Below are 144,179 nucleotides of genomic sequence, written 5' to 3' on the forward strand. Positions count from 1 at the left end.
CATCAAAGATAAGGGCACTTTGGATAGCCGCTTCCAAAGTTTTGGGATACTGGGATTTAACCTTTGCCTGATATTCTTTAAGGAGAAAACTCCACCAGTTTAAAAACGGGTCCCGTACCAAAATTGTCGCCCCGATTTTGTGGACCGTTTAAGATACTCAAGAAGGTGGGCCCAGTAGCCTATAAACTTGAGTTACCAGCACATTCCAAGGTTCATCCCATCTTTCACGTAAGCCGTTTGAGGAAACGCCTTATGGGTCATGAAAGGCCGGTGGATGATTCTTTCTTGGTAGAATATGTGGAACCCCCAATACTGCCTCATGAACCAGAAAGAGTATTGGATTACCACATGTTACGTACTCGCCACCAAGTTTGGAAACAAGCTCTTATCAAGTGGAAGGACCGTCCAGAGGAAGGCTCCACTTGGGAAAACATTAGTGTGATGAGGAAACGTTTCCCCACTTTTGTTTTCGAGGACGAAAACTCTTTTCGAAGGGGGGAGTAATGTCAGGACTATGGTCCTACGGAAGTCGAACCCTAGCATAAGTTAATAGCTTTCGGAGTCTCGAGAGTATTATTAGTGCTAGCGGGGTTCAGAGGTTAATGGGCGTTAGGGTTTGGTCGATGTGTGTACACATCGACCAAACCCTAGATGTGTGTACACATCTAGGGTTAGCACGGCTCTTAAGTAAGATGGGCGTGCTAACTTAGATGTGTGTACACATCTAAGTTAGCACGGCTCTTAAGTAAGATGGGCGGCCGGGCTAGGAGGTGTGGACACAGGCCAGGGTTTTGGTATAAAACCCAACGAGAAACCCTAACTCGTCATTATATGGTTGGGAGGTGAACCGACTTCCACCCTCTCTTCTTCTCCACGCCTAGGCTATGGCGGCTTGAGGAAGACGCAACCGTAGCGGACGCGTTACACTTCTGGTACCTTCAGAAACACCCAATCACCTTCTTGAAAGTGAAGTGGCCTACGTTTCTGGTCCGCAAGCTTCTTGTAACGATCTTGCGCTTGACGAACATTTAATCGTGCAAGGTGCAACATATCCATATGGTCTTGGATAAAATCCTTAACCTGACTGATTTTCTCATTCGCCAGTCCCACCGATACTGGTGAACGTGGCTGAAAACCATACATCAACATGAAAGAGCTAAAGCCTGTCGAGACATGCTTTGCACTATTGTAAGCAAACTCAAGAATAGGCAAATAAGACTCCCAATCAGATTGTTTTTTGCTGACATATGCCCTAAGCATATCTTCCAGCACTTGATTAACCCGTTCAGTGTGACCATCTGTCTGCGGATGATCAGCTGTACTAAGATTCAACATAGTACCCAGCTTACTGAATACTGCTCGCCAAAAATGGCTGTTAAACTTGCGATCGCGATCACTGACAATATTGGATGGTAAGCCATAAAGTCGGTAAACATTCTCCACGAAAAGGCGTCCCAATTCTGGAGTTGTAACTGTTTTCTTAGTAGACACAAACCGACAAAGCTTGGTTAATCGATCCACGATTACCCAAATGGCATCATGTCCACGATTCGTTGTGGGCAAGCCCGTTATAAAATCCATAGAGATACTTTCTCACTTTCCGTCAGGAATCTCTAATGGATGCAGTAACCCGCCAGCTTTAAGACGTTCTGCTTTGTTCACTTGACACTTCTGACACTGCAGAACATAGTCAGTAACATCCTTGTGAAGTCCAGGCCAATAGAAATGCTTTCTTACGAGAGCATACGTTTTGCGAATGCCCGCATGACCTGCACTTGGACTATCATGACACTCAAAAAGAATTTGGCGCCTAGTGTCTAAGTCCAATGGAACACAAACTCTCCCCTTGTGGAGTAAGTATCCATCATCGATGGAAAAGTTTTTCCATCGCTGTAGTTCATCTTGTGATAAAGAAGAACCATGTGTGGAAGAACTGGGAACACTACCGTTTGAGTGAGAGGGACCCCTCATTTGAACATGATTCCACACCTTTGAGTATGTTGAATCGTGCTTGCATTTGCCTCGTAAAGATTCTAACAATTCGCTTTTCAACTCTGTGAATAGCAGCGAATTAATCTCCGGCATACGACTCAAAGCATCAGCTACAATATTGTAACGTCCTTTGCGATAGCGTAGCTTGCAATCATACTCCTGAAGGATCTCAGCCCATCTGGCCTTTCGACCCTGCAAATCTGTTTAGTTCATAAACCACTTTATGCTTTCGTGATCAAAAACAAGCTCGAATTGCGCACCATATAAGTAATGTCGCCATTTTCGTAAGGCATATATGATGGCAAAGAGCTCACGCTCGTAAGCTGAGTAGTTTTGTTGAGCACGATTGAGCTTCTTGCTCTCATAGGCAATAGGATGACCATCTTGAATGAGAACCGCACCCACTGCCTTAGCACTGGCATCCGTTTCAATCACAAATGGTTTTTGAGGATCCACGATTGCCAAGATGGGAGCTGTAGCCAAAGCAACTTTAAGCTTATCAAAGCTACGTTGTTGCTCCTCACACCATTGAAAGGTAATTGCCGCACCTATCAATTGATCAGTCATGGGAGCGGCAATCTTTGCATAACCGTTCACATATTTGCGATAAAATCCTGCCATTCCCAAGAAGATTTGAAGTTCTTCCTTACTTCGAGGTGTTGGCCATCGCATAATAGCATCAACCTTACTAGCATCCATAGCAATTCCGTCTGCAGAAATTACATGACCTAGGTATTGTATGCTATCCTTGAGAAATTCGCACTTACTTTCTTTCGCGTAAAGTGCATTCTCGCGTAGTAACTGAAAAACTTTTCGTAAGTGTTCCCAATGCTCTTCTAAAGTCGAACTATAGACCAAAATGTCATCAAGAAAGACAATGACAAATTTGCCTAAGTACGGCCTTAGTACGCTATCCATAAGCGTCATAAACGTTGCTGGGGCATTAGTAAGCCCAAACGGCATAACCAAAAACTCATAGTGTCCAAAGCGAGTCCGGAACGCAGTCTTGGTTATATCATCAGCGTTAATATGCACTTGATGATATCCTGAACGTAAATCAATTTTAGAAAAATACTTCGCACCTTTGAGTTGATCAAACAACTCATCTATCCTAGGTAGCGGGTATTTGTTCTTAATTGTTACCGCATTCAAGGAGCGATAATCCATGCACATGCGCATGGATCCATCCTTTTTCTTCACCAAAAGAATGGGCGATGCCCATGGTGAAGCACTATGGAGAATGAAGCCCTTACTAAGGTAATCAGCAAGCTGACGTTCCACCTCAGCTGCTTCAGTCGCACTAAGCCTGTACGACGGCTTACTAATTGGTTTGGTGCCCGGAACGACATCAATGCGATGAGGCAAAGCTCGTTCGGGTGGCAAACCCTATGGTAAATCATTAGGAAAAATATCTTTAAATTCTTGTAACAGTTGTTGCAAAGACAAAGCATTAACTGGTTGCTTAAGATTATTTAAAGAGATTTTAGAAGAAGGTAAACCTAGGCTATGGCGGCTTGAGGAAGACGCAGCCGTAGAGCGGAGGGCGGCCGGGCTAGGAGGTGTGGACACAGGCCAGGGTTTTGGTATAAAACCCAACGAGAAATCCTAACTCGTCATTATATGGTTGGGAGGTGAACCGACTTCCACCCTCTCTTCTTCTCCACGCCTAGGCTATGGCAGCTTGAGGAAGACGCAGCCGTAGTGGAGGCGTTACACTGGTATCAGAGCCAGCGGCGGCGGCCGACGTGACCTGCACGAGAAAGAGCTCAACGCTGCAGCAAAAGAAACGAGCGCAGCCGCCGCCCGTACGATGGCCTACACGAGCGCAGCCTACCACCACGGCTGCGTGAACAGTCCACACCCGCCGCCTACCCGTCGTCCGTACGGCCACCACAGCGGACGCTCAAGGCGGCAACCAAGGCAGACCGGCAGTCCTAGAAGGCGATCGGTGAGCGATCGTTGGCGCGCCGTTGGCGAGCGCGCAAGAATTCTCCCTTACTTGAGTGGCACAAGGGGGAGGCTTCACCATCCAAGGAGTGGGGTTTTGATCCCACCACCTCAAGCTCCAAGGCACAAGTGTGCTAGCCACTTCACCTTTTCACTTGTGTTGTTCTTCTCTTCAAAAGAGCTCTACTTATTCTTTCAAGGAGGACACAAACTACAAGGAAAGTGACACAAACTACAAGGAAAGTGACCTTTTCACCTTCAACTTTCCTTCTTTCAATTTGTGAGAGGAGTTTTCTATGCTCCAAGTTTGGAACTTTTTGGTGGACGGATCTTCAACGACATGCTACATGCAACACACTTTTTTGCATGCATATGTTGATTGACGACTCGAGTGGTGATTTCTTCTCGATTTTCGTGCATGCAAGAGGAATTCTTCTACGACGCTTCAATTGGAGTTCGCTTTTGAAGGTAATCCGTTCTCTATTTGTAAGCACGTGCATACCATGGCCTCAGCGGAACCGTCTCATGTTCACTTCGATTTTGAGAATGATATGCATGATGTTAGTGAGGCACACCCTTTGGGTGGTGGTGTGGGTAATTCGCGACAGGCCGTTGCGCCTGATCGGGATGACAACATGACCGATGCCGAAGGGGGTGCGAGTCCAATAGATGATTATGGTTTGGTAGACACGGTAGAGTTTGGGCGTCTCACTTCAAGGGTAGTTGCACTTGAGCGCACTATAACAAATGTCAATACCAATCTCACAAACATGAGCACGCTTTTTACTGAATTTATGGCACGTTTTGCAAGTGGATTGGCGGCAAGTGGAGGGCCTATTCCGATAGTTATGCCTCCTCTTGTTCCAAATCCTACAGTAGAATCTTTTGCACCATCTGCAACGCAGGAAGGGGTTATGTTGAAAAACGTGAAGCCGCCTGTGTTTAAGGAGAGGAGCGCGATCGTAACAAGGATGCGGTCCATACATTTTTACACAAGTGGACGGACTTGCATCGCTTACGCCGCACTCCCGCTGCTGTTATGGTCACTGAGACGAGTCTCACACTTGAAGGTAAAGCCTACAAGTGGTGGATGAGTCTACCTATTGAAACTCGCCCTAAGACTTGGGAGGAGTTTGCGGCAGCATTTAAAAAGGAGTTCTTATCGCAAACCGAGAAAGATCGGAGTTGGACAGCCTGGGACAAGTGCAAGATGGAAGGTCTTACACTTAATCAGTATGTGTCCAAATACCGTGAAGTCATTCTCAAGCTAGATGGTTTGGACGACTTTCAAAAGGTTCGTGGGTTTGTTAGAGGCCTTGATAAAGAATATCAGGCAAAGGTTAAAACCCAGTATCCTAAAACTTTGGAAGCGGCTATCAAAAGTGCCCTTATCTTTGATGACACCATGGATAAGAAGGGCATGGATAGACCGGCCAAATTCAATGGCTCGTAATTTAATGCTAATAAGTGTAAACTTGCCAGCAATTCTACTGAAAACACAAAGAAGTCTAAAGGGTCAAGTGGCCCGTTGTCTCCACAAGACTATGAACGGGCCAAGAAGGAGAAACTATGTTATCATTGCTTAGGTAGTGATCATGAGAAGAAAAATTGTCCACAGTTGCCTCGCAAGAATAAGGATAAGGTCAAGGAGAAGGCTGTACACATGGTGCAAATGCTTCCCTTGGGATGCTGATCCTAAGTATTCTGCGGTAGAGGTTTCGCACACTGCCGAGATACATGAGTGTAATCTCACTGCATCTATGTGGCAAGAGACAGTTGGACCACATGATTTGGTCCGTATGCATGGCTCCATTTATGGTCATCGAGTACGTATTCTCATTGACGATGGTGCCACGCACAATTTCTTGAACTATGCATTAGTTAAGAAATTAAAGTTGCCGGAGACAAAGAGTTCTCATCGTTATGTGGTGTCCACCATTCAGGGGGATGATCACGATGTGTGGGATACTCTAGTACGGCAAGTGCCTGTGTTTGTGCAAGAACACACTATGGTTCTTGACTTCCAAGTGATGAATATGTCTCGTGCGGATGTCATCTTAGGACGGGAGTGGTTGTATGGGTTAGGGTCATCACTCAAAAGGAGTTATGAACATAATACGTTTACGTTTGAGGCCAATGGTAAGCATGTTTTACTTATTGGGGAACGTGATGTACCCCCAACACCACTCATATGTAATGCCGAACTCTCTTTTTTGGAGCATAGTAATCAAATAGAAGAAGTCTATTTTTGTTATTGTGTGTCTCAAACTAGTGGGTTTGATGTGCATGATGTTTCTTCTTCAAATGAATCTTCCTCAGCGATGCCTTCTTTCTCTTTACCTTCTTCTAAAATCTCTTTAAATAATCTTAAGCAACCAGTGAATGCTTTGTCTTTGCAACAACTGTTACAAGAATTTAAAGATATTTTTCCTAATGATTTACCAGAGGGTTTGCCACCCGAACGAGCTTTGCCTCATCGTATTGATGTCGTTCCGGGCACCAAACCAATTAGTAAGCCGTCGTACAGGCTTAGTGCGACTGAAGCAGCTGAGGTGGAACGTCAGCTTGCTGATTACCTTAGTAAGGGCTTCATTCGCCATAGTGCTTCACCATGGGCATCGCCCATTCTTTTGGTGAAGAAAAAGGATGGATCCATGCGCATGTGCGTGGATTATCACTCCTTGAATGCGGTAACAATTAAGAACAAATACCCGCTACCTAGGATAGACGAGTTGTTTGATCAACTCAAAGGTGCGAAGTATTTTTCTAAAATTGATTTACGTTCAGGATATCATCAAGTGCGTATTAACGCCGATGATATAACGAAGACTGCGTTCCGGACTCGCTTTGGACACTATGAGTTTTTGGTTATGCCGTTTGGGCTTACTAATGCCCCGGCAACGTTTATGACGCTTATGGATAGCGTACTAAGGCCGTACTTAGGCAAATTTCTCATTGTCTTTCTTGATGACATTTTGGTCTATAGTTCGACTTTAGAAGAGCATTTGGAACACTTAGGAAAAGTTTTTCAGTTACTACGCGAGAATGCACTTTACGCGAAAGAAAGTAAGTGCGAATTTCCAAGGATAGCATACAATACCTAGGTCATGTAATTTCTGCAGACGGAATTGCTATGGATGCTAGTAAGGTTGATGCTATTATGCGATGGCCAACACCTCGAAGTAAGGAAGAACTTCAAATCTTCTTGGGAATGGCAGGATTTTATCGCAAATATGTGAACGGTTATGCAAAGATTGCCGCTCCCATGACTGATCAATTGAAAGGTGCGGCAATTACCTTTCAATGGTGTGAGGAGCAACAACGTAGCTTTGATAAGCTTAAAGTTGCTTTGGCTACAGCTCCCATCTTGGCAATTGTGGATCCTCGAAAACCATTTGTGATTGAAACGGATGCCAGTGCTAAGGCAGTGGGTGCGGTTCTCATTCAAGATGGTCAAATGTCAGGACTATGGTCCTACGGAAGTCGAACCCTAGCATAAGTTAATAGCTTTCGGAGTCTCGAGAGTATTATTAGTGCTAGCGGGGTTCAGGGGTTAATGGGCGTTAGGGTTTGGTCGATGTGTGTACACATCTAAGTTAGCACGGCTCTTAAGTAAGATGGGCGGCCGGGCTAGGAGGTGTGGACACAGGCCAGGGTTTTGGTATAAAACCCAACGAGAAACCCTAACTCGTCATTATATGGTTGGGAGGTGAACCGACTTCCACCCTCTCTCCTTCTCCACGCCTAGGCTATGGTGGCTTGAGGAAGACGCAGCCGTAGCGGAGGCGTTACACATATGCAAGCTTTAAATTAAAAGAACCTCCATCACTGTGACTTCTGAAATTAAACACTAAAATTTTCAAATTCAACACAATGGCATTAACCACCTAACTTATTAGTTGAATCAATCTCCAATTGCATATTACTTTTCAACATTATGAGTAAGAACTTTGCCAATAAAAGTATTATAAGCAAGTTCTAATTACTTACATTAATTTTCAATATTACAAGTGTTATATGTTGCCAAAAAATAATGAGTTTTGTGTTTGCAATCTTATATGAAAAGTAGAACACTTCAAATGATGTCTCATTGCTATTAAATCCTATGAGAAGTTCTTAAAATTTCTTGAATTAGGTATTTTTTAAGAAGTCCTATGAGAGGTTCTTAAAATCTCTTGAATTGGGCTGAAGAAGTTAGTTGGTCTTGAACTTGGTCTTATGAACATCATCGCCACTCAGTCTTTCTAAAGAGGTTAGTTGGCCTTGAATTGGGTCTTACTAACGCCACAGCCACTTAAAGATCAACTAACTTTCTTTGAAGTTTTAGACCTTGTAGAGTAAATAACCCCAATAGGAGGTGAACTTTGCAAAAGCACTCAAAACAAGAAACGAAGGAGATGCAAGGCTAAAGATTGCACCATATGGATTGTCATTTGAAATCCATATGGTTTATAAGTTGAAACAATCCATTTAAAAAAGCTAAAGTCTAAGTATCTTTTTAAAATGTAAGGGTACATAATTTTGATGCTGGCTTAAATATAAACTTTGTAAAATGATATATAATTTTTAAATGGTTAATTACAAAACTAACCTTTGAAATCATACATAGTTATTGGATATCACAAGAGATCACACATGGAGCTATAGAGGATGAAATATCATCATCATGGTGGAGTGTGTAGAAGAGAGATGAAGCAGAGAGAGAGAGAGAGAGAGAGAGAGAGAGAGAGAGAGAGAGAGACATACTCAAGCCAAGAGAGATACTCAAGCCAAGAGAGCAAGTTTGCACGACATAAGAATGATTATACTCCCACAATGTACAATGCTTTTAAAGGCACCATGGCCTTATCTTTTGACCCTTAATAAGTGGGTGTTCACACGACTAAGGAAACTTGACCAAACTCTGGAATAACTCTGAAATACCCATAAAACCCCCTTTTAGAGTGATGGTGGAGTTACGTGCACAACCTTCAATAATCTCATACTCTAACACAAGCAAAGACTAGACATGGACTCCACAACTGGCTCACTGGCTCATAAATATGGCTTAGAGGCTAACAACATGCCTTAGAGGTTCATAAAGCATGGCTCAGTACAAAGGACTCAAAGGTCATGTCCTACCTAAGGGGCAAAGACGACTTACATCGGCATACCAAAAGATCCCCCCTCCCTTAAAGTAAGGGAAAAAAGGGAATAGAGGATGAGCCTTTTATAGAAACAAGGCATTAAAAAATCCAAAAGGATCCAAAAATATATCTCTAAAATTTTGGGGGACTACCTAGGTAGAGAACCTAAGACTTAACATAAAATGGGAAATATATAATTATGGAGAGATTACAATCCCCTTAGGCACATGGGCCAAGGTAGAGTAATTCAAAGTGGGTGTGTTCGATGAAGATGTTGATGTTGATGCTGAACACATATGTCTTGAGATAGGCATTAATGTAGAAAGATCCCATAACTCCATGGAAGACGCACATATGTCGAGAACACATATGCCTTGAGATAGGCATCAATGCTGAAAGATCCCATAACTCCATGGAAGAAGCATAAGATGTAGACCACGTGGTGGTCTACATATGTGGAACACATGCCTTGAGATAGGTATCAATGCTGAAAGATCCCATAACTCCATGGAAGAAGCATAAGATGTAGACCATGTGGTGGTCCTAATAATAAAGACCATTCTTGACCTTTCTAGTCCATCACAACAGCTAATGTGGAGAGTATATCCTCTACTATGACCAAATCTTCAAATAGCATAGACTTGGGCAAGTGGCAATAATAAGCCCTAGACTGTATAGAGAAGCCCTGAATCCTTGCAAATAGAGGCTTCAAATTTTGATGCAGAGGACGATTTTGGAGCAGGCCTAGTTTTTTTTTTCATTGGAATAATAGCTAAGTAGACGATGTTTACCTCATATTAGGGAAGCTCCATTAATATGGTGCTATTATGGCTTTGCTCTTAAAAAACACAAGGTGTTGCTACGTGGAACAGAGGCAATGATCGGATGAAAAACGCAATGGTGGCTCAATTATCAACAGTGGTGGTGGCAAAGCCCTCCACACTAGCGTTGCTGTGCCCAGCTAGGTACGAAGGACAGAGTGTTTGAGTAGCCGGTGGTGGTGGCAGAGGCCTATGCACGTGCGGAGTTAGTGGGCTCCGACTTTGGGGTGGTTGAGCACGAGGGCGGTGGGCTCGGGGGGGGGGGGGGGACAACAAACCGGTATTTGGTGGCACAACCAGGCTATAAACAACTTTTCCAGGTGACAACTTGGTAGTCTTCAAAGAGGTCACCTCTTATCTTGCGTTTTTAGAATAGCTTGCGTTCACAGAGGAGGGGTTGAGGTGTGTTGTGGGAAGTTGACATGGACCCAATGAATTGATTGCAAAATATTAAATAGCAAGCATAAAATAGAATAAACTATTGTTCATAACACAAGATTGGGTCCAATTTGCCCCCGCACAAGAGTGAGTCTATGCTTCCTCTCGGTGTATTTAATATATTACTTGAAATAACTTGTAGGGTTCAAAATAGTATCCTTTTACAAATATGTTGACTTCTTCAAAAATAGCATGCTTTATTGGATGTGCAACCTGATCTACTCCAAACATAGATGTGAAACTAAAACTATATAAATGTGGATATCTCTTGTAAAATCAATTATGCACAAGAGAGCTTTCACATGTCCTTTTTTGTGCACTCCTTTTTTGCTTGGTCAAGTACCATTTAACCACCCTACAAGTGTGACTAGACCCTTAAGTGTTGTCACCTCAATAGAAACCCAAATGTAGTACTATTGAATTAAACAAAAGGGTTACGATTATTTGCCATGGTAAACCTAGATCTCGACGTAAAAAAAACCCAAAAATACTCTATATTATGAGAGTCACTAGATGGAGTCCACGAGCACGTAAGCGAGTTGGTAGAACAATTGGGTCCCATTGCAAGGACCCGGGTTCGATGCCATCAAGTTGCATGACGGGGGTGCTTTGTTGTGAGCCAATGGATCTACTCCACCTTTCCCGCAAACAAAGAGCCACTAGATTGATGACAAATAAGGCTGGCAAAAAGAGTTTGGCATTTCTCACATTCCTTGATGAGGAACAAAAACATTTAAGGACGTTAACGCCTAAAATTTCTTACACGCTAATAGGATGACTTTGACCTTGGGTAGGCTAGTGTGAACGACGATAGAAGGGCTAGTAGACAGCCCAAGGTACTTCAATTGACCACTTCTCTGCTTAAACTGTTAGCTTTGAGCTTCCGGAAATAATCATTCTCGATCGAGAGCGAGAGAGAGAGAGCTGGCTTTATCTCTCAATTGGGCGGTGTGTGTGTGTATATATCCCAACCAGGTCAGCGGCAATTCGCTTTTGTCTCGCCCGGAAGCCGCCTTTCCGAAGGGGCCTCTGCGCAGCAGATCGCCTTGCATTGCAATAAGCACCAAATGCAGCCGATCGATCGCCGCTGAGATGAGATAAATGATGGCTCACATTGCACCAGCGGAGTACGCCTTCCATGGGCGCGAAGGGCCTACTTACAATGCGGCCACAGAGTATTACGGTGGAGGCTTTCCTCCGCCGCAAGGGCAGGGCGACCCCGCCGCCTTCCACAGGCCTCAACACCAACTCTCCGAGGACGCGTCCGCCTTAGCAGATGTGCTGGCAGGCATGGAGATCGCTCAATCGGGCAGAGGGAGGCTACCGCCCACCGCCAACAAGGAGCTTGTCGTTCATGCCATCGAGGCGGCAGCCTCCGTCCTCAGAGATCAGGCTTCCGCTCTGCGAGACCAGGTAGGTGCTGCATCCTTTCTCTCAAGATTTCCTTGCTGCTAATTGCCGTACACGTGGATCTATCCGGTGAGCTTATAGCCTCTAGCTAGATCAGTTTTTAAAAATGAGTAAAACCTAACTGTACTTGAAAAGGAAGCAGATCTTTCCATTAAGACACTTAAATCCTTCATAGTTCTGATTCATTATTGTTTGGGTGCATTCAGCAGCCTTAGAATCTCTAGCATCTCCTTCCAACCATCCAGTTTTGTCTAAGACCTGACCTGCTGATGTCCCTTTTCTCATTGAACAAGGATAAACATGAGTCAATGCTCTTTGTAGACAGTTGCAAGGGTGCACTGATCACTCGGTGGTTTGGTTGGACATTCCATAGGTCAAATGACAAGGCAATGATCCCACCAAGAAACATCAACTCACAATATAATAATATATTATGGTGACTTGCCGAATTTGCTAACATTTTCACCATCATGGATAATTTGGGGTGGGTGTGTGTGTGTGTGTGAGAGAGAGAGAGAGAGAGAGAGAGAGAGGGAGAGAGGATTTTCTGTGTCTGCATCTGTGTGAAATTATTTCTCTCACAACACACACAGATAATGGCTTTGTATGTGTGTGTGCGTGTGTGTGTGTGTGAGAGAGAGAGAGAGAGAGAGAGAGAGAGAGAGAGAGAGAGAAGAGCAGGGCATGCAAAACCTCATTTGTACTTCTCCCAGTATTAGTTTCCTTATGGCCCTACTTTGTTTATCAGTGTGGGTCCATTGAATCTGCTTCTTAATGGTCAAGTCTTTTTCCTTTCCTCTGAATTTAAGGGGCCAGCAAGGGGAGCAATATAAGCACACCTCAGAACACTGCCAATGAAAATTTACCACCTTGTTAATATTGTCCAAATAGTGAAAACCAGTGGAAGTGTATAAACTAACTTATCTGGTCAAAGAACAAGTGAAAGGCAAACGTTATGTTCCTGCTATATCACGACGAATGAACATGACAGCTCAAAAGCATTAGTTTGGTATCAGCTGCACAAGAGGTTTGTTAGTGTGCTGGAGAGTGCATGTCAAAATTGAATAGGCTAAGTTGCACTTGAAAAGGATAGGATACAGCTCCATGAGAGTTCGGAAGCTTAGAGATGGATGCAGCAATGGAACAACATTGGCTAGCTGCTAACTGAAGATATACTTATGGAGCAGCCCAAGAAAAGTATAGCTCACTCTAGAGTAAAACAAGGTGCCAAGGTGGGGCAAGGGCAGCAGGGCAAAGGGATAGAAGAATGAGCCAAGTGTGTTATGCAAGTATATGAATGAGATTTTGTATTGTAAGGGTAGAAGAACTTTGTTTTTATAGAAGCAGGAAGAGCTTTGTAAGAATACAATAAATTTCACTTCATTTGATAAGGAAGATGCATGACAAGCAGCCAAAGTTGCTGCTTCAACAATAAAGTGGAATTGCAGTGCACAGTTAGGGTTGCTTGTTTGGTTTTCAATTTGTAGGGGTGGGGGCATATACACTCCTCTCTTTCCTTCCCTCCCTTCCCTTCCACAAAACTATCACACTCCTCTCCCCTTATTCCCTTCCCTTCCACAAGGCTATTACACTCCTTTCCCCTCCCTCCCTCCCTCCCTGCCCGTCCACAAGGCTGTTCCAGAAGTTAAGCGGTTGACATGCAATTTGGCTAGTTCCTTGAAGGAAAGTGCGGCCATTTTCTATGGGAAGTTGGCCAACGATCCTAGAGGTTTGTCAACCCCTCCTAAGGTCAAATGAGGCTTATCCATGCCCATTTCTCTGTTTTTCTGGTGGTGGTAGTGTTGCCTTTGGCAACCGTGTGAGTTGTCGTATTCTCCATTGCTGGAAATGTGTCTATCCCAAATTCCAATGCCCTTATAACATTGGCTTGGAAGGTTCCATTCTTTTGCATTGGAGCTGGTGCAAATTATAGAGACCAGTAGCTGCTCTTTTTGCAAAGAGATAATTGTGAATGGGCTTCATTGACCTTTGGGAACTGGGCTCTTTGAATACTGCTAGTTGGACCCACCTTTTCTACCTACTTTCCATGGGCTTAGAGATATGCCCATATGCTTGGGTAAAATCTTGCCCATATACTTGGGTAAAATCTTTTGGACTCCCATGGATTTCATGAAGTATCACGCTTTGGTTTTTGTTAATTCTGGTAAAAAACCTGAATTTTTCACATGCATGATGGAGCTGATCATTTGAAGCTTTGTGAAAAGACTCATGGAGTCAATATCACACTTTGTTTTGTGTTAAGTTTGGTAAATAACCTGAACTGCAATATTAAATGTCGTGGATCTTAAAAAAGACTACCTTGCAACCATTGATACAAGTGTAAGTAGTTGATATTGTGGCACAAATTCTTGTAGTGATTCCTCCCCTAGTTTCGAAGAAAACTCTTCTCTGAGGGTCTTCATCTGTAGGCCCTTGAAGGTGCTTCCTCTAGTGTTGAAGAGCAGTTCCAAGCCACCATTGAAGACAATCATTGGTACAACTTCTTGGACCCTCATTAACACATGCTTTAAGATGGAATTTGTGATCACACGTCTTGCTGGTTTGCGCTAAAATTTCATGGTGGGCGAGTAGATTGAGGTTGTATAAATGTGAAAGAGAGCCATTGTAAGTCCAATGGGACAAGGTTGATGATTAAACTATGAGATTCTTTTTTGCATTGGTTTTGGCTGCTTAAGCTGGAATTTCTTAATCAACTCCTAGTTGTATTTCATCTATTGAATCGTGTACCCTCTCAACTATCTTCTTAATCGGGAAATTTTTGGGAAATTGGGGAAATTGGGGAATTCTTGAGAAATTGGGGGAAATTAGGTAATTGGGGAAGAGAAGAGGAAGGAGAAGAAAGAAAAGGGAGAAATAGGGGGAAATTAGGTAATTGGGGAAGAGAAGAGGAAGGAGAAGAAAGAAAAGGGAGAGAAGAGGAAATTGGGGGAAATTAGGTAATTGGGGAAGAGAAGAGGAAGGAGAAGAAAGAAAAGGGAGAGAAGGAGAAGAAAGAGAAGGGGAAGAAGAAGAAGAAGAAGAGGGAGAGAAGCTCGACGGCTGCAGCCTGTGCGTGAGAGAGAGAGAGAGAGAGAGAGAGAGAGAGAGAGAGAAAGTTGTATTAACATCTACTAGAGGCCGAACTCGACCTATGAGACAAATTCAATGTACAACTATCAATGTCTTCTGGATGTCCAGAAAAAAAAGGACAAAATGAACATGAAATAAACTATGAAAGTACTGAGCTAGTGGGGGGGTGTGATGGATGGAGCACTACTGCTAGAGGCTCAGTATGCAACCTATATGCATAGGGTATACAAGAATGCAATGCAGATCTATCTAGCTCCAACCAATACCATAATGGGGGTGTAATATGTGATACATAGGCGATGGCGAGGCAAAAATACCTCGGAGCATGATCTCCGGGTGTGAGTGTAAGTGAGCTAGCCGCTCCTGGATATGGTGCTGATGTCGAGCCCGTATCTTTGTGATCTCCGTTTGATGTAGTGTGGGAGTCTGGTAGCTTGGTGCTCTCGGTCTTCGTCTGGCTCGGAGGTCTGCAGCGTGCTGAAGTGTAACCCCCTCCTGTGTCAGGATAGGCACTGGGATAGATCTCTGGAAGAAATCAGTGAGCTGGAGCTGTCGCCCACCTCTCCCTGTGGTATTGTAATATGCGGAAGCTTCGGAGAAGGATCAGTACTTCAAAACTCAGAAATCAGCACTCTTTTCGCGACGGAATTAACGCACAAACCGAAAGACGATGTGCAGAAAATAGAGAGAGAAGGGGAAGATGGAGAGGACACAGTATTGGGTCCCAATTACCCTCTGTAGGGCCCCCACCACGGATGGTGTATTTGCTTTATTAGAATGATGTAAATCTGAAAACAAAATACAGAAAACTTGACCTTTTCTTGGCTGGAGAATCCTGCCCTTGACCTTCGGTCCTTCACCCCTTTGCGTTAGCAACCTCTTGGCTTTCCTGGCCCTTGTTTGCTTGGAGCACTTGGTGAATTATGAGATGATCTCATTGATTTCTTGGCTGGGCTTTTATACCCTTCTCTAGCCCTGGTCGGCCAGCATCCTGAAGTCGGATTGCTGTGAAAAGCTCACGACCTGTTTTAATAGGCATTAAATGCTTATTTTGCCCACCATTTCACACCTACAATGCTGTCCAGCCTGCGCTTATGCTTGTGTGGGACAGTACCAGGCTGCGCATGGGTGTGGGACTGCCCCTACACCTGGCCGACCTGCTGGTTAGGGTTTCTGACCCTGTCGGCTGCCTGTTCAGCAGCAGTAAAGCTGGTCGACAGCCCTTCCAGCCCATGCCATGGCTGGTGGGCACAGCTTGGGCCCTCCTGGCCCCTTGGGGGTGGTTCTACACCTCCCCATGCCCACACTAAGAGTGCAAGTGCAAATCTTCGCACTGGGGTAGCCCTATGGGCTGGCCCCATCTCTACATGCAAACCTACATGCCTACAGAGGTCTGGCATCCAGTTGCAAACTAGACACACAGAACATCTGACATCATTCCAAAGGGAGACTCACACGCGGACTGGCACTGCTTCATGTGCAGGAGAGTGCACACCTGACCTTGGACTCATGTGCAGGACAATGCACACCTGACCTCGGACGACTGAGATGGATCCGTGGCGGACTCGTCCCGGACTGGGCTCACATGGGACCAGTTCACCATCCTAGGTCTTGCACCTTTTGTACAGAAATGTCTACGTGGCATCCAAGTGCGGGATGCACGTGACATCTCCTTCTGCTTAACTTGACGGAAGCTGCATAGCCTCCAAATAATCCGTCAATAATGCCGGATAGTCTTCGAAAAATTCTTTGTCGAGCCATACCGCTTCATGAGTTCCTCGGTCCTGAAACTTCGTGAGAAACTGTCGTAGTCTTCGGCCTGAGCGATGCTTGAAACGGTGCAGAAGGATCTGTTCTGGAACCATTACTTCTGCTTCATCAATAATGTCTGGTTCCGCTTCGTCTTTGACCTCTGAAGGGGGTGGACCTGCATATGGCTTTAACCAACTGACATGAAATACATCGTGCATAGTCCAACTCGGAGGTAGCTTTAACTGCATAGACACCTCATTAATCTTTTTCCGGATGGGAAATGGTCCGAAGCTCCTGAAAGACAACTTTGGGCATCGCTTGCCCACCTGCTTCAATCTTTGCTTCATAATCCGGAGATACACCCAATCCCCTTCCGAAAACTTCATGTCTCTTCGGTCTTTATTGGCCTGTTGAGTGTATGCCACTTGCGCTTTAGCCAATCTGTCTTTAACGGACTCTAGGATCTCCTGGTAAGACTCCGTCACTCTGTTCGCCTCCGGTACTGAAGACGAAGTCCTGGTTAACAACGACTGGAAAGGCCTTCCAAACGCTGCTTCATATGGAGTCCTGCCAATAGCTGAAGAAAAAGAGTCATTCAAAACAGCTTGAACTAAAGGCAAAAACGATTCCCACTTACCTTGCTGATCGTGGACATAACACTTCAGCACATCAAAGGCCAACTGGTTGTATATCTCTGTCTGGCCATCTGTCTGTGGGTGGAATGCACTGGAAAAATTCAACTTAGTACCAAAATTATCAAACAATGCCCTCCAAAAATGACTGGTAAACTTGGCATCTCGGTCTGACACTATGGTCCTAGGAATCCCGCCAATCGGGTACCAATGCCGAATGAATAGCTGGGCAACATCCTCGGCGGTCACATTGGCCCTGCAAGGAATAAGCATAACAAATTTGTTGAACCTATCAACAATAGTTAAACACTGCGTATTACGCTTACTCGGACTGGGAGGCAGATTTGTGACAAAGTCCATCGAAATGTCCTGGAAAGGACCCTCAGGAATCGGCAAAGGCTGTGACAACCCTATCTTCTTTCCACGAGGAGCTTTCACCTTTTGACAAATGTCACAGCGTTGTACATATGTAAACACATCACGCCTCATCTTTGGCCAATAGTATTGCCGTTCTAATTTCTCCAGAGTCGAATTCATGCCCCTATGACCACCTGTAATGGCGTCATGGGCATCATGGAGAAGAGCTGCCTGGAATGATTTCATGACACATAGTCGGCCTTTGTAGAAAAGCCAACCATCGCGTATCAGAAAATGGCATGGTCCTGTGGCATCCAATGCCTGTTCCCACTGAGTACCGAATTCCTCGGAATCCGCGTACGTGTGCTTCATGTCTTCTAGTCCTGTACCAACAAGGTCAAGTCTAGTGGTCTGAATCGCAGATACTTGTCCCTTCCTGCTCAAAGCATCGGCCACTGGATTGGCCTTTCCTGGAAGGTACTCAATCATGCCACCGAACTGCTGGAATATCTGACTCCAGCGGTGTTGTCGATCACTCCACTGCGCACTTGGCATCGTCTGAATCCAGCGCAATGCCTGATGGTCAGTGCGAACCTCGAAGTCACGGCCATACAGGAAATGTTTCCAATGTTTCAAGGCCTGTATAACTGCTAGGAGTTCACGATCATAGACTGAGTAGTTCTTCTCGGCGGGCAGTAACTTACGAGACATGTAAGCTACTGGATGACCATTCTGTTGCAATACACCTCCAATTGCGATGTTACTCGCATCGGTGATCACTTGAAATGGTTCGTCCCACGAGGCAAGGGCTAAACAAGGCGCTTCTGACAAAGCCACCTTGAGGTTCTGGAATGCCTCCAACGCTCGTGGAGTCATTCGAATCTTTTGCCTCCTTGTTTTCACTCCCTTTAGCAGATCGGTGAGGTCTGCCGCCGAGAGATCAGAAAACTTGTCAATGTGGGTGGAATATGCCTGGCATATACCCACAAATGATCTAATGTCATAAGGGGTCTGAGGTACTTCCCAGTTAACAATCTCGGCCACTTTAGCCGGATCAAGTCGAATGCCTTCAGCACTAATTATATATCCCAAGTAATGTACCTGGAACAGATAAAATTCTGACTTCTTTTCATTGACATAGAGCTCGTTGCTTTCCAGCAACTTAAGGACTTTCTCCACATTAATGTCATGCTGCTCAACTGTAGCTGAAAATATGAGTATGTCGTCCAAAAATATGAACACACACACTCCAATCAACTCCCGGAAAACACGCATCATCATGCGGTTAAATGTAGCTGGGGCGTTCGTCAATCCAAATGGCATAACCACAAATTCATAGTGGGCCCGTTCTGTACGGAAGGCTGTCTTGGGGATATCCCCCTCTACAATCCGTACCTGGTGGTACCCACTCTTTAAATCCAGTTTGGAAAATACCTTAGCTCCATTCAGCCTCTCGAGAATATAGTCAATTCGAGGCATCGGGAATCTGCTCTTGATAGTCAGCTTGTTGAGTGCACGATAATCGACACACAACCGAGAAGACCCATCTTTCTTCTTGACAAACAAGATCGGTGCTGCAAATGGCGACACGCTGGGACGGATGAAGCCAGCTTGCAACAATTCTTGGAGTTGGCGGTCCAACTCCGATTCCATTGCCTTAGAAAGGCGATACGGAAACTTGCTCGGGGGTTCCGAGCCTGGGAGGAGGTCAATCTTGTGATCCTCCGGTCTGGACGGGGGGAGCTGGGGAGGGAGACTGTCCCGAAGAAAAATCTTCTGGAACTTTTCATGGAGAACCGAGTACTTCTCGGAAGCACTGGCCACCGTCTGGGCTGTCTGGATGTAAATCATCGCACACTGTGCGCCTTTCTTGACTGCTCGCTTAGCCTGCAAGTGGCTTATGAGCGGAAAGTTGGAATACCTGGCTCACACTTAATGGTCACTGGGGTGTTTGACACATTCCGATCAATCTGGAACGTGTGCTTATCCCACTTGACATCAGGAAGAAACTTGTGAAACCACTGGATACCCAAAATTATGTCTGCTCCTACAAGAGGGGCAACCATAAAGTCACGCACAAACTCTATGCCCTGAATCACTAACTTAGCACCTAGAGCTTCATACTTGACGCTCGTTGTCATACCTGTGCTAAAACCCTCAACTTGTTTGTCCACCGGAGTCAGCTCGAAACGGGCACGCCTAGCGGCCTCTTCCGTGATCACATCCTCCGTGCTGCCGCTGTCAAACAAGACAACGACTCTCTGGCCACCTATGTAGCCAAAGGACTTGAGCAATTCGTTGCGCTCATACTCCTGGTCATGGGCGCCCTTCTGCTTATCTTCGAGCTCCCGGCTAATAATTGCTCCAACTGAAGCACCGGGGGTTGAAGAACTAGGGGTAGCCGCTGGGGTCTGTGTGGGAGCTGTGCTCACCACGGAAGCTGTGGAGGCGGCGGCGGCCTTTGGAGGCTTCTTCGGACAATCCCGAGAAGTATGTCCTTTTGTGTGACAAAAGAAGCATCTACCCTCCTTCCTGTACTGAGCAAGCTCCTCAGCACTCAACTTGCCACGTGTCTTGCTTGCCTCCGCTTTCTGGTTTGGAGTAAGCTTAGACGCATTGTTCGAGTTCTTGGAGCCAGAGGCTCCCGGGCTCTGTCCTGGGGAAGACCCCGTCTGGTTCTGGCTTTTGCCCCCCGAGGCGTTAGCCTTGGGAGAAGCCGGCTGGGAAGTCTTGGGCTTGCCACCATTGTGTTTCATTTCTGCACTCTGCGCAAGCGAGAGTGCGTCCTCAAAGGTGGCTGGCCTAAACATACGCACCTCCCATTGGATTTGCGTGTCCAGGCCATACAAAAACTGCCCTTTCTTGTCCGTATCAGATAAGCCTAATTGCAGACACAAGGTCGAAATTTTATTGGCAAACTGAAGGACTGGTTGCGCGTTCTGACGCGCTCCCCTGAACTCGTCTTCGAGTCGCTCAAGGTAGTGGGGCGGTAGAAACCGCTGCTTAAGGTCGCGGACGAACTCGTCCCACACATAAGCTGCCATACCTGCTCTGGTGTGGGCATGAGCCCACTGAGTCCACCAAGGAATGGCCTCACCTTCCAAGTACCAACTAGCTAAGATCACTTTGTCAATATCTGTTTTCCTAACTGCAGCAAAGTAAGCTTCAAATTGATGTAACCATGAATAAAGAGTAGTGGGATCGAGTTTACCATTATACTTACTAAAATTCATTTTCTCGGGAAAATGATTCGAGGGCGCCGCCGGTGTCAATCTGGCGTCCAAAGCTCTGAGGTAATGCTCGTGTTCCACTCGTTGCATGGCGTCATCTTCTCGTTGTCGAATCTCCAATGCACGCATCTGCATCTCAAGCAAGGAGCTTGGCTGCGGCTGTGACCCCACGAGAGGGTCCTTCCATCCTGATTGCTTGGCTTCGAGTTTTCCCTCCATGTCCTTTGTGATCTCCTTGGAGATCTCTTCTTTGATGGCCGTGAGAGTGTTGTCATTGATCTCCCCTTCTTCCTTCTTGGTGTTCTTGACGGCTACCAGTTCCACTTTCAATGCACTCACCTCCTCCTTGAGTGCTGTGTTCTCTTGTTCAAGGTCCGTGACCCGTGCTAAGAGGGCCATGATGTGCCAGTGTAGTTTGTTCTCCACCTCATTGAGGTTGGCACCTGCCTGGCTTTCCGAAAGGTCCCCGTGGAAAGAACATCCTCAACTACTGGAGGTTCTTTGTCCCGAACACTACGAGACATCAGAGCATAAGTGATCTGTTCAGTTTCCTCTGACTCACGAACACAAGAACTACCAACATCAGTACTGGAAAGTTCCTGCCAACTGCTGCCATCTACTAGCAAGCTATCCACCATCTAGTCCCGGAAAGCCCGCACCTGCAGTGTATCCACACTTGAGTGGCCATTATCAGACTGCCACTCATCACAAACCTGAGGACCTGGGAGAGAGAGTGCTGAAAGCTTGTAAACTCCATTCTCCTTGGCTTTGTCCCGGAGAGCAACAAAATGCTCATCAAACTCCACCCGTACGCCAGTCTTGCAAACCTGATGCACTGACAACAGATGAAAACCAAGTGCCGGAACATACAACACCTGGGAGGAATGCTTCCCCCCTCTGTCATTGGGAACTATCTCCATCCTGCCCTCACTGTGAACTGGGATAGTGGACGTATCCCCAGTAAGAATGTGACCAGAAAGCCTCCAGAGATCCTGTAAACCGGAACGGGAAGGAGTCATGTGCCTGGAAGCACCCCTGTCTAGAATCCACTCCCGAGTATCCGTGGCGGAGAATCCTCCAATCTCCTCCCTGCCTGAAGAAAATGAAACATCGGTGTCCACCACCTCCAGGTGCACAAAAGCCGGAGTCTTCATGATTGCTACTGAGGAGTCTTCACCCTTCTCGGTCTTCCGCTTGCCTCCAATGGTAGCCTTTCTCGCCACAATCATTACAGGTCCTCTCTGCCTTCAGTTTCTCGCGGTCAGCGTCGGACTTCTTCTCAGAAGACTTCTCCGATGAAGCCTTCCCTTTGCCTGTGTTACGGCCTTTCGACCGTTGGCCAGTTAAGGCCTCCGAACCTCCACCCTGAGGAGGGTTCGTGAATCGTTCCTCCTGGTCCAGGACCATGGGCACAAGCTCCTCCCACGTGATGGTGCTGAGCCTGCCACTGGTAATCAAAGACGAGTAAAATGCTGAGTACGAAGAGGGCAAGTGCGACAGCAACGTTATGGCCATGTCCTCTGACGATATCTCTTTCCCAGCTTGAAGAACTTCCTGCTGAAGAGCCTGTAGCTTGTTAATATGCTCCCGCATCGTCGACGACTTTGCAGGGCTCATAACCCGCATCTGTACTTCCAAAGAAATCCTCTTCATGGGCGATACCCTGATGTACAGAGAAGCCAAATGCTGCCATATACCTCTGGCCAGCGTCATATGCTTTACATGATTGATTACCTGTGGTGTGCAATTGAGAAAGATAAACGAATGGACCCTGGCGTTGACACGATCCCACATGTGTGTCTGGGCCTCCCGGTCCTTTCGGATCGACGGTAACTCCCCTTCCTCAACTTCGGCCGTGGAACCCCAACAACGACGAAATCAGTGAGGTCGTAAGACTCCAGAACAGATTCCATCATAACCTTCCATATGCCGTAGTTGTTCCCGTCCAACTGACGGTCCACCGGGAACGTGGGGAGAGTCGGGATCTTCACATGCCTCTCGGCCATCTCAAACAGATCTGCCATTGCGGGGATGTACTCTGAAAGGGGTGGGTGGGTGGGAACAAAGAAGAACTAAAACCTGCAAGTGGCTGTCCAGCAAATCAGCCCGCCTTCCTCTTGCTTCTCCTCTTCCCGATCAGCCCAAAACAGTCCACCAATCAGCCACAAAACAGTCCCCCTCTTGCTCACACAAATCCCAAGAACTATCTAGAGCCTAGGGCTCTGATACCATGTCAGAATACGCAGCGGAGATGATGACCAGATCTGGGAACACAAGAGCAAAAAACGCATGCAGAAAAACAGCACGAGAGAGAGAGAGATGTAGGCGTGTAACTCTGCTCTGATATACACAAGAAGATCCCGGTATGATACAAGTGTGGTATGGGGGCTGGGGGCCTATTTATATGCCCCCAGATAGGTAGTCGACCTGCTGAAAAAAACCTCCACGACTGTAGCATCAGTCGGCCAGCACTGAATGAAGCCCACGACTGTATATGCCCAGTCGGCCAGCAGCATAGAGGTCCACGACTGCTGTTGGGCAGTCGGCCAGTCACCTGTCTGCTGATGGGTCAGTCGGCCAGCTACTTAGTGCTCCTGCCAACTCAGAACTGCCTCCCAAGCCACAAAAAAAATGGGAAAAATACGGAGAGTGGGGAAAAATGATAAAACTCCTCATACGGGCGGGCACACCCACAACAAAGGCCCTGGTGTATAAATCTAGACAGGAGATGACTTCTAACATTATTTGCTTCAGTTGAGTTTTTTTCTATCACATATGGCATCTTGAAGACCCCGTGGAAAAGATCAAAACCCACACATTCATCGTATTTTGGGGTTTCTTTTGATGAAAGCCCGTGTGTTTGATCAAATGATGTTTGCTAATGGATAATCTGACATCTCCTGTGGGGAGAGTAAGGCCTCGAGGTTGTACCTGATATTTTTCTCCTTGGGGATAATCAAGTACTCCAAAGGGAGGGGGGGGGGGCGACCTAAGTCTAGATGTCATGACCACGGTCCAAATAAATGGGCGAGACAAATAAGTCTCATAAGTCGAGGGATCATAATCATGTCCCAAATAAATGGGCAAGACAAAACAATTCCATAAGTCGAGATATCATAATCATGTCCCAAATAAATGGGTGAGACAAAAGAGTCCCATAAGTCTAGATATCATAACCATGTCCCAAATAAATGGGCAAGACAAAAGGCTCACATGGGACCAGTTTACCATCCCAGGTCCTGCAGCTTCTGTACAGACATGTCTACGTGGCATCCAAGTGCGGGATGCATGTGACAGCAAGTGCCCAATGGCTGAGAGAGAGAGAGAGAGAGAGAGAGAGAGAGAGAGAGAGAGAGAGAGAGAGCAGCCAGCATTAGGGTAGCCTGTAGTGGTAGTAGCGAGCCATAACCTTGGAGTAGAGAACTAATGAGAATAGAGAAGAGTTGCTAATATGTTAGAGGCTAGTTTGCAGAAATAAAGCCTGCTCAAATGAAGAGAGAGAGCTCCAATTTATAGATTTTTGGGACTCTCATGAGCCACAATGGCAAGTAAAAAGCTATAATGACAAGTAAAAGCTATAATTACAAGTGTGGGGCCACTTATCTCACTTTGATTTGTTGGCATGCCACATGTCCCAATTTAAGAGATGTTTCCCACCCATAAACCTCATCTCCAAAAATTCTCAACTCATAGACATTCTATCAAAGGAGCTTTAGTAGCAAGTCTCCCCATTCGCTTAGCTTACGGATGTAATGACGCGAAAGGAATTTCCATTGGGGGTTGTCCAAAAATAGTAACTCTCCTAGATTTTAGGAGTGTGATCCTTTGTATTCCACCTTATTAGAAATGATAAATGTGAGCAACATGTAGAACCATGTTTCAATACTAGATCTCTCGCAAATCCTCGAGAGCTCGCCATACATGCTTTCCACTTGACACTTGATCTCCAATGTCCATTTCTCTGTCCAAGAAACCATCTCGAGCGCCTAGCCTAAGCTTCTGGGGCTAGATCTTTCGTTTTGGACAATTCTCCATTCCCAAAGCTTTTACTTTCCAAATATTTAGACGTCTTGGTGCCCACAGGAACCCTTTCATACTGGGAAACTTCCAGGCTGGTGACAAAAACGATGGGAATGGAGTGCAGGAAAATGACGATGAAGCTTGCAGAGAGAGGAGAATGAATCATGCATGTAATTTTTGGTTGTCTACACCAACCCTTTCCATATGGGTGGTCACCCCTCGCTTATGGGTTCCGAGCCCACAGACTATGGCCACTAGGGTGCCTAGGTTGGGCCCCGGACACTTTAATAAGTTGTCCACTCAAATTTTTTTGAGTGTGAACTTGCAAAGGTTATAAACCTTACAAAGCATTTTAAGGGTTCACGGGTAGGCATCTCAGGCACGTGAACTGGACATTCATAGCAGCAGTCACACGAAAATAGTTTTTGTGAAAACAGTTTCAAACATGCAAACATGTGTGCATATGCACTTTGTTATGAACAAATCTCCTAGTCATGGTATGTACAACATTGGCATTTTCGGGCATAGGCTTGGCACATCGGAAAGTGTGAAACTAGGATCTTAGTCATTTGGATCCACACGCATTGGCCACAAATGGGCATGGGAATTGGGATCCCGGGTGCTTGGATACACACACTGACCTCAATACGGGCGGCACGAATGTTGCTTGGTCTACATAAGTTGACACGAGATTGGAGGAGACCATTTGGGTGGCCAGATGGTGACAATGGGCGATGGCATGGTAGATTTGATTTGGAGAGGACATGCAAGATGCTCCATGGGGGTGTGGAAGACTGAACAACGTACTTTTTTAGAATGCCCAGCTTTTGCCACTATTCGTGCATGCTTTGCCCCTGTCCTTGAGGGATGCCCATACATTTCTTTCGCAAAAGTGGAAGACCATGCTTTTATCAAGGAACTGTTACATTAATGTCAAGTACTCACAAGACTGAACGTCCTACACATAGTCGGACTTAGGACCTTTTGGTTAGCTATTTCATTTTCTTGTATGGGCATGTGCTATTCAGCTTAGAAGACGATAATGCAATCTCTCTCTCTCTCTCTCTCTCTCTCTCTCTCTCTCTCTGCTTGACCATTGATTTAGCTAAAGACTGACTTGGTCTTTATGACATGTATTTCGTCTCATAGGTCATTTGGCTTTCTGCAGACATTAATGTAAGTTTCTCTCTACCAAATACTTGCTATTTGATACCCGGCAGTGATGTATGGGGTGTCTTTTTGGGGACTAGACCTGGGAGAGGAGAATTATGAGAGAGTGGAGAGGACAGTATGATGCATGCACATGGGATGAGGGGTAAGCCATTAGTGACACATGCCATACTATTGGCTAAATTTGGATCATCCTCTCTCGTCATAGATGCCATGTTCTAGGCTGACACATACATACAGCATGTCCACACTACATAGAGATCACCTCCCACATTTGGGCTTGGATTCCTCTACACAATTGGCACACAATAGTTATTGTTGGTATGCTCGCACCACTAGCTGGTTCGAGTCACATGGATTTCATATGGACCACCTCACCCCCTTTGAGTAAAGCTTGGACCCCCCCTTCCTTGGTCTCTCACAGCAAGAGATCAACTGCATCGTTTGTCTAGATATGACTAGACTTCATACAGACCAGGCATGGATATTCCCAGCCCAGCTTTTCCCGAAGCTTCAGTCCTACGAAGAGCATTTCTTGAGGGTCACTAAGGATGATTTCATCGAGAGGCCTAGTTATCTCCATAGACACATGTTCCATGCCATGAGGATTGCCATTGCTCAGCAGAGGATGTCATCATACTACCTTTCGATTTAGATTGGGAGAGTAGTAGGCTTAACACGAGACAAGCGGGTATGCAGGCTACGTATTACCGGGGGGATTGAGTATGAGGAGCATTACATACTCAGATGCCCGGTTTACTAAGAGATATGTGGTTGCTACCATTGTTTCTTTAGGGAGGTGTTTGGACCCCTGTCACGGATGATACATTATATGGATGAGAGATGCTTGGGACGATACCTACTAGAGTTGAGGCACCACAAAGATAGACTATTGAGGTAGCAGCCCAAGATATGGGATACCACACACACATCTATCATTGACTTCTTTGGTGAGGTGCCCCAGCTGACATTCGCTGGGACACATGGACCATGAGTGCTCACCCCCCAGACCGCCGGCGGTGGGTGGCACTATGCACCATGGGAATCCTCTGGGAGAGCACAATTCCTCCAGAGAACCAAACGCCCCGGTTCAGGCGACCTAGACTCTCCACTTGCCAGCTCTAGATCGGGGACTTGCTTGAATGCAGCCCCACGGGTGGTGGATATTTGGGCCAAGTACAGGGTTCATGAGAAAGACGACACATCATGAGTCCCGACACATGAAGTTCTACTCCTTGTCACGTACACAACCATGGACATGGATAACCTCATCATTAGTCCCAGATCTGGCAGCGTTTTCGGGGAGATTTAGCGGTAGATTTAGAGCCGATTTTGCAACCCAATAGGCTCCCGAAGTGCCCAAGACATACACCCCAATATGGGACACCTTTTGGGCACAATTTGGACACAAAAGATGACTTTTTGGATGAAGTTTTGTGGGCTGAAAAGACAAAGCCGACTTGATCACGAATTTCCCTCTTCTCCCTTTAAATAGCCAAGCTCTCATTTGTACATATCATCTAATCCCCCTTTGGGATCAGGTCATAGGCAGTCAGTAGAAGATCTAAACTCAACCTTTTGGTCAAGCCAATGGCCTCAGAAGTTGTATAAACATCATCTTTTTGTACCATTTAATACATGGAAGACACAGGTCATCTCTATCTCTCTCTCTTCTCTCTATCTAATCATCATTAAAGTTTGCATCATTGTTCTGTATTAGGCTTAGGGCTGAGGATCAAGTAAGAAAGGCTTCCGCGCACGCAACATTGGTATCAGAGCATTCAGGCTCAGCCCTCTAAGCTGTCTCGAGAAGGTAAACAGAATCCATGGTAGAGTACAACAAAGGTAGCATTATGTGGTGGATCGCAAAATGGAAAGCGATAGGAAAGCGTTCTCTAGTAGAGGAGTGTGCTCAAAGGAGGACACCAATTAACTCTCAGATCAGTTCCCGAGGGGCAAGGGACACCAATTAACTCTCAGATTAGTTCTCGAGGGGCAAAGCAACATGCATGATCATTCTTGGCAGGAGACCATAGTTGTGTTAAGGGAAAGGAATTGCAGGCATGGGGACAAAGTGGAACATATGCACAGTTCTTCAACCAGACTTAGAGTGGAATCTAAGAAGTGGCAAGGTGTTCAGGTAATCAAAGTCAAAGTCAATCAAAGTCAAAGTCGAAGTCCGTAGTCCAGGGAGGAACGCCATCAAGTTTAGTAGGAGGGGATTTCACGTGCACAGTCGTGGACATGGATAACCGATAACATGATCATTAGTCCCGGATCCGGCAACGTTTTAGGGGAGATTTAAGGGCCAATTGTGGAGCCCTATAGGCTTCCGAAGTGCCCAAGACATACACCCATATATGGGACACCTTTTGGGCACAATTTGGACACAAAAGATGACTTTTTGGTCGAAGTTTTGTGGGCTGAAAAGGCAAAACGGACTTGATCACGAATTTGCCTCTTCTCCTAAAAATAGCCAAGCTCTCATTTGTACATATCATCTAATCCCCCTCGGGATCAGGTCATAGGCAGTCAGTAGTAGGTCTAAAGTCAACCTTTTGGCCTGGCCAAAGATCTCAGAAGTTGTACAGAAATCATCTTCTTTTTGTACCATATAATACATGGAGCACACAGCTCATCTTTCTCTCTTCTCTTTGTCTAATCATCATTTAAGTTTGCACCATTGTTTTTTATCAGGCTTAGGGCTGAGGATCAAGTAAGCAAGGCTTTTGCGCATGCAACATCCCTACAGGGTTTACGTAATACGTTGACCTTGTCTATCCTTGGTAGCTAGTCATTTACTTTTTTTCATATTGTCTTGACATCCAGTTTACTCATGGATAACATGTAATAGCTTATTAGTCTTATAGACCCTTCGGGTCTTTTGTAGACGTTAACAACATCTCTCTCTCTCTCTCTCTCTCTCTCTCTAGGGAGTTCTTATCACGACCTCAAACAGTTACCTGCATCTAGACGCCCTCTGGCTTGTCTGATGACATCTTGGAGACTGTCATGGCCCTGTGAAAATGGAACAGTACAAGTGTGGGCATGGTGGTTGCAGAGTCAGAATATTTTATGATTCACATGGGGGGTGCCCGGACAGAGTTTAAGATGTGTGGACATCCCTAGGTGTGAAGGCGGGAACTAGAAACATTAAACTTTAATGTTTATTAAAGTTTGCCCCTAGGCCTTAGTGGCCCTAGGAACTTATTAAAGTTTGGGGCCCTAGGGATTATTTTGGGGAAGAGGGCCACTTTTGGAGTGTTTCTCTCTCTTCTCTCTCTTTCTCTTCCCTTTTGGGAGTCGTGGAGCAAAAGGGACACACAAGCGTGGAAAAGCAAGAGGAAGCTCTAGGCGGCTGCTGAAGACTGGTTTAGCTGTTGTTTTTCTGTGAACTGTGGGTTGAAGAAGGCTGTACAACAGCCGTACAGTACTGTACGACTGCAGGTATTGCTGTGGACAGAGAAGCACAGGGCTGTGGGACTGATACAGGCGCCTGCAACTGCTGAATACAGGCTGTACAGTGCTGTACGACTGCAAGTACAGCTCTGTACTTTCTGCAGGTACACTGTACGGCCAGTTCTAGGGCAAGTACAGGTGCTGGACAGTACTGTAGTAGACGGCGCAGGCAACCAGTAGCAAAATCCAGCAGGCGGCTACTTTTGATTCTCTGCAGAAAGACCGTACCGTCAAGTACAGGCAAGTACAGGCAAGTACAATCAAGTACAGTGCTGTTTTTCAGATCTGTACTTTCAAGGACAGCATAAGAGTGAACATCAAGAGGAGGGTACAGGCAAGTACAAGCACATGTGTGAAGCAGGGTTGTGGATACAAGTGCCTGCAAGTACAGATTGGTGCTGTTGCTTCCTCCAGTGCTGTTCACGAGCTGAATTTGGTAAGCTTTGTTTCTATTCATCTCTCTCTCTTTCTACTGCTTGATGTCTATTGCAGATATGAGTTATCTGGCCCCTTGTGAGAGGAGGGGTATGGCAGATTGACAAGGGTTGAGACAGAGTTTGGACAGCACATGTATGTTTGAGCTGAGATGATGTATCAAGCACTTGAGTTATGCCATATGTATGCCCATGGCTGGCCTGCTTAGTGATCTTGGCTGATCAGAGGGAGGCACAGTGTGTTATTTGGAGACACAGATCTGTGTGCATAGATCCTCTGTGCTAAGAAGGATTTGTGGGCCGTCAGATTGGATATACAAGTGTAAACTCTTGGCTGATTTTTGTGTTGTACTCAGCCATTCATATTATTTTAATTGAATAAAGAAATACCGCAAGGGGCGCCAAGCTTTGGGGCCAACAGGTGTCGCTGTGTTTTCAGATTTGGGCACTCTAGCTCCAATCTGCTTTGTTTTCACATCTAGACTACAAGTGGACGGGTGACTGCTAGTCCACCGCACTCTGGTTTCCATCAGAGGCCGGTTTCAAGGTTCCGTTGCTAGAGCCAACTTCATTTCACCAGATTTGGCTGGCCGATTGGGGATTCGCGCAGAGGAGATGGGGCCGTTACATGAGGCAAATATGGCTTGTCCAGGGTATGCAGAACCCGTTACTCCTATCATTGGGAAGCTTCGGCTTCATTTGCAGGGTTATGTGGACAGCGAGGAGTTCTTCATCATGCCTTTGGATGGCTGTGATGTTTTGTTGGGGATGCCATGGTGCCACAGGGTACATGCGGTGGTGGATACATACAATAGGAAAATTACTCTGACTCATAGAGGGAAAGAGCATGTATTGGATGTAAAACTCAAAGGGGAATCTGTTCCTATTGTATCCGCTTGGGCGATTTCATCAGTAATGAAAAAGCATCTTTCCGCGTACTTGATTTATGTAAAGGATGCACAGGATGATGAGTCTAAGTCTAATTTGTCTATGTTAGATAAGGACAGGACTGATTTCTTAAGTGGGTTTCAATACTGTTTTTCCGAGTCATTGCTAGGAGAATTACCTCCTGAGAGGCCAAAAGATCATGCCATAGATCTGATTCCTGGTAGTACTCCACCGAATAGACCGCCGTACCGTGTTAGTGCAGCCCAACAGGAAGAGATTATGAGTCAGGTGCAGGAGCTTTTGAATAAAGGGTTGATACAGCCTAGCTCATCACCCTTTTGCTCACCTGTGCTCTTAGTGCAGAAGAAGGATGGTTCTTGGCGCATGTGTATTAATTACAGGGCGCTGAACAAGAATACCATCAAGAATCGATTCCCCATACCGAGGATCGATGACATCTTGGACCGCTTACAGGGCTCCATAGTCTTTAGTCGTATTGACTTGAAAAGCGGGTATCATCAGATACGCATTAGACCCGAGGATGTGCATAAGACAGCATTCCGAACCACGTTTGGGTTGTATGAGTTCTTGGTTATGCCCTTTGGTTTGACAAATGCGCCTGTCACATTTAACAGAATGATGGACAGGATTTTCAGGCCTCATAGAGAGTTTGTGGACACATTCTTTGATGATATGATTGTGCATTCACAAACTGAGGAAGAGCATAGAAGGCATTTGGCCATTGTGTTTGCAGAACTCAGAAACCATAGGTTGGTGGTTAATGGCAAGAAGAGTGAATTCTTTTTGCAGGAGATACATTTCTTGGGGCATATTGTGTCTGGTCATGGAGTCCGTATGGATCCAGCCAAGGTAGAAGCAATACTTAACTGGCCAGCTTTGAGGACCGTGCATGATGTACGCAGTTTTCTAGGATTGTGTTCCTATTACAGGCGTTACATACGGCACTTTGCTGAAATTGCTTCGCCTCTTCATGCTTTGACGAAGAAGGCAACTCCGTTTAGATGGGCTGATCGGGAAATTACAGCATTCAAAAAGCTCAAAGAAAAGCTTACTTCGGACCCAGTATTGGTGTTACCGGACCTCCGAAAGGCTTTTGTTGTCCAGTGTGATGCATGTGGAAGTAGCATTGGTGCAGTTCTCATGCAAGAGGGACATGTCATAGCCTATGAGAGTAGAGTTTTGCAAGATGCTGAGAAGCATTTACAGGTGTATGAGAAAGAGATGTTGGCTGTAATTCACGCTCTTTCTACTTGGAAACACTACTTGCTTGGGGCTGATTTCACTGTGCAGACAGATCATCAAACCTTGCGTTACTTCCTCACGCAGACTAAGCTTTCAGAGAAGCATATGCGTTGGGCAAACTTTTTGTCAATGTTTCACTTCCAGATTGTGCATGTGGAAGGCAAAAAGAATGTAGTGGCAGATGCTTTGTCACGCAAGCCACAGGTCTCTGTAGTTTCACTTGCTTATCATCATGAGCTTGATGAAATGAAAGAGCAGTATGCCCATGATGAGGACTTTGAAAGGTTGTATGATCAGATGTCTGAGGGTCAGCGGCATGAGCACTATACTCTCAGAGATGGGTTTTTATTGATGCATGGCAGACTGTGTGTTACCAGGCCATTGCGACTCAAGGTTATGATTGAAAGTCATGCTCCACCATATGCAGGTCATAGAGGTATTGACGCCACGGTCAAAGCAGTGGAGACTTTCTTTTATTGGCCAACCTTGAGAAGAGATGTTGATGCCTTTGTGAGGCAATGCATCGTATGTCAGAAGGTAAAGTTTGACCGTCAGAAGACACCAGGGTTATTACAACCTTTACCTATTCCGGATAGACCTTGGGAGAGCATTGCCATGGATTTTGTTTTTGATCTTCCACGGACACAAACGGGAAATGATGGCATCTGGACTATCATATGTAGGTTCAGTAAGCAGGCTCATTTCATTCCCGTGCGGAAGACAATCAAAGTGGATCATATGGTGAAGTTGTTCATGGCGAACATCTTCAAGTATCATGGCTTGCCTACGTCTATCATTAGTAACCGTGATCCACGGATGACGAGTTTGTTTTGGAGAGGGTTGTTTAACAACATGGGTACAACTCTCAAGTTTTCATCGTCATTTCATTCACAGACAGATGGTCAGTCAGAAGAGGCTAACTCTACAGTACAAGCAACAATGGGAAAAGTATCTTCCTTTGGTGGAGTTTGCATATAACAACACTGTACATAGCTCGACAGGCAAGGCGCCTTTTGAGATTGTAGAAGGAGGGAAGAAGGTTCCGCCCATTTTGCATACAAAGGATAAGATCTTTGAGGCTGATCAGTATGTGGAGAGCTTGGATGAAGCTTATCGGAGAGTTAAGTTGGCCCTCCAGAAAACTCAGCAGAAGCAAAGGAAAGCCGCAGACCGTCACAGACGTGATTTACAGTTTGCATTGGGTGATTGGGTTCTTTTGCGCTTTGAAAAGGCTAGACTCAAGAAGATGAAGGGTAAAGAGCGCTTATTCCCTAAATTGAGCATGCGATATTATGGGCCTTTTCAGGTTTTGGAAAAGCTTGGTGAGGTAACCTATCGTTTGAAGTTACCAGATCACTGGAGGATTCATAATGCTTTTCACGTGAGTCTTCTTAGACCTTTCCGTGGGGATGTGCCTGAGGATGTATCAGATGAGGCTCAGCTGGAAGTTGAGGAACTTGATGAGGTTCTGATTCCAGAGCAGATACTGGCACATAAAGAAAGGAAGGTACGAGGTAAAGTTTCCCGTCGCTATCTTGTGAAGTTCAAGAACTACTCACTGATGGATGCGAAGTGGATGGAGGAAGGTGACTTAACAGATTCACCTCAGGTTTTGCAGCTTTATCTCGATGCCTTTGAGTTAGAGCCGACTCTTATTGTGGCTCATTCAGGTTCAGCAGAGCATGGGTCTGGAGCATTACCTGATGCTCAAGAGGGGGGTAGCACCTCCACTCCCTTGATACAGACAGGCTCAGATGACATCTAGAGGTCGCTTGGTGCAGTTTTTATCTCACCCGAAGGTACTGAGGCTGACAGTACATCTGTTTATGGGACTTCTATGATATATGTGTACTAGTCACATGAGATTTTTGTGGATATGTATGGTTCACAGTGGTATACAACTTGGACTATTACTATGCCATTGGTTTGCAGTGAATGTTGATACATGTGTATGGCTTAGAGAGATTGGGACGCTGATCTTGCCATATTGTATATTTCACTTTGGATATTTTGATGCATCACCAGAATGCAATCGAGGACGCTTGCCATTTTTCAAGAGGGGGGTATGTCATGGCCCTGTGAAAATGGAACAGTACAAGTGTGGGCATGGTGGTTGCAGAGTTAGAATATTTTATGATTCACATGGGGGGTGCCCGGACAGAGTTTAAGATGTGTGGACATCCCTAGGTGTGAAGGGGGGAACTAGAAACATTAAACTTTAATGTTTATTAAAGTTTGCCCCTAGGCCTTAGTGGCCCTAGGGACTTATTAAAGTTTGGGGCCCTAGGGATTATTTTGGGGAAGAGGGCCACTTTTGGAGTGTTTCTCTCTCTTCTCTCTCTTTCTCTTCCCTTTTGGGAGTCGTGGAGCAAAAGGGACACACAAGCGTGGAAAAGCAAGAGGAAGCTCTAGGCGGCTGCTGAAGACTGGTTTAGCTGCTGTTTTTCTGTGAACTGTGTGTTGAAGAAGGCTGTACAACAGCCGTACAGTACTGTACGACTGCAGGTATTGCTGTGGACAGAGAAGCGCAGGGCTGTGGGACTGATACAGGCGCCTGCAACTGCTGAATACAGGCTGTACAGTGCTGTACGACTGCAAGTACAGCTCTGTACTTTTTGCAAGTACACTGTACGGCCAGTTCTAGGGCAAGTACAGGTGCTGGACAGTACTGTAGCAGACGGCGCAGGCAACCAGTAGCAAAATCCAGCAGGCGGCTACTTCCGATTCTCTGCAGAAAGACCGTACCGTCAAGTACAGGCAAGTACAGGCAAGTACAATCAAGTACAGTGCTGTTTTTCAGATCTGTACTTTCAAGGACAGCATAAGAGTGAACATCAGGAGGAGGGTACAGGCAAGTACAAGCACATGTGTGAAGCAGGGTTGTGGATACAAGTGCCTGCAAGTACAGATTGGTGCTGTTGCTTCCTCCAGTGCTGTTCACGAGCTGAATTTGGTAAGCTTTGTTTCTGTTCATCTATCTCTCTTTCTACTGCTTGATGTCTGTTGCAGATATGAGTTATCTGGCCCCTTGTGAGAGGAGGGGTATGGCAAATTGACAAGGGTTGAGACAGAGTTTGGACAGCACATGTATGTTTGAGCTGAGATGATGTATCAAGCACTTGAGTTATGCCAGATGTATGCCCATGGCTGGCCTGCTTAGTGATCTTGGCTGATCAGAGGGAGGCACAGTGTGTTATTTGGAGACACAGATCTGTGTGCATAGATTCTTTGTGCTAAGAAGGATTTGTGGGCCGTCAGATTGGATATACAGGTGTAAACTCTTGGCTGATTTTTGTGTTGTACTCAGCCATTCATATTATTTTAATTGAATAAAGAAATACCGCAAGGGGCGCCAAGCTTTGGGGCCAACAGGTGTCGCTGTGTTTTCAGATTTGGGCACTCTAGCTCCAATCTGCTTTGTTTTCACATCTAGACTACAAGTGGACGGGTGACTGCTAGTCCACCGCACTCTGGTTTCCATCAGAGGCCGGTTTTAGAGACCCAGAGCATCCTGCAGACCGAGGAAATGTGGAACTTCATCCACTGCCTAGAAGAGACCACACAGTGCATAGAAGGATTTCAGACATGTTGCACATGGACACATGGAGGACTCACCATCTCCTCCCTTGAAAGATTCATGACAGATTGTGTACACATCCTTCTTGGTCTCGTAGGCCATTTGAGCATCTCGCAGATGTTTGTAAATCTCTCTCTCTCTCTCTCTCTCTCTCTCTATTTCATAGTGTGGTTTTTGCTCGTGTGTTTCCTCTTTGTCTTCTAGTTTTTTTGTAACCCTTGTGGACACTGAGCCAGCCTATGTGAAAGAAGGTGCCTATTTTTGTGGTTTTTATTTGTATATGAGAAGCTTAGTTTTGTTATTTTCCTTTGCAAAATATGATGCCATGGATTTTGATTTCAAAATTTGTGATTCACTTGATCATGAATAAACAATTTTTTGTTGCTACAGATATCAGAGAATGAAAGATTAAGGTCTGCGCTCAGGGTTAGTGAATGGGAATTGCAGAACTATGTGAGTCTCTCTTGTTTTCTCCCGAAATGTCCTAGCTATAAAACTGCAATTGAATGGTTTTTGTTGGACCTGTTAGCAGAGAGTCGACCAAGGACTTGGTTCAAAGCATACTGAAAATCCATCTCAGGATGACTTTCAAACATTGACAAGCTTGCAGCACTTGGGACCTGCTACTCCTGAGAGACGTGGCTTGATGCAAGGCCCAAATCAGATTTCTTTGAACAGAGACCCTTGGGCAGGGAATGGTTTTTCTGGAGATCCTCAGAGCTCCTTGATTGTTCATCCCAACGCTCAATCACTATCGGAAAGTCATTATCGCTATCCCTCTAATGGTGCACAAGGTCAGCAGTATGGCTCAAATCTTGGTGTTAATGGTGCTGTGAGACCTAGGAATCAGCCGGATGGTGGCTTTTCACAGACGTCCTCGCCATCTGCCAGATCCATGTCCCCTATCAGGTAGAAGTCTTCATTTCAATTTTATTATGCATGTTCAAAGGTCAAGACCACAAGGATTCACTTGTGTGTGAACATACCTTTTTTAAGAGCACCTTTTCTTTTGGTGAATATTTCTTTTTTGATAGCATTTAAAAAGTGAATTCTATGGGACACTTTCTTAATATAATAGCCTTTGTAAAAATAGAGCTGAGAGATCACTTTGAATGTGGAGATAGTGTAATTTTTTAAAAATATGGGACACTTTCGTAATGAAATAGACATATTGAAAAAAATAGTGCAGAGAGATCAATTTGAATCTGGGCAGCCAAGTCAGATACCACTGCAATACTAAGGACAGCAGGACAAGAAGAGAGAACAAGAGAGACAAAAAGTGCTAGTGGAATGGCAGTGGAGTATGAAAATGGAACCTCTGTCGACATGAATCTGGGCAGAGAGATCAATTTGAATCTGGGCAGCCAAGTGAGATGTCATTGCAATACTAAGGATGGCAGAACACGGAGAGATAGCAAGAGAGACCAAAAGTGCTAGTAGAATGGCAGTGGAATATGAAAATGGAAGCTCTGTTGACATGAAGAAAGTTGTTTCAAGAGTGATGGGTCCTTGTTGCCAAAATTTGAATAACTGGAGCAAGGTAAATCAGCAGCAGGTTTAGAAATAAGCAAGAAAATTGTCTTCACACCAGTAAATGGTTAGGCCAAGAGATGGGGTCCTGTGGTGAGTCTAAGGGGACTTTACTTATCTATACTAAGGGACTCTCCCTCATTTTTGCAACTTATGTTTGTGAGGCTCAATACACTTCAGTTTCAGGGCAGCCCACCAGCAAATCGAGCAACCCAGAACCTTGCAAAGCCAAGATTTTACATCTAGCCTTAAGTAAGGTGCTGCTGGCAGAAATGCTCTTATCTCTATACTTAGTTGAGTTCACATTGAGGAATGCAGCAACAGCCAGCAATTTGTTACCCTTTTTGCCATTCCTCCTAACGGGATACTCAGGATACTCAATACAAGGGGTGAGGGGGGAGTGTGGGGTGGCAAGCCATTCGGTCCAAGTTTGTACAGTCTTTCAACCACTGATAAGTGAAGCTCCATTGGAAATGGGCTATATAAGTCTTCGTCCAAGTTGATGCCAGCTGGTTTATATGAATTCTTTCTATCCAAAGCGGTGCAATTTAGCCAACCAGCTACCGTGTGTGTGTGCATGTGTTCTCTTTAGTGCTAGCCTTCATCATGGCTCAGTTTGCTCTTCACCTTTGGCGAGGTGATAGAAACTTAGTTCAATGGTTTATCTAGTGTGACATATCTTTATGCATGAACCTGCACCTACTCTTTGGCTTAGTTTGCTCTTCACCTAGTGTGACATATCTTTATGCATGAACCTGCACCTACTCTTGGGCACTGATGATGAGAGGGGATGTTTTAGCATGTAGTCTATGCTATGAATGATGGAGTTGTAGCTTTGTGAGTAGACTCTTATGGAGTCAAGATCACACTTTCCATTGGTATATATAGCATCCATGCAAAATTTGATCATAAGCTTGTCATGAGAATACAGAGTCTGCTAATATTTTATTGATGGAAATTAGCAGACTTGGCAGAGAAGGGGAATCTGATGCAAGAATTCAGCTGGGAGCTCAAGGGAATACACAGCCTTGGCAGGTGTCCTTTTTTGAAATTTGCTGGCTGTTGCTCTGAGCTATGTGTAATCTCACACTAGAAGCTTAAATGAGAGGAAATAATGTTTGTAAGTTTTGTTTGCAGGAGCTTGTGCAAAGTACTCCCAGGCCTCAAGAGGAGATCAAGCAGTTGAGGAAACTTCTCTCAGATGCCACATTAAAGGCATGCAAGAAATTGCTCCTCTTTGAACTTGATGTTATCTAAGCTGCCTCCCTTTGCTTGGATTCCTGTCATTTGTGGTATGGTTTTAGAGGAGTTTTAGCTTCTTGCTAACTGATTTTCTGCCCCATTTTCGTGCTCAACTTTACAGGAGATGCAGTTAATGCATGAAAACCACAGGCTGGAGAAACGACTTTTTGAGCTGCGATTGGTTTGTAGACAATTTCAGAAATTTATTGTCTCTGCTTCATCTCTGTCTAAACAAAATTTTTAGTAGTAACTGCAGAGTTTCACTTAGAAAAAGGGGGTGTTTTCTCTTCAGACTATTGAGAAGTACCAGCAAGAGCTTGTGGATGCTACTTCAAGGGCAACATCAATTCAACATGACACACTAGAGAATGCTCGGCTCACATCTGAGATTACAGTAGGTTTTGTGATAACTTAGACATCTATTTCTTTTTGAACTCAGAGCTTGGACATCTTTTTCTTTTTGAACTCAGACTCTCATTTCAAGCATTAGAGGAGAATGCTCAGTTTACATTAAAGCTTAGAGTAGGTTTTGTTATAACTTTAACAAGAGAAAAATGGAGATCATTGTGCATGCAATTTCAGTCAAGCTGTTTGGATCTAGGATGTATTTATACATATTGCTCTCTTTTAATCAAATATCTGGTATTTTTGTTGACATGATTCTCAAGGCTCTAGATCAGGACATCAACTTCTATGCATCCTCGCTTATGCCCTTGCTTGCAGAATTCAATTTGCAACCTGCGACTAGGGATCCACATTCCATTGTTAGCGGCATTAAGGTGTGACATCTGCCTGGGGCTGTAAATATGCAGTTTTTTGTCTGTGCCATAAGGGTTCTGGTTCAAGTTTAGTTTGCCAAATGACCAGTATCAGGTTTCTCGTGTATGATTGTGCAAGTGATGGAATATCTGATGCAAATATTATTTTGAAATGGATAGGGCTGTTTTGATGAGCAACAATAAATTGAAATCGTTTAATCAACATCTCCAAGCATGGGCAGGGAATTGACATGGCAAGTGGTCAATGGCCTTTGACAGTCTGTGGAGGGAGTCAGTCCAGTTTTAGCTTTTTTGAGGTGGGGGGGGGGGTGGGGTTGCTTTTACAGTGTCAGCCACACTTAAAATTCTGCATTTAAGGCGCAGTTGATGGGTCCAAATACTGAACGCAACATGAATATAGGAAAGTTGGGGAACACGGGAACACCTTAATTAGGGGGGTCTTGGTCTTGATGATAAGGCCATAGTGGCCTTTCCTTTGATGAAGGGACAGTCCTCCTTTGGGGCCCAACTGATTAAAATGCATTGGAAAGGGAGTGATTCGATGGTTTTATCAGAGGGGTCCCTCCCAGGCCTTAAGAGGCTTTCTTATTGCAGCCAATCTTTTGATGAGATGAAACAGGAGGAAGTAGTTTTGGCTCCAAAGCATAGTTGCATGATTGGGATCAAGCAGTCAACAGGATTTTCCTGGTTTGGTAATAACTTTATAAATTTTTTTGAGTGGGGGAATGAGCAGATAGCCTTTTTGTTAGCAGCATGACGATCTTCAACCTTCTTGACCTGCAGAATAGTCAGGTTCTCCTATATGTGAAGGTCACTGTTGAAGAGTCAATCACAAATCTACTTGAGCTTAGTTTTTTATGGAGTTCTTGGTTTTTCATGTCAGTGCCAATAGATTTGAGAAGATGCTTGGTCTTTTGATGGCTTTGATCCACCAGAGGCTAGAACTTTCAGCCATTAGAATTTGCAGCAGGCCCAGGGTTTTGGTTCCTTGACTGTGAGGAATTGGCCTTTGTATTTACAGTTTGGGAGTTACACTTGAAGGATGAGATTAAAATGATAGGGGGATCTAGGTGCAAAGGTTCAGTTTGTTGTCTGAGGCGGCGGCTTGGTAGTGAGGATGAGTTGAAAGCCATCGAGGCAGATTTGAAGTAAATACATCCTGTGTAGTAAAATCTGTTCACTAGTGAGTGAGAAAGACAAACAAGAACAAAGGTGAGAAACAGTGCATGTGGTGTGTGTTCAAGTCAAGAGGTACCATATGTACCTTGACTGATCAAGGCTTGTGAGGCATGTATGATGTCATTTGGCATTAATGATCTGTAGAATATGTTTAAAGGAAGAATTCAAGGTTGCTGATTTTTTTCACCACACATGAAAGATTAGGGTATGCAATGCCAAGGCTCATCCAAACATTTCTTCAAAGAAAGTAACTCAAGGATCAAGAATGATCTGTTTAGTGGAAGCACAGGAAGTTCACAATCAAGTATCCTATTTTGACGTGTGAAGATTTCTAAAGGGCCAAAGATGAAGACGCAAGTCAGAACTTTGACTTTCTAGTGTTCTAATAAGAAAGGAGTGCCAAGACAAATAAGCCAAGAAAGAATGGGTATCAAGCTTCTCAAAAGAAAGGGTAACTGGAAAGAACAAAGAAGGTTCTTTTTAGTGGAAACTCGAGAAGTACACAATGAAGCATCTGATTTTGATGCGTGAAGAGTTTTAAAGCTCCGAAGATGGAGAATTAGGTTGGAACCATCCTCTTTCCCAAAGAGAAACAAGGAAGAGAAAGAAGCCTCCAAGCAAGAGGAAGAGGGGGTGTCATTTCCTTATCATGCTATTTCAAGGTTGGGAGGTGAAACAATAAATGACCCTTTTTACATTTGTGTACTGTTGTATGCGACCAAGAGAAAGAAGCAAGTTAAGTTTAACAGGCTGCAAACCCGCTGTGATTAGCGTATGGGTATATTAGTCAATAGCACTTAACAAAATTTTTGTAGTTCACACCGTCCAGTGTCCATCGTCCCAATCTGTACTTGATCATGCAGGGATGGCACACAAGTTTGCCTTTCTCCTCTTGAAGTTTGTGTTCAAGGCCTTTTTATTAAGGTGCATTCATATTACCTTGTAGCCTTAAATCTTCATACGGAGTCGGTGTTTGCTGCCATCCAGGGGCAGGCAGTTGAGCTCTCATCATCAACTACTTGATTTGCGCATCACCGACGTGCTTACCCATCTTTGGCCCTCGGCTTGGATGGAGCTGGGAGGCTCAGGCCAAAGAGATTAGGACAGGGAGGTGGTGTCCTCCAGCTTGGAGGTGCAGCTCTTTGTGTTCCTTCATATCTCAGTACCAGTACCCCTTCCCTCCTCCTATAGATACCTGCATTGTGATAGGTGGAGCCCAGATTATGCTTATTCTTGGGCTCGGACAGAGTGGCGTTACGTGGAGGATAGGATCCGCGCCCACCTGGACGTGACACATCTTCTTCCTAGGACCACTGTGATTACTCCCCGTCGAAACCCACGCCGAAGTCTCTTCAAGTGGAGGGCAGTTCCGATAGTTCTGCTCCCCACAAAGATTAGATATGGATGGGAGAGAGCAGGTCTGGTGGCACACGAGAGAGGTGGTCCCTCGCACTCCGGACTTTCCTATTGACTCCCTTCACAGTTGAGGAGTTGGCGGAGGCCTTGACAGCTCTTCCTATGGCCAAATGCCCGGGAGCGGACGGGCTTCCAGTCTCCTTTTTTCTTCGTCACTGGGATCTCCTGAAAGGCAGCCCTAGAGTAGCCTTCAACGAGATCGTGACTATGGGTGCCATGCCTGATGCCAGAGAGGCTTTCAGAGGGTCTAATGCACTTGATTCCTACGGAGGGTGGTGATAGATTGGAGATTTGGCAATGGAGACCCATCACCCTCCTTGAGACCGCCTACAAGATTTTGGCCAAGGCCATCAGCCACATTTCCTCCCCGGCTTTATTCATGATACTCAGATAGGTTTTGTTCTGGATTGGAGCATTTTGGACAACATCTTCACTTTTTGGGAGGCTACAGCTTTGACCTGGATGTGGCGGTAGGATCTCATTGTGCTCCTTTTGGATTTCGAGAAAGCCTATGATAGAGTTGATTGGGGTTTCTGGAGGGCACAATGTGCTGGATGGTTTTCTGAAGGAGTGGATCCGTGGTGTTTCCGGACTTTACATGGCCTCTCATTGTCACGTGCTCATTTAGGGAGCCAGAGGTGATAGATTTCCCCTTTCTTGCTCGGTCCGGCAGGGCTGCCCTCTAGCACCTTTCTATTTGTTGCCAAGGCCATGAGCAGTTTTCTCTTGGCTTAGGTCCCTCGAAGATTGGCTTGCGTTGAGATAGCTTCCCCTAGTGGCTCAGGAGAGAGGCCTAACTGGGATCCGGAGCAGAGACAGACTCAGCCTCAACATCCACTCTGCTATTCCTCCGGATTGGCTGACCTTGATTCCTAACCCTATTCCTCCGCAGTGGCTGGGAGTGTTTACTAGGCATGATTCTATCCTGGCTGTTCATGGCGCGGATGCGGATGAGAGCTCCGCCTTGCTCACTTTTTCGATTGGACCTCATGGCAGATTAGTGAGATCAGAGCCCCCCATGGAGGACTTTAGTGGATGCACATTACAGAGGGTGAGGGTGATCGGATTCGCTACCTAGTAGTGAATTTATGGGTTTTGCAAGTGGTAAGTGTGTAGAGAACCTAATTTACAGCTTTTAGTATTTTATAATTTATTACTAAAGTTTATGGTTGCAGGTTCTCACGATTAATAAATTAAAGCTGTGCAAACTTAAAAGTCATTCCCATGGACCGGGCATCGTTTTAAAACAGGAGGACAACTTATGAGAAGGGTGCACAATTTCAAAACATGGAAAGCATGACATTCCAAATAAAAGGGAGGCTTGATAAAAGTGGATGTGCCTTTGTCACTTCTGAGTTTGGCGCATGCAAGTTGCTTGGTGTGATCTACCTGGAAAGGTGGTTCAGAGATTGGGAAGAGAGACAGAAAGTGCTTGGGCATGCTCTTCTAGCACAAGGTATCTCAAGGCTTCTGGATGCTCTTGTAGGACAGGGGTAAGTTTGGTTGGGTGATTTGGAATCACGAGGGCTTCTTGTTTGCTTTGCCGTGCGGTGGGTTCATGCGAGCAGGACGGACGTACATGTGAGTTCACATGAGCAGGATGGAAGTGCCTGTGAGTTCATGTGAGCAGGACAGACGGGCCTCTGAGTTCGTGTGAGCCAGAACGGAAAGCACCTCTTGAGGATCATTCTGCAGGATATTTGAGAGAGTTCATGTGCAGGGCATGTGAACTGTTGAGAACAATTTGCAGGGTAGAAGTATTTACAAATACTTTCTTCGTATCTTTGTTTATTTTGTATTCATTACATGTACTTTGAGCATTCAGGTGTAGACCGGTGGTGAATCTCTTGGCCCCTTTGATCTTGTATTTGGAAGCAAGCAGACTCCTTTTGGAATTGAATCCTTAAGAGGGTGCGCGCTGGGGGGGGTGGTGCTGCAGGGCTTTCTTCCGGGCCCTATAGTGGTGTATTGTGTATATTTCTACTTGTGGCTGTGTTGTGTCGTCGTGATTTAGTTTTATAAATCTTGTTTAAGGTTAATTTGATTCGGAAACATGCACTTGCGAGTTACATGGTGCTTCTTGCTCCATGCTGATATGCAGGTGTGTCATATTTTCTCCCATTAAGACTATAGCCATCCTCAATTGTACGTTATCCATATGGGTGCCACACACAAGAACTGAAAAAATCCAAATGGATCTCACCGAAGCAACTGAATGTCTTGAGCAGTGTGAGACCACTTTGCCTCTTGCTTTGAAGCGAACATTCCGTCCTCGCCTCATGAGCACAAGAACTTTGCAAATGAATTTTTAAATGAGACCACTGATGGCACATCTGTCAATAATGTACGCAACACCTTCCAACCATTGTCAGAATTCAAAGAATTCATGCGGATGAAAAATACTCAAAATACTGGTTATTTTGCAAAACCGTCAACTAGAACCTGTATCCCTTGTTCCATAATTGTTGAAGAAACCACCAATGATGCCGAAGACTCTGTGTTACATCCCAAGGCCCTAGCAGGGTTAACATGACTAACCTTGGGTTTGGTTAACAGGGCATGGAATTAGGCATCTGAACGGGGAGGTTACGAGTTTTTAAAGGCTTGGGCTATTTTAATAGGAGGCCTATATAAATGAGTAATTGAGTTAATTTGGGGTAGAGCTCCTCAGACTTGGACTCGTGCCCCTATTGAGAGTACTCCATGCTTACATCAGAGGGGTGTGTGGATGTGAGGGCTTTGCATGTGGACTCTAGATGCTTCTAACCTCCAGCTTGGGGGTGAGCGTCATGAGCTTTATGGTTGGACGGTGAGCTAGATTCTATTCTCTTTATGTTCGACACATGTGCTAACCATAGGTGGTTTGGAGGATTTGGTCTTAGTACGAAACTTTTGAGGAACTCTGGGAGGAGAGAGGTGTGAAACTGTTGTCAAGATCTCCTAAACTGGCCAAGGGGATGATTTGCAAGACTTCCACAGGGGTGTTTTGATGCCTAGGATGGAAGGGGGAAGACTCAGCTACAGAGAAGGGAGATGGTACTGCAGAATGAAAGGAATTTTCATGAAAAGGGAGATGTTATGCATAATAAATTGCTGTTTTGTGTGCAAGGTGGTTTGATTGACTCATGGCCTGGGAGACTATGGACATATTGGTCTAGAGGTCCTGAGTGTCGCCATATGTTGTATGGGCCTGTGAGCTGGTTGTACAGAGTGTATGGAAGATGTACAGGGCTGTGCACGGGCTGTAGGGAGCCTCAAGGGGTCATACAGGCATAGTGGCAATCTATTCGTCTGATTGCTCAATGCTCATCCAAACGTTTGTAGATGTTTGAAAAAAATGCATATGATACTTGTGTATGTTATTCGCTATTCTATTTGGCTTTAGAAGCTTATAAAAGAAATATGTCTATAGGGTTTATCACACACAATGAAGAATTATGAAGTTTAAAGCATCGAAGTATTCTCTTTTTGACATTAATGTTCATCGTCAAGTCATATCGTCATGCCTATTAATGTTTATGTCTCCATATTTGCCCATGGAGTCCAACCAAGGGGTGGTAAAGGCCATGCATAGTATGAACAGTCCCTGTGCAGGTTGTACATACTGCATAGTATGGACAGGCTGTGCAAGGCTGATTTGGAAGATGCCTCTATTTTTGGGAGCAAAATAAATGCATGGGTATGAGGGTTGGCCTTGGGCGCCCACAATAATCTTCTATTTGGGTGGACACGTGTGAGGTGCATGCTTTTTAGAAAGTGCTCAGTAGGGCTCTCTATTCTTGGGGGGAAAAGATGGGATTGAAGGGTGTTTTTTGGTGCTCATAGATTTGACCTCATACCCATATCTCAGCTTTTCATTCTCATCTTCTCCTTCCTACACTCTTGATACTCAGTCGGACCTTGCGTCAAGTTGGAGGCTACAAAATTTGGGGAGGGGGGCTGTTTGGCACTCGTTATAGATTTATTTCAAGGAGATTTGCTTTGCCTTTGTCATGGAACCTCGAGGAAGGCATCATGTGCTGCCCCTTGGGGGGTGAATCCCAACTACCTTCTCTGCTGGATGTTTTCCAGCCACAAGGGAGCGATTATCCAAACCGGTTCCAAGTGTCTCCTCTCCAATTCAACCTCTAGTGCAACCACAGGTTGTGAATCAACCCATGGGGCAGTCCATTCATATGTTGATTTACATGAGCAAGTAGAGGAGATGCGATCCCAGGGTCCATAATCGCAGTCAGTAAACTCCCCATGCAAGTATCTTTCCATCTAGATCCTTTTTTTGGAGAGTGGAAAGAGTGTGAAGAGCTTTATATTGATAGCTGGATTGGGAAGTTGAATGCTTGCTTTAATTTGTATAAATACACTAAAGTGAGATACAAAGCATGTTGCATAACAAAGCATTCTCTTGGTGGAAGGATGTAACATGGGTGCTTGTAGAAGCGTGTTTATGATTGATTGATTGCGATTAGTGCCTAATCAGAGACTTAAACCCATGCAACAAACTGCTTCTCCTTCATGCTGAATACTCAGTAGAGAGAGATGACCTAATCTACCATGTACTACCAACATGAAGTATATACAATGCTGAACAGAGATACTCAATGGTAACATTGCGGGGCACTAATTTGGGAACTATGATGTCTTCAAATTTAGCCCCATTGAAATTGAGACCGTCTCTGGTGATCAGGTGTTGAACCTCAGCCATGGCTGTGGAATTTTTAGGTGGTGGTTGGGAGGTGTAGGATGCTTCTAATGAGATCCTCAGTGAGAGGGATTCAATGATGTGACCCATGTGTCATCTCAACCTCCCTTGAATTGTCCATGTTTGTGGTAGGACTCAATGAAGTGCAGGGTAAGAGGGAGATCCGGGCTCCATGATGATTGCTTTCCGAAGGTCGTGAGGCCGACTTTGTCGAGGTAAGGGGCTACGTCAAGTAGTTTGAAAATGGCATGACACTTTGCCAACGGATAGGCAATTCTAAGGGGGGTTTTGACTTGGGCGTGAATGAGGGTTCCTCGAGGCTCGGACTTTGCAGAGCATGTCGAGGTTTAGGAGTTTTTAGAGGCTTGGACTATTTATGGTGCTTATCTTATAGGAGACCTATATAGGTAAGTTATTTAGTGGTGGAGCTATACTCTGTACTACATCGGAGGGGTGTGTCCTGGTGGTATGGGATGCTAGGCTTTTAACCTCTAGCTCGGGGGTGAGCGTGATGGGTTCTATTGTTGGGCAGTGAGCTAGATGCTAGACTCGTTATGTTCCTCGAATATTCTAACCAAAGGTGTTTTGGAGGATTGGGTCTTTAACACCCTCCGCTAAACACCACTTTTGTCTCCCCCCGCATAAGTTAGAAACTTTATTCTAGAGGGCCAAGTCACTCACACATTTATCTCCTTCATGATCTCCTTCCGTTTTAAAGTATCCTTCTCTGCTTGGACCGCTCCTTTGTATTTGTCAACAGATAGTCTTTTCTGCAATGTGCTTGATGGAGTGACACTTGAAACATTGAGGTGCTTAGCTTGGAACTTTTCATGGGAGAAGTGTGGCTTTGACACTTACCTACTAGAATTGTTCTTACTTTATGTGGCCAGGCTTAGTCCTTATGTTGGTGGTGGTGTTGTTAGCAGTCATCTCCTGTCTGTACACTGGAGATGACTGTACACTATGTCAGGGCCTCTGTTGTGGGTGTGCCCGCCTGTATTTGGTGTCTTCCCATTTTTCCTCACTCACCGTATTTTTTCCCATTTTTCTGGAGTTGTGTGTGGGCTGTCGGCTTCTCTCTCTCTCTCTCTTTCGTCTGTGTATTGCTCTCTATAGCAGTTGTCTTCATTTCTGCTATGCATTCTGACATGGTATCAGAGCCCCAGGTGGCTTGAAGCTTGGAGAAAATGGGACATCGAGGGTTTGCTGATTGAGGTGCTGATTGGAGATTGTTTGGGCCGTACGGGACTTGGAGATCGGGTAGAAGGCGGCCATCACTGTTGGACAGCCACCTTGCATTCTATTTGCAGCCTCTTCTTCTCTTTTTTTTTTCCCACCCACCCTCCCTTCACAAGACCTTGTGAACCCTTGAGATGGCAGATTTGCTTGAGATGGCTGAGAAGCACGTGAAGATCCCGACACTCCCCACATTCTTGGTGAATTGCTGGTTGGACGGGATTAACTACGGCATATGGAAGGTAATGATGGAATCTGTTTTGGAGTCCTATGACTTGGCTGATTTCATTGTTGTTGGGGTTCCACGGTCGGAGTTGGAAGAAGGAGAGTTACCCTCTATTCGGCAGTAACGGGAGGCATAGGCACAGTTATGGGATCGTGTTAATGCTCGAGTCTGTTCTTTCATCTTCCTCAATTGCACACCACAGGTGATCAATCACATAAAGGATATGACGCTGGCTAGAGAGATTTGGCAGCATTTGGCTTCTCTCTACAACAGGGTATCACCCATGAAGAGAATCTCCTTAGAAGTTCAGATGCGGGTGATGAATCTTGCAAAGTCATTGATGATGCGGGAGCACATCAACAAGTTGCAGGCTCTTCAGTAAGAAGTTCTCCAGGCAAGGAAAGATATTGACAGAGGATATGGCCATAACGTTGTGTCACACTTGCCTTCTCAGTACTCAGCCTTTTACTCCTCTTTGATCACCAGTGGCAGGCTCAGCACCATCACATGGGAGGAGCTTGTGCCCATGGTCTTGGACCAGGAAGAGCGATTCACGAACCCTCCACAGGGCGGAGGTTCTGAGGCCTTGATTGGCCAACGGTCGAAAGGCCGTAACAACAACAAGGGCAAAGGGAGGTCTTCATCGGAGAAGTCTTTTGGGAAGAAGCTCGAATCCTGATTCAGACCGAGAGAAACTGAAGGCCGAGAGGACTTGTAATGATTGTGGCGAGAAAGGCGACTATTGGAGGAAGTGTCCCAAGTGGACTGGGAAGAGTGCTGATTCTTCAGCTTCAGTTGCTGCAAAGACTCCAGCCTTTGTGCACTTGGAGATATTGGACACCGATGCTTCATCTTCTTCGAGCGAGGAGGCAGTTGGCTTCATTGCCAAGGATACTCGGGAATGGATTCTTGATAGTGGTGCTTCCAGGCACATGACTTCTTTCCGTGACTTCTTTCAAGATCTGAAACGGCAGTCAGGTCGCATTTTAATTGGCGACAATTTCACCATACCGATACATAGTGAGGGCCGGATGGAGATCATTCCCGATGGCAGAGGGGAGAAGCATTCCTCCCGTGTTCTTTACGTCCCTGCACTTGGTTTTCATGTGTTGTCAGTGTATGAGGTGTGCAAGGCTGGCTTCCGGGTGAAGTTTGAGGAGCATTCTATTGCTCTACGGGACCGCGAGACTAGCCAGGTTGTTTGGGAAGGCGGCGTGGTGAATGGTATATACAAACTCTCTGCACTCTCCTCTATGATAGGTTCTCAGATTGGTGATTTGTGGCACTTTCGGTTTGGCCACTTGAATGTGAATGCGCTGCGGCGAGCTTGTCGGGACCAGATGGTGGTTGGCTTGTCAGATGTTGGCAGCATGCAAGGATGCTGTAGTTCTTGCATTCGTGGTAACCAGCATAGGGAATCTTTTCCGAAGCAGGCTTCTAGGTGGGCTTCGAAACCTTTTGTCACATGCACTTTGCACTCAGTGCACGGTGACAAGATGGCTCATCATTAGCAGTGCAACATTTGTACATTATTAGAACCCAGTAGGATGATATTTGTTGTACGCCGTGACCCCATTTTACATCCTCAGCCTAGGATAAGTCAGGCACGAGCTACGTAGGTCATTCCTCAGCCTTAGCGGGTCAGTCAGTCAGTCAAGTCCCTGAACCCACTTGGAAAGATCATTCATGCATGTAGAGTCAGTAGAAGCCTTAGGGTTTGCATCAGAAAGCACTCTGCATCTTGCATAATATGCATTCATATGCTTGTGCATCATTTAGAACATCCCAGAAGCCTTAGGGAATTTACTAGGATTTATCTGGTATTTTTCCCGTATATTATGGTATTTATTTAGCATTAAATGTCATTTATAAACATAAACTTTATTAAATAAATGACCAGCCAACTTGACCAGCCCCTAGTTAGTATAAATAGGTTTGCATAGGGCTTAGTTCTACCATTCAGTCTTCAGAAAGCTAGGCGCCTTCATCCTCAGCATTAGGAGCATTCCCCGCCTTCAGCGTAGACTAATCCCAGCCCTTCTTGAGCTTGCGTTAGATTCAATCAGTCCCCTGCAGTTTAACGCAGCACATCAGCAGGCTTATACAGCAGTTCAGCAGTTCATTCAGGCCCTTGCAGACCTGGGCGCAGCATACAGTCCATAGGCGCCTGCATTCAGCCCCTTTTTCAGCCCCAGAACAGCATACATACCTGCGTTTCTGCACAGATCAGAGCCGGCTGCAGTTCAGTCCAGACCAGCCTGCGTTTTCAGTCCAGCATCAGTTCTACAGCAGTACCCCGCCTTCTGTGCATCATCCATACATGCTACAGTCATCTGGTGAAGGTAATATATCATTCATAAGCATTTACGGCATAGTTACATAGCTTAGAATAGTCCACCGCAGTCCTTTCTCAGCCTCAGGTGTGCAGCCCTTTCCTCATGCCCTTGGGAAGAGTGCATAGGCTCGAGATCAGTTCATTGAGGTGTTTCTACAGCCGTGTACAGTTCAGCCAGGCTTCCGATCCTCTGAGATCTTGCGTTTGGCTTATCTACAATCCACAGTCATTCTCTCTAAAGTAATAAAGCAAATACTATCTCGTTATCGGGATAGGGGGCCCTTCAGTGGGTAATTTGGGACCCAATCTGGTGTACAGTTCTCATATATCTCGCTCTCATCTCTTTAAAGTTTGAAGTATTAAAGTGGATTGCTAAACTCACGAAACTCAGGATACAGAAGACGGTGTGAGCATTTGTGTGACAGGATCTTCCAATACAAAGACTTTCGCTGCATATTACATTGGTATCAGATTTAGATTGTCCACACACACCGTATCCTACCGTGGGGGCATCCTTGGATGGTTAGATTGCGTTCCGGCACGACCACCGACTTCAGCATCATGTCTACAGAAGAGAGTACTCATCAACCGGAAGACGTCTCCCCCGAAGGAGACCATGTTCTTCCGCCTACAGCAGACACCATAGCTTTTCTTAGAGCTCAGAACCAGCTGCTCATGGAGTGTCTCCTACTCTTGGAGGCAGCAGCAGCACGTCCTCCTTTGACTCCAGCAGCACCCGACTACATCTCCCTCTTCTTTCAGATGGAACAACAAAGGAGAGAGTATGAGGCCTGAAGGAAAGAAGAAAAAGCAGAAAGACGGGACTATGAGAAAGCCCAACGCAGGATCGACGAAGACCGGCGTTAGGCTGAACTCGCCGCTCGGGAACACCAACATGAGCTTGATCGAGAACATATGTTACTCGAGCACCAACGGGAAAAGGAGGCCATACACTTGAGGTATCAGCAGCTCTCCTCAGTCTCCCCAGTCATAGGTGTCACCAGCCCGCAGTCCGCAGCAGCATCAACCACCATCATTCGCAGTCAACCAAACTTCAGTAAGTATGATGGTAAGTGTGATCATTCATCAGTTAATCAATTTATTCATCAATTTAATGCTCATTTTCCACTAGCCAGGATCACAGACCCACAAGATAAAGTCCACTTAGCGGCTTCCCATCTCACTAGTGAGGCAGTCATTTGGTGGCAGCATTGGTCTAGTATTCATACAGACCAAGCCACAGGTGTTACAGCCTTTGACTGGGACATCTTTGTCCATGACTTGAAGACCAAATTTCTCCTGTCCCAGTACATGACCGGTCTGAAAGATGAGTTCTATGGACTCAGACAGAACGGATCCCCAGTGCTTCAGTTTTCCGGAAAGGTTATTACTTTAGCATAGCAGTTAGGGTTATCTACGTAGGCCAAGATGGAGCAATTCGCCGAGCTGCTTGTGGTGCTGCTTGCGAGGTTGTTTGGCTGCGGAGGTTGCTTGGCGAGATTGGGTTTCTACAAAAGGAGCCCAGGGTCATCCAGTGCGATAACCAGAGCTGTATCGCTATTGCTCGGAACCCGGTCTTCCATGCCCGGACCAAGCACATAGAGATACAATATCACTTTGTTCATGAGAAGATCTTGGCTGGTGACATCTTGCTTCTTTATTGTTCGACGGAGGACAATGCGGCGGACCTCTTCACGAAGTCTCTACCTCAGGTTATGCTCCGGCGGCACTCTAGCTCATTGGGGTGGGTTCCACATCCAGGAGCTAAGAGGGGGTGTTAGCAGTCATCTCCCGTCTGCACACTTTGTCAGGGCCTCTGCTGTGGGTGTGCCCGCCCGTATTTGGTGTCTTCCCATTTTTCCTTGCTCTCCGTATTTTTTCCCATTTTTCTGGAGCTCTGTGTGGGCTGCCGGCTGCCCCCAGGTGTCTGGCCGACTGAGTGTGTGCTGCCCATGTGATCTGGTGCTGCCCATGTGATCTGGTGCTGCCCGACTGCACCCAACTGCTGGTCGACTACAGATGTGCTGGCCAACTGAGTTCTTCTACAGGTCGTGGGCACCAGGGCAGTAGTCGGCTGATCCTGAGCTGGCCGACTGGATTTTTCTGGTCATGGGCTACTGTCGGCTGTCTCTGAGCTGGCCGACCAGCAACCAGGGGCCATATAAAATGGCTTTATATGGCTCCTTGCACACTTGTCTATTGTATATTTCAGGGATTTATTGGTGTATATAGCAGAGTTACACAAGCTTCTCTCTCTCTTTCATCTGTGTATTGCTCTCTACAGCAGTTGTCTTCATTTCCGCTGTGCATTCTGACAGTTGTGTCCCCAGCTTAAGACCATTTCAAGTCTCCAGGGATGTTGCAATATGAACCGTGTTTGAGAGACTCGGAGGGCTATGTGCTTGAACAGACAGGTGCAAGGACGTCTCCAAGCCATCCTCGAACATGTCCACATGCTCCGATGGTTGAATGGACTCTTGGAGCATGAGGAACAGCTTCCAAAAGGAGGTCAAGTAGTCGGTTACCGGCTTGTTCTGCTTTTGTGAAAAGTTCTCTCATTGCTTTTGCAACACACATTGGTAATCAAGGAAGTGAACTCTTTCAGGATCATGACAGAAATTGTCCCAAATTTCCATGGCATAATGTTTGAGGTAATCCTTCCACCAAAGAAGTGTGGCTCCTTCAATGCTCTCAGGACAAGATCAAGCTGGAACACATCGGAACAGCTTGCTGCAACAAGAGTGGTTGACATCTCCTTGGCTCAGTTTGTAACTGCCTCACCATCCATCTGCATGTTGAACTTGGGAGGCTTGAGCGGCTTCAACAATTCAGACTGCTCCTTACCTGGCATGTAAGAAGAGTTCGGGGTCCCTATAGGGTCTCTGTGATGAATGGGGGATGAAGGACTACTGTTGGTGTTGCTCTTCCTTATGCTGGCTCTATATCGAATGATGACTTCCATGTCGGCTTCCATGCCAATCTGAGTGTTCTTGAGATTGGGAGCAATTTACAGAATGTCACTCACATGCTTGGAGAGTTGATTGGAGTGCTCAGGCTGATCCACCTCGTGCTTATCCTCCATGTTCCAAGATTGGAGACCAATGGTGGAGTTGAAATCCGGACGGTTTTGGACTTGAAACTCCTGTTGGAGACGCAGACTGCCAGCTTCTTGGCCAAGGCTGCCAGCTGCAATTGGCCATAAAAAATCATGACATGGAATTAAGCAAAGGGAACCCAAAATGCACTTTTCTCAAACCCTAATTATGCTCTCATGATTCTACAGGCTGATCCCTAATCATGCATACAACTCACATGAGATGCTGGAGAAGAAAATTCTGTCGCAACCCTAGGCTCTGACACTAAATGTAGACCTATGATGCTGTGAGAGTGTTAATCAAGAAAGATGAACAGGAGAAGACTTGCACAACACAATTCCACACTAGTAATCCACCCAAATATGTAGAGATTTTGAGGACCCAAGCCCAATCATGCAACAGATAAGAGCACAATAGGCTGAATGAAAAATACCAGTGACCAACAAAGATGTAGAAGTGCACAAGTTGATGGAGATCCCTGCTCCTTGAATGTTGGCTGCCTTCTGCTGAGTCTTGTCTCATAGACATGCATAGGCCCTTCTCTGAATTGTTGATTGCTGCAGAAGGCTGAATGTCTGATGATAAGTAATGAGGGAGGAGAGGGGTCCCGTTTATAGAGATCCCTTGGTTGCGGCTGGTTGGCCAGCCCCATGTAGGTCGCGGAATGGTCGGATGGCAGAAAAGCATGCAAATTAACCTTCAATTAAAGGTGTACTTTTCATACATGTGGGTGCCCAAACCTGGCCGGCCCAATAATGGTTGCCAGGGCTCAAAGCAGGCCTCAAATCTTGCACTCCTTTGCTAGCCTGCTCCATGCTGCTGCTCACACTGCTCATCTCCTTCACACACAGGCCCCCATCAGACGCAGCTGCTGGACATGCCCTGGTGCCACTCTGTGCCTCTCCATGCTGATCTGCAGGTGCATCACAAATATAGTGCCTTGTTCATATTAGTTATGAGAGAGATGTTTGAGTCTCTTTGAAAATAAAGCTATGGCATAAGTGAAGTGCATCTGTTTCTGTTTTGACCTAAAAAAAAAACTATTTTTTAAATTCAGCTGCTCTATTCTGTATAGATATAAGGGCATTGTTCCTTTCTAGGGATGAGTTGTTGAAACATTGTTTTTATTGCATGCAGGCCCTTGTACAGCATCTTCATGAAGAGGTATTTTCTCCTTACAAGATACATTCTCAGGGTTTGTTTTGATTACTCTAATGAAACTGAGCATGAAGACATTGTTAATTTCAGATCTTCCTGTCAAACATACTCTCATACGGTAGTGAAGGGTGGTTCTACCTAAAATGGGAATTCATTTCAAGCTGTTTTTTAGATAGCATCTTTGCACATGTTTTAGAAGCACTAATTTGCAGCGCATCTCATTGGCATGCCAAGGGGCTATTTTGCTTCCTGTTAAAATGGATGCCTAAATTTAGACCCTGTTTGTTCATTTTTCAAAGGTGTATTGCAAAGTACCTGTCTCTGATTCTGAACACTGCAGGGAAGGAAGGATTCGATACCTCCCAAGCAGCCATGGCGAAGTCCCGCAATCTATCAACAATCCCAACATGTTGTCTCACCTTCACCTGTTCATCCAATGTCTCGCGTGCCTCAGTCTCCAGTAAGATTTCTTCTTCTGTTGATGCTGCTGTGGAGCTGTGTATCCAATTATTTATATTATGGATAATGCATGTGGCTACATTCATTCTATGCATGTAAGTTTTCTGATTTGATATGGATCCTTTTTGAGTGAACAGGAACATCGTGGCCTTGGGATTGTGCCTCAACAACCATATTTACAACCTGAAAGACCACTTTCACCCACCTCTCCCCTTACTCACACTCCAAGGGATTGGGAATTGTCAGGTGCTGCCAATCAGCACCATCATTTTAGCACTGATAATTATTCCAACGATAATGTTAGGCGTTCTCCATATCCTGGGCAGTAAGTAATCCAAATTGGCTATCTTTTATGAAAAATAGTGAAGGGCACAGTGATTGGTATTTGAATTGCTCATCTCCATGAAACTGCTACCTTGCAGGACAGCTGAGCTTCCTCAACACACGAGTTCCCATGGGATTTCTGTGGATTATAACAATTCTGGGTACCAGCAGAGGAATGATTCCTACAACAATGCTGAGGAGGATACAAATCCAATGGGGCATCCTTATGGTCCAGAGTACCCTGACAAAGCTGAACGGCTATCTCCGCAATTACCCACGCTTCCCGAGGAGCCAACTTCATCTCTTTCGGATGGTATATATAAGCCTTACCATGCTCAAGAATGTTTGTAAAGAACTTGCCTACAGGCCGACCAGCCCTTTTTATGTCTAATTATAGGGTGTTTGCCTACATGTTCTAGGTGCTCTGCCATGTTAGAGTTGTGAGAGGGGAGAGTGAACATGTGCACTAACCCTTCTTGTAGATAAAGGCAAGTGTGGAAGCGTGTTTAGCTTGCAGGTTTTGATAACAAAACAATTATGTGTAAACACGAGTTCCGGGAGAGTGGAACATGATGGATTTATAAAACTGCCACATGTAAGGGGGTGCTCACATGTCCTTACACTATGACTCAATTTTGAAGCCCTTTCACACCTGTTTCATACTGCATATTTACATCAAATGAAACATAATAAAAGACTTGCTTCTATGCACACATCTCTAGCCTCTGTTCCTATGCTTCATGGACGATCATCTTAAAAGTTAAAACGTCCCTCGACAGCCTCACAATCAACAGATGGACACACTAATGTACCTGACATTTAACATGCCAAAGGAAAAACGCAGGTGCTAAGGTGTGTTTAGAGAGCTGATTAACGGATCTGGTGCTAGTGTGTTTGGAGGACAGGGCTCATCAACAACTAGGGCTGAAATCTAGGAAGGGGTCTACCTTTTAGGATTACCTTTTTCATAGAGGAAAGATTCAGTTGTATGTTTTTACATTGTACATAATACAAGGATTAGAGTTAGATTACGCTTGTGTGTTGAAGTCTTCTACTGTTCATTCTATCTCTGTTTGCATGTGCTTGCACCAGTAGTCTTAGAGTTGGCATCAAATCCTAACCTTGCTTCAGTTAGTTTTGTACACAGGTGGCTCTAGAGTGCAATTAAGGTATATCTAGAGTTGGGACCACTGCCAACTTGGCTCTTAGGCCTAGCTGTTTTTTTTTCCCTTTTCTAGCACCTTGTGTGTGGATTTAGAGTGTGGCTCCAAATTGTTTGCAGTGCCATCATCAAATGGAGTACTTATCATTTGCTATGGGCTTGCACTGACACAAGGGATTTTTTGAGTCGTCTATCTTCGCATGTGCGAATAAGATTCCTTGGGGTGACATTTGGGAAAATGTTTTGATTGTTTGGAAGATATCCTTCCAGATTGCAGGAATACGCTCTTTTCCTTGGCTATTGGGCTTTATGGACAATATGGCTGGATCGTAATTATGAGGTGTTTGCACAACCTCGGATTGACAAGCATATTTACTTCTGTTGATCATTACGTCAGCCATTGCATGATAGTTTTGAACTGCAGATTGATCAATAGAACTATGAAGTGTTTTCCACTTTTTTTAGATGTACTTTAATGAGAGTGTCTCGCTTTGAGGTTTCTCCACTATAAGGTAAAATAGTGGTTTCACAAAAAAGTGTGTGGATTAGGGATAGAGTCCTTAGAAGCGAGAGTGCACAAATAGGGTTTGGAGAGGGTGAGATTGTGGTTAGTTTGCTCTAGATATGTGCAATTTCTTTTTCATCCCGTCATGTTGTTTACTTAATTATGGAGAGGCCCTTAGAAATCAGGAGATTTGGTAAGAGTTTGTTTTGGGGTATCTTTTCTAAGTGCCAGTTTTCGGTCTTCATCATGGTTTGGCGGCCTTGAACTGTCCGTTGGTAAATTCGGCCCATTCGGAGGAGAGGAAAAGCGGACGGTGGCTTGAATCTGTTCTCAGGCAGTGCTTTACAGGAACAAACGGCGGATTGAATCTGTGCTCAGGCAGTGCTTTAGAGGAACAAAAGGCAGATTGTGCAGCATCACCTGCAAGTCACACCAAAAGTCGACATGAGTGTCGCCATGACATCTGGCATGATAGGCATTGTCATGCTGGGCGTTGTGAGAGCTCTTTTGATTCTTGTCATGGGAGCTGTTCTCACCATTGCTATGATTACAGTCTGGACCCATGCCAACATCATTATGACTACTGTGAGATACATCTTGATAGCAAACATCACTCGGGAGGAGTATCGCGAGAGTAGTCATCGGCCCTCTCGAGATGGTCGTCACTAGCAGCATCCAAGTACAGGGGGTTGTCACAAACCAAGAACCACAGCATGTAAGACTAGTCCTAGTTGGGTGACGTCGGTCTTGTCACAAACTGTGCAGGTTGTGGCATTACAGTGTGAACCCAGGGTGCAGGAGATTCAAGCTCAGTTCAGGGACAACCTATGAGACATCTTGCAAGCAGTCATTTCTATGCAGCAACAACTATGAGGTCACGCTTTCGGCAAAAAGACTTGGGAAGATTCTTCACAGTTTTCATAGGGTTTGGCTGGAGAGTCTTCAGTTTCTTGAGCAGTTTTGGTGGGTTTTTCAGTAGAGATGGCACCATAGGAGGACATGTGAGTGGATATATCTTCACCACAGTAGGGCATTCTCTGATCACACTATGGCTGGAGTTTTATCTTTGGCATATCACATGGTGTGCTATGTGGAGTTTGTTCCACACGCAGGTGTCCATAGGGAGGTGCAAGCATTGGCGTCCAAGGGGCGGGAAAATGTTGGGTCTGAGCATACAGGTGCTGAGAGGTACAGGTGGATACGATGATGATGCAGCAGTATTGAGGAGTCTTGTGTGTCCTTGCGATTCGCTTTTCAGGAATGACCTCAACAAGAGGCAATTCTGCCAAAGCTTATGCTTATGAGGAAACATCACTTCATTAGGAGGTGTCGGTTCAGGGGGTGCCGCTTGATCATGAGATTTGTTGAGAGATTTCTTTGCTGGTTTTGGTGCTGACCCTCCGGGCACGGTTAGAAATGCTAGCTTCAAGAGTGGCTGTGAAGTGATTTCCTAGGTGGTGAGACAGTCAGTAATTTGAAGTTTGGAGGAACGTTTCTGCACTCATCTGGATGTTGGACAGCTGAGATCAGCTGTGATTTTAGTGGGAAGAGTGTGGTACACCTGGTTACCCTACGGATCTGCTGGTGACCAGCAAAGAATTGGTGTGGGAAGCATTATGGGCGGCCAGGCCAGCAGCTTATGGGCACCCACGTGTGGAATGGGTGGGCCAGTCCACCGGACATGGATGTGCAGCCAAGTATGCACCCACGTGGATGTTGAGAGAGTACATCAATCCCCAAAAGTAAGTAAGCCCAAAACTTCGCGGAAAGCTTCAAACTTTTCTCATGGAAGTGCACATCTGCCAGGTTGTCCTTAGATGGAGAAAAGGTAAGGCGGATGTCGTGCATGTAGCCGCTCTTTCGCGTAGTGATAGCATACTTCAATGGTGCGTGCGTGTGCGTGTGTGCGTGTGTGGTGTGGTGGAGGCCCGGAGCTCGCCTCTGTGTGTGCTGTGCAGCCTTCTTACCCCCTTGCCCCTAGCCATCTTCACCTTGCGTCATATCAGTTTGCTGTCGTTTCAGCTTTCCGTCGACTGTATCTGCACATCGTTTCAGCCTGCTGTCGTTTCAGCTTGCCGAGTGTATGTGCTGTCGTTTTAGCTTGCCGTCGCCCTGTACCTGCACGTCTACTCCTTCTATTGATTATATCTCCGTCAATTGTACTCCTGTTGTTGCAACCTGCCGTATGGAGAATCAACTGTACCTGCTTCGTTGCAGCTTGTCGCCGCCTGTTCTTCCATGTCCACTCCTCCTATTTGCTGTACCTGCCGTCATCTATACTGCTGGCGCCTGGTCATCACTTGTTCTTTGTTTATATCTGCTGTCTCTGAACTTGCTCAACCTCTTCGCTTGTGTGTGTGTGTGTATTCAGCTTTGCACAGTCATATTTTCTCTCAGCCTCAGCACAGATGGCTTCATCTTCAGTCATCCGTTGTTGAGATGCGAGTGCTGATTCCAAGAGAAGAAAACTTGTACTTGACAGAGGCTATCAGCATGACAATCTGGATGCGCAATATGTCTTTGACCCTCGCATGAGGACTTCAAAGACAACAGAGCTACATGGGATAAACCTAGATCGCTTTGCCAAATATTCTTTCTCCTATGGAGAAATATTCACAAAATGCTATTATCATCTTTTTTCTTGGTAAGATGCCCTTTGCCAATGATGTTGCTCAATGGATTCAATCATTGCTTGGTGGTAGTTATGTGGAAAAAGGAAAATATTATGCTGCCCGAGGATTTTATGAGGTGCTACTCACTGAAATGCTGTACAAAGAGCAAATGCTTGAAAAATCACCATCATTTTTTGGCACTCAGATGGTGCATGTACTCCCTTGGTCACCCACCAAGGATTATGAGAGCTTGATAAGACATCATTATCTTGTTTGGGTAGAAGTGGTGAATTTCCCTGACTATATTCGTGCTGATTTGCCAGGAATTGCAACAACCTTGGGGAAGGTTATATGCCCTCCTAGACCTGTAGACGCAATCGGTTCTGTGTATTATGGGATTCTAAGAAGCCAACCCACCGCTATTGAGGTTGATGATGTTAAAATGGGTGAGATAAATTTTGAATTGAAATGGGGAGTCTTTGCAGGTGCATGTTTCAATTGCCATAAATTTGGGCATCATGCATTAGAATGCTCAAGTGTTCTCCACAAGTTGCTTGTAACTGCGGTTCCTCCTCTGACAATAGCTCAACCATCGATATAGCTTCCTCAACCTCGAGGCCCTATGATGACTTGTCTTCCAACCCATTTGGATAAAGGAAAACAAAAGGTTGTGACTGATGTGCTGCAGCAAAGTGTCATGCCTGCAGGGATAGTTAAAGGAAAAGGAAAGGAGAGAGAAAAAAAGAAAAAAATGATCAGAATGGATGGTAAACACCATGCAAAGTGATCTCATTAAGGCAACACCCAATTCAATCTCGTAACTGGTCAACAGATCAGCCACTAACGGGTCAGTTAGTGACTCCGAAAGTTGCCACAGGAATCGGGAAAAATTGGACTGATGTAGTTAAGGGTGGAATGCTTTTTATGGATGATGACACTGGGTATGAGCTGTCTCATGCCACACAGAATTCAGAATTTGCAATGCATGAAATTGAGATGCAAATATGATTTGCTGAAAATAAATTTGCATGTTTCATATGTATATACCATTAAAATGTCTTTCATACAATGTGCAAGGCCTCTGTGACCTAAATAAATGGAGGCTTTTTTGGAGTTGTGTATAAAATGCAATGGCATATTATATGTTTGCAAGAGCATAATCAACACTTTTTTGCTGGTAGGCAAGGTTACTTTGCTGGTTATCATATTTTCTATGTTGGAGACAGTCAACACTCTTGGGGCTAGCATGAGCTTCATCCTCAAATTGCTTATAATGATCTCCAAGGCCGATGGTGGTAGTCAATGTATGATTCATGGAGAAATTTATGAATTTGCCAATGTGTATGCCTTGCAGAATTTAGTGCAAAGGGGAAAAATGTGGCATTCATTTCAAAGATATCCCTGGTGCTCTAATGCATTTGTGTCGGGATTTTAATAACTCACCAGCATATGATGACAATACTTCGCATCGCTCCCATATGATGGCTTTGGCATAGCTTTGTGATCAAAATGCAAGCTGATATACATGATTATGGTAGGAGCTATTTGCAAGAAGAAAGACAAAGAGTGTCCACAGCTAAACACCTTATTCAACAATATACAGAAATCAGCTAGCGTAGAACTTTGAATGCCTATGAGCAAGACATTTTGTGGAATGTGCAGAAATCTTGAAAATCAATGACTGAATAAAGCTTCAAAAATGGCAAGTTAAAGCTCGACAAAAACCATTGCTTGAAAAAGGTTGTTCCTCAAAAGCTTTCTTCAAAGGATTACATGCCTCTTGTCAAAGGCAATCCATAGTGCAAGTGACTATGTGCTGTGGAGATATTTGAATATGCATTTCATAGCTTGCCAATTCTTTGTACTTGGGATGCGCATGAACTTACTCAATAGAGAAACACCAAATGATTTGTTTGGCCATGTGTTGCACAGATACGTAAGGCATCCATAGCCTGGCTGTTAAGAGTAGCGTCAAATGGCTCACCGGCATCAAAGTTACTAAGTCTCAAACCTGTCTCAACCGGAGTGGCAATAGGCTTGCGATCCTCCATGCAAAATCCCTTCAAAATCCCTCCAACATGCTTAGATTGAGACCTAATAATGCCATCTTCTTGTTGCATAAACTGAATGCCCAAAAAGTAATGCAACATACCAAGATCTGAATCTCAAAGGCAATTTTCAGCTCATCCTTGTCAAGATCATGTCATCAACATAGAGAACGATAATGAAAATGTATGAACCTTCCTTCTGAATGTGTAGTGTACTCTCAGTTGGACTGTTCCGAAACCTGTGCAATTGGCTGGATGCCAATTGGTGCATACTCCAACCAATATGAGCTGCCAATGCAGTGGCTATCGTGATAGTAGTCATCTTTGACGTAGGGGCGAAGATCTGTTCCCTCCTGAATAACCTTCGGCAACAAGTCTTGCCTTGAATCTATCAATAGATCCATCCGACTTACGCTTGACCTTGTACACCCACTTTGTACCAATTACATTCTTACCAGGGAGAAGGTCCACAAGTTCCCGTGTATTGCTCTATAAAATGGAACTATACCAAGCTTCATAAGGCGCGATAGTCTTCAAAGCTTTAGTAGGGCATCTATTCAATATATGTGCCGTTGACCGCCTCAAGCCAAAACTTGTGTGGCAAACCCTTGCCTTTGACTGTATATCTAGCCATTTCCATTAAAGACTTGTTCTTTCTCTCAGCCCCACCATTTTGCCGAGGTGTATAAGGCATTGTACATTGATGCCTAATCCCTCTATTCTACATAAAAGCCCTGAAAGCATTTAACATGTATTCACCCCCCTATCTGTATGGAGGTTTGAATCTTACACCCTATTTCATTCTCAACCATTGCAAGAAAGTGCTGAAAATGCATAAAAACGTCAGATTTCTCCTTTATTGTATAAACCATATGAACCTGGAGTAATTGCCTATGAATGTAACAAAATACGAGTAGTATCCCATTGATGGTGTCCTCATAGGACTACACACATCACTGTATGAGCTGTAATTTCCGAACAGCTCTCAATGAACCATCATGGGGAATGGCTTTCTATGCATTTTGCTCAAAATGTAGCCCTCATATACATGACCAACGGGTGTCTCCAAGTCGGGCATACATTCCACCATATGCTTCTGTAAAAGCATGAAACTTCCTAAGTTAACGTGCCCAAACTTAGCATGCCATAACTCAACTACTTCATTTAGTTAACATGCCCAAACTTAGCATGCCATAACTCAACTACTTGCATAAATGAAGTATCTGAAGTAACCGAGCATGATGTGGTTGTTTGTCATAGGTATCTAACCTATACAAACCATTACACACAGTTCTAGAAGATATGACCTAATATCCTTCAAAAGGATCTTTGATGAGGCATTTCTCATCCCTGAATTCCACAGCCAAATTGCTCGGAACATATAATTCTTCTCAATCTCGGAACATGTAACACATCTTCCATGCAACTTTCTTTCCCATTAGCCTGAATCAAAGGCCCTTTGCCAACACCTTTGATAGGCTAGGATGAGTGGTCTGCACATGACACTTCTACCACCAAAAGAAGTCTCCATGCTGCTATGTACATCTCTCTATGAAGTTCCGGCAGGAAGTAGCATGCTGCTATATCTAGGAACCGCTTCCATGGCAGACAGTGTGAGACACCGACATGTAGTTGGCCTCCTTATCTCTCCTAACCATTGTAAGTGTAGTGTAAAGGTGTGGCCTGAACAAAGTTGAGATCCTTGGACTTCACCACATGCCCAGTTCTCCCCTCTACACACTAATTTCTACACATAACTTGAGACCTGTGGTAGCCTTTCTCTGGTCTTTGAAACTTCTCTCTATGCAAAAAAGTATTGTAACCTGAGAGAGAGAGAGAGAGAGAGAGAGAGAGAGAGAGAGAGAGAGAGAGAGCTTCAAAAGGCCAAAATAACCTATGAGACCAAAAGGTTACATCATATCCATGAGGTACATCATCCTGGGTACAAAATAGTAATAAAGAAAGATAACAAAAATCTAGAACTACAAAATCTGATCTAGGTACATGAGCAGAGAGCTCTCATATCACCCTAATAGATCCCTCATGGGCCGCTATGACATGGTGAGCCTGCTCGAGAAGGTCTTGCGAGGATGGCCCAGATCCTCCTATGGAGGCGTGGCCGTGGGCGAGGGCCATGGGGTCTGGGGCGTCGAGCTGTGCATAACTCTCTATCCCACTCATCCCGGAATTTACCATTTGGCCTCGCCCCATCGGTGTTGCAGCTGACCATGCATATGTGGCCTTCTCCCTTACATGCCGATACACCACCCAACCACCTGCTTTGCCCCATCACCGCCCGCGACACTACTTCACTAGTGAGACCTCTTCCATCCATTCTGATCACGTCTACCACATCCTCTCCGACCTTGACCCCCACATCCCACTTGATGAGCTTACCACACAACTCGCAACCACCCTCCTTACGTCCGCTATAGCCGCCTTCTCGCACTCCAAAGCCACTCCTACATCACCAGGAGGGACTGACCCACAGAATAGTTGGTATGACGAGGAATGTTGTGATACTCGAGCCCGTCTATGTCGGGAGGTGGCGCTAGGATTCGCCACTCACCAGTAGGCGCAAGTGATCTTCTGACGTCTCACACGGAGGAAGAAGAGAGCCTACCTAGCCAGGCTTGAGCAGGAGCTATACCAGCTATTTCTTGTGAGAGACTGTAAGGAGGCCTAGAGGATCTTCTAGGATCATCGCTTGCCGACTCCGATTACTTCACCCGGCACCTGGCACACCTATGCCACCTCTCTCTACCATGTCCCCGAGCAGCCACCTCTCCCCCATCCACCTGAACCTCGTCCCCCACACTCTTCCTTCTTTCACCTGAGCATGGTGAGAGATGCTATTGACAGGATGCGGATTGGGAGAGCACAGGATCATGATGGACTCCTCACCGAGCATTTCTCTCATGCTAGGGATGCGCTAGCCCACTGGTTCACATGTTTAACAGGGCTCTATGTGACGGCTTCCCCGCCAGCTGGTCATCGAATACTATTCTACCTAAAGAAGGTGACCCCATGGACCCTAGCAACTACAGGACTATCATGATTGGTCACACCTTGGCCAAGATTTATGGCTCGATTTTGGAGCATGAGCTTAGTAGATGGTCCAAGGAGCATAGACTCGGAGCACTGAGGTAGGTAGGCTTCAAGAGAGGGCACTCCACATTAGATCATATCTTTACACTACGAGGGATCATTGAGGAGGAGAGAGCTCACGGGCATCGGATATACTGTTGCTTTGTGGATTTTCGCAAAGCTTTTGATATCGTCCCACGGGCCAGATTGATGAGGAGACTACAGGACATGGGAGTGCCACCCTATGTAGCACGTGCATTCAAGGGGTATTTAAAAAATCCCTTACTTGTAAATTTTTCATGAATAAAATGACCCACAGGCAAAGTATGGGCTCTAGGAGGTGACTGAGAGATCTTACAGAGCACTATCGGGGTGAAGTAGGGCTGCCCCTTGTCTCCTTCTCTATTTAGTCTATACATTGACGAGATCTCCGATTACATAGACAGACAAGGAGGACCAGGAGCACATTTAGCAGGAGTCTTGATACTGATCCTCTTGTATGCAGATGAAATTGTTCTTATTTCTGATTCACCAAAGGGGTTGTAGAGGCATTTGGATGAATTACGGGCCTTTTGCGAGAACTGGGAAATCACTGTGAACCTTGGAAAGACCAAGGTCATGATCTTTAACACCTCCCCATAGCGAATAGGTAGATCTGCAGAACAATTTACATACAGTGGAGAGCCTGTGGAGTATGTTACCTCATATGTATACCTTGGGATCACTTTTGTTGGACCTCAGTTCTCGATGTGGAAGGTGGCCGAAGCTAGATTGATAAGGGGATATGCAATCCTTGGCTCGCTAGAGAGGCTATGCTCATAGATAGATACAGCTTCAGGAGTCGAGGATGAAGCTTTGGCTATTTTATACTCTAGTTACACCTGCACTACTGTATGGTGCCCCCATCTGGAGTCCCAGCTTATACCACAGGAGGAGACAGAGAAGAGAGCTGGCCGAGATAGATACAGAGCAGGTATATGATGGGTGGGAGCCGATGGAGAGGCCCTTAGTGGCGATGATCCCGCACATGATTAGGAGTAAGCCATCAGTGCCACATGAGATTGTGCGGGTAGAGATGGGGGATGCACCGATAGTGACAGAGGCTCAATTCCAGACAGTGACGTACTGGCACAGGCTATGGGAGCTTCCACTAGATAGATACCCCCGGCTAGCCTTGGAGTCCTCGAGAGAGCTGACATTCGAGGGAGATACAGAGTGCTGGTATGCATAGGTAGGCACTTGGTTTGGCATGCACGGCATGCATATGGAGGCACTCCCCCCATTCTAGTACAACACAGAGGCCCCGTCATTTGCTCTCAGCCGCACAGAGCAGAACATGGTTATCAAGGACATTGCCAGACTGGATACTCAGAGGACATGGAGTTCACCTAGTCGTCCACTGGGGACGAAGATGGCCTTCTACAGAAATCACCTCCTATGCCTGACAGAGGATGGTTTCATCATCCGCCCACGCTACATAGACGCACACCAATCTTTTGCGGTGAGATGTGCGATCGGCCAGATCCGCACCTCGTCCCACCAGCTAAGAGTGGAGATTGCCAGATATGGGCCCAGGGCAGCCACACCAGAGGACAGGATATGATAGCTCTGCCACACAGAGCCCGAGACAAAGGATCATTACAGATGCGAATGCCCTGTATACTATGAGATTAGGGGGAGGTTCCACTGCCTCTTCCGAGCTAGGTTTGGACCACTTTCGAGGATCATGGACTTCCCGGATCAGAGATGCCTGGGACTTTTTCTTCTAGAGCTCCGCAGACATAGGGAGTCCTTACTGAGATCCAGATTAGCTGTACTTGCTCGAGGATCAGCATAGGAAGCTGTCACCGACTTCTTCCATACGAGCACTCGGAGGGCCGATCCACCCACCATACCCGGACCACAGCACGAGCTCGGCCAAGAGGTGTGACACTCGATAGGCCATTATAAATGGCTAGCCTATGAGCCTCGTCGAGGGCTAAGAGATACTCTCCATAGTCTGTGTGTGGGTTGCTATATCCTGTGATGTTCGCTCCAGATCTGTATCCATCGTGTCAATCTCCTAGTACTTGGGATCATCTGTCTCAAAGTAGGGTACCTGTGCACATGCAGTGCGGGCATTGAAGTCTCCAGCCAGGAGGATGTCCCCTATACTGGAAAACTTCATAATGTTATCATAAAGGGGCAGGTACGGGGACTCTCCATGGGTGGCATATTTAGAAGTGGAGGGTGCAAAGTAGCACACTGCAAAGTAGATGTCCCGGGCCCTTTGTGTGTGGAACCTCACCCACAAAAATCGTGCAGCCTCATCCGTCCGACCACCTGTATCACATGCTGAAGCTCCTCCCTGTATTGTAAAGCCACCCCTCCCGACCCTCGGGTACCCCCCTGCTGGGCGTGGTTGTGGGCGTTGAATAGACTCCCATCTGCATCCTCTCACCTCTGGAAGCTGACTCCCTTGGCACCGATGTGTCTCTGTGTATAAGACCAAGTCTGTCCCTCTAAATGTCTCCTCGAATAGACATGCATCTGTCCCCAAGGCGCCATTGCAGTTCCAAACTGCAATCTCTAGCTTGGTCTCATAGGTCTCGCACCATCATTGGGCATGTCACTTGGTGATGATTACCCTCCCATCTTTGTACATTGCCCATTTCCCTGCCTTCCGTGCATCCAAGATGTGTGGCATGCACTCCCTCCTGTGTGCCACTTGTGCTAGTGTGAGATCGTCTTCGAGGTAAAGTCTTTTCTCCTTTTAGTGCTTGCCTTTTGGTAAGGAATGCTTCCCTTGCCTCCAACCCCGCAAACTTGAGGATGAGTGCGCGTTCCTTGGTGGTGTCTTTGCCCACCCTCGATGCCTCGATGAAGGGGGCATGAGAGATTTCCATCTTTCTGCATAGTGCTTTGGCATCCTCTTTCAATGAGGCTCCTTCCTTCCATCCCACCACTCTCACATTCAGTGCCCTAATCTTCCTTCTTTTCTCCTCTTTGAGTGTGTCATTGATGATGTTTGGTGATGAATGTGGGTTCCGTTGCTTCTTGGCAACCTCAATCCAGCTGCTCGCTTCTTCCACTTGTTTCCATGTCTTCTTAATCATCTCGGCCCATGTGGTTGCCTCGTTTGCCTTCTCCTCTTGTTCTTGGATGGTCTTCATTTGCTCTGTCAGTGTATTCAGCTCATCATTGAGGGATGGCTGAATTTCTCCTCCTTCGAATTGAGTACATGCCCTCAAGGTCTCATTTTCCACTTTAAGGGTGGCAACTTGGGCCTCCTGCTCCGTGATTAGTGAGGCATGGTGGCTGGTTTTTGTGTCCAACATTTGGACCATTTGCTCCTGCAACTTGCTGAGCTGAGTTGCCATGTGTACCTGCATGTCTGCCTTTCACCTATCCATCTCCTCTTGCATGGAGGCACGCAACCCACACATAAGGTCATCACTATCCTTGTTCTCCCCGAGCTTCTTTTGTAGGTGCTCAATGTTTGTATCCTGCATTTTGCATACTTCTCTCATGGTGGTCAGGCATGTTTTGATATGGGGGTCGTTGATCTTCTGTGTGCTCGCCCAAATCGAGCTGTATTTCCTCTCCTTCTCACCTCTAGTCCTTGTTTCCAGCGAGCTGTCCATGTTGGACTGAAGGGTTCCCCTTTCTAGTACTGATTCTGGTCCTCAGCTCGTGGCCTCCATAGGTGGCCAGCTGCAAGTGGGGAGGTAGGTGCAGGCAACAAGAGGAGGAGAGAGGAGGTGCAGGTTGGACAGCGAAGAGAGAGAAGGGAAGAGGGGGCAGCGAAGAGAGAGGAGGAGGTGCAGGTTTGAAGAGAGAGAAAGAGGCAAAGGTGGGGCAGCGAAGAGAGAGAAGTGAAGAGCGAAGAGTCAGAAAGAGGCGCAGGTGGGGCAGCAGGCATGTGGGGAAAGCGGAGAGAGAGGAGGCGCAGTTCCGAAGAGAGAGAGAGGCGCAGGTGGGGCAGCGAATGAAGAGAGAGAGAGAGAGAGTTTATTGTTTATCCTAATGTTCAACTTTGTGTTAATTGCAGAAGAAGACCCTTTACCTGACATTGAGGGCCTTTGTATCAATGGTGATGCGGTTCTTGGAAACAAGATTACTGCATGTGGGATATCAATCAACGGCACAACATTATGTCATTTTCAGGTTTGACTCAGCTTTTAATATACTTCAATTTGCTGATATCTTAACACTCAATGAAATGAAAATGATTTCTGTTTTTTTTATTTTTATGACTTTCTCTTGGAAGATGGTCGTAGTTTTGGGATTTTAATTATGACATTCTTGCTTCTTCTTTCTGGGTTTGGTCTAATAGTGGGTTCGGCATCATCGACATGGGAGTTTTTCCCATATACCAGGTGATATTTGGATTCATTTGATTCAAAATATTTTGTAAATCATATGTTACTGTTTGTTTTGAAAAATGATGACATTCTGGGCAGGAGCTGCACAACCCGATTACACAATCACTGCTGATGACATTGATACACTTCTGTCACTGGAGTGCACTCCTATGGATGATAGAAACAGGAAAGTAAGTCAAATGGGGAAAATGACACTTTTGTGATTGGACTGGTAACTGCTTCCAAATTATATATTTAGAGGTGTTCAAACCTGTTGTTAAAGATCATCCACCAACCAAGAGGCTCTTAAATAAAAAATATTCTCAATTATAGAAGGAAAGCTCATGGTTATGTCTGAGCAGGACAAGTGCTTATATGCATTGGAGATATGATGGTTGAAATGTGGCCTGGAGGTGTTCATTTTTAGATAGGGACATCTTGTGGAGATCGAACTTTGTTATCTTATAAGGCTTGGCATCTTTTGTATAAGAGGAGCTATAACTGGCTGCAAATTTTCTGTACAGGGTGAGATGGTTCAGGTGTTCGTTAATAATCAAAATTGGATAACCTTAGGTGAGGGCCTAACTCCAACTTTAGACTATTCGGGTACAAAGCATGATAATTTTGTTCAGTTTAACTTAAATTTGCAAGACAGAATCCAGCAGATAAGTGAATAGAGTTGCCAGTCAATGTTTGCTGTTTTGTAAAGGTTAGACTTGGAATATAAGATGACAAGGTCTTTCTATACAAATTGAATCCAGAAGGCTAACTTGTATTAATGATTGTAGAACCGGACATGAAGGACCAAATAGTCGAATATCTTGAGGGTGGACAAGCCATGTTTGAAGTCAAGCTTGTGGTTGGTTTTCTACACATCAACTCTTCTATAATATTTTTCTTTGTATGTTGGCTTGGTTGTTTGAATGATTGCTGTGATTGCAGGTCGAAAGTTCTCAAGATGTTTTTTTTGAGTCTGCTCTTTTAACATTGAAACGCTCCATGTACGAGCTGAAGAGATTGAATGGAAAAAGGGTTGTAGCAAGCGAAAGATATGCATCAGAAGCGGCAGTAAATATTTCTGTCCTGAAACTGCCCTTTTTCAGCAGCAAGTCCTCAATAGATGATGCTTATTATTACCATTTTAGGTAGCCAAAATATTGAAGGAGATGTTCACTTTTTCCCCATTCTGAAAATACTTGGCAGGTGGAAATCAAAGTTGGAAAGGATTCTCAGTGTGCAATCATCAGCAATGGTGGCATCATACACTTGTTAGATTGCGATAATAATCGGTATGTGCATGTAAATAGGTTTTGTTTGTACTGCTAGAAATATACAGGTAACAGTAACAATTTACTGCTGTAAATGTACATAAAGAAGAAGGCAAAGTAAATCTATTTTTTTATATTCCTACTACTTAAAAGAAACCACCTCAGTAAATCTAGAGTGAGCTATGTTCATAGGGTAGTATCCACAAAGTTTGGTTGTTTATGCATTTGAATCTTTGAAACATTACATTTCACTGAATCCGAGGACTTTTGGAAGAAACAAAGGCAAAAACTGACAATTTTTCCATATGGTAAATCTAGGATTGACACTCGCAGATTGCTTATGCACATAGCTCATGTTTTGGAAACTCCATGCACATGGTAAAATTATCTTTGGGGTTGTTTTCTTACAGGATGCGAGATTTGCTGGTCTTGACCATGCGAGAATTTGTTAAAGTGGTAAGAAAACCTGGCTGAATTAGTAAGATATGCTACCATAGCATTTATGAGGTTGGTACCTAAGTAATCAGTGTCACAACTTTGAACATGAACTGCAGAATTCTGTAATCTTGTGAAATCAATTGTTCCATCTATCTTTGGTGTTAATTGCATTTGTAAGCCTCAAATCCCGAAGTCCTTTGCCAAAAGTTTACAGTCAAATAGCCTTTTAGCTCCCTGTATTGAAAAAGACTTCTGCGAGTGGTGTTTGATTGTCATAAGCTATAGCCTCATTCCATCTATCTTTGGTGTTAATTGCATTTGTAAGCCTCAAATCCCGAAGTCCTTTGCCAAAAGTTTACCGTCAAATAGCCTTTTAGCTCCCTCTATTGAAAAAGACTTCTGCGAGTGGTATTTGATTGTCATAAGCTAAGTACTGTGAAGTCTCATGTTCTCCATCTGGGTTTGATGGACACGTTCTCTTTTGGAAGTTTCATCCTCAAATCCCGAAGTTCTTTGACAAAAAATTACCCCAAGGTAGAAAAACAGCATTGGAGTTCCCTAGATTTTGGAGAAGGCTTCTGCTTTTGGTATTCGACTCTGTCACAGCCTTAGAAAGCTTTGCGTTGTCCATCTCCTTGTGATGGTGCTGTTTGGGAGGCTCTCTTTAGGAGCTTTTGACAGCAGGACATTGATGCTTGTGTTTGGTTTCTTTAGCTGGCTCCCTTAACCAAGCTCTCCCCTGAACGACTTGTGCAAAGGCTGATAAACTCTGGGAAAGAAGACTTTCCAAGACTTTTTGGATGCTAATATATTGATACAGGGATGCCAAGATTGTTGCTGAGCCCCTTGTCAAAGATTTCCTACTCGCAGAAGAAGGGGTTTGCAGTTCAAACTTCAAGTAGTGCTTCACAATACCACCATCTCCACTTCCTTGTAGTGGCTCACTTGTTCACATGATCAAGATTAGTTCAATCTCCACTTGGGATTTGTGAATGATGAAGGACCTGCACTTTCAGTGTGAATTCCCTATAAGGCCAAGGACATTCTATCAGTAAAGTTGTTGGGTTGGACTCTGAGCTCTTCTGCTTTTTGTAAGTACACTGGAATAGTCAGGCTTGTCTGCCTGTGTAACTTTTCATATTCTTCAGCAAGAAGTAAAAGCAGCCAGAGCAGCTTGATATACTCTAAATATCAGCCTTGAAAATTTACTTGCTTTTTCAAAACGAACATACTCAATAACAGAGGCGAAAGGAGAATCTCAAAATACGAGTTGTGTAACACTCTTCCTGCCCTTCCTCTGCAAGCCAAAAAAAAACAATGGTTTACGTCCTGCAAACAAGATTGAAAATATTTTTAAACCTTCTCTGCTGTTGAACTTTTCTTTCACCTATCCTTCTATTTTACCAGATATTCGAAGCATTCTGCATGTTGGGTATGTCTTGTAAGTTGTCACATCTAAAATGTTTTTTTGTTCATGTAGAAGTCTAGGTTCAACAAGGAAAATTCCTCTCTGATTATAAGCATCGGCTAGTTTTCTTCTGAATCGTCCTGCTAGCTTTAATTCATAAGCAATCTCACCTCTCTCTCTCAACAATTTCGCCAATTGAGGGTACCAGCCTGCAACCTTAGGGGAATACAGGAGTAGGAAGGTTTTGTGCAAAATCCAGCTTGTAGTGCGTTCTGTTCCTCCTCTCCTCTGCACTTTCTGCCTGCCGTCGCCATTGCACCCTCCTACGGCCTCGCCCCCCCCCCCCCCCCCCTCTTCCTTCTTTCAGCACCGTTCCCGTGCCCCCCCTTTCCCCCCTCTTCTTTCCTCTCCCACCTGGGCCCTTCCTTCCCTCGCTGCGCCCCTGGTTTTGCCCCAGCTCCCTCCCCTTCTCCTTTTCTTTGCTTGTGAGACCCCCCCCCCCCCCTCCTGTGTCTCCCTTTCTTGGTAGCCTCTCCTCCATTTTGCCTCCTCCGTCATCGACAGGCAGTCTTCTCAGTTCCAGGGGCTTTCTCCTATCGGCGAGTCTCGGCTTTTTTCTCGTCTTCACCCTCAGGAAGACTCCATGGCAGTCACTCTGTCAACCCCGATCGAGACCGCCGTTACTTTTTTATCATTCTCTAAAGCGGATGTTCAGCTTCTCGCTACGACTGTTGCATCATTAGAGGCATCCACTCTGGTATGCAAGATTGTCTGTAGCAGGCTAGTGTGTGGACATTCATCCACTGGGGCGTAGCTACTGTTAGGTGGAGTTCGACTCGCTAGCGGCGTCAGATCGAGTCATGTAGCTGAGCCGTCTTGCACTGCGTACGGTCCCGGCCTTCTTTGCACGGTGGTAGCACAGCTTTGACCTCGTGTCTGATCCTTTGGCTGGCATATCAGGCTTTCCATTAACAGCCTGCTTCCCAGGCCTTAAGAAGAAACACCTTTCTCTTCTCCTGGTGATCGGTGGAGCCATAGGGAGAGCGATGGACACCCCCCCCCCCACCCCCAATGTTGTCTCGTCTCTCGCACGGGCAGCCGGATTCCATCCCTTCGCATCTATATTGCCTCATTGGAGACGGTGCCTCATGTCATATCTATCCCTTGTCTTCGGGGAGATCCCATCATCTAGCAAGTAGAGTACTCAGGCCTTCTGGGCCAGTGTTTTATTTACAGGTAGATGGGCCACCTCGTTAGAGCTTGCCCTCGGCGTTAGTCAAGGAGACCGTTGCCAGTGGCCCCCCCCCTCTCCCCTCCCGGTTCCTGGTCAGATTCTCATCAGGGGGCAAAAGCTGTTTGATACAGACACTAGTGCTCGCAAGTCTCAGTTGAGACAATAGATTCATAATGTGAAACGGAAAGGAAGGAGCATCCATGATTATGTACAAGAGATAATGTATGCTGATGCATTGGCAACAATCAATGCCCCCATGCCTGATGATGATTTGGTAGACATTACCGCACGCTCTCAAGCGGTGGAGCATCACGATCCGGCTACCGTGGGATGACCTTGTTGCTGGAGAGGCGGACGGTTGGTCCATGCCTGCGGGTAGCCCATGCCCGGGCTACCAGCCGACTACCAGGGCTGAGCGTCGTAGCTACGTGCACTAGGTTGGTAGAGTACAGGAGGATTCGGTTGTGTCAGAGAACCCTTTCTAGCATTTATCGTAGCATCCACCCGTTGGCGATGAGCCCCCTCCAGCCACGAAGGGAGTCTCTCCGGCTCCTCCGATTTGTCAGCCACTTCCCTGCCGTGATTCCTCCTCCGGTTCTTAGTTTCCAGTGAGGCCAGTTGGCTCTACTGAACTATCAACGAGGCTCTCCTAGCAGTCTCCGGCTCCGAGGGATCACTATCGGCCGATCCCCTCTTCTTCCTCTGTGCCTCCCCACACCCATCTGCCCCCTCTCTTCCCAAAGTAATCTAAAGATTCATGGGTCACACCATAGGATATTGTAGACGCTTCATATTCATATATGCGAGAATAGCTAGATTGCTATATGTCCTATTGGTATGTTTTGTGAGGACTGAGAAATGCAAAGATTCATTCCATAAGCTTAAGGAGGCCTTGATAGTAGCTCTGATTCTTAGAGCACCAAGGTGGGATGTAATCTTCCATGTATACATAGACGCATCAACTATAGTGAAAATAACGTAGACTTTTCTATTAGTTACGCGCCACTAGTAGACAACTCAACTATTCAAAGAAGAATTATACAGCCACCACAGAGAGGAAAGACTTAGCAATGGTTTATGTAATTAAGAAGTTTCACCTATTATTTTTTGGCGAATAAATTTATATTTTTTGTAAATCATCAAGCTTTGCTTTATCTTGTGAACAACCATGCACCACATGGCAAATAACTCGATGGTTATTACTTCTTCTTGAGTCTAATTTCACGGTGTCAGTTCACAAAGAAACGTTGCATGTTAGAGTTGATTACCTGTCTGGAATTCCCAATGGAGAGGGACCAACAAAGATCGAGGATGATCTTCTAGATGTGTCTCTATTTCAAAAAGCTAAGTGTTAAGGTGGAGTTATGAAACTGTTGAGTATTTGAGTAATGGACTTCTCTTAGATGAGACCATGTTCCTAAGGAGAAAGCATCATTTAGTGAAAGCAGTAACCCCATACACCCTCATTTCACGACAAACTTATAGACGAGAGAAAGATGATGTGTCAAGAGTGTGTGTATGCGAAGATGAGCATGTTGATGTTTTAGAACAAGCTTATACCAGAGGATGCTTTGGAGGAGACATCACAGCTAGAAAAGTCCTATATGTGGAACTATGAGGGGACGGACACTCTTCGTAATGCAATAGAATTTGTTAAAACATTATAATGGGTGAACCACTTTAGCACTCATTATAATGTTTTGATATATTCTATTGCATCACAAAGAGTGTCAACCCCCTCATAGTCGTACATGTAAGACTTTTTTAGCTGTGATGTCTTCTTCAAAGTATCCTCTGGTGACTGTTGCATAAGCTTGTTCTGGAACATCAGCATGCTCATCCTCGCATACACAGACTCTTAAGACATCATCTTTCTTTCGTCTATGGAATGAGGGTGTATGAGGCTGCTGCTTTCACTAAATGATGCTTTCTTCTTAAGGACATGGTCTCATCTAAGGGAAGTCCATTACTCAAATACTCAACAATTTCATAACTCCACCTTAGCACTTAGCGTATTTGAAATAGAGACACATCTAGAAGATCGTCCTCGATCTTTGTTGGTCCCTCTCCATTGGAAATTTTAGATAGGTGATCAGCTCTGACATGCAACGTTTCTTTGTGAACTGACACTGTGAAATTGAACCCAAGAAGACGAAAAACCATCGAGTAATTTGCCCTGTGGTGCATGGTTGTTCACAAGGTAAAGCAAAGCTTGATGGTTTACAAAAAATATAAATTTATTCGTCAAAAGATAATGGGTGAAACTTCTTAATTATATAAACCATTGCTAAGCCTTCCCTCTTTGTGGCTGTATAATTCTTCTTAAAATAGTTGAGTTGTCTACTACTGGCGCGTAACTAATAGAAAAGTCCATGTTATTTTCACTAGGTTGAGCTAAAATGTATCCTATAGCATAAGTTGATGCATCTATGTATACATGGAAGATTACATCCCACCTTGGTGCTCTAAGAAAAGTCGATGTTATTTTCACTAGGTTGAGCTAAAATGTATCCTATAGCATAAGCTGATACATCTATGCATACATGGAAGATTACATCTCACCTTGGTGCTCTAAGAACCAGAGCTATTATCAAGGCCTCCCTAAGCTTATGGAATGACTCTTTGCATTCCTCAATCCTCACAAAACACACCAATAGAGCATATAGCAGTCTAGCTATTCTCGCATACATGAATATGAAGCGTCTACAATATCCTATGGTGTGACCCATGAATCTTTAGATTGCTTTTAGTGTGCCCACTTGGCGTGCCTACGTCCCAGGACTAATAGGGATTATTTCCCATCTAAACCCACGCCCAAGACTCTTGGAGTGGAGGACAGTTCCGATAGTTCCACTTTCCACAGAGATTGATATGCGGATAGCCTCATGGAACATTCAAGGTTTAGGGGGGGCCTCAGTGCTTTCAGAGACGAGGCGTCCTCGGAGGCGAGCTTCACAGAGCTAGAATTGGGGGATCCATTGACATTCTCTTCCTCCAAGAGCACCATCTCTCTGAGGGGCGTAACGGCTGTTGCGGGAAGATTTTACCAAGTAAGAGCCACACCTTTTGGTCCCTCTTTTGGGCCCTCGGAGACGCAGGAGGAGTTTGCATCTTTGTCAGTGAGGAGCTCTTACTGGCAGTGACAGGCTCATGTATCAGTCTCTGGGCGAGCACAGTGGGTCAACGTTGCAATTGGAAAGGATTGTGTGGGCTTCCTTAATGTCTATGCCTTGAACGCCGCAACAGGTAGTGTCATATTTTGGACAGGCTGACTTCTAGTGCATGGGGGGAGACTTCAACATGATAGAGGCAGTAGAGGACAGACTCAAAGGAGGCATAACCACAGTCTCAGGCACAGAGTACTTTGCATGGGAGGAGTTGATCTTGGCACTCATGGGACAGGATTATTGGCATTCTAGAGTTTGGGCGCAAGCTCGGGAACTTGTGCTTCCCGCGGTCTGATCAGAGGAGCACCGGCCCCAACCTCTCTCGACTTGACAGATTTTATGTGAATGAGTGGGCTTGCGGCCGTGGGGGCATGATCGGCATCTTGCCGGGCACTACTTTTCGGATCACACTCCAGTCTCCGGTTATTCTGACTTTAGAGGACTCCTGGAGGCAAGACATGCATGCGAGCTCTAGGATTCCGGATAGCCTTATTCAAGACCTCAAGATATGCAGCAGGATAGAGCAAATTTGGGCGGGATTGGATTTTATTTCATGCTCTTCTGTGTGCACCTTGGATGTGGGCCTAAGTGAGATCAACAGTTTTTTGGAGGAGGTAGCTCAGAGTAGATTGGAGGGATTCTGTAAGCACGAGAGGAGTTTGAGGAGAGGTCTTGCTTCTCTTCAGTGGCTTCAGGAGAGTTCCCTTGATAGCCCTTGGATTGAGAGTCAACTTGCTGCTGCCCGTACGGAGATCAGATCAATCGAGGAGAGGAGGGTGGAGTATAGATACCATGCCAAAGCTTCCTTTTGGATGCAAGTTGGCGATAGAGTTACGGGAGACTTCTTTGAGACAGTAGGCCCCACAAGAGGAGAGATGGTATTCACAGGTTGTGTGGATAGGATGGAGACATTGTTTCTGACCCTCGCGATGAGAGCCATCCCCATTGATTTTTTCTGATCTCTCCTCACGGGTGCCCCATTGTCCCTATAGGTGGTGGATGCGCACGAGAGGGTCTAGCGGCACACGAGAGAGGTGGTTTTGCTTGCTCTTCGGTCCTTCGTATTGACTCCCTTCATTGCAGAGGAGCTCGTAGAGACATTGACGGCTCTTCCTAGGGGAAAATCCCTGGGGGTGGACAGGCTTCTAGTTTCTTTCTTCCTTTGACATTGGGATCTCATGGACGGAGGTCTTCGAGTAGCCTTCAATGAGATTATGATCACAGGAGCCATGCCTGAGAGGCTTTCAGAGGGTCTGATACACTTGATTCCTAAGGAGGTTGGAGATCTGGTAGTGGAGACCCATCATCCTTCTAGGGGCTACCTACAAAATCTTGGCCAAGGCCATTAGTTGGAGACTTTAGCCTTTCCTCCCTGACTTGATCCATGACACGTAGACAGGTTTTGTTCAGGATCGGAGCATTCCGGACATCTTCACCTTCTGGGAGGCAAATGCTTTGGCTAGGATGCGGATGCAAGACCTCATAGTGCTACTTCTCGACTTTGAGAAAGCTTATGATAGGGTGGATTGGAGCTTTTTGGAGGGCACAATGAGCCGGATGGGATTCCCTGTGGAGTGGATTCGTGGGGTTTCAGGACTTTACTCAGCCTCGCACAACCATGTTTTTATTCACGGAGCCTGTGGCGACAGATTTTCCTTTTCCCGCTTGGTACAGCAGGGCTGTCCGTTGGCACCTTACCTCTTCCTATTTGTCGCCGAGGCCATAGTAGTTTTCTCGTAGCCCAGGAGACCGGGCTTTAGGGATTGCGTCTCCCCCTTCGCACTCAGGAGGAGCTGCTTGACTCAAAAGTTTGTAGATGACACAGCAGCTTACCTTTCAGAGATGTAGAGATTCGCAGAGGCGATTGAGATCTTTTGTCATGCATCAGGAGCACATATCAACTGGCACAAGTTGTGTGGTTTGTAGATAGGCTCTGCACCCGCCCCGACTTGGCGCCCAGTTGAGGCTTTCCAGTGGATCCGGAGGGGTACTCTAGTTCGCTATCTTGGATGCCAGGTGGGCATTGATCTCTCTCTTGAGCAGTAGCTCACTCCTATTCTTCTGAGTATTCGGAAGAAGCTTCTATACTGGAGTTCTGCGAGTGTGTCACTAGCTGGTAGAGTGGTGGTGGCGAACCAGGTTCTTCTTGCCACCATGTGGTACATCACTTCGTGTTGGGCCTTCTCTTGAGCATGTATTGGCCAGGTACAACGGTTGATCTTGAACTTCTTATGGACCAGCAGTGAGACGGGAGGCTTGCCAAGGCCAAGGTGGCATGGAGAGTGATCATCCAGCCACGACGTAGAGAGGGGCTAGGCATCATCAACCCTGCTATTTAGAGCCGTGGCAAGCTGATTGTTAGAGGACTCCTTCCTAGTGGTGAGCCTTCGAAGGACTTCCTCTTGGCCCGGATTTCAGCTTGCACTCCGAGTCTAGGGGGCCCTTGGCCGGAGAGTACCAGATGGATCTTCACAAAGATGCGGGCCTGTGGTTTTAGCCCAGCTTTTGAGGACAGATTTGCAGCCAGTTTACTTTGAGCTTGGGATCTCGTCAGGCCGGCCCTTAGGCAAATAGCTCCGGTAGCCTTAGAGGAGCAGCTTCGACAGCCATTGGTATGGAATCCCTTGACGCGTTTATCCGGTGGCCACATGTTGGGGACCGGACCTCATGTATCATGGGGTGCATTGAGCATAGGGCCTGCCAGGTCCCTTGGAGATTGGATCGCACACAGGCAATTACCCTTGGAGGTGTAGGAGAGAGGCCTGACAGGGATCAAGAGTAGAGACGGGCTCAGCATCGATATCGACTCAACTATTTCTCAAGAGTGGCTGACTCCTATTCGAGACCCGACTCCCCCAATGTGGTTAGGCGTGTTTACCAAGCATGATATTCTTGTGGCAGTCCACGGAGTGGATGAGGGCAGTGGTTTTCTCACTTTTTCTATTGGATTCCATGGCAGATTAGAGAGATCCGAGCTCCCCTTAGAGGATTTCAGGGGCTGCACCTTACAGAGGGTGAGGGTGATTGGATTTCAGGCATGAGAGTGGCACATAGATCCACCAGTGGCCAAGGTGGCCAGGGAGAGATTCTGGTGGCTATGGATATGGGAGTGCTGGCCTCTCACGCGCCTGCAGTGGGACCCAGACAAGTGGACTTGGCATGACCCCGTTGATCGGGAGGAGACTCTGGATGCCCCCTTCTTTGCATATACAGTGCGGCTAGGCCGCAGGATCCAAATGCCAGAGATTGATGGTACCCTGACAGCAGCAACACATTGGCAGTCACAGGGCCTCTCACAATGCTTCCTCTCAGACTTTTGGAAGAGGCTCTGGGACAGTTTTTGGCCTCGAAAGATCACCCTCTTTCTTTGGCTGATGGTACATAGGAGCTTGGTGGTGGGTACGTGGTTGGCCAGCAGCTTGCACGAGGTGCGGTCACCCTCGGGAGTCTCAACGACATTGTCTTTGGGATTGCCCGAAGGCTCAGTTGGTTTGGCAGCGGATTCTCCGCATCTTCACGATGGATAGGGCCTTGATCCGGATTATTACTTGGGGCACCGTCGCTTGGGCCACAGAGGCTGAGGTGGTTAGGGCTTATGAGGAGGATGGTGGGGGGCTAGCCCTTCAGGTCTCTCACCTCCGCATTTCGGCAGTACCAGTCCCAGCCCCATCTACAGTCCACTGGAGACTGGGCTCATGTCAGAGATGGGAGATTGCAGTAGTATTGCAGCCTGGCACATAAGGCGGGCTAGGTGTAGTGAAGCCATCGAGGGTACCCACACTCTGGGGGAAGTTGCAAGGTGGCTCTGATGGCTTGTGGAAGTGTTGGGAAGCTTTCTTGAGGCTTCCTGTATTAGATAGCCTTCTCCTCATAGAGCGGCCAGCCGGAGGGGAAGTGCATCTTTCTCCACCCTTTTGATTATTTAACCCCTGCCCTCTACACAAGGCGAGGTGGTATCTAGCCTTTTATGGTTGTATTTAGTCCATTGTGGCTGTTTTTTCATTAACTAATAGGAGAATCTATTTCTCAGAAAAAAAGGTTTTGTGCTCAGTCAAGGCACCCATAGTCATCTGCCTTGGTGCTTCTGCCTTTCAGAAGATTGGGAATTATGGTTCAACTTGACAATTATGGCAGGAGGTTCTTAAAGAAGGTTTCATGTGTTCTTCCATGGGCTGCCTTGCCTTGTCTTAGCCACTAGAGGTTCAAGTAGGTGGTGTAAGTATTCCTCTGCATCATCCATCCTCTATGTTCAAGGGACTGAGGGATATAAGTCCAGGTCTGTGTGACATTGATAAAGGCATGCCTGCAGCCTTGATATGGTGTATATTTGTACATACCATGGTAACTAGAGTGTAATGATGAAACATATTTAAGATCGATACATGTCTAGATGATTCTCCAGACAACATGGCAAGATGAAGGGGTGAGAAGAGGGTGGTGATAAAGCAGAGAGGGAACTGGGAAGAGTGAGAATGCATGCAGGAGCAGGCTCAGGTAGCTTATGCAGTCGGTTACAGATGCTGTTCTCTTCTTCTAGCCCATGGTTTTTCTAGCATTTCGACAGAGCATGTACACTTAACCCTTTCTTCTTTAAGTTTGAACCATTGCTAGTTTCTCTGAGTGTGCTATGCCATTTATGCGTGATAATAAGAGGCAGAAAATTTATTTTAGCCTCTGTAACTCGGCTCTATAATACGTACTCTGATTCTATAATCAATTTGGTAGTCATTGAAGTGTTTTCCAATCTTGGGTGATGCTATTTTCAGAGGTTTATTGCAGGCTATTGATCGAAAACGAGCAAAGAAAAGGCTTTGGTTGAAATAGACGCAGAGGTTTAAGTCTTGAATGAGCTCTTGTCGAGGTGCTCCGGCAACATGCCAGACTTTATTCTTACCGGTTTTTGTATTTGGTGTAATTTAGTAAGAGTTAATGCTGATTGTGCAGTCAGTTATGTTGTACAGATACAAAAGAGTCCCATCATTAATGTCTACCATATAAGCGGACATCATTATTATTTATTTCTAATAATTTGCTGCTGAAACGGCTTCAAATTTTCCTTTTTTGGTTTGTATATCTATTCTGTAAGTGCCTGGAATGCACAGGTGCAGACATTATAGAAAGCTGAGCCTGTTTTTATCAAAATTTAAGGTGCGACACTTCTAGTTTGTGTTCATCTTGTAAATGACGGACTTGGGAGTTGCCAGTCTATGCATCACTCTTCTTGGCATACAAGCATTTGATAGATAGGCAAGAAGGTTTATCACAGTGCTTAGGGTTCAGTTTGGAGATAAGTGACGTCCCTTCATTTAGATTTTGATGCGCCCAGCCTGACAATGCAGTTCTAAGGAGGTTTATACCCATGCTTGGTTAAGCACACAAATTAAGGCTACTACAAGGTTGAAAGAGTCCCAAATTAAGCATAAATGAAATCTCTATTTCATTGTAAATCTCACACTTAAACAAGCGTTGGGATATTTCAAGATATCTTTCACACGATCCACAATCATCTTCTTGAGTATCTCGATCAAATCCCCGTGATTCTTTCAATCACCTCCATGAATCTTTCAGTCACGTGACCTTTCACACTAAACATCACACCATGGCCCTACATCTTTGAACAAAACCTTTGAACATCACACCATGGCCCTACATCTTTGAACAAAACCTTTGAACATCACACCATGACCCTGCAGACATTTTAAGGCACAAGCCACCCTCACCAATTTGGGGCACTTCAGACAATTGGTCACGAGTTAGGAGCCATGTCTTCACATAGCTTATTTGTCTGTGATAAAACCTTAAGGGCTTTGCACGTCAATGCACATTATGGTACAACCACGATGCGAGATTTTGATCAAAAGAGGTTGTGTCCATTTCTCAAATGAGATCTTGCAAGTCATGAACATTTTATATAAATTTTGTTGATATCGAGGGGCCTTAGTGAAGTATCTAAGGGCCTGTTGATATTTTTGTTGTTGAAACTGGGTGTACGCTTACATCATTTCTCAAATGAGATCTTGCAAGTCATGAACATTTTATATAAAATTTATCGATATCAAGGGACCTTAGTGAAGTATCGAATGACCTATTGATATTTTTGTTGTTGAAATTGGGTCGACGCTTACCATTCTCGGTCTACGCTTGTATGAGCTTCTGTAACTTGTAGGATAAGGAAACTAGCTAGTGTGTTTACCATTGCATTGACTACTTGCAATGGGTGGCCGTTAGCTTCTACTCACTACTAGACGTCATTGCTCCACATCACAAAGTAACTTTCAATGATTGTAAAGCCAAGAGCTAGATGTTGCTTGGAGAGTGCTTAAGTTTACCATTCTTTTATATGAAAGAGGTCTTGAGGTCTTCGTAGAGCTGGTTTGAATGTCTTGTGGGTGGTGCACAATGAAAGAGGCCTTTAAGGTCTATGTACGTGGTGTACATAGTTGCTTGAGACTAGTAATAGAGATCGTACCGTTTTTAAGTTTGGCCTTTTACGGTAGTCATTTATATACAAGTCATTTTTGACAACAAGAAATACACAATTATTCCCTTTGGAATAGTTTTTGGTGGGCTCTCCTTCTTCCCTCTTCTTGCTTACATGCTATTGAATCTTGCTTATTTGATGGATGCATGCTGGATAGATTGATTATATTAGCTTCTTTTTTCTTCGTGCAATTTGCAAGAGAGAACCATCGTGAAGGACCATCTCTTCTTACCTCCATCTAGGCATTGAGAGCTCTCTCCTTTGGCAAGGAACATTCTAGTGTCATACAACAGAGCTAGCGCACCCCCAATGGGAGGTTACGTTTGCGGCTCGAAGGTCCAATGATACATGCTTTGACAATGCTCCAGTAAGCTCTTGACTTAAACATATTTGGCGCCGTTGTCGGGGACTAGCCTAGGGCTTAGCTCCCTATTTTCATCCATTCCAAGCTATTGGGATCATCAAATATTGCCTAGTGTTGATTAGGAGGTCATTCTCTCAAAAACATAGCCTTTAGATATGTGTTTGTGTGTGATTTTGATTTGAAGTTTATTTTGCATTAGGACATTCTATTTTCATCTATTGGTAGGGCAAAACCTTGATTCTTTAGTGATTTGCATGAAATTGGAGCCCAAGAAGCTTAGATTGCATTCCTTTAAACATGTGAACCTATAGACGTGAGTATGTATACGTGAGGCTGCATATGTAAGCCTAGAGACGTGAACTTGGACACCTGACCCTACCAATGGTGAAAAAACTTGTCTGAAACCATTTTTTAGACCTATATAAAAAACACAAGGAGTTTTGGATGCGAATCCGATGTGGACTAACTGTTGGAAATGACAATACAATCAATGTTCCACAATACATCCAACAACAAGTACACATAGCGTAAGCAGGGGTCTAGCTCTCCACATGAGTTTGTTTTAGAAGTGCCTTTACCATGGAACTAAGTTCTAGTTTTCTATTTGAATAAGGAACTAGGAACATGAGGATCCACAAGGGCATTCATAGAACTGTTTGCAGCCATGAGGAGTCTGCAGAGGTTGGTGGAGGATAATTTTCAATTCAAACCATGCAGTCCAACCCCTTAGGGCAAGAGATCCCAATCCTTGAAATACATGGTTTCATGTAACAACTCCCTTACGGTCCACCGCCACGTGAATATGTAAAAGATATACTTATGATGGTGTTTGAAATAGGAAGGGAGTTTGCCACAAACATAATACTAATCCTTGAAATAGAGGGTTTCGTGTAACTGCTCCCTTATGTTCCACGGCACGCGAATATATAGAAGATATGCTTAGGATGACGTTTGAAATGGGAAGGGGGGTTGCCACAAACATAATTCCTAGAGGCTTAAAGTTGGGAAAAACAAAGCCAATCCATATCTCAAGGATGATGATAAAACTCGATGGAATTGAAGATCTCATTCAAGACCTAGAGAAGTTCAATCAATCCATGGGACAAATTGATGATCCCACGAAGATCTGTGCTTTCGGACTTTGTCTTAAAGGAAAAGTAGGCTAGTCTTAGGTCACTATACCCACTTCAAAAGGAAAAGTAGCCTACTGTCTTAGGTCACTATACCCACTAGGTCTTGAGACACACCTTCATTGTGGGATTCTTGCCCAGTGGAGCTAGATGGAGCAGCCCAATCACATAGATGTACAACCTCAACTAGGAGGAGAGAGAAATGATGCAGGATTATATTACTAGATACAACCTCAAGCAAGAGGTAGGAGAAACGATGCGGGATTACATTGCTAGAACTAAGTTTCTTCATATGAGATGTAGCACCGTGCTTATAAAAGTTTGGATGACCTATCACTCATCGATTGATTTATGATCGTTTATAAGAGCAAGAGGCTGCACGACTATCTCTACAAGTCCAGGCACTACATTTGAGTGGTGCTGCTACAAGGAAAACCTAATAGACAATCTCCACAGGACAAGGGTGTAGAAGTCATCGACCCAAATAAGGAGATAGGGGACACTTAATCCAAAGTTTCATCGGCCAAGGGTGCCTAACCAGCACTAGCTAGAGTCCTAGTTAAGGACATAAGCATGTTCGAGTTGGCAGAGAATCTACACAACCATATAGGCTAGCATGTGGTAGGGCCAGCTCCAACAGTAAGCTCAAGGCTAGCCCCAACCAGCACCTCAAGCAGGGCACGAACACCTATGCTTTCCAGGAAGAGATATGGTTTCGTACGCAATTTACTACTGAAATCTTACAATTACAAAGTGTCTGATGCAAAATCTAGATGGTAATAGTTTTGTGCTCATTACCACCACCATGGAAACTAATGATAGATCTCATTAGTACTAGGGAAACTTGGCACCACAACCTATGCTCCCACCGATGCTAAAGCAACCACTAGTCCTATCGCACATAATAAACTCTTCTCAAATGGTGCGTAATCTAGTGCCCATTCATGAGAACTCTATATCAAGAGGTATGTACGGATCACCACCCAATGCGCTACCCACCTTCGGTATTACCACATTAACAACTAGCTCCTCCTAGAATCGAACTAGTACAATAGTACTCAATGACATTGCCAATGGTTCTAGATAGAGATTCTAGAACATGAGAGCTATGAGTCATATGAGCAATATGATTTATATGGATTTCTAGAGCAACCTACATCCATAGACTATACCTCTCCACTCGAAGCCATGGTGTAACAAAGAGCGAGAGACCTCAACAATATGGCATGTAGGGCATTGATACAATGTTTCCATTGTAAGGCTTCACAACGTGTTGCCGAGTGTCCTCATAGAACCACCACACCTAGGGTCCCAACTCCATTCTTGAATCTAGTGCTAAACCCCAATGTCATTCCATATGGGGCACATGTTACAAGTGTGGATTTGATGATGCTAACAAGGATTGTCCCAAGTGAAGGAAATCAAGGTGGGAAGAGATTTGAGTCATTCATAATATGAGAAATCATTGCGTTGCTTCATTACCAAATGTGAGTGCTACATGGGCTTATATAACCTTTGGATCCAATCCTGGATGACATCATTGATGATGTAGATGAGCTAGATGCTTCTCCTAAAGATGCTCCACGACTCCTTTGATGTAGGGATGCCCCTTGACATGTGGATGGAAATGTGGAGTGATGTTACACACTTTTATTTTAGCTTAGGCCAACATTTTATCCTATGCAAATTTGATTTATGGCTAAGGGTCAAGTTGGGCTTATATTTCTAACACCCCCCTTACACTCTAGTAAAAGTTTTGAGCCTAACAACACTCCCCCTTGATACATTAGAGTCTCAACCATACAATAACAAGGTTTGAGTACTCTTTACAAACAATAAGGGAAAGAAAACAACTAAGGCTTGTTGACCATACAAGAGTGGACAATGGCAACCTTTTTACAAAGCATAGGAATCATCATCATCTTCAGGTCCAACAAAACCGGAGACTTCTACAAAGTGATTTTCTTTGACAGTGTTGACCTTCTCTTTCTTCTTGTCCTTGAGATTTCACCTTTGTGATGGGTGATTTGTCTTTCCATAGTGCACACAAGGGTTGTTGGTGAAGCAATCCTTTGTTTGGTGATTAGTCCTCCCACATGTTGCACATTTCTTCTTGTTGTTGGTGGAGATGACATTGAACTTATTTAGACACTTAGAATTAGACGCCATAATAGATGTGGATGCCATGGATAGGGAGGTCTTACCCCACTGAGAAGATAGACTCAGGGACAGTGTCTATAATCCCTTTAAAAGTGGTGGCATTCAAGCTTCATAACCACATACACATATATCATCTATGTGGATAATGAGATGTGATAATGCTTAATCAAAGTAGAGGATTAGTTTTTAGTGCATGAGATAAAATTATTATAATCATTAAAAAAGGATTAAGCAAGATCATTACCACCAAGCATTTAAAAAATTGCTTATGTAGAAAATCTGCAGCACAATCTCCATCTACAAATCGACTTGGCATTGGAGATTGGCTACACCATTTAGGGGAAGGTAGAGCACCTTGGGGTGCACTTATAGCTTAGAGGAATTGAACCAATAGCTTTTGTGGGGAGAGGACAAAGCTCTGCAGAGCAGCCGCCTACTGAGAAACAATGACAATTTAGAAAAAACAGTCGTGCGGGTCGAACAGGGGCAAAATCAAACAATTGATGTGATGGAGACCTGTGCCCTCAGTAGAGGAAGGTTACTTGTGAAGAAATCGTGCCAAGATGGTGCATGTAGAAGGCGGTGGAAGCCCGTGCTATTTTGGAAAAGCCTATTTTGCCTCCACTAATAGTGGGTGATTAATAACTTAATAAATATGCTAAGTAACTATTTTGCCTCCACTAATAGTGGGTGATTAATAACTTAATAAATATGCTAAGTAACTATTAAATTAACTTAATGAGGGACTTGGGAACGTAATTGGCTCTGATACCGTGAAGGAAATCAAGGTGGGAAGAGATTTGAGTCATTCATAGTATGAGGAATCATTGCATTGCTTCATTACCAAATGTGAGTGTTACATGGGCTTATATAGGCTACCAATATGCAAAAAGCCCAGGCTTCAACTTCAAAGCAAGTAGCTAGAGCTAGAGGCACAAGCCCCAAATGTTGCAGCCCCTAAAAAGGCTACTTAATGAGAACTAGAGGTCTAGGAAGAGAAGAAGAAGAAGATCTCAAAGAGCATGCAAAAATGCAACATGCGATTAGTTGTCAAGGGCTATGTTATCGTGACCATTGAAAGTAGTTTAGACGATAGCTCTAAAGCTGCCTCCCTCATGCGAAGACGATGGGAGATCTCTCATTCAAACCAACTCTTTCCAAAGAGAAGAAACCCATCGACTGGGAAAATCTTTCGAAGAAACTCAAGGGGTATATGGTAAAAAATTCTCTATCCTTGCCTCCTGAGTGCGCACACAGGAAGCCTCTAACATATATAACGAATCATAAAAAAATAGCTAAAAACACGGATGCGCACCCATTGCACATGCACGTATGCACACATATTTAGACATTTGCATTACTTGTGTCCCCATGTGCACCCACACATATTTAGACATTTGCATTACTTGCGTCCCCATGTGCACCCACACCTCGCACCTCTTGTGCACATGCACATACATATGTGCACCACACTCCATGTGTGCATGTTCATTCATTCGCACGTTTTCACGTGCACTCCACCCACTTACACCGCACATGCACTATGCCCATGGCCCTCGTGCATCCACATGTTCATGCACCTTTGCACCTTGCACAAATGTGTGTATACACATACATGTGTGCACACACACAAACTTGCACCCCCATGAGTGCACATTTAGACACCTTGCATGTGCACCCACCCCATTACATCTTGCATGTACACCCCACCCCTTCACATTTGCACACGCGCACACGTGTGCGCACCCTTTTGCACCTACATTGCACGTACATTCACTTAAAACCATGCGTGCACATCAACTAGTGCATGCACACTCATGTGCCCATGCACACACCCAAAATCGCATGCCTGCATGTGTGCACACCTTTACCCATTTGCACCTTGGGCACCCACTTTCACTCGCACGAGCTCACACTCTTACACATATACCCACTCTCGATTTGCATTTACACACACACACACACACACGTCGTATACGCACACTTACACCCATGGACATGCATCCCACACCATTACACTTACACATTCGCACGTGCACACACCTTTACACACGCTCATGTGCACACACCCTTGCATCCACATGTGCATACCACACTTGCACCACCTCGCACGCACTCGTATTCCCACTTGCATGATGTGTACACACACATCCACACATGTACTTCATGCCCACACGCATATGCAACCACCTCCTCGCACATGTGCACACTTCACATTTATACATGCACGTGCATGTGGACCACGTGTACACATGCACTACACTCACTATACACGCGGATGTGTGTCCACATTTACACCCCACGACATGCACATTCATTCACATGCATGCACTTGGTGCGTGCATATTCTCCCCCACATTCACTCGTGTACACGCACCTCCGAACTTGTGGCCATCTTCCATCCTCCATTTCACTTGTGGCCATTTTCCATCCTACATTTTACACACCCATACTTTAGCTTGAGGTGTGTTCACATAGAGCTTGAGTTTTATGGACATTTTTCACACGGCATTGATATTGAGATTTTTTTTTTCACATCCATTGATTTTCATCATCAGGGATTCATGATGGGAAATTTGGCAACAAGGACCAAGGATTTTTATGCAGGATGTGGGTGAGGTTGCCACATGTATTCACCACGGGCATGACTTATAATCAGTGTCGGGATGGTTAGATGATGCATGGTTATGATATTAGTGTTGTTGATGTCTGTGGCTATAAGGCAGATGATGATATTAGTGTTGTTGATGTCTGTGGCAGATGATGATCATGATTTTCATTCATGGGAGAGTAGTCTATGAGTTGTGGTGTGATAGGATTGGGTCCTTGGAGAGGACATGTGTCTTACATTCTTACACATGTTGCTATCATAGTGGTGTTCACATAGGCCTTGATAGTTTTTCTATGACTCATCCATGACATCTACTAGCCATCATCTCATTGATTCCCATTCACGTAAATATACCCATTCATTGTATTATGATGCTGATGATGTATGCACATGATCAACACATGCACATGATGATATTGATATATATGTACACATGGTGATGATATTGACACATATGCACATGATGATGATGTATGTGGTATTGATGTGTATGAATTGGATCATGTGGGCATGATCTTGAGGGCAAGGATGGCAATGTCATTGTGGGTGTGATGATATGCCTATGCCTACTTTCATGGTGGATTCATGGAAGACTTTCCATGTTTAGGTGGCTACTCTCTATGATGAGTAGACATAGGTGTACACCATGTATAATGAGTACAGTTTCTTTATCCCTCACTAGATCCCTTTCTTGCATTGGTACACCATCCCATTGTGGGTGAGGATAAGCTTATGCCTACCTACCTTCCTAGGGATCATTTAGATATATTAGCTGACCATCAGAATCTATTTGAGGATTATGAGCATTCCATTTATGATGAATCGGATGATACATCCATTGTTACACATGGGTTTAATGATACTTCACATGTGGATTCATGGGCATGTGGGTTCATGGGATACCTATGAGCATATATTGGACCATGAGGAGAATAGGCCCGAGTTTCTTGTGTTAGATGTGTTATGCTGCTCTTCTAGGGTGTTCACATGTGGAGGCATTCATGATTCGTCCACTAATGCTAGTTCTCATAGCTTTGTTGGTAGCGTTCATATGGATATAGTTCGTGTGTTTAAGCAGCCAGACATTATACATGAGGATAGTGATGACTTTACTGGGGTGAGCTTTGTATTTCATTTAGATATTTTCTTAGATCCAATGATTATAGAGGTTTACCTATGAGGGGATATGGGTCATATATGGGCACCATTGATGGAGAGACAGTCCATGCCTATGATGATGGCTTCACAAACTATGAGAGCAACATGACTTGATGGATGATAGTACTAATGGGCACCATTGATGGAGAGACAGACCATGTCTATGATGATGACTTCACAAACTATGAGAGCAACATGGTCAGTGACTTGATAGATGATAGTACTTATTCCTCATGTGGTTATGTTGTCAGAATTTAGTGATGATGATCATGCTTTTGGTTTGGATGATCATACACATGTAAATGGCTTTGTACATGAGGATATGTTATATGGTACAAATTATGCTCATATATATGATGATGAAGTGGACCATGTCTTGGATGGTTCAAGTGATGCTACATGGGCCGATGGCATTGGTTCACATTTCTTCTTGCATGTTACCAATTATGGGTTTTGTTCATTTGGCTCCCATGAATATCGACATGATTATATGTTCTTTAGAGTCAAGAAAGATCCACACTGTAAGATTCCTCCCCAGTCTCTCAGGATGTCCCCTGTAGTCAAATCCCTCTTCAGAAATATAAAAGATCTTGTTTCTACTAGTTTTGGCCTAGAGAGAGAAAATCTTCTAGAGAGTGGTAATTCAGTTTTTAAATATTTTTGGATAGAAAAATATCTCTTCTTATTAAAATAAGTTCCCCCGAAACAGAAGTTCAAAAAGATTTTCAGAAGGTACATTAGAAATCAAGTACAATCTGTTCAAGAGGCCTTATCCTAAAGGTCAAGATTTTTTTAAAATTTTAAATTAAGGTTCCTATGGGTCAATAAGATCAATCCATGTGTGGGGAGGAGATAAATCTAATTTGTAAAAGAAAAATACCCAAAAATGAGTAAATGCTCACATAAGATGAAGAGTTGGCTATGTACAAGGGTTATTAGTAAAAAAACTATGAGTATTACTAAAAAAATGAGATATTTTGGGTATAATGATTCCATTTTGACACATGTGTAAGGAAGGAAAGTCCCTTCAAGGAGACGCCTACTTCACATGCTGGAATGAGTTTTAAACTCAAGAATAATGTGATATTTTTATCTCTCCTCTCTCTTGGATTAAACCGAATAAAAAAGGAACCAAACTAGGTCCAAATATGGTCCAAATTCAACCAAACTGAATTTGGAAAATTCTAGAAATCAGTTGGTCTTGGTTAGAGCCTCCCTCTCCTATAAATAGAACCTAAGCCCTTTGTAAAAAAAATAAGAGAATTATGCTATGCCAAAATTATGCTGAAATAATGATAATTTTTACTATTCTCTAAAATTCTCTCCAAATTGAATAAATTTGAGCTTCCCTTCTTCTTCAATCTCCATTGGTGGCTCCATCAACATACCAAACCAATTGATTGGTTGGGGACCTCTACCGTGATCAAAGAATCAAGCAATTTGTAAGGTAAAGGGTAAATTTTGATCTTTTTCTATAATTTCTCAATGTTTCTCTCTTCTCAACCCCTCTCAAGCTTGAGAAGCTTAATTGGAATGGCTTTTTAATGCTATTGAAGTTAATTGATGAATGGTAGTCAGAAAATACATAAGTTCTCGTTTGGTTTTTATGATTTTTGTCTTATCTAAAATAAATATGATGTTATGCCTCATTGAAAAAAGGCATTTCACTCTCTTCTTTAGTAAATCCAACCATTCTTTATTCTAGATGAATGATTAATGGATAAAATTAAGTTTTTCATAATGTTTCTCTTTGATAAGTAGAAAATGTTTACATTAGAATGATTTAAATACTCTTGGTGAACTTCTAATTAATTTTAGAGAATTAAAAATTGAAAAATGGTTAGCCATACAAAGGAGGTTATGGTAATTTTTTTTAAAATTGTGAAAAATAGTTTTACTTTTTTTTTTAAAATTCAAAAAGAGTAATTCCCATCGTATATGTATTCTTAAAGTGTTAATTTTTATCCTAGGTATAAGACAATGCATACTAAAAATATTTTATTAAAAAAGTGTTACTTTCTTTAGAATTAAATTCTATGCATAGAAGGAAGCATATTGAAATTGTTATTTTGATTATAAAAGTGTTTTTTTCATCATAAATGAATTGTATGCATAACCATATGCATAAAGATATTTTTTATATTAAAAGTGTGATTTTTATCATAAATAATTTTTATGCATAAAAGGATGCATAAAAGAAATTCTTTTATATTAAAAGAGTGATTTTCATTATAAATGAATTGTATGTATAAACATATGCATAAAAGATAATTTTTATATTAAAAGTGTGATTTTTATCATAATTAATTTTTATGCATAAATGGATGCATAAAAGAAATTCTTTTATATTAAAAGAGTGATTTTTATCATAAATGAATTGTATGCATAAACATATGCATAAAAGATATTTTTTATATATTAAAAGTGTGATTTTTATCATAAATGATTTTTATGCATAAATGGATGCATAAAAGAAATTCTTTTATATTAAAAGAGTGATTTTCATCATAAATAATTTGTATGCATAAACATATGCATAAAAGTTTTTTTTATATTAAAAGTGTGATTTTTATCATAAATGGATTTTATGCATAAATTAGATGCATAAGAGAAATTCTTTTATTCTCAAAGTGTAGTTCCTACTAAATTGGATTTATGCATGGAAAGATGCATAAAGAATTTATTTTAATCCAAAAGTGTTATTCTCATCAATTTTGATTTTATGCATAGAATGATGCATAAAGAAATCTATTTTTATTTCAAAAGAGTTATTTTCATCAATTTCGATTTTATGCATAAATAGATGCATAAAGAATTTTATTTTTATTCCAAAAGAGTTATTCTTATCAATTTTGATTTTATGCATAAATAGATGCATATAAAGAATTTTATTTTTATTCTAAAAGAGTTATTCTTATCAATTTTGATTTTATGCATAAATAGATGCATAAAGAATTTTATTTTTAATTCAAAAGAGTTATTTTTCATCAATTTTGATTTTATGTAAACATAGATGTATAAAGAATTTTATTTTTATTCCAAAAGAGTTATTCTTATTAATTTTGATTTTATGCATAAATAGATGCATAAAGAATTTTATTTTTATTCCAAAAGAGTTATTCTCATCAATTTTGATTTTATGCATAGAAAGATGCATAAAGAATTTTATTTTTATTCCAAAAGAGTTATTTTCATCAATTTTGATTTTATGCATAAATAGATGCATAAAGAATTTTACTTTTGATCCAAAAGAGTTATTCTTATCAATTTTGATTTTATGCATAGAAAGATGCATAAAAGATTTATTTTATTTCGAAAGTATTATTTTCATTGAAATTGATAGATGCATAAAAGATTTATTTTTATTTTGAAAGTGTTATTCTCATTAAAATGAAATTTATGCATGGTAAAATGCATAAAAGGTTTATTTTTAATTCGAAAGTATTATTTTTCTTAAAATTAAAATTATGCCTAAATAGATGCATAAAAGGATTTTTTTATAAAAGTGTTATTCCTACTAAAGTTATCTTTATGCCTAATTAGATGCGTAAAGAATCTTTATAACAAAAAAATTAGAATTCTCTTACATTCTATAAATAGATGTGATGAGATGTGATAGGAATCAGATAGATGTAAATGGATGGATGGAAGTGATATGAATCAGATAGATAAAAATGGATGAATGGATGTGATGTCCTGTGAATTAGGATGTGAATGAATGGTATAGGATGTGAAGGAATGTGAATCGTGATATGAATGAATGATAAGGGATGTGAATCGTGAAGGAATGTGAATCGTGATATGAATGAATGATAAGGGATGTGAATGAATGACGGCATGTGAATCGGATGTGACTGGATGATGTGGTTTGATGTGTGAATGATGTGGATTGATGTAGATGGATGTGGATGTGGATGTGGATGTGGAAATGGATGTATGGATGTGAAAATGGATGTATGGATGTGGATGTGGAAATGGATGTATGGATGTGAAAATGGATGTGTGGATGTATGAATGTAGATATGGGTTCTTACTTCAGCCCATATAATGCTGTAATTTCCAACCTTTTGACGTAGCCAATGAAATCACAGATCTTACTGTAGCCATTTTAGCCCACTGAGCTAAATGTCTCATCACAATCAAGTCTATGTGTTTGTGTATAACCTTTAACAACTAGCCTTGCCTTTTATCTTTCCACAAATCCATCTCACTTGCATTTGACTTTGTAAATCCATTTACATCCAATCACATTCTTTCCTTTTGGGGTAACTAAACCAAATCCCATGTATCAGTATGTACGAAAGCATCCATCTCTTCATCCAGAGCCTTGTCCCATGCTTTTTGCCAATAGCCTCATCAAAATAAGAAGATTCCACATGCTTAACCATAGATGCCATATATGCATAATGCATAGCATGCCCACTGTATGTGAATTTATGTTCTGGAAATTCACTCTTTGTGATCTCCTCAATGGCTATGGGTCACTATGAGGTCCCTTAGCTCTAGCATGTGGCAGTACATACCTATCATTCCTTACACTTGGAGTTCATATCACTGGGAAATTGTGCTTGTTTAAGACCATAATTGGAATAAGTAACCTCCTGGGAGCTTTCTTCCCTACATAGCCTTGAACATTTTTTCCCAAACACATAGTTTGGAGTTGTTAATAAGGAAGGAAATCTTGGCTACTTAGCTATGCTTATACCTAGCTTAGGGACTCTAAAACAAACACACCTAAGCTCCCTCTTTTGAGTGCATATACACTTGGATATAAAGATCTTTACTTCAACTCTTAAAGCACTTCTGCATACTTTTGTGTATCTGTGGATCCTAAGTTGGATTGGCTAAACATTTGCACTTTGCTTAAGAGGCTATTTACACACAAATTAGTCTCTCTTGCCTCACTCACTGAAAAGATATTTCCTCATGGGATTGAAGAAAAACAATTGGGCATGCTCTTCAAGAGCATGGCAATAGCATCAACTTCTTCGAGTTTGACATCAATGCTTAAGTTGTCCCATGATGCTATTCATCTCATTGTGAGACAAAGTCTCCAAGGGAGCCACCCTCTTGCATCTCTCAAGATCAAAAAAACTTAAACTTAAGTGCAATCTTTGAGTGCTTTGCCTTGGCTTCATAAAGCTTCTTAAGCTCATCCCAACAAGCTGCTTTTGTTGATCCCACAAGGTGAATGAGTTTCTAATGAATATGAAGGGCAAGAATGACATCCCTCTCATCATCTTCTACCACTTCCGGATCTTCAAGGTCCACCTTCTTCATGGCTTTTACCAAAGGCCATAAACCTTTGAGCATGAGCATGTATTTTACTTGAACTTTCCAAGTATGTAAACCCTCGCGTCAAACTTCTCAATCAAGGCTCCCATCTCCTTTGACATGATTGATAGGGGTAGGAGAGGTCTTACCTCTTGCCAAAAACAAGGTTAGTGTCTAACTCTATTTACAAGGCCAAAATAATTCAAGTCTTTAAAAAAATGCTATGCCTGAGTGGGTTCAAGGATTACAAAATCACCTTGCAATTTAAAGTGCAAGGGTGAGTGGAGTCTTTTAGCTTTGAGAGAAAGGTTAGAAAACCTTCCAATCGTGCAAACCTTGTCTCAAGCTTCTGTGGAAGAGCATCCATGGTTGTAAGAGTGTGAATCTAGTCCTCAGAGTAGACAAAAAGATTCAAGAGGGGCTCACATTCTTGGTCCTCATTTTAACCATCCAACATTACAAGCTTTATAGATATTAATTGGCATGGTGTGAGATTCTACACTATATGCTCTCTCTGAAGTGGTCCAAGTGTTATGTCATACTCATTGGTAGAGAATGCCTTGACCCATGGGATGTCTTCCTTATTTTTAGGTTTATTTTCAAGGACTAGATACCCTTGTATATATAAATGTGATTGGTTTTATAATTGTGAACTAGCCTTATGTCTCTCATGTACAGACTTCCAAGGATCATGGTGTATGAACCTCTTCTTTGAAAATCTATCACTATGAATGTGTGGTGGAAGCTTAGCCAAAGTTCTTAATCTTAGCCCCAGGATGCCCAAATGTTTAGCTGTGTTCCCATCTCGACAAGCTTAAAGCGGGCTTCTCTAGGCCCCCTAGCAATCCTTGTGGTCGTGATTATGCTGACACTAGCACCACCATCCAAGATTGTGGAGACTCATGTTTCTTTATAAATGACAGGTAATAAGGTGTTCATTTCATCACTTTCAAAGTAGTGTCCCAACTTGTTCATGGGAATTTTTGGTTGTCCTTTTGCCTTGGGTATAGAAGGAGAGTGCTTACTATGGCACGACTCATCCTCCTCCTCTTCATGTTTCGATTCAACTGAATGGGCTCTTAAATTCCCATTCACCGAGTCAAATTAGTCTCTCCAAAGTTGAGAATCCGCTCATCCAATCGGATAAGTCTCTCCAAAGTTGAGAATTTCCTTGTAAAAAGAGAACTTATCAGGACTCAAACTTCCAAAGATAAATGGTCTATGAGGCCTGATATGTCCCTCATGTGATATTCATGCTCACTTAGCTGTGTAGGGGATGTGCAGACACTATTGCACTATAAAAACGTAAAAAAGTCCCAAAATAACTCTTTCCCAGAGTGCATGTAGGAACGTTACAGTGTCCGATTAGGACTTGAAATGCACCTGAATCACCTCGAAATGTATAAAATCTTAGCTAACAAAGTTAAATCCACACAATAGGATCTTCTTCCACCTAGGAGAATGCCTCAATCTAAGAGACAATAATGGTGTTGCACCAAAATAAAAAAGGAAAAGAGATGGAGTTACCATTACCTATGTACCTCTTTGTTTCCTTTCCTCTTGATCTCTTCATGCAAATTGGTGCTCTGATACTATGAGAAGAATGTAGTGGGAGAAGAGTTCCTTAAGAAAACACACACACATAAGAGAGATGGAAGCAAACACACCACATGAGATGGATGGCTAAATTTTCTTCTATTCTCTTCTCTTTTGTAAAACCTCAACATAAAGAGATAAGAGTACATAGTATAAAGGAAAGTACTCTTCTACTAAAACTTACAAAGGTTGGTCCCATAGTGTGAACCTGACTACATGAGTTGGTGCTATAACTATGGCTTAACTCTAGTACACCAAAGTGGCTCTCACATAGCCTATAAACCACTGGCGGCATACCACCCATAGTCTTACTAACCATGCTAATGGTGTAAGTGTAGAAGCTATCACCTAGGTGGGTCATCAATGTCCCATTATCGTACTAGTTGAGTTTGATATCTCAACGCACAAAAATCTAGGAACTAAGCCAATGACAATTGGTGTGTAATTATTGAGGAATGCGTGTACTTAATTCCCCAATAATTATTAAGGATAAGAAATTTTCTTAGACTTGGTAGCAGCGGGTACAGCTTGTGTATGACAAGAAAATCTTCCAAGGACATGGGTAGTTGTGTCTATATATGAGTCTTTATGGTAGTACTAGTTGGTATGTACTGTATTAGGTATACCTACCTCTAGACTCACATATGAAGGCTCACATTTTCAGGTTCATATATCCATCCTCATGGCTCACATGTCTAGAATCACGGCTCATTTATCGAGACTCAAGGCTCATGTCTACAAGCTCATGTGTCCAGACTCATGGCGGCTCATGTTTGTAGGCTTATGTGTCTAGACTCATGGCTTTTTGTGCAGGATTGTGGGCCGTCCCCTACCTAAGAGGTGGTTTTTTTTATGGTTTTTTTTCCTTTGATGGGATGTGATTAATGATCCTAATCCTAGTTAATGATTATTATATAGCAAATTAAGTGTTTTTTATGGTTTAACATGTATCTCAACTACTGATTCCAGCAATGCATGAACAAATTATGAAAAAAAAATATGAAATGCAGAAACAAAAATTGATAATTCCACTCTAATTCAAAGTAATAGAGACTAATGCTCATGTTTTTATAGTGGATTCCACTCCTAATCATAATTGCTATGCTAATCCTTAGCTTAAAGCAATGAAATCTAAGCCTCTTTAGCTCCAATTTCATGCAAATCACCAAAGAACCAAGATTTTTCCCTATCAATAGAAGATGAAAATAGAATGCCCTTATGCAAAATAACTTCAAATAAAAATCAAGCACACGAACAAACACATCCAATGGCTCTAAAACCATATGTTTCTCAAAGTGTGACCTCCTAATCAAATCGATAAATATTGGGTGATCCAAATAGCTTGGATGGATGGAAAAATGGAGCTAAGCCTTAGGATAGTCCTTGATAGTAGTGCCAAATACATTTAAGTCAAGTGCTTACCTTAGCCTTGCTGAAGCATGTGTTGTCGTGAGTCTTGCCTTTAAGCCACAATTGTAACTTCCCATTGTGGGTACACTAGCTTTTCTGCGTTGTTTCCTCACTCTATTATCACACTGGAATGCTCCTTGCCAAAGGGGTGAAGGGAGATCTCTCAATGCCTAGGTAGATGCAAGAAGAGGTGGTTCTTCGCAATGGTTCTCTCACATAAAATACAAGGAAAGAAGAAGAAGCTAATGTAAGAATAAAATCCACAATCAAACCTATCTAGCATGCATACATCAAGCATGTAAGATTCAATAGAATACAAGCAAGTAAGAAAAGGGAAAAATAAAAGCTCACAAGAAAACTATTGCAAGGGAATGATTTTGTATTGCTTATGTAAAAAAATGACATATAGAAATGACTAATTTTCACACTAGGCAAGCTAAACTTAAAATGGTTTGGCCTCTATTACTAGTCATAAGCAACTATGTACACTAAGTCCATAGACTTTCCCTATTTGAAATTGCACTAAGTTCATAGAGATTCCCTATTTGATGTTAAGCTCGTAGTAAGGCTACTTTATATGTTCCAATGTAGTCTTACAAAGTGAAGTGCCCCTTTGTGTGTGTAAGATGGCAAAGCGCCTTATAGTAGGTTGGGCGAGGGGGAAATCATGTTAACTAACGAAGTGGTTTAACAACTTTCTACATGGAAAAAACACAAGTTGCACCAAGGTAAAGGTTTCACCATGATGAAAAAGTCTAGATTTTCATACCATTGAAAAACAAAGTAATTTTTCATGTTTGTGAAAAAATCATTTTTGTGGAAAGATAAAACATTAAACTAATGTGGTGAGTGAAATTTGGCCTATTTAGATCACTTCTCATGTGCTTAAAATCTAGGAAAGTGATTAGTCACTCATCAGAAGAATATGCATCTAACCCTGAGGATCTTCCTCTTAGTTAAGTGTCTGATGATTGGCAACGATCAACCAATTGAGTGTGTTTTCTTAGAGAGCAATGTGCTTTCTTGGAGAGGACTAGAAGCTATTGAAACTAGTAGCAAGGAATCCATAGAGAATGCTTTGGGAATTGAGAAGCAAGTGGATGAGAGGATTATATATTCTCCCACAAAATCCAATAACCTTTTGAACTATGCTAAGGGACTATTTAAACTATCAATCACATTGGACTATAATCAAGTAGAGGATTAATGAGTGTTGAGGGTAAGGCCGTTAAACAATATCACCCCTAGTACCCTGTGAACAACCACATTTTACTACTCGCACTAGGAGAGATGATGTCAGCCTCTTAGGATCGGAGAAGAATTCTTTCCTATTACAAAGGAGATGGAAGTTGATGAAGAAATCAGAGAATCATGATTGTGGTTCAAATTCTTACTCGCTGGAAAGCAAGGCTTGGTGGATATGTAAAGAGCTAATACAATGTGAAGAAATAATGAGAGACTAAGAGCTCTAGAACCAACTGAGTTTCAGCTTAATATTTGAGAAGATTTGGGTACATGAGCCCAAGACATATATAGCCTAAGACTTAGAGGAGGATATACCACCTTTAGAGCTAATTTTAGAAGGCTCTAGGGAGGGTCAAGAGATAGCTACTCAACCTTAAATTATAAAGCCTTATTATGATATGATTTAAGGATCGATTGACCAAATATACACAAAGAAAAACATAAGTAACCTATCGTCTAACCTAGAGTTCCTCACACATATATAGAAAATGCTTTCACGAAAGAACTCCAATCAAGAAAGTCTACGAACCAATAGACTACACCTCTATTATGCCCAACTGGGGGCCTATAGCTCTGTATGTGCATGACCCAGGAAAGGGTAGAGAACAAGGAAGGAGGGTGTTCAACCAAGTAAGATCTGGTAGCCTTAATTAATGGTGGTTATACTTTTGTTGATTTTGCATGCCTCTAAGCTACCAATTCCAACAATGCATGAATAAAAATTAACTAGCCCACTCTGATGAAGCTTAATGCTTATGTTTTGAAGTGGATTCATAATCACTAATCTATTTCTTATGGTCGTATATGAGTACCAAGATGTTTTTGCATGAGGACATGGAGGGCATTGAACCCAAATTCTTTTAGCGCACAACATCAATTTAAGGGAAGGAGCCATACTACCAGTTAGACAGCAGAGATGCAAAATGAACCCTAACTACGCTAAGCAAGTCAAAGAAGAAATCAACATGCTCCTAAGAGTAGGATTCATTGTGCCAGTGCTTTAATTAGCTCTCCCATCAAGTCCCAAATCCTCTAAAATTTCTAAAACCAGGCCAAACTAGCTCTCTAGTTTCGAGACATGTGAGCTCATAGTCCTGCAAAAAAAAGATGCAAGTCAAAGAGGTAAGCCATAAGTCGTGAGCTAGACATGTGAGTCAACTAGACGTGAGTCTGGAGGTAGGTATACTAAATATTATATTGTACCATGGCATGAGTCAACTAGACGTGTGTCTAGAGGTAGGTATACCTAATATTGTACCAATCAATTATAAGTACCTTGAAGGCTTGTAAGGACATACCTACTCATGTCCTTTAAGGACTTTCCTACCATACAATCTATACTAGCTATAATTTTCAAGGAAAATTCTTATCCTTTGTAATCATTGGGGCATTAAAATATAATTATTACCCACCTAATAATTACATAAAAACCCTATCATATACCTAATAATTTCATAACCACTCTATCATATACTCAATAATTGTACAACAACATTGTCAGATAATCGATAATTACATAACAACCCTATCATATGCTTATTTCATCAAAGTCTATGCCACCTATCCAGGTAGATCTATTTCATAAAAATAACAACCGTGAGCCTAGTTCATGAGTCTAAAGATATGAGTCTAGAGGTGTGAACCTAGGACATATAGGCGTGAGCCCACTAGGTGTGACGTGAGCCCACTAGGTGTGATGTGAGTCTATTCACAAAATTAGGTGAGCCTATTCCATACAAAAAAAAGATAAGAGACATGAGCCTAATCCTGAAGACATGATTCTACATGCGTGAACCTAGAGATGAAATCCTACCACCAAAAGGAAAAAAAAACCAAAAAACTTGAACAAAAAAAACCAAAAAACTTGAACAAAAAAAACATATTTTTTGTAACTTGAGCATAACATCTGAAATTAATTTAAGACTTGCTTTAGGAATCAGTAGAGGTCGTTTCACTAGAGTGAAACACTTTGATGCAAACCTGGTCTAGACTAATTGTTGGAAACGATAATACAATCGATTATAGTACATTAATAGGTCTAGACACTACATCTTTGATGAGTGTTTCCAAAGGCTATTAATAGACTTAGTGGACAATTTGCAAGATATAAGGATGTAGAAGTCATCCATCTAAACCAAGATATAGAGGTCATATATCATCTAAAGCCTCAATGGAAAAGGGTGCCCAACCAAGATATAGAGGACATATATCATCTAAAGCCTCACCGTGCTAGCAAAGGATGCTCAACCAACACCAACTAGAGTGCTAGTTAAGAACATGAGCATGGACGAGTTGGTAAAAATCTTCTCAACTGTTTAGGCCAATAAGTGGCAAGGCAAACCCTAAGGGCAACCTCAAGGCCTAGTTTCTTAAGAAATACACCCACACCTATTTCCACTGAGAGATATGGTTTGTTGTGCAATTCATCACCAAAATCATACAAGGAGATGTTGGGGCCTAGACAACAAGAGTTTTATGCTCTTTGCTAGTGCCAACGGGAACCATGACATAGCTCATTGTTGGTACTAAGGAAACTTGACAGGTTGGAGTCTAACACTATGATAGATGCTCCCTATACCAAGGTAACCATTAGCCTTGCCAACCCTAGCAGTCAACATAGGAAATCTTTGGACATCTTTTGGGCCTTGTAAGGATTCCTAATTTTTAGGGATTAAGGCTAATTTTGTGCTTTCTTAAGGAGACAAGGTCAATCAAGAGGGCTACTTGGAACCTATAATTTGAGCTTTCTAGCCCATAACTCCCCTACAAAAATAGGGTCTAATGTTGTCATTATCTCTCCTCTTCTCTTTCTAGCAAACTCGTAGCTAAGGGGGGCCCCAAAATGGACAATTATTTTTTCGATTTTGCAAGTTTTATACTTTGAAATTGACCCCAAACCCATATATATATGTGTAACATTCAATTTTTAACCTTGATTTCTCCCTAAAACCCACTCTATTTCATCATTGAATGCCTCCAACTTTTTCTGCTTCATTTAATGCCTCCATTTTCCCACCAAATCAACTAAATCAGAGATTTCTTGTCACTTTCCACATCATCAGTCTCGCAAACAAGGGGGGCCCAAAAATAGTGATTTTTTTCTCTCATTTTTGAGCTTTTTTGCTTTAAAAGTTATCCCAAACCCATATATATGTCAAAAAATCAATTTTCAATCTCTTTTCTCTACTTTGAGCTTGGCCTAACTCTAGCCCTCGCTCTACAATCTCTCAAGGCTACTCTCAACTCTCCCTTTCTTTCTCTACTGTGAGCTAATGGCCCGCAAACACACTCTCTCCTCTCCTCTCTCTCTCTCTCTCTCTCTCTCTCTCATCCCCTCTTGTGACTGCATCCTCTCTCTCTCTAATCTCAACTCCTTGGAAGGTTATGGCATGCACTCACTCCCTCTAATAACTCCTATCCCTCTCTCTCTCTCTCTCTCTCTCTCTCTCTCTTAGGGCCTCCCTCTTCTTTTCCACTATCAACTCCTTCTAAGAATGGCATTGCATGAAATCACTAACACTAATGTGCCATTGAATCGATGCAAGGTGGATTTGCATGTGTGGGTGTTGGAAGAGTATGCAACTTCGGGTAAGGTTCATCTCACAGAACAGGAGAGGAATGCAAGTAGACAAGGGGGTCACACTAATGTGGATCTACGGGTTGATGGGCATCTATACCCAACTGACCCAATAGCACATTACCCACCACCCACTTTTAAAGACTTACCATCATTTATTTAGTATGTGGGAGATGGTGAGAATGGGATGATCGCAAGAGATTAGCAACAACTGACGTCTTTTACTTGTCATCGCAGTTGCATATGCTCCAAGTTAACCTTGCTTGTGTACACCAAGGCCTACTTCAAGATCAAGCAAAAATCAAGGAGCTTGAGGGTATAAATAAAGAGAGAGCAACGTGTGTGGAAAAGCTTACACTGACCATCTCCTACATGAAATCCTACATGAAAAGCACCCCTATTGGAGCTAGGGGGTGTAAGAGGCCACTCAACCACATCGAAACATTTTCCATTGGAGGGGGCGCTCGTGAGCGGAGAATTTAAGTAGCGCGGTATTGCTCCTCTTTCTTATTCTCTAGCACTTCCAATTTAAAATGCCAATGTAAATCAAGTGTGCAACTGTGTAATGTCAATGTAATTTTGCTGGTTTTTATAGTATTCCTTCAAGATGCCACAGGTTTTGATTAAACGGGGGATTGTAATGAACTCTTGCACTCTTTCACAAAACGAGGGAGCATGTGCTTAAAATGATTAGGGATCCTCGTTTTGCAAGAAGATACGTATGGCTGTTTCTAATGAAATCATACAAGAGGTTTCCCAAAGTATCAGCAGTGTTGATGTTGTAAATGCATGCGATGCGGTAGGCATTAGCATAAAGGGCTACAAGGCTCTTCATCAATTGCTAGGAGACACCCTTTGTAAGAAAGGTATCATGCACAACCTTTTCCCGCCACCAAAGAGGGTTCGTCTAGCAAAGGGAGTGAAGTAATGAAGATGTAAAATGCAGGATTGGGGATTACTACCATATCAATGATACACTTACCATTGCAGCATGGGGAAAGAAGAAGACTGCAGATGGTAATGTTTCATTCGAATTCAATGAGTTCAACAACATTTTTGTTGAAATGCGAAAGCTACAAAAGGCAATGATATTGTTCTATGGGTTGCCTTTTGGATGTAAGTATCATAAGTAACCTTGTACGCATTAGGTTTGTGCTCATTTACAGGGAACAACTTAACATTTTATTTGATATCCGTGTTTTTTAGGTTCCAAAGTCTCTTTCGTGTGTTGAAGTTGGACGAGTGCCACATTGTGAAGGTAAGAAGGCTAGAGAGAATGAGTGTCACACTCACAAACCACGTTATGGGGCAGCCTTTACGTCTCCATCTGCTACCACTATTGCAGAAGGGCCTGATGATGAGGGAGAGAGCACATTTTATTTTCAAAGAGAAAGGGCATGACAATATTTCACACACTAAAAGTGTTCAATCAGAGAAAGATATATGGTGGTTAGGAGCATTCGAGGTTCCCAAAACAAGGAGACACACGAGGTGCTATCATGGGTCTTTGAGAGGTTGCCTTGGGTTAGTGATGTGATAAAGTCACAAATAGGGGGTGAGAAGCTAGATGTTGATGGTTCAGGGAGCTTTGACATTGATTGGCATCTTGGCAGGGATCTAAAGATAATAAAGTGTATGTTGGGTTGCACTCAAGGTGCAAATACAGCTCACCCATGCCCTTGGTGCATGCATGGATTGAAATAAAAAACTAAGAAGAAACGCAAGGGGATGGCCAATGGTGAAGAGGAATGCGAGGAAATAGGAAATTACAAGGGAGAGTGGGACGGTGGTATCCTTTCATCACCTATGTTGGTGCCTCCAAATAGGGACTTAAGGGATAATAATTGGAGCCCCATAATTCCTTTCCCTCTTAGAAATGTTCACTTTTGTACTTTGCATAGTTTCATGCGTATCTTTGATCGCCTCTTAAAGTGTCACATAAACTATGCGTTCACTATACCCGGTAAAACTCGACAGGATGAGGCGATTGCTAGAGTGGAGATACAAGTTAACCAAAAAAGACCTCTAGAGTTTCACATATGGTTGCTCAAAAGGTTTCAATGAGTGGAGGCAGGGCGAGAAGGTTTCTCTAGAAGCCTTTGTTATGGTTTGCCTCACCTCCAAGAGAGAACTCTACATATTCATCTAATGGATAAGCAATAGAACACAACCATCGTGGGGTACTTACCAATGCTTTGATCTCGAGTCCCTTGAGGCCTCCAAGCTCGCTTTATAAAGCTCCAAACTCCAAGCTCCACCTCCACTCTGTCACCGTGGAGTCGCTCACATCCTCACATAGACCAATCACACTCTCTCTCACTCTCTCATACAAGCATAAACACACAAGCATGAAAGAGACACAATGCTAGAATTCTCTCACTCCTCACTCTCTCACAAGCACAAGGGGAGAGCTCTCAATAGCATAAAGGGGATTGTGTCCTTTTCATTATGAGAAATTGCCTTATATACAATTGGCCCTTATTCACACTTGGGCGCCCAAAACTTACTAACTAGGCCTTGGGTGGCCAATATCTCATAATGTACAACCTTTATAGTGCCTTTACATGACACTTATTAATGTCCTCAATTGAGGATCATGTTGTTAATCTGAATGGGATTAAATTTTTCCCTTCCCCTAATGTAGGTTTTGTCCTCAAAACCTGTTACCGAGGTCGAAAGACTTGGTCACTGAATTCATGTCGGAAGTTATGTCTGGACTGTAGTTTCCTGAGTGTTCGATGGAATGCCGAGTGGGACTTCCAGAAGCCGATGTGTCGATCATGTCTTCAAATGTCAGATGCATATAAGCTGGAAGACATCTTAAAGCGGTGGTAATACAGCAGCATCCCTCTGTCTGAAGGCCCTTTGTTCATGTCGAGCTGTAGATGCTGCACTTCAAAGCCATCATAAGGTCCCTTAGGTTGATCTATGAGTACCACCAATAACTTCATGAACCTAACACTGGCCACAATTGCAGGCTCAGGTATTCTACGCCAAGCCTTGATCCATGTCAGCAGTTGCTATCTTTGTTCTTGAATATTTCCAAATGTTGCTGGATTGAATATTTCCAAATGTTGATGGATTGAATATAGGAAAGTTGTAGCAGACATGAGAATCCCTGCTTTTAGCATCCTTGAACTCCAGTGGAATCCACCTTCTCTTGATAGGCATGTATAGTGGTTCCACATGCAATGCTGGCAGCGCACTCATGTAAATTATGTTGTATTCTGGCACTGTAAAAAATTCTTGTCTCCATGAAGGTTGGACTCCAAAATCTGGCAATTGTGGCACTTCTTCATTTGTGTGAATGGTGGTGTATCCACCTCTGGTGTGCACAGGATGTCGCTTCCTCCATCTTCTGTAATAATAGCTGATCATGAATGTGACCAAGTGAATTTCCAGCAAGTCAGAGAGATATTAGAATATACAGGGTAAGTGTTTTTGAAAAATGAAGATGGACCCTCATCTTCGCCTTGACCAGAGCTAAGGGGTGGCTGGCTAGGTTTATGAGCTTTAAAAAAGTTTTGAATTTCAAGGATTTCTTCGTTATCAACATCCGGGTAATTTATGTGAGTGGCATCAAAATTATAGCTTACGTTTGTGAGCACAGCCTCTAAATGCTTGTGTATATTAGTATAGAGCTTAAGGATGCCCACCAGGTGATATAAGGTAGACTCACAAAGATTTAACTGTTGGTGAGTATTACATACTTCTAACCACCCATAACTAATTAACCATTGCTAAGTATTAGCCGCCACCTCATAGTTGGCTGGCATCACTGGTATGCCATCTGGAACAAACAGGTGGAGTTTGTCAACATTGTTGTCTAGGATGTCTGAATTTTGTAAGACATGACACCAACTATGGAGGTTGAGGACTATAGGATGCAAGGGATAGAAGAAGATGTCTTGCAGGTTAGTTAATATAAGATGTCTTGCAGGTTAGTTAATATAAGATCCCCCCTCAAAATGTCCATAATGATTATTGGGTCACCATCTCTTTTAGTATTTTGTTTAATAAGGGTTAGTTCTCCTAGGCCTATATCTTCAGCTAAGTTGATGTCATATTGAAGTAATGAGAGTGTTAGTTGTAGATAAAAACAAAGTAAGAGTTTGAGGAGGGGCCCGAGGAGTTACTGGCAATTATCCCAATTTTGAGGCGCACTCAAGGAGGGTAGGCAGATCATCGATGGGCTTCGGTCATTAACTCCTTTCTTGTGCGGCCAATTGGCAAGCCACATCCTGCATGCGGATATCAGCGTTGCTGAGATGGTTGGAAATGGCTATCTCCCTGACCATTCTCTCAGCATCTAGTTCCTCAAATCTTCTTGTTGCCATCTCCTGTGCTCTTCTAGGCACAGTAGCTTCTCTTTGATGGGCCTCAATAATTTGATTTAATTGTTGTGCTGCCGGTCTTTGTGTATCCTATAATTGTGCTTCCAGTTGTGATATTGTTTGTTGTCTTCTTTGCGCCTCTGCTTGGTTGGTGACGATTGTCTCATTGAGGGCCTTGATTTTTTTCACATGTGCTTTCTTAGCTTGCTCTCTTTCCTATTGTAGTCCTTGCACCCTTTCTTGTTCTTCTTTGAGGTGGGCTGTGCGGAGCTCTGTTTGTTGTCGAAGCATATTCTCATTATGCTTTGCACCATCTTGGTACTCTTGCATTTCCCTAGCATGCCTAGTTGTGAGGCTCTGTGTTTGTGTTATCTCTTTTTGTAGCTGCTCCTTTGTTTGCTCTAGCCTTGCATTCAAGTCAGTATTTTCGTTGATTTTTTGTACAATGGTTTGCCTTAAAACTAAATTATTGCTTTCCAAGGCACTGTATCTATTTTCCTATTCTTCTGTAGCCTTTAAACTCTTCATGATGACTTCTTTATAAGTTTCTTCTGCTGCCGCCAAATTTTCTTTTACGCTTTGTATTCGTGCATTAGCCTCTTCGAGCTGCTTCCATAGGTTGGCGTTCCTGTCATATAGCATGTGTGTTATCCATAAATGGTAATGCCACACCTTTTGTTCCTATTCCCAGTTAGTACTAGTGGCAGCTCCTATTTCTGTAAGCGGATCATAGAGTAGTGCATCTAAGCCTTCCAATGTATCCTAGATGAAATGCTGAGAATCCACATTCCTTGAAAGATCCAAGTTGCGACAGTGGCTTATTATCATCCAACCTTCTTCGTTTTCTTGGACTAGAAGTATCTGAGGATGTCTAGGTTGCTCTGCAGGCTTTTTTGGTGGCTTCATCTATGATGTTTTCGTATTCCATGCCATTGGAGTTATAGGAATCTCTCTTTAGCATCTCCTTGATTGGCATTGTATTGAGGGTGTGCATGTGGGCTCTCACTGTAGGCGGGGAGCTGTAAAGCTTCTCTGATGAGGTCTTTTGTAATAAAAAACTCTTCAGTGGCGCCATCCGCGTTTGTAATCTTGCCTCTTTTTGTGTGCTTGTCGTATGTTCTGAGGTATTCGGCGTAGAGAGGTGTCGATTCCTCGGGGTAGCACTTAGCCATTCTGCCTAGGCCAACTTTGTCTAGCTTAGCTTTCACTTTGGCATCCTCTTATAAGTGGAGGCACTCCTTGCTATGGCATTGAAGAGTGACCTTGCCATGTGGTGTGGTGATCTCCTTCCTCATGTGTGTGCCTTGGAAGGACTGGGCGTAAGGGCCTGAGAAGTTAGTCTTTAACTTGCTTTGGGGACCCTGTAGCACTACTGGCTTGTGTGTTGTAGAGGGTTGCTCTCGGGATTTGAATCTGAAACAGACATCTGTAGCAACATATATGGTCAGTCGAATGACTGGTGGAAGCTAGCTTTTTCTTGTTTTCTTTTTTTTTTTTGGGTTAATTAATTTTAGTATGTGACACAGGACATGCAAGAGTAGTCGTGAATGAGGAAGGCATGAATTGGCAGACGTGAAGTCAGGGACGTGAAGGTCGAAGACGTGAAAGTATTGACGTGAAGTAGCAGACGTGAATCCGCAGTCGTGAGATTGCAGACATGAATCTATAGTCATGTTTTTTATGTATTTCATGCCTATGTAGTCTTTTTTCTTGTAAAATGACAATTTGCTAATATACATTCAATGGATAATGCATGGCAAGCATCGATGGTTCACGGCGTGAACCATTTTTTTACAGTTTCACATGGAGTCTATAAGATCGAATTTTAATCTTTTGTGCCAAAACACTCACACATGCACATGATGATGCATTGTTTTTCTTTTCCCTTTAATTTTACCATTGAAACCAAAGGTTCTCCTTGGCACTTTTTGGCATTTTCTGATGTAATCGTTTTAATTCTATTTGGGAGGTTCTTAGTGTTTCTTCTACCCAACTAAATATTTTTGTTGCAGTGTTTAGTTGTGTATTGCTTATATTTGGGACACCCTTACCTTTACCTTCACATGTCTTGTTCCATTCCGTATTCAGCTTGGGTCATTTTCAACTCCGTTTTGCTGAATTTTCTTTATTCTCCACACAAGTGTAGGTGTGGGGTTTGCTCTTTTGGGGAGTTGATGCTGCAAGCGCTTACTCTCCTTTGTATACTGATTTGAACTTGTTGTGGTTTTGACCATGGAATTTGGTTTGGGTATCCATATGGCTGTATTCCCTTGATAGTAGCCTTGTGCTGCAGATAGGTCTTTTCGGACCCATTGTGCTGACGACAATCATGAGGCCTCTATAAGTGCTTAAAGTTCTACCACTTACTAGGTGCTGACGACAATCATGAGGCCTCTATAAGTGCTTAAAGTTTTGCCACTTAGTAGGTGCTGGCTATGTTTGACTTTTGAACTGGGCTTTCCTCTGAATACGTTTATTACTCATTGTCTCCTTCCTCTCTAGTTGATTCTTGGGCACCCATTTTTATGTGCCCTTGTATGTTGGGTATTGTGTAGGTACTTTCAACACAGTGGGTTCAAATTCTATTTTCTGAGGTGTTTCTTCTGTAGTGATGATTTGTTTTCCTTGATTTGCTGAGGTCCATAATGGTATGGACATGACCTTCTCACCGATGCTCAGTGCTGCTATTCTTTCTTCCCATTGAATATTGCATTTGTTAGCATAGATCTAGGATCGTCCTAAGATCATCTCCTCTTCCATTATACCTGTAGGCATCACAAACACCTTTCCGACCCAGGGATTATTACTGATGGAAATATTAACATTTAAATACCCTTAGGCCTTTGTGGTTGTTAGGTACACACTATGAACTTGCGCATCCGTGGGTTCAAGGTGTGGTCTTCCTAAAGCTATCCAAGTATTATATGAGATTAGGTTGTGGCTGGATCCTGTATCTATTAATGCAACACTTGTTTCAATGCCTTTAGCTATTATGAGTCCCAACTTGAGTCGTGCTGGCTCAATGTTTAGGTCCCCTTCGTCCTCAAGGGTTACGGATGCCATGTTGACATGAATCAAGCCTTTTTGCATTTTAGCTTTTGCTTGCCATGCCTTAGCCTCCTCTTACGCTTCTTGGATCTTTTCTTTTGCTTTTTATTTCTGTTGTTTTAAGAGGTGCACTTGCAAGAGCATCTGCTGGGTTAATGGTCCAAAATATTTTTTCAATTTACTTCCATTGACATAGCCTTCCATTTGGATGCCATCAATTGTCTCTATTCGGACAGACCCTTGAGGTGTAATTTTTGATACTCGAAATGGTCCCAGACCTTGGTATTTAAGTTTCTTTTTCCTGGCGTTTCCCACACCATACATTAGGACAAGGTCCCCTAGTTTTAATTCTTTTTGTTTGAGGTTTCTATCAAACTCGTGTTTCCTACGTAACTTTTCGACCATGAGCCCATGTGATTTTATCAATTGGGTCTCATCCAGTTTTTCCAAGTCTAATAGCCTTTCCGCTAATGCATTCTCAGTCAGACGCTCTTGTACAACAATCCTTAAGCTTGGGACTAGGTATTCCATGGGCATAATCGCTTCAACACCATAAACTAGACGAAAAGGAGTATACCTGTCGGTCGCTACCTTATATGATGTGCGGTAGGCCCAAAGAGCTGCTGTCAGCTTATGCTCCCAATCTGTTCGATTTGCTTCCAATGTTTTTGTCAGGATGGTACACAAAATCTTATTGGTACTTTGTGCTTGACCATTGGCTTCTTGTGGGTAGTAAGGTGATGATTTTCGATGGATTACCAAGAATCCTGCAAGCAAATGATTAATCACCTCATTGACGAAATGTGAGCCGTGATCACTCACCAATTCTAAGGGGCAGCCGAATCTTGATATGATTTGCTAATATACAAATTTTACAATTGTTCGTGCATCTGCTTTCTTTGAAGCTCTGGCTTCCACCCGTTTCGTGAAATAGTCCATGGCTACGATTATGTAGCAGGCTTGGGATGGATGCGCTGCTGGAACAATTGGCCCCACAAAATCTATCTCCCATTTTTCAAATGGTTGCCTTACAATGATGGGGGTTAGTGGCATTTTGTCTTTCTATTGAGGAACAGCAAAACATTGGCATTCCTTGCATCTTTTGACGAACTCTATGGCGTCCCCGAATAACATAGGCCACCATAGTCCAACTTGGAGTACTTTTCTAGCTATAACTTCTCCAGCAAAATGCCCGCTTGCTATTCTTAAATGAGATTCTTCCAGTATGGTCATGAATTCATCCTCTTACTACACACCGTCTGAGCACATTGTCTTTGCCCAGTCTATACAATTCTTCGGCAATCAATTGTTATGGTGCCGCAAGCTTGATAAGCCTCTGCATCTTATCCTTGTTCAAGGGTACATCCTACGGAAAGCCATAAACCAAATACTCTGAGATCTCTTCACTCCACTCAGGTACCATATCCAATCTGAATAGATAAGCATCAGGAAGGTCATCATCGACACTAGTTTGCTGGTTCTCCATTTGGAACTCTGGACAGGTGGTCGGCCAACACATGTTGTGTTCCCTTCCTTATCGTGTGATAGTAAAGTCAAATTCCAATAATAATAGTAGCCAACTTATGATTCTTCCCATGGTGCAAGGCTTATTTACTAGATATAGCAAGGCTTGATGGTCTACAAAAATAATGAATTTGTTTGCCAAGAGATAATGTCGATATTTCTTGACTGTGTAGACCATGGCCAATCCTTCTCTTTCTATAGTGGTGTAGTTCACCTTTGCAGCATCATTCAACTGACGACTAGCGAAGCAAACTCGATAGTCCAATTTGAACTCACCAAGTTGGGGGGCTAGCACGCAGCCAATAGCAAAATTTGACACATCGATGTGTACGTGGAATATGAGATCCTAATTGGGGGGTCGCAAAATGGGTGCGCTTGCCAAGGCTTGCTTCAGACGATCATAAGCCTCTTGACACTCCTTGGTCCACTCAAAGATAATGAGAAGTTTATACAAGGGTCTGGCTATCTCAGCATAAAATATAACCCACATGACCCATAAACCTTCGCACTCCTTTGTAGTTGGTAGGCGGTGGTAGCTCTAGGATAAGTTTGACCTTGCTATCACCTATGGATATACCATTTTTTGAGACTATGTGTCCCAGTATCACACCATGCTTGACCCACAATTGGCACTTCAAGGGGTTTAATGATATCCGATATAATCGGCAGCATTCAAACACTTTCCTCAAGCAGGTCAAATGATCTTCCCATCAAGAATGTGCACATAGATCATCAATAAACACTTCCAACCGCTTTTGCAAGTAGTCCTTAAAAGCTATGCAAATCAATAAACACTTCCAACCGCTTTTGCAAGTAGTCCTTAAAAGCTATGCAAATCAATCGTTGAAAGGTCGCTGGGGCATTTGTGAGACCAAACAGCATGACCTTGTAAGCAAATGTCCCCCACATTGTGTTGAAGGCTATCTTATGTTGGTCTTCGTGTGCTATGGACACCTGATTGTACCCGAAAAACCCATCTAAGAAGCTGTACGCTTCCCTCCCAGCAGCCACTCTTTCCAAGACATGTTCGATATACGATAATGGGTAATGGTCCCGAGTGGCCGCATTTACTTTTTAAGATTGACACATACTCTCAATTTTCCATTCTTTTTAGGTATTATCACAATAGGTGACAACCACTCCGTATGTTCAATCTCATAGATAAAGTCAGCAACAGCAATAATGAGCTTATCAATTTCCTCCTTTACAATTGCTACATACTTAGGATTCATCTAGTATGGTTTCTGCCTGGTAGGCCGTGAGCCTTCCATAATTGGAATCATATGTTGTACCACCTATGGCGGTACCCCTTTCATTTCCTTGTAATTCTAGGCGAAACACTCCTTGTATTCCTTGAGGAGAGCAATGACCTCTTCTTCCTCTGCAGACCTTTGCAGAAGTCAAATCTTTAGCAATGTATACGGGCCTTGCCTCTTCCCCTGGTTTCGCAATATTAACCTCCTTAACTTCTGTCAGGCCATCGTGTGATGTTGACAGCCCTTCGTCTTTTACCCTAGTGGGCTGTTAGCCAGGCCACTCTCTCTTCGATCATCTACTGTATAGTTCTTGAAATGGTCGGGCACTGAAAGCCCGTCTGTTTTATCCTCATTGTCCTTTTTGGCCTTTACCATGATTTTCTTGGCCTCACACGGGTGATTTTCTCTCAGTGCCTCCCTTCCAATGATATTTTGCTCAACTCTTCGCCCCAATCCTTTGAGAATTCATCATGTACCCTTGTAGCCTCAAGGTATCTCAACATTGGGGCATCCGTAGGTCTGCTTTGCAGCAGGGCGTTTCGTTGGCTAGGTACCGTTTCTGTCCCAATCCTTTGAGAATTCATCATGTATTCTTGTAGCCTCAAGGTATCTCAACCATTGGGCATCCGTAGGTCTGCTTTGCAGCAGGGCGTTTCATCGGGCTAGGTACCGTTTCTGTCCCTGCCATCATTTGAGAGGCGTTGAGCACTGGTACGGCTTCGTGCCACAGTATCTTCTGTACTTGATGTCTCCCCTCCTGATTCCTCATCCATAGAAGTCATGGGGATGTTTCCAGATTCCAAATATTGGGTTCCCTTGGGTTGCATTACATCAATGGTAGCTAACACATGCATCCAATTTTCATTGAAATCAGGGGGAGGTAATGATGAATACATTCTCGTTTCCTTCTCATCCTTGGTCTCCTCGTTTGTAGGTTGGCATATTTGTAAGGATGTGGTTTGCTCCTCCATTGTGACCAAGTCATTACACCGAACAATTGCCCTTCCATGGGGTGTGCTTTCCATGCTCTTAGATCAATCTTCAAGATTTGTGAGTCCCTACGTACATATACATGGTCCAAGGCCCAATCATGCACCAATTTGGATTCTCTCATGAAGGGTCGTCGCAATATTATGTCATATGTATCCGGTTGGTGTAGGAAGTCCATAACCACAAATGTATGACGATAGCGAAACGTAAAAAGTCTGAACTTAACATTTTCCAAGAGCCCAATGGGTCTCGAAGATGTTCCATCAGCCATCTTAACGATTAGATCTGCTCTTTTTAAATCAGGTTTTCCCCAGTTTTTCCAGCAACGTTTGGTAATGATGCTGACACCTGCCCCACCATCCAGGATAGCCAATGCTTGGTATCCATTATGATGAATCGGGATGGTAGTGTTCGTGTCGGCACTCTCATAGTAGCACCCAGTTGGCTAACTGGTATTGTAACAACTCACGTTTCCTTTTATGCTTCAAGGGTGTTTCTGCCAAGGGTGGCAGAGCCTCATCAATATTATCAGCTGGCCTTAGTCCTCCCTTGACCCATTCTTTTACATCTGTCCATAAGGTGGGTGAATTGCATAACAGTTACCCCAAGGGCATCTGGGCAGGTGTGGATAGTACAGCCAGCGAGGCTTCCTATATCCATGGGTTCCTTTGATATAGAGTGTTCTTTCCATCGAGGGGTCTTGTACTCTTCCAAGGGAAAGGAATGAATAGATTCCCCCAACTCATTTTCCTTAAACATTCTAGTCATTGTTTATTTGGGAGTCCTCTTCAGTTCCTTCTGGAATCGGGGTTGGCATGTTCAAGACCCTATTCCGGGGTAGTTCATCTCGTGGATAGATGGTATCCCTTATTCGACTGGCCCTTGGCTTAGTTTCATGAAGTTGTTGGTACTCTTCAACTAAGACTTTGGCATCTTCTAGCTTCCTTATTTCTTCGTCGGCATTGGGATACTCACCAACCCCCTTTGGCATTGCTGGTTATTCTCCTTGATTTCCCGAGTCTAAGCCTCCAAGGTTGATCCCTTGGCCCCCTTCTTCCTTTGATTGTGTGGATCCGGTATCAATTGTATCTTCTTTGGATCTGTCTTGGATTGTAACAAGTGTATCTCCTTTACCTAATTTCTTCACTCTTCTCCTGCGGATCTGGAAATAGTCGCATTCGCCTGATTCTTTCCCTTGTCTCCTGATTGAGCTTGAGCTCGTGTTAGGACATTGAGCGGTGTGATCTTCCTAGATTGCACACTAATGGTACGAATGGTGGCCTGATTAGTAGTAGAAGTGGAACCACTTGCTCGGTAGTAGGGACAATCTTTGATCAAATGATCAATTCCACATTTAGTGCATGTGAGCACTAGCATGTCATTGGGCGTGGTTGCCACTTGTTGTGGTTGGTGTGTATGATTCATATTCTTGTTTGGGCATTCGGCTACTCGATGCGGCCCACCGCTCGTAGCCATAGCATTGTAAAGGTCCTCTTCTCAGATTTGAGTTTATTTCCTTGCCCTTCCACTGTACCGTGGTTTGAAACATAGGTATTGGCGTGTTATTCTGTAGGACATAGTAATTTGGTGTGACCTCACTCATGTCCTCGTAGTATTCCCCACTAAATTCTAATTCCCGTACCAGCTCAACATCTTCTATTGGCTCTTCAATCATTACTTGATTGATCTTAGCTTGTAGTGTGGTTGTGGCGGTAGAACTGGTGGTGGTAAGGGCGAAGCGTCTTGTATACCCAGAACATCCCCCTAGGTAAGTAAGAAGAGTTGGGTTGTCCAACAGTGGTAGTTGTTTGCACGGGTGGTGCTGGCAAGGCCAATGGGGCTCTATTTGTGTTGTTGGTAGTTGTGCCACATTTTGAAACCTTGGAAATCTACACATTGACACGTCATGTGATTACCCAATTTAACACAATGCACACAATATAGTAATGGTCTTTCCCTTAACTGTGGATATTCGGTGGTAGTATGATGTAGTCTGCACATGGAACACCACACCAATTCCCTGTGGTGGGGGTAAAGGTGACTATGCCCATGACCCAACGTCTCTCTTCCTTCCCTCACCTTTAATTTCTCCAATATGGCGTTGCTGAGCTCATCCACAGTCATATGTCCGACTTGCTTGCTTCGAGTTCCAATTTCTTGGTGACTCGAGACACGCTGTCGTGCTGTGGCACGTCCATGCAATGAAAGCATGCTCAGAGACTATTTTAAATGGATTGAGATGCGTGGACATGAAAACAGTGAAGTACATGTGTGTATATGCTTTAAAATACAAGCCTGTGTGGGTAATAGAGGACAGGGAGCCATTTTGGAGGCAAAATATCAGGAGCAGGGAGTGCCTGATGAAGATGCTACGAACTGGAGAAATGTAGTCAAACATATTGGGAACAACTTTGCAGAAGGAAGTTTTTGCAAAGGAGCTATGGTTTGAGATATTTTTAGCCTCGAATGTGGGTACTTTTCATCCGGAGCAGTTGCAGATGATAAATGGTCAGCTTGATGCAAGTGCTGAAGCCATCAATCTTATGATGGCTTTGTGTTCATGGGATCCTAGTCAGCGACCAACAGCCATTGAAGCGTTTCAGCATCTTTTTTTTCCCGGTTGGCTCATATACCCCACCATGCACCTACTATTTTGGCAGAAGGGGAGAGTTTCCCTCTCCCTTTTCAGAAAAAGCGACCTTGGCCAGACGGAATGGGGGGGGAACAGGAAAATCACATTCAAGAAGGACAATACGGGGGGCGCCGAATCCAGGAGGTGAAGGGTTCTCAGGGCGGCTGCTGCAGCAAAAAGAGAGGTAGCCGCCGTGAAGTTGCAGGGCTGGATATTTGTACAGAGGAGGGCAGAGACGAGGAGGTACGGCTCTGTGTGCGTTTTTTCTTCGAAGACCTTTTGAGGTGACCTTTGCTGCTGCAGCTGCTGGAGCCATACCTGCGATTCGAAGGCAATAATGCAGCGGTGGAGCTTTTCCCTCTCCTCATCACGAGCAACACGAAGGGTTCAGGTCCATCTTTGAAGTTTTCTGCAGGAATGGCAGCTGTTAGCAAGACTGTTTAGGGCCTCTGTGGAGTTCATTGTGTGCTTCCCATGCCCCGGAACCCTAGTTATGCCATCAATTCTTCAGCGGAAGTGTTATACATAGTACATCAAATTAGGGTTTTTGTGGAATACTCGGAGAATTTCGTATGTCTGATACCCTCGCACTGTACTGTACTTAATAAGGGGCATACTCCTGATACCAATGTCTCTCAAAGTTGATCAGTTCTTGGCATTATCATCATCACACACAGGCAGGTGGGATACTGCAAAGATTGAATTCTTGTCAAAGAAATGCATACAGCCTCATCATACTCACTTACCATCGAGAAGTCTGTATGCTGACAGCTACATAACTAGCCTCTCTGAACATGGAAAGAACAGGGGAAAGTCCATCAAAGAATGGCCTACACTGTTAGGCTTAACCAGTGAAGGCAGTGGCTTTTCTGATGATTTGCCAAGGAAGAGCTATCTAGATAATGGTGCTGTAGGACATGATGCCCTGGGGAAAAGAACTATAGATGTTACCACTTTTGGCAATCTGTGTGTTGATATTGTGTTGAAAGTGCCGTCACTGCCACCATCTTCTTTTCAAGAGAAGCTTGCATACATGCAAAAACTTGCTGAGTCGTCACCAGATGAGAAATTCTGGGAAGCTGGAGGCAATTCCAATTTTGCAATAGCAGCAGCAAGGCTTGGACTACATTGTGCTGCATTAGGACATGTTGGTGATGCCAGCATATGCAATGGGTCGTCATGATTCGGTTAAATGGTCAAGTGTGCAGGTGGCTTGAAGAAGCCCAGTTTTAAGACAAAGAGAGACTTTCAAGACTGTATGAAGAAGTGTGTGCTTTGCCTTGTACATGCGCCTTTGAGAGAGGAGGGAGAAGGTTTGGCAGGATTTATTTTCTCTGAAGAATCAAATCAAGTGAATTACAAAACACCAAACTCTCACAGCTAGACATCCAGTGTGTTCCCGGCTATACCGCCCACGTCACGACATCTTTGGTGAACCCGACGTGAAACAGCTGGGGTGAGAGTAGAAGGGGAATCATGGGTGATCAACAGGAGCAGCAAGGATTTCGTCTGGACGTCAACACCATGCAGATGTTTCAGGCGTTTGTGCTCTACATGCAACAGCAACAGGCAGTCGAAAGAAGGCTGGGTGAAGTGGGAAAACAAAGGTAATGTTATCTGATTTGAATGCTGGATGAAAAACGATATGATATCTGGAATGTATGGATACATGCAAGATGACATACAAATCAAGATGATGCTTGAGGAAAATTAGAGCAAATAGATACACAATCAGGGCTTTCTGAAAGGCAGGTACAAAAATGAAGGAAATATACTATAATGATGCTATATCTTAGCTGCTTGGAGAACTTCTAAAGCATGACAAGGATGCAAAGGAGGTAAAAATAATGGCAGATAAAGCAAAGAAGGCTATAGGGGCCTATGACACTGATGCATTTCTCGAAAAGAGAGAGCCAGGAGCTTATAGGACTTGTAGTCTTCCATAATAAAACTATTAGGGAAGAAGAAGGATTACAAGGGCTTATGACACTTGTTCACCTCAGGAGAAAGGGGTGGCAAGGAGCTTGTATAGACTTGTAGTTCTCTCTTGGAACTGTAGAATGGCAACAAGGGCTTGTGACACTCATCCTTCTCGACAGCTGAGGAAGGAGAGGAGCTTGCAATGACTTGATCCATTTTTGCCACTTCAAGGGCCTATGACACTCATCTATTCCAATAATCAAGGATAGAGAGGAGCTTGTAGTGACTTGAAGCTAACCCTTTGTCTCAAGGGCTTACGACACTCGACCTTTCTGATAGCTGAGGAAGGTGAGGAGCTTGTATTGACTTGAGGTCTTCCCTACAAGTTGCAAAACAGATAGAATGCTCAAGAACTCATGAATGCCGGAAAGGTGGACACTTCTTTGTACTCTGATTGTCAGGATATCTGAAAGAAACTCTTTGAAAAGCAGAGCTAAATGTATGCAATGATGATCTGGATGAATGGTTTGACATAGAGAAAGCCCAAAACATCAGAAGGATATGGATTTCCCAAGCGTCATCCTGATTAAATGGAATGCCAATGCAGAATGCTGTAGAATTGAATGTTCATGGGACCTTAGGTAAGGGCCAAGAAATACACAGTGAGATTGTGCAAAAGGGATTGGAAAGAGGTCTTTCTGTTGGCAACAGTTTGGTTGGCATGTACACCAAATTTGGTTTGATTTCAGAGGCAGAAGAAGTCTTTGGCAAGATGTTGATTCGGGATGCTGTGTCATGGACTGCATTGATTGCTGGCTATTGCTTGCGGCCTTATTAACACACCCGAGAGGACCACTGTTCGGGTTGCTAAAAATCTCCGTGTTTGTGACTATTGCCACAGCATGGCAGCACTTATATCCAAGGCAGAGCAACGAACTATTATTTGCAGTGATGCAAGTCTCTCTCATGTTTTCAGAAATGGGAACTGTTCTTGTGGAGACTATTGGTGACAGTACTGCATTTCAGAGAGTGCAGACTTTGCAGTTGGCCCCGGGTTGCACTTCTCATAAAGGCAGCCACTCTAATTCATGCATATGGGAGTTGTGCAAGCATGGTAGATGCACAGGTATTTTTTTTGATGAACTTTCTGAGCCTGATATTGTGTCATGGAATGCATGCATTGATGGTCATGCAGGAGAAGGAAATTCTGTAGCAAGCCAGTACATGTTTGAGAACTTGAAGTTTGTAGGTGTGAAGCCTGATAAAGTAACGTTCACTTCAGTTCTCTCGGCTTGTAGCCATAATGGTCTTGCTGTCAATGGTCTTGAGTACTTTAAAATCTATGAGCAGAGATTATGGGATATATCCCGATGTGAAGCATTATGGCAGTATGCTAGACCTCCTTGGGCGTGCAGGGGACTTCAAGAGGATACAGGATATGCTGGGGAGGATGCAAATGTGGGCTGATCTGAACATTTGGTTGGGCTTGCTGGGTGCATGTCGGACGCATGGCAATTTTGAGATGGCAAAGCAGGCATTCAGTTACGCAGTGAATTTGCATCCTGAAGATGCTACTGCATATGTTTTCATGTCTAACATCTATGCTGATACTGCGGTTGCAGCCGAGATGGAAATATCTAGACAAACATGGTGCATGCAAGAAGCCTGACAGGAGCTGGATTGAGCTTGGAGTTCAAAACACCCACATGCAAAACATGCTACACATAACAAGCAAAGATTTTCACGAGAATGGTTGTGTTTTATATACAGGAAGCTGGTCATGGCATTTGGGCTGCCTAACATTGCCATGAGGAAACGAATTGGTTGAAGGTGAACTTTCATTATGTGACTGTCACAATGCTGAAAACCTTATATAATTAAGTCTAGGCAAATGTTCGTGAGGAGATCATCTCTGTGTTTATCATTACAAATCAATCAGTTGAAATGGCCTTTGCAAAGAAGCACCATAAACGCAAGATGTATGTGGTTGAGCACCTTCTTGAAGGCAAAAGTAGACGTGCTCAAAATGCCTACCTTCAAAAAAGTTTTCATCAGCATGATAGAAAAATTACACCACAAGATAGTGCTTCTAAAGCCCAGAAAAGTGAGTTGCTGAATGTACAGGGATACACACATGTCAGTCAGTTTAGAGGCAGAAGGCCGGGGGTATGTGCAGCATCAGGATAAGTAGCCTTGCTTTGTGAATCCATTCAGGCAAGATGAATCTCAGGCGCACAGAGGGACGGCTATCGTGCCTTAGAATATCGTGCATCCTGGCCCTAAGAGTTTTGAAAGTTCTTATGTATATCGGCCCAGGCGTGGCTTCCTGTATCGTGCATACTGGCCCTAAGAGTTTTGGAAGTTCTTATGTATATCGGCCCAGGCGTGGCTTCCTGTATCGTGCATACTGGCCCTAAGAGTTTTGGAAGTTCTTATGTATATCGGCCCAGGGTGAAAAGGAGGGATGGCTTTGAGGCGTGGCTTTTTCTGAGCTGCTGATTAGTGGCTCTTTGAAAGAAGAAATGCCCGTTCGACAGAAAAGCGGTAGCTGTTTACCAGCATCAAAATCACAGCAAGCCTTCAAAAGGTCCCTTTGGCTGATGAGCAAGAACTCGTGCATCATAATGACCGAAAGGGCTCCTTTGCTGCTTCTCTTTCGTGCAAGGGTTTGAATGTTGAGGAGCTTCTTCTTTTGACTCTGTGCGAGAAAGGACAGCTGGACAGAGCGCTGGTTGTGCTCTCTCGAATGAGCACAGCCCCCTGTAGCAGCGTCTACCTATCCCTCTTAAAGGAATGCAAAAAGAATAAGGCCCTCATTCAAGCTAAGCAAGTCCATGCGCACCTTGCCCGAAGTAGCCCCAGCTGACCGGCTTGCTGGGTGACTACTTGGTTATGACGCTGGCCAAGTGTGGTGCCATTGAAGAAGCTCGCCAGGTATCTGGTACATTACCTCACCGCACTGTCTTTTCTTGGACTGCAATGATCTCTGCATATGCAGATTGTGGCCATGGGTATGAAGCACTCCAATTGCATCAATTAATGGAAGAGGATTCTGTGGAGCCAAACAGCTACACCTTTGTCAGCCTCTTCAAAGCTTGTGGCAGCATACAGGACCTTGGGCAAGGCAAAAAACTACATGCTGATGCTCACAGGAGAGGCTTTGCGTCAGATGTTTTCATTGGCAGCACCCTTGTGAGAATGTATGGCAAATGTGGGGCAGTTGTAGATGCAGAGCATGCATTCCATGCAGTATCCCACCGCAATGTTGTCTCTTGGAATACGATGCTCTCGACATATGTTGAACACAACTATGGAGAAAAGGCTTTATATTTCTACAGGCAGATGCAAGAGGAAGGAATAAGTCCTGACCAGCACACACTTGTGCTTGCACTTCAGGCATGTGGCACCCATGCAGAGAAGGAAGAAGCCAAGAAAAGGGAGGCTGATCTAGAAAATGATTTGGATGAGAATGTGGGTTCAGAGGATGAAGAAGCTCAAGATAACGTGTCAAAATTTGATGAAGATGAGGGTGACATTCAAATCAGTATAGATTTGAAGAAGATTAGCCTATATAGCAACTTGGTGGCACATACCGGAGGATGTGCAGGTTTAGAGGGGGTTGATGTCGTGCTGTGGCACGTCCATGCAATGAAAGCATGCTCAGAGACTATTTTAAATGGATTGAGATGCGTGGACATGAAAACAGTGAAGTACATGTGTGTATATGCTTTAAAATACAAGCCTGTGTGGGTAATAGAGGACAGGGAGCCATTTTGGAGGCAAAATATCAGGAGCAGGGAGTGCCTGATGAAGATGCTACGAACTGGAGAAATGTAGTCAAACATATTGGGAACAACTTTGCAGAAGGAAGTTTTTGCAAAGGAGCTATGGTTTGAGATATTTTTAGCCTCGAATGTGGGTACTTTTCATCCGGAGCAGTAGCAGATGATAAATGGTCAGCTTGATGCAAGTGCTGAAGCCATCAATCTTATGATGGCTTTGTGTTCATGGGATCCTAGTCAGCGACCAACAGCCATTGAAGCGTTTCAGCATCTTTTTTTTCCCGGTTGGCTCATATACCCCACCATGCACCTACTATTTTGGCAGAAGGGGAGAGTTTCCCTCTCCCTTTTCAGAAAAAGCGACCTTGGCCAGACGGAATGGGGGGGGAACAGGAAAATCACATTCAATAAGGACAATACGGGGGGCGCCGAATCCAGGAGGTGAAGGGTTCTCAGGGCGGCTGCTGCAGCAAAAAGAGAGGTAGCCGCCGTGAAGTTGCAGGGATGGATATTTGTACAGAGGAGGGCAGAGACGAGGAGGTACGGCTCTGTGTGCGTTTTTTCTTCGAAGACCTTTTGAGGTGACCTTTGCTGCTGCAGCTGCTGGAGCCATACCTGCGATTCGAAGGCAATAATGCAGCGGTGGAGCTTTTCCCTCTCCTCATCACGAGCAACACGAAGGGTTCAGGTCCATCTTTGAAGTTTTCTGCAGGAATGGCAGCTGTTAGCAAGACTGTTTAGGGCCTCTGTGGAGTTCATTGTGTGCTTCCCATGCCCCGGAACCCTAGTTATGCCATCAATTCTTCAGCGGAAGTGTTATACATAGTACATCAAATTAGGGTTTTTGTGGAATACTCGGAGAATTTCGTATGTCTGATACCCTCGCACTGTACTGTACTTAATAAGGGGCATACTCCTGATACCAATGTCTCTCAAAGTTGATCAGTTCTTGGCATTATCATCATCACACACAGGCAGGTGGGATACTGCAAAGATTGAATTCTTGTCAAAGAAATGCATACAGCCTCATCATACTCACTTACCATCGAGAAGTCTGTATGCTGACAGCTACATAACTAGCCTCTCTGAACATGGAAAGAACAGGGGAAAGTCCATCAAAGAATGGCCTACACTGTTAGGCTTAACCAGTGAAGGCAGTGGCTTTTCTGATGATTTGCCAAGGAAGAGCTATCTAGATAATGGTGCTGTAGGACATGATGCCATGGGGAAAAGAACTATAGATGTTACCACTTTTGGCAATCTGTGTGTTGATATTGTGTTGAAAGTGCCGTCACTGCCACCATCTTCTTTTCAAGAGAAGCTTGCATACATGCAAAAACTTGCTGAGTCGTCACCAGATGAGAAATTCTGGGAAGCTGGAGGCAATTCCAATTTTGCAATAGCAGCAGCAAGGCTTGGACTACATTGTGCTGCATTAGGACATGTTGGTGATGCCAGCATATGCAATGGGTCGTCATGATTCGGTTAAATGGTCAAGTGTGCAGGTGGCTTGAAGAAGCCCAGTTTTAAGACAAAGAGAGACTTTCAAGACTGTATGAAGAAGTGTGTGCTTTGCCTTGTACATGCGCCTTTGAGAGAGGAGGGAGAAGGTTTGGCAGGATTTATTTTCTCTGAAGAATCAAATCAAGTGAATTACAAAACACCAAACTCTCACAGCTAGACATCCAGTGTGTTCCCGGCTATACCGCCCACGTCACGACAACGCGAAGTCGTGGTTGCTGCACAGACGTTCTAACATCCTCGGGTTGTGGCAATTCTAACATGTTATCTTCATATTCGATTGCCAATTCGCAACATACATCAAGAGTAGTTGGTCGGGCTAGTACCATGTAATCATGCATTTTATGGTCTTCTCTAACCCCTCTGAAACAAGGTAACAATTGATCATCTATCAATCTCTCCCGAAGTTTGCATCTTGAATTCAAGTGTTTCAGGCGAGAGACATAGTCTCTCATAGACTCATCTTCCTTTTGTTTGATGTTATATAGTTGGGCCACATGGCTCCATCTGTCACCACTATGTGCAAAGCTGGGCATAAAAAGATTATTTAACTTGGTGAAGTTAACCTTGTGCGCTCAGGCTTAAGGGTTCTGAGAACCACTGATGAGCTTTTCCCTCTAAGGTCAGTGAGAAAGCATGTATCATGGTCACATCATTGACCGGTCCATAGGTTTCACATGTAGATTCAAAAATCTCTACATGCTCGATAGGATCCCCATCCCCATAGAATTTTTAGACAAGTTTTGAGATGATATGGGGTTTCATCTGGGAAGGTCGGGGTTCTAGAGCAGAACCTAACTCCCTGACCATCCCCCTACCAATCTCTACTGCCATATTTAACAAGTCTGCCCTTGTGGCTACATTAAAGTCCATGGCTGGATTGTTTCTAGGTCTCTGGGGAATTGCTCCCCTTCCTAAACCTCGTCCCCTACTTGTATTGGCTCTTCTAGGTATCTCAGGTTCATGGACTAGTCCAGTTGTGGTACCTTGGTGGGATTCACTAATAGCGGCCTCTGTGCGTCTTTGTGTAATTAAGAGCTCCATGTCTTGTAAGAATGTAGGGTGATTGATCATTAACTCAATATCCTTCTTGGTATAGAGTTGTTCCTCTACTTCTATGGCCGAGTTAGCTATGTTACCCTCTTCTTCTCTGGTTGCAAACCCTTCCTCCATTCTCGATTCCTCATTGATGGGTTCCAACTTTGGAATTTCTCCATCACTTCTACCTGTAGCAATTTTAGGTTCTTTTCCTCATAATTGGAGAGGGTTAACACTTCCTATCTCCTTTCTCTCAGCTCTTGCCCTACGAGTATCAAGCTCTTGTTTCCTTAAGCTCAATTCTCAGAGTTGTCGTTCTACCTCACTTCGTTGGAGGTCCAATTCCATTTCCTCGGTGGTGGGAAAGAATATTTGGCCCGTCCTAACTGCACTTTCCATATCTCATCTAATTCGAGGGGTGCCAGTATTTGACAGCCTAGAATTCAACGTTTGGAATGGCACTTCTTGTCTTGGACCGAGTCCAACATGTGCTAGTTGACGGACCCGTGCCCGCAGATTGCGCTTCTTCATCATGACTAGTTTGAAGACCAAAAAATCCCCAGGCGATATCAATGATCCCACTGGACTTGGTTGGAGAGTGTGGTTTATCTCCTTCCCCAAACCCAGCGTATCTGAGTCCTTCTCCCATGGATTCTTCACTACTGGTTTTTGCGGTGGTCAAGTTTCTTAAAACACTCAAGTGTGTGCTTGCAGAATGTCCTGATCCCACACTTCTTTGGTAGGAAGTTCCTAGATGATTTGATGCACTATCGTCAGCAGGCGGCGTAAGATCGTCTCTGATGAGTTTTTCAGATCTTAAGTGCATGTATGTATAATTTGATAAGCTATTAATTAACCCAATTTGATTCAATTTCCAATTCTATCACGCTGTTTAGGAGGCATGAATTCATAGAGAATGTTTCACGTCGTGAAACAGTAGGACTCGGTTTATGTCGTGAAAAACAGCAAGACTCAGTTCACGTCGTCGTGTGAAATAACAAGAAAATGGTTCACGTCGTGAATTGTTTTCTTGCACTTTCACGTGCTCAACAATTTCCCTCCTTAAGATTAAATTCCTTCGTTTTCGTCAAATTCCCTTCTTTAGCCGACCCTCACAAGCTTAGTTTTGTCAATCCGTCGTTTTTGGTCTTCACGTGAAACAACAGGATTTCTTTCACGTAGTGAAACAAAAAGTGTTTCACGTCGTGAACTGCTTCGAAAATGGTTCACATCATAAAAGTCTACTGCACTTTCACGTGCTCCAATTTTTGGCGGGTTGTACTGTGTCAGAGGTGTCGGATAAGGGTTTCTATTTTTGGAATATAATCCCGTGATCTTCGGCAAAAATCCTGGCACTGATTTCTGAGCGACTCGTGGCATGAAATTGCAAGAAAATGGTTCATGTCATGAATAACTTCCTGCACTTTCTGAGCGACTCGTGGCACTGATTTCTGAGCGACTTGTGGCACTGATTTCTGAGCAACTCGTGGCATGAAATTGCAAGAAAATGGTTCACGTCATGAATAACTTCCTGCACTTTCACGTGGAGTTCTTCGCGTTGGCAATTTGTAGTCTTGGGTGCATAATACTTATCCAAATGATAAAAATTAGATTGTGCCAATGCTAAGGAATGAAATGCAAGTTCCTGGCTCAATCAATGGTCCCTTATGTTTTTGAATTAAAAAAAAAAAAGAAAACAATACCCAGCCTGCTTCTTCACGTTGGTGTTTTTTTGTGATGCTAACATCAACTTATCAAGAGTAACCAATGAATCCTTTCCTAAACTACTTTCCACAACATTCACAGCATCAAAACTATAACTTTTTTCTCAACCACACACACCTTATCCTTTTATTTCCACACAATGTACTACCAGAATGCAAAGGCAACAATGAATACTATGCAATGGGAGCTGAAACTCAAAGAGTATGGAAGAAACAAATGTGTTTCCCCGGCACCGGCACCAAAAATGTTATGGTTTGCCTCACCTCCAAGAGAGAACTCTACACATTCATTTGATGGATAAGCAATAGAATACAACCATCGTGGTGGGGGGTACTTACCAATGCTTTGATCTCGAGTCCCTTGAGGCCTCCAAGCTCGCTTTGTAAAGCTCCAAACTCTAAGCTCCACCTCTACTCTATCACCGTGGAGTTGCTCACACCCTCATATAGACCAATCACACTCTCTCTCACTCTCTCATACAAGTAGCATAAACACACAAGCATGAAAGAGGCACAATGCTAGAATGCTCTCACTCCTCACTCTCTCACAAGCACAAGGGGAGAGCTCTTAATAGCACAAAGGGGATTGTGTCTTTTTCATTATGAGAAATTACCTTATATACAATTGGCCCTTATTCACACTTGGGCACCCAAAACTTACTAACTTATTGGCTTATATACAATTGGCCCTTATTCACACTTGGGCCCTTATTCACACTTGGGCACCCAAAACTTACTAACTAGGGCCCTTATTCACACTTGGACACCCAAAACTTACTAACTAGGGCCCTTATTCACACTTGGGCCCTTATTCACACTTGGGCACCCAAAACTTACTAACTAGGCCGCCTTGGGTGGACAATATCTCATAATGTACAACCTTTATAGTGCCTTTACATGACACTTAGAAATATCCTCAATTGAAGATCATGTTGTTAATCCGAATGGGATTAATAGCCTTACAACAAACGGGATAAGATTCAGAGAAATGCAGACAAGCAACATGTCGAGAAAGGTGAAAATGTTCTTGCGAGCGAAGAGCTGGGAGGTGTGGAAAGACATTTGTGCTTGTACTACTTCAGACTGATTGGATGAAAACATTGTTGTTTTATGTGAGCAAGTGTGGGCAAATATCAATAAGGTAGTGTGGTTGATGAGTCAAAGCAGCACAACAGACGAAAATCGCAAATAATTTCTAGCAGAGTTGAAAAGCTTCATTGAAGCGGTGGTCCGCACATGGGGTGAATTGAATATTGTGCATTACATGGTAATACACTTTTAAAGGTTTTGCAAAATAAATTTCTTCTTCTAATGCACTTTTCTTGAATGGTGGTTTTGTTTGCTGCTGTCTCTGCACATCTTGTATGCTCATCGTGCATATTTCATGAACGCCTATGGCTCGATTGACATGCGGAGCACCCAAGGAATGGAGAAAAGTCATTATTGTGCAAGGGGAGTCTATTTCAAGAACACAAGACATGGAGGTTGCAGGACTCGATCAAACTATCTCAAAGAATTGTTTGATTAGTTTTTCCGTTATACCTTTGGAAGAAACCTTTCAAGGGAGAGGGCTCGAATGTCCAAATTGGCCCAAATTGCCAAAATGAAAAGTAAGGGTCAGAAAACAGCAAGGTGGAAGTTAGGGATAGGAACTACATGTCATGCGGTAGCATGGAGGGTTACACATAGGCGAGTTGGTAAAGTATGGGTCCCTATAGACTTGAATAAGGCCTAGGGTTGGTGTGTAGCTAATCTATGGGGATACTATCTATTGAATGTAATTAGGTGTTATAATTAAGAATGTAAATGGTTATTTTTTGCCTAATATGCAATCATGTTATCTTTCGTGTTTAAAAACCCATTTTTCTGGTGCATGACATTTTTTTTGAAAACTAGGGTTTCGTGTAATGATTACGTTGGCCACTATAAATGAGCACCCTCTCTCTTTTTGTCCATTTTGTACAAGCACTTTGAGAGCACAAGCACTAACTCCTCATGGGCACAATCAATGCTTCCGAACTCGCACGGTACTTATTCTCTATCGAGGTCCCCATGAAACCTAATGAGGATGCTCTCTCAGCCCTGAAGCTAGAAGTTAGGGATTTGCACAACCTTGCTTCCTAGATCGACAATTTTGTTTTTGCATGTAGCATATGCAGGGCTCAATTTTCCATATTGACGAGCGGGGGAGGCCACATAATGACCCCTCCATACCACAAGCTGACCGCACAAGGGCGTTGCGGTTTGCTAGGAACGTTGCAAAGCACCGGCAGTCCATGGTGCAAATTTTGGTGGTTTTTGGAGTCCCCCTTGGTTTCAAGGACCGTGAAGTCATGCGTCATTACTAATTTTGTTAGATTGATATACTTTCCTTGCTAGGTTTGATTGGTAGTGAGGAAGCTTTGTAGTTTTTTTGATGACTTGAATTGTATTCCAAATATTTACATTGCTTTGTAATACGTGAAGAAGTCTCAAGATGCTAATTTTTGAAATATGACATGCTTGGTATTCCATATATTCGTGTGTTTAGATGCTTTGTGATAAGTGTCTTGAAGGATGCAAAAATTGACAGAGCAAGCCAGCTCATCCTGACCAAGCAAACAGGTAAAGTTGGTGGATTATGGCATGAAGATAGCAGTGCAATAGAAATTGACACCAACACTGTCATTGACATTGACTGTGGGGAGCCTACATGAGCACACATGGAGATTTCCAACCACCCAATCGTAGGGGGAAAGACCTTGCCATGCATCAACACATGGAGATTTCCACCCAATCGTAGGGGGAAAGACCATGCATCAACACTCAACATCAAGAGAAGCAAGGGGAGAGCAAGAGCAAGAGCAGCAAGGGGAGTAAGAGGAATAAGCACTGGCCCCAAAAAGAAACAAAGGAAGTCGACATATTACAAGCGTCTCCCCCTAGAACCACATCTCGTTGATTGTCTTCCTCGTGGCCTCGCTCACAGCAGGAGGCACGCAGGGTATAGGGCTTCCAAGAGATACGGCACTACCAGAAGTCCGTGGAGCTTCTCATCTCTAGAGGGCACCTTTCTCATGAACATGCAAAGAAATTTTATGGGAATACAAGATGGAATGTCAGATGCAGTCGATTGCCCTAGAGGCCTTATAGGAAGCCCGTTGAAGCATATCTTGTTAATTTATTTGAGGACACAAACTTGTGCGCCATCCATGCAAAGTGGGTCACCATAATGGTAAAGGATATGCAGTTGGCGCACCGTATTTGCGGAGAAAAGGGGAACGAAAGATGATGTATCTTAATTTTCAATATATCTCAACTTTTCAAATTAATGAATTTTTGATGTGTTTTATATCTTCCTCTTGCATATTTGACTGTCTAATTGATTTAATCGTGTAATATAACTTCCATCATGTTTCAATAAAGGGCCAGAAGGGTGTGAAAAAGGCCCCTCCAGGCCGTGTGCAATGGTCATTTTTGCACCCTTTGGTCCACATGGGTTTTAATTTGTAAGATGTATCATCGCGAAGAGCATGGGGTGAGAAAATGCTGTGTACAGGAGTCTCGTACTACAGGCCATTTTTGTGATGGCTAGAGGGGTGCCAAAGTGCTGTACGGGGCCTCGTACTACAGCCTATTTTCGCACCCCTCTGGCCCTCCTAAATTTTTTTGTAAATTTTTTCCAAAACTTTGAAGGTTTTTATGAATATTAAAACTCAAAATCCTTAAAATCGGCCGTAGATCAAAATTTCCATTAGGATGGAAATATCATGGAATTAAGATGCTCTATAGGCAACCCAATACATCATGAAGTTGGTCTCCTTCAATGGTCTTTTCCCAAAGTGAAGAATGTAAGGGAAGGAAGATGATGTAAATACAAGACATAATTGATTTTAAACCTTCAAAATCAGAATGCATGTAATTTTTGATTTCCTTTGTTGTTAAATTAAGGTAAATTAGAGATCAAAAGGGATGGCCTCGTACATCTTCATGTGGTTCTCAATATCTTTTTGCATGCTCACTGATTACCAAGCCAAAGTTATTTTTTTAATTTCCACCATTTTTTGTGGTTAATTAGGGGCTAAATAAGTTATTCTCATTCTAGTGGAGGTGTAAAGCTATTAAAATCGTGATGGCTAGAGAGGTGCAAAAATGCTGTATACAGGGGCCTCGTACAGGCCATTTTCACACCCCTCTGGCCCTTCTAAATTTTTTTGTAGTTTTTCCCCTAAGATTTGAAGACACACCATTTTATATGATTAATTAGGGGCTAAAGAAGTTATTCTCATTCTAGTGGAGGGCATAAAGCTATCTAAATCATGAGCCAGAGGGGTGTAAAAATGCTGTGTACGGGGGCCTCGTACAGGCCATTTTTTGCACTCCTCTGGCCCTTCTAAAATATTTTGTAGTTTTTTTCCTAAATTTTGAAGACACACATTTTATATGATTAATTAGGGACTAAAGAATTTATTCTCATTCTAGTGGAGGGCATAAAGCCTTCAAAATCGTGATGGCTAGAGGGGTACAAAAAGCTGTGTGTACGGGGGCCTCGTGTAGGCCATTTTCGCACCCCTCTGGCCCTTCTAAAGTTTTTTGTAGTTTTTTTCCTAAAATTTGAATGTTTATTTTGGTTCATATTGTCAAGGGAAAACACGTTTATTTCACTTGAAAACCAACTAAAATTAAATGGCAAATATTTTCACATTACAAATCAAACACATGTACTTAAAAAGCGTCATTCTACATTATATTGATATAAAAAGTTACATACGGGATTTGGGAATACTTTTTACAAGTGAGGTTCGATGCTTCTTAGCTACGGGGAGCTCACTGATTAGAATGATAGTGGAAATTTCTTGAGGTGAGTCGTGGCCACAAGTGACTTGGCAATTTCTAATTGGGAAAGCACCTTGCCTCTATATCCACTCCCAAAAGTGGTCATGACGAACGACTTTCTAACTAGGATTACAAAACTGATCGATCGGCCAATAATGGCCACACAGAGTTGCTTTGAGAAGGTCTTCAATGCAAAAAGGGGAAAGCTGGCATCCGGTGTGAATTCTTTATGAAATAATCACAAAGTCATTGGGTGGGAGGTGTCCGATGTAGTGGGCAAGAGCCGGATATGGACCTGTAGTAGATCGTGTTCCCCTACCCCGCATAGCAAAACTGTCTATCTCTAGCACCCTCTCTTGCTTATCATCTTCATTTGCATCAACTTTTCTTTCCAAGTCAATGTTGGACTTGGATTCGTCGATATTATGTGTTGGAGTTAGTGTCCAAGGTACAATTACGCGGGATACACTTTGTTGCGTTGCTTGGAACTCCTCCTCAGTGACGTTTGCCTGCTCTGCATTCCTGGCTGCCTCCAGAGCAATCACCATTGTCTCCTCCATAGAGTGTGTGAGTGGAAGGAGGTTCTCCTCCATGTTTCCTATGTTAGAGTCGTTTGCCTGCTCTGCATTCCTGGCTACCTCCAGAGCAATCACCATTGTCTCCTCCATAGAGTGTGTGAGTGGAAGGAGGTTCTCCTCAGTGACGTTTGCCTGCTCTGCATTCCTGGCTGCCTCCTCCTCAGTGATGTTTGCCTGCTCTGCATTCCTGGCTGCCTCCTCCTCAGTGACGTTTGCCTGCTCTACATTCCTTGGTTGCCTCCAGAGCAATCACCATTGTCTCCTCCATAGAGTGTGTGAGTGGAAGGAGGCTCTCCTCCATGTTTCCTGTGTTAGAGTCGTTGAATGGGAACTCTACCTTCACCTTGAGCATGCTCAAGCACTCATCCATGTGAAGGCCACATGACTTTTAAATGTTAAGCACTCATCCCTACCACAACCGAACATAGAGAGGCAATCTCTATCTTAGGAAGGGGGGCAGAGTCATCTTCATCTTTAATGGTGGTGCCACTTCCACTAGCCTTAAAGCGGCACGGATTTTCTACGAACGCCAGCGCACCTCCTGGGAATTGTTTTGCGACGATGAGGCTTTCATTGACACGTGTGTGCACTGCACTTTGAGGCTCTTCCTTGTTGTGGATGAATCTTCCAAGGTGCAGTTGTGGCATTTCGACTTCTTCTTCCTCCTCTCCTTCTGTGAAAGGAAGAAAACAAACTACGTTGGCCATGATCTGAAGCAATGGCCAATGGCACCTCTGTTGAGCTTGCGTACTTGCTTCTTGTCAAGCTCTAGGAAGTGTCCACATTTCATAGCCATTGCTTCAAATATTCTGAGTCACTTTTGGAAGGGCTTATCATTGTGGTTGATGTACTCTAGGAGGTTGGAGGGCACCCACAATCTGTCAATCGATGGCCAAAGGGACAGAGTGCGGCTTGATGTGGGTGTCCATGTAAGATAACGTGTCCATAAATAATTCTTCACGGATGCGGAGTGTGGAGATCCAATCAATCTCACGAGTGAACATTGCGTGCAAGTGTGTGGCCTCTCGAAACTCACTCTCACCCACGAAGGAAGTCCATGAAGCATTTGTAGGCAGCCATATACTCTGAAGCTCGAGAGTGGAGAGTGGAGGTGGCTTGTGCTTTGAGAATGAGTGAAAAATGACACATAAGGCTATCAAAGTACTATTTATACAAGATAGTGGCCATTTCACACTGGACTTCACACTGGACCAAAAAAAATGTTGATTTTTTAAAAGACTAAACCACCTCTTCAAGAAACCACACACCATATTTTAAATACCGAAGTATCTCAGAAAATATTTTTTTATACAAAACTCCGGTGGAGAGATATTACAAAATTGTTCCAGTGGTGGATACTCATAGCTTAGATTCTTTGAACTAAGGTAACATCATCTAGGCCCCAATTCGAGGACACCTTGGTGTTTGCTTCCATCCTCCTTCCAACCTATCCAAACACCCAACACAGTAAGTGACTCCAGAAAGGGGTGAGCAAATACAGAGGTTTAAATGTCAAACAATCCTTACCTTCCTACCATGCACATTTAAGTAAGCATTATTGATTCCCTCAAATCCCAAAATGCGTAGGTGATCACGGATGTTCAAAAGGTTCCAATGCTTACTTTGGACAATCTCTACCCCCACATTAGGTAGGCCTATAGAGAGATGTATAGGCTCTACAACCTCCTCTTGAGCTTGTAAGGGTATCCATGCACCCTTCTTCCTCATCCATCGCTCGTAAACAGAAACGAGTACACAAAGTGGTACGAGATCGCAAAGAATCGAAAAGGAGACACTGGAATAATGCACTACATTGCACTTGAAATTCTCTCCTTTTTGTGCTCCCTCTCCACGATGTCCCACCCTTGGCCAAGCAAATTGATAATCTCTTCATAGCCTACCACCTTGCACATGTACATTGTTGGCGTTCGTGTGCAAGTAATGGCCTGAAACATGTGGGCAAACACATGCACAAGGCATGCCCAACTAAGACCAACCGACCTTGAGGTCTTTGTGTACTTCAAAAAGAATGTATATCATTGGCCATCTTTGCTTTAAGAGCACCAATAGTCCAAACATCAGGCATGGCCATTCAACACTAGAGAGAAGGAAGGAGAGGGGACCTCTTCAAGCTTACCAAACCCGTTGACCTATGTCGGGACTACATATTTGTGGGTGTAGAAGAAAATCTTTCGACTAGCAAGGTCAGAAGGGGCACTATCAGAGAATACACCATCCCCAATGTGCACGTGTATGGCATAGAATGTTCTTGTTAGGCTCCTTATGGGCTGCTCCTCAATGATATTGGAAGGAAAAATATCTAAAAATGAGGAAACTATCAAATAAAGTTGAAAAGAACAGTTCAAATACTATGTACACTAACATACCAAAGTGAAAGCATACAATTGCAAGAGAAACGGGGACTATGACAATGTGGGCTCAAAGAAATTTCCAATGCCGAGTACACATGTTGCACTAGGGCCACCAATCCATCATGCCTCGTTTCCTTGAATCCTAGTAGATGCCACTTCCAATGGTGCTCAACCACATCTCAACACCGAACTCGATGTGGTCTAGTGGCACTGGGCTGCAAATACACCCAATCTCCATTTTGAAATTATTTTTCAACCCAAGCACAACGTTCATCTCTAGTATTATGCATGATCAGACCCCCAACCTCGTCCCTTGGCCTTCTCCTTGACACAAAGATGCACTACCCTCCATAGTGTGTTCTGCTAGTAGAAAGGTTTTAGGGGGGGAGAGAAAGAAGGAAGGTTGCACAGTACATATTAGAGGTTGCCGTGGGGAGAGGGAGGTAGATGTGGGTGTGAGGAGATTTGAATGTGTGCACACGCACGTGATAGAGATAGAGAATGCTGCAAATTTAAGCACAATAGAGAGAAGGAAGGGAGAGAGAGAGAGAGAGAGAGAGAGAGAGAGAGAGGGGGGGGGTTGCACAGTAGAGAGATAAGTTGAAGATCTACTTACGAGAGAGAGAGAGAGAGAGAGAGAGAGAGAGAGAGAGAGAGAGAGAGAGAGAGAGAGAGAGAGAGAGAGAGAAGGTTGCATAGTAGAGAGAGAATGAGCTGTGGAGATTTAAGGTTTGGGGTGAAGAGAATGATGTTGGAGAGAAGAATGATGTGTAGGAGAGAAATCTAAGGTGAAAAATTAAGTTTTTTGATATAATATGGTTTGGGTTGGGTTTTGAGAGGGGAAAATGCAAATTTGGAAAAATGCACCTTCGAATTTCTTTTGAAAAATCTAAATTTTTAGGGTTTTTTGACCCACAAGAATGATGGGGCTGAAATTGGTGGAGCCCTCTACTTTTTAGAAGCTACCCCCTTGCTTTATGGCACCCTCCTACTTTTTGCACTCCACCTCCCTAATTTATGAAGGCCACTCCCTACTTTTTGAACCCCACAAATGTAGTAATGAGGAAGACTAGCCTCGTTGCCCCCTCCTTTTGGAGGAGACCAAATGTGCACACTCCTCTCTTCCTATTGGTCCATTGCTAATGAAGGTCATTAGCAAAGGGCCCAAAAGATGTCCAAAGGTTTCCTAATGCCTCAACCAATACACTTAAGCATGCCTTGCCAACCCCACTAGTCACTTCTCAGTCACAACACAAGCTCCATTACCAAAACACTATTACAACAATATTCGATGACACTGCTTGGAGTGATAGAAACCTAAAAACAAGAGAGCTATAAGTGTCTTATGAACAGTAAGACTATGAGCCAGCAACAACAGTATGATCCCTATGGTATCTTGAACAGGACACACCCATAGATTATGCTTCTCTATTCGAAGCCATGGTGCAAGAGACCTTAACAATATGGTATGTAAGCCACATATACAAAGGCCCACACCGTATTGCGGACTGCTCCCACAAAGACCTTGTACCAAATCCCTGAGTGCTCCAAGCACTATGAATTCCATGCTAAACCCATTGTAATTTCTTGTGGAGACACATGTTTGCAAGTGTAGATTCAACCATGCTTTTACAAGGATTATCCCAGTAAATTGACAATTGCCTTGGTGGCCATCTATTACCATGCCAAAAATCTTTAACTTGTTAAGTGTACAAGGAGGACTTATACATACAGCCCCCCTTAATGCCATCACACAAGGCTCCAAGACAAGACGGTATTAATCAAGGGAACATCCAAGGTTGCCATATAAGCAAAAAGGGAAGTAATCAAGGGAACATCCAAGGCTACTATATAAGCAAAAATCTCAAGCTTCAACTTTGCAAGCAACAAAAGATCCCAAGACAAAATCCCTAAAGGCTAGAGTAAACAAACCTTAACTTGTTAAGTGTACAAGGAGTACTTATCCATATAGTCCCCTTAATGCCATCACACAAGGGTCCAAGCTAAGACAAGGGAAAGAATTAAGGGAACATCTAAGGCTACCACATAAGTAATTCAAGCTTCAACTTTGAAGCAAGCAGCAAAAGAGCCCAAGGCACAAGCCCCAAAGGTCACAATAGCCCCCCCTAAAAAGGCTAATAAACCAGAATCGAAGGCCCAAAGGAAGATGACCTCAAAGATTATGTGAAAATGTAATGCATGATCAATTGTTAAGGACAATGATGTCAGGACTATTGAAAGTGGTTCAGATAAGAGCTTTGAAGATGCCTTCCTTTGCAGCGACAACGAGCGGTGGCAACATCCTACTCAAACTCACTCTTACCAAATAAAAGAAGCCCATCGATTATGAAAACGTTCCAAAGAAACTCAAGGAGTGCCCTAGCCTCACGTTGGAGAAAGAGAGAATGAAAGGGCTTGTGGGGAAGGTACAGGCTGAACTAGAGAAAGTGGTGGAGTAAAACCATTATCCCTACTTAAGCATATCCCAAACCGTGTACCAGAGCCAATCATAGAACCTAGGAGGAAATCTTAGATCATGCCAAAGGCCTTAATCAAATCTATAACCATTCTTAAGAGGCCCTAGAAAGAGCTAATTCCAAAGTCTCTACACCTCTAGAATCCATGTGAACCCCCACATTGATAGATGTAGCGAAGGAAGACTTAGTGGGAGGCAAAATCTAGCCTTCCATTCATTATCATAGTCATCATAACTTTAATTCAAGGTGATTGGTGATTGGTGATTGGTGCATGACTTCATTTCATCTCCTTCAGAGGAATTGTATCTTAGGGGAGGATCAATACACATCCCCCCTTACACATTGGTAGGTCCAAGCCCACCTTAGAGTGAGAACAAACCAAGAAAGTGTGAATATTGCCCATGGGACATAGTAAGGCTCATAGCCTTCTTGTCCTTGGAAGTCTAAGTTTCAATAACTTCTCTTTTGCAAGGAAATTCTTAACTTAGGAGAGGCTTATTTGACTAGATAAATGGGAACCTAAGAGCCCATATAACTGAACCTAAACCTGAAGAGGAGGAGGAGGATGAGTTGTGCCACACTAAGCACCCTCATCTCCATGAACAAAACCATATAGGATAACCAAAAGTGCCCGCCATGAATAAGTTGGGGTGACATAGCAGGGCTCACAATGTTCTTGTCCTCTTTTGATAAGTTCTCTTTTGCAAGTAAATTCTTAACTTTGGAGAGACTTATTTGATTGGATGAATAGGAACCTAAGAGTCCAGACACAACTGACTAAAGAAGAGAGTTGTGCCATATTAAGCACCCTCCCTCCATAACCAAAACCATAGAACAGTCGAAAGTACCAATGAATAAGTTGGGGTACTATTTTAAAAGCGACAAAATGAACCCCATGTTACTTATCGTATACAAAGGAATGACGGTCTCTATAATCTTAGATAGTGGTTTTGGTGGGCAACATAATCGCATCAAGTCTTTTGGAAGGCCTGGGGAAGCCCATCATTTGTAGGCACAAGCCTTGTGTTCAAACTTGCCAATGGGAACCCTTAGGCATCCTACAAGATGCAAAGATTAAGAAGTTTGAACTAATTGCACATTGGTAGTGATGGATTTTGAGAGAAGAGGGGCATACACCATGATCCTGGAAGGGGGTCATACACCATGATCCTTGGAAGGCCTTACATAAGAGAAGCAATGTTGGTTCATGGTTGGGAAACCAGTCATATTCACATATGCAAAGGTAATCAATCGTGAAGATAAACTTGAAAACATGGAAGACTCATCCCATGGGTCTCGAATTCTCGCCAACGAGTCTAAAACAATTTTCCAAACTAATTTGATCAACATGTGCAAATGTTGCAACAAGTTGTTGGAGAGTAAAGATGAGAACCAAGACTCCGAGCCTCTTCTAGAGCCAACGACTCTAAGGATTAGGTTCACATCTTGGCAAAACCATAGACACTCTTCCCACAATGGCTTAGAACAAGGTTTGCAAGACTGGATGGGATGGAAATAATCTCCATGTTCATGCTTAGTGTAGCATCTCTTTTGGGAGCAAACAATGACTTCAAATTAGGAGTAGCTAGTGATTCATTTAGCGAGAACACCTCCATGGAAGGATCAACTTTTGGATCACCCATAGTTACTCGACCTATAGCTAGTTACTTATCATTTCTCTATTTGTATCTAGGTCGGAAAACCTACATCTGGTTACTTGTCATTTCTCTATTTGTATCTAGATTGGAAAACCTACATCTGGTTACTTATCATTTCTCTAGTTATATCCCATTGGATGCTTAAAATCTCAAAATAAGTACTAGAAACATCATATTAAAAAACACATCTTTTATGGATAAATAGTACATCTTTTATGGATAAATAGTACATCTTTAATATATGTTTATATGTAAATTTTTATTTTATTATTTTTAACATTTTGACATTTTTAAATTTTGTTAAAATGTTGACTTTTTTGGTTAATTAAAGGTTTCCTTTGTTCTCTATATGACTACAAGATGGAAATTATTGAAAACCAAGAAGGGTGACATTACAAACAAAATGAGGAGATTTCATCATATGTTGATTTCTTATTACCTATACAACCAATTAAGAAGGTCAAGTTTAATATATTTAGCTACCACAAATGAATTACATGCCTAGTCTTCAAGGAGCTTACATTATACATAACACAAAAGAAGAATCACTTTCCTAGTAACAATGCAAAATTGCAAGGGAAGAGATTGGGGTTGGAGAAGTGGGCTGTGTACATATTCAGCTTTTCCTAAAAAATATGGTAAGTTCTTAATCAAAGCAGATAGCATACATCAGCTTTGGGTAAAACTGGATATACAACACATCTAACACTTATACACTTTGTGTTGTATGTAGTGATGGTTATCATTCATCCATTTTTGGATACTTCGTATCCCAGTTGTGTGTAGTTTTATATGCAAAATGGATGTTTTTGATCTAAATTTATACCTAAAATAGGTATTGTGCATCCAATTGTTTTTATTTCTCTAAATTTTGGAAGCATAAAAGTGGATATATTCAAATAGTGTATCCAAATTAGAAATCGTATATCTAGATTGGACAACCCACATCAAGTTACTTCTCTATTTGAATCCCATTTGATGCTTAAAATCTCAAAGTAAGTGCTAGAAATATGATACTTTAAAAAATCATCTTTTATGTATAAATCAAATAATTATGTGTAAATCATCTATTAAATCATATACATCATCTTTTATGTATAAATCATATACATCATCTTTTGTGTATAAATCATATATCTTTAATATCTAATTGTGTAAACTTTTCTTGTTTTATTTCCATATAGGGTAATTTTACATTTTAACATTTCAAATTTCCTTTAAATGTTGACTTTTTAGTTGATTAAAGGTTTTCATTTGTTCGCTTTATGACTAATTTCCTTACGCCATCTTTGGTTGATTAAAGTCTTTCCTTTGTACTCTATATGACTACAAGAAGGAAAGTATCAAAATCCAAGAAGGGTGATATCACAAACAAAAAGGGATTTTTTTAGAGGAGATTTCCTCATATGTTGATTTCTTATTTCCCACACAACCAAGAAGGTTGACATTATAAACAAAAGGGATCTTTGAGAGGAGATGTCCTCATATAGTATTTTCTTATTTCCTACAAAACCAATCAAGAAGATCAAGTTTAATAAACTTAGCTACCACAAATCAATTGCATCTATAAGCTTTAAGGAGATTACATTTTGCATAACCCAAAACAAGAATCCCTTGTTGGAGATGCAATCCACACTTCTAGAGAGAACCAGCTCACGTGGTGAGACTGGGTTTGAATCTTGGCAAGTTGAGGTTTCTACAAATTGGATTACCGGAGGTCACCTAACACCTTAAGGTTTTGAGGTCTGGATGGCTAGACCAATTTGTGGAACACCTCAGTTAAGCATGCTTGCGCAGGAACACAATCCGGATGGGTGACCTCCCAGGAAGTGGGAGGATCTATGTTTCCAACATGGTATTAGAGCCCACGTTGTGATGTTGGAAGCTAAGACCTCAAGCAAAGTGTGGCTTGAGGGGGGGTGTTGGAGATGTAATCCACACTTCTAGAGAGAACCAGCTCCTTTGGTGAGACTAGGTTTGAATCTTGGCAAGTTGAGGTTTCTACAAATTGGATTACCGGACGTCACCTAACATCGTAAGGTTTTGGGGTCTGGATGCCTAGATCAATTTGTGGAACACCTCAGTTAAGCGCACTTACGCAGGAACACAATTGGGATGGGTGACCTCGCGGGAAGTGGGAGGATCCATGTTTCCAACATCCCTTTCCTAGTCATGGTGCAACTAAGGAAATTGTAAAAGAGAATTCAATGGAGTAAGGAGATTGTAAAAGAGCATTCAAGGAAGAAGTCTTCATTAAAATTGTTATCTTTGGCACTAATATATATATTATGCAACATTTGTTTTGGATCCAATTGGATACTATATATATCGTGCAACAAATTTGTGTAACTAATTGGATGCATTGTATTAGAGATAAGAATAAAACATAGGGTTGACTCAATTCAAGTATTGCCTATACAAAAGTTAAAAGCATATTATCAAATTTTTGGAAACATGATATCCAAATTTTGCATAATTTATTTTAGGGACAAGTTGGATGCACATGTTCACTTTGTGTAGAATATGATATCCAATTTTTGCATAATCTATTGTATAAGCAATTTTTATGCACATTATTCACTTCGTGTAGAAAAATATTATGTTTCTATACACAATGGATGCGTGAAATCTTTCTCTACACAAAGTGGATATATAGTATCCACTTTGAGAAAGAACTTGATGAACTTTTGAAGACATATTTATGAAAAGAGACTTGAGCAAGTGGTTTGGTAGGGGGAATAGGAAGGCAAGTGCAATAGACTATAGTTCAAGACATGGAAATCTGCAAAAACTTCTATAGATATCTTATTCATAACAAACACATCATTGTCGACTATTATAATGGGCTTATTGAGCTTTATAAATCAAGATAAGCCCACACTAGATCTTGGCTTCAATTGGTGAAAGTTACTGGATTTTAGTTGTTGTCCCATAAATCTCCATTTTAATACTTATGCATGCATACAATTGCTAAGATGTGCATAGAATTACGTCTTTAAAAAAGAAGAAGCAAAACACTGAAGTTTCAACAAAGTGTGAATATTTTGAGACTAGTTTTTTTAAATCACAAACTCAAATTTTAACATATTTTGAATATTATGCAGCTATTTTATTCATAGCTCTAAATTTTACCTTTGAAAGCTTAATAAATAACTTTACAAATTGCTACATCCACATAACTATGTGTGTACACATAACAATAAATGGAATATTGATATCGTACGAATAATTTATATTTAGACAACAATGGTGTTTCAATATAGTGTGACTTTTGCACAAAAAATCTTATGTATATTTAATTAATTTAAGTAAATTTATATTTAAGCACACTGTGAATGCCTTGCATCTAGCTAAACATAGAATATATACCATGCATCTAGCGTATGAAACTAATTTGTGTTTATGTTCAATACATTTTACAAAATATGGATATCTTGCATCTACTTTTGGATAGTCTAACATGAGTATATCATGTAAATCATATGGTTATGTGCAACTAAATGATGCCTCCACTTTCAAAGTTTGCATTAGGTAATTGCTATATTCAAATTGTAGCAAGTGCTAAGTGGTCATGTGAGGTTTAATTTGAGATTACAAAATGACAATGCTTTGTAATGAAAAAATTAAAAAAAGTTACTAGTATAATAATAATTGTAATAGACACTTTTTGAATTATAAATATACTTGTTACAAACGCCTCTCAAAATTTTGATGACATACAAGTTTGTGTCTATTATGAGATAAAACAAATAAAATGTATTATGTGATATGATACAAAACACCTTAAGAATTTGGGAGGCTCTCTTATTTGTTCCTTTTTGGGTTTCCTTTAAAAAAAAAGAGGGAAAAGTGGTATCTCTATGGTCTTTTTTTTGTTGGATTAAAATCAAGAAGTTTATTAATGCTTACCTTTTATGAATTTTAGAAGTCGTGGTAAGAAGCATCACGTGTTTCAAAAAATAGTTTAAGAAGTTAGTTTCTTAAAGATAATCTTTTGCAAAATAGTTTTCTAAGCTTAAAAAAATCACCCACTTCATTTGCAATATAGTTTTTATGCCAAAATTGGGTTCTAAAGCTGTTATTTGATGCATGACAGCATCAACTGTTAGAAAGGTATTCATACCAAAAGTCTAGAATGAATGGAGTTTGATACAAGAAGAAACCATCCCACCCAAGAATTACTCAAAGGTCAAGCCCAATAGAGAGATGAAATAATAAATTTGCTTATATAAAAGGTGTGATTCTCAATGCATAAATTTTCTTGGAAGGTCAATAAAAAGGTGGTGTTCTCAAAGGCTTAACCGATGGAGGAACCTACTTAAAATCACATTCAAAGGCATGTCTGAATAGGAAGATAGGTAAAATGATCCTCACTTTGCTAAATCAAGATAACCACCCACAAAAAGAGTCTCGTTTATACATTAATGCATGTATATACATAGGACAAATAAAACAAAAAACAAAAGGCAAAAAAGTGCAAGTATAGTTGTACCCACACAAAAAAAAGTGTAACTATAGTTGTACCCACAAAAAAAAAACACTTCGAGGAAATGGAAACCTAATGTCAGCATTGCAAGGAGAATAGGTGGATTCAGTGTCAACAAATGAAGAAGGGATCATACAACCTAAGAAGTGGTGGGCTAGAAGAAACTAAAGGCCAACATCAATACTAAGGCAATCCATGCTATACTTTTTAAGACCCTTTATTTTGAAGGTTTTTCAAAGATCTTTGTACAATTGTTGCCTCACTTTTTAGTATTGTTGTGCCATTTCCATTACCTTTACAATCGAGTTTTAGTCAGTTTAATTATATCAAGACTCCCAAACATTACTATAAACCTTCTTCACCTCTTAAGGCTTTAGTTTACAATTTTTAAGGTTCTCATATTTGTGGGTTTCTATAAAAAGTTATAATTTCAGTATGTTTGAGCTCCACAACATCCTAGAC

At 43.3% G+C, this 144,179-nt stretch overlaps 1 protein-coding gene across 5 annotated transcripts; it reads left to right on the forward strand.

Annotated features, from left to right (window-relative positions):
- Positions 1–11,084: 11,084 nt before the first annotated feature.
- LOC147604688 (uncharacterized) lies at positions 11,085–81,597 on the forward strand. Of its 5 annotated transcripts, none has more exons than XM_086794525.1 (21): positions 11,085–11,737; positions 35,997–36,059; positions 36,139–36,515; positions 38,102–38,171; positions 38,274–38,351; positions 38,500–38,559; positions 38,671–38,772; positions 39,047–39,157; positions 54,481–54,507; positions 54,842–54,961; positions 55,098–55,285; positions 55,383–55,597; positions 68,729–68,844; positions 69,014–69,056; positions 69,141–69,232; positions 69,566–69,614; positions 69,830–69,900; positions 69,984–70,109; positions 70,245–70,330; positions 70,720–70,765; positions 81,336–81,597. In XM_086794525.1, exons 1-21 carry the CDS (start codon positions 11,426–11,428, stop codon positions 81,378–81,380), a joined length of 2,397 nt encoding a protein of 798 aa, XP_086650651.1. In that variant the 5' UTR covers positions 11,085–11,425; the 3' UTR covers positions 81,381–81,597. The 5 variants fall into 5 exon arrangements, with proteins under 5 accessions (XP_086650651.1, XP_086650652.1, XP_086650650.1 ...); XM_086794526.1 differs by having other exon boundaries at positions 11,086–11,737; positions 36,136–36,515; positions 81,323–81,597; XM_086794524.1 differs by having other exon boundaries at positions 11,086–11,737; positions 36,136–36,515.
- The last annotated feature ends 62,582 nt before the right edge of the window (positions 81,598–144,179 follow it).

This window comes from Cibotium barometz, chromosome 61 (assembly GCF_041138505.1).
Source record: "Cibotium barometz isolate CiBa-2024 chromosome 61, ASM4113850v1, whole genome shotgun sequence".
NCBI lineage: Eukaryota > Viridiplantae > Streptophyta > Polypodiopsida > Cyatheales > Cibotiaceae > Cibotium > Cibotium barometz.

Bases quoted from the DNA above. Each gene is read 5' to 3' on its own strand.
- LOC147604688 (XM_086794524.1), top strand. From the start codon at position 11,426: ATGATGGCTCACATTGCACCAGCGGAGTACGCCTTCCATGGGCGCGAA. The intron at 36,060-36,135 runs GTGAGTCTCTCT...TGGACCTGTTAG, and splicing joins AATGGGAATTGCAGAACTAT to CAGAGAGTCGACCAAGGACT. The intron at 38,560-38,670 runs GTTTGTAGACAA...TTTTCTCTTCAG, and splicing joins GACTTTTTGAGCTGCGATTG to ACTATTGAGAAGTACCAGCA.